At 41.5% G+C, this 122,084-nt stretch overlaps 2 protein-coding genes across 2 annotated transcripts; both read right to left on the bottom strand.

Moving 5' to 3' along the window:
* Positions 1-40,168: 40,168 nt before the first annotated feature.
* ARHGEF28 (Rho guanine nucleotide exchange factor 28) lies at positions 40,169-91,698 on the bottom strand. The gene is made up of 26 exons (XM_067315915.1): positions 91,646-91,698; positions 88,904-89,099; positions 87,385-87,496; positions 83,196-83,235; positions 82,487-82,610; positions 80,990-81,122; positions 80,556-80,611; positions 79,110-79,161; positions 78,365-78,512; positions 78,148-78,269; positions 77,089-77,229; positions 76,431-76,681; positions 75,409-75,531; positions 74,895-75,012; positions 73,787-74,041; positions 72,667-72,743; positions 71,777-71,955; positions 70,982-71,076; positions 69,918-70,100; positions 67,090-67,224; positions 66,241-66,335; positions 62,767-62,805; positions 62,621-62,668; positions 60,284-60,763; positions 57,809-58,109; positions 40,169-41,032 (listed from the first exon to the last, which is right to left on the bottom strand). The coding sequence occupies exons 2-26, from the start codon at positions 89,006-89,008 to the stop codon at positions 40,875-40,877; spliced, it is 3,570 nt and encodes a 1,189-aa protein (XP_067172016.1). The 5' UTR covers positions 89,009-89,099; positions 91,646-91,698; the 3' UTR covers positions 40,169-40,874.
* Positions 90,592-102,219, bottom strand: LOC136995423 (rho guanine nucleotide exchange factor 28-like). Its single transcript, XM_067316432.1, has 4 exons — positions 102,135-102,219; positions 94,362-94,492; positions 91,646-91,923; positions 90,592-90,622 (listed from the first exon to the last, which is right to left on the bottom strand). The coding sequence occupies exons 1-4, from the start codon at positions 102,217-102,219 to the stop codon at positions 90,592-90,594; spliced, it is 525 nt and encodes a 174-aa protein (XP_067172533.1).
* Positions 102,220-122,084: the final 19,865 nt, after the last annotated feature.

Here is a 122,084-nt window from a genome sequence, read left to right as displayed (position 1 = left end):
CTGCAGATAGCTTTCAGGCCCTGCATTTTGATGTACAAAGGCAGAGAAGCATCCCTGTCACCGGTGAGAGGAGCTACCTCTCGTTTTTCGCAGGGAACCTCCAGGCAAGAGCGCACAGCGCTTCCCTGGCATAGCTGATGCACCGCAGGCTCACACCCTGCCTTACGCTGTAGGAACTTGTTCATGCTCCAAGAGCTACTTCTGAGCATAAACTGTAGAAATAAGGCAGGCCTGTTTATTTACCCCATGAGCGGCATACCAAAATCTTCGTATCTTTGCAAACCACAAGCAGCCCCCAGGAGTTTGAGGGGAAGGGAAGCTCAGGGAGTTGCTTGCAGGCAGGAGATGACCATGGCACTGTGGCAGTCCTGCTGCTTCACAGCAGAGCAGGCCAGCCAGGGCTTGCTGCCAAATCCTCAACCCAGCCTCAGCTGGGAGCCCCAGCAGTCCCCGTGAAGAGCCCCGGCACCCCTGTGGGCTCATGGCCTCCCAAAGCTGGGAGCGGGGAGTGAAACCTCACCCTAAGGCTCTCATGGGGGCACTGTCCAGCTGTTGTCACTTGGTGAACCTCCAGCCTGAGAGCTGCGCTGGTTCTCCGTGAGAGCTGCATGTATCTCAGATGCTACAGCTGGCACCTGTGTGGGAAAATGAAGAATTTATGGCTGAAAACAGCAGGGAAAGCTCATGGTAGTTGGTGCAGAACAGCCAGTACAGTACTAGTTCCAACACCTTCTACTGTCCTTTCCCAACTCAATTAAGCTAAATGGTATAAAATCATAGGATTAAACTATATGCATGCTATAAACTATGCTTCCCTATATGCATAAACTATATGCATAAACTATATTATGCATAAACTATATGCCAATTACACAGCATAACAGGGAAGGAGTACGAGATGGGTTCTAGTGTGGAATAGCTGTTAGGCTTTTAAATTCCCACTTCCACCTATTACACACTAACATCCCCCTAAATATCTTGGGTAGCCAAGCTCATAAACCTAGTACATTAAACAGTAGCTTTTGTCAGACTTTTCTGCCATCCTGAATCATCTAGGTTCCATAAACACTAGTGATATCTCTTTCTCCATTTTCCCACGGTCTCATCTGGTTAGAAGAAGAAAACGTTAACTTTGAACTACAATAGCCTTTTCACCTTTTAAATAGGGTTTATCCCAACCAGAGGGGTAACCTGTGTAGAATTCAGCTTCCTAATATGTTGCTACAAAAATGGTGTCCAGAAGCACAATGCACCGAAGCCTCAGTTCTGTGCATAGTGCAGTGGTTTTTCACTCTGGGGGCCTCAGAGGCCCCGAGATAGCTGCTGGCTACCTCTACAGAGTCTGCAAAAGGTAACTGAGAAAAGCAAGCCCACGTCAGCAGGCTAAAATTTGCTATTTAGGTGTCTGCACCTTCACTGAAAAAAACCCGGAAAACAACTGATATAACGCAAATATGAACTATGATAATATTTTTTGTCTTAGTGCATACAGAGCTGGGATTTATGCACATATGAGCAAAGAGGAAACAGTATTTTGCACATTAGAAAGAAGAAGAGGGTGAGGTTTGTTTGTTTGCTCTTTAAGGCTAACAGTACTCTGCGGTGCCTCTCAGAAATGTACAAACTATAGAGGATCAAGAACTATTTTGAGGGTTTTCAAGGTTTAGAAAACTATGTGTGACCTGTATCTCAGGGAGACAGTATAAGATAAGAAGGGATGGGCTGGTTACTGGAGGCTGAGAGTTTAGCTGTGGTATTAGAGAGGTCCAAGTGGTTTGAATTGAACTATCACAGAATCACAGAATCACAGAATGGTTGAGGTTGGAAGGGACCTCTGGAGATCATCTAGTCCAACCCCCCCCTGCTCAAGCAGGGTCACCTAGAGCACATTGCACAGGATCGCATCCAGGCAGGTTTTGAATATCTCCAGAGAAGGAGACTCCACAACCTCTCTGGGCAACCTCTTCCAGTGCTCTGTCACCCTCACAGTGAAGAAGTTTTTCCTCATGTTCAGATGGAAGCGTCTGTGTTTCAGTTTGTGCCCATTGCCTCGCGTCCTGTAACTGGGCACCACTGAAAAGAGTCTGGTCCCATCCTCTCGACACCCTCCCTTCAGATACTTGTACATGTTGATAAGATCTCCTCTCAGCCTTCTCTTCTCCAGGCTGAACAGGCCCAGCTCTCTCAGTCTTTCCTCATAAGAGAGACGCTCCAGTCCCCTAATCATCTTTGTAGCCCTTTGCTGGACTTGCTCCAGTAGTGCCACATCTCTCTTGTACCGGGGAGCCCAGAACTGGACGCAGTGCTCCAGATGTGGCCTCCCCAGGGCTGAGTAGAGGGAGAGGATCACCTCCCTCGACCTGCTGGCAACACTCTTCCTGATGCACCCCAGGATGCCATTGGTCTTCTTGGCCACAAGGGCACATTGCTGCCTCATGCTTAACTTGGTGTCCACCAGCACTCCCAGGTCCCTCTCCACAGAGCTGCTTTCCAGCAGGTCAACCCCCAACCTGTACTGGTGCTGGGGGTTATTCCTCCCCAGGTGCAGGACCCTGCACTTGCCTTTGTTGAACTTCATGAGGTTCCTCTCTGCCCACCTCTCCAGCCTGTCCAGGTCTCTCTGAATGGCAGCACAGCCCTCTGGTGTATCGGCCGCTCCTCCCAGTTTTGTATCGTCAGCAAACTTGCTGAGGGTGCACTCTGTCCCTTCATCCCGGCCACTGATGAAGAAGTTGAACAAGACTGGACCCAGTACTGACCCCTGGGGGACACCGCTAGCTACAGGCCTCCAACTAGACTCTGTGCCACTGATCACAACTCTCTGAGCTCTGCCATTCAGCCAGTTCTCAATCCACCTCACTGTCCACTCATCTAGCCCACACTTCCTGAGCTTGTCTATGAGGATGCTATGGGAGACAGTGTCAAAAGCCTTGCTGAAGTCAAGGTAGACAACATCCACTGCTCTCCCCTCATCTACCCAGCCAGTCATTCCATCATAGAAGGCTATCAGATTGGTTAGGCATGATTTCCCCTTGGTGAAGCCATGCTGACTACTCCTGATCACCTTCTTGTCCTCCACATGCTTGGAGATGGCCTCCAGGATGAGCTGCTCCATCACCTTTCCAGGGATGGAGGTGAGGCTGATTGGCCTGTAGTTCCCTGGGTCCTCCTTCTTGCCCTTTTTGAAGACTGGGGTGACGTTGGCTTTCTTCCAGTCCTCAGGCTCACCTCTCCTGTTCTCCATGACCTTTCAAAGATGATGGAGAGTGGCTTAGCAATAATGTCCGCCAGCTGCCTCAGCACTCGTGGGAGCATCCCATCAGGGCCCATGGATTTGTGGGTGTCAAGTTTGCTTAAATGATCTCTAACCCACTCCTCCTCCACCAAGGGAAAGTCTTCCTCTCTCCAGACTTTCTCTCTTGCCTCCAGGATCTGGGGTTCCTGAGGGCTGGCCTGAGCAGTAAAGACTGAACTATCCTAACACTGAACTTACAAGAGGAAAGACTTGCAGGGTGGGCAGGAAACAGATGTATTTCCCGACACTAACATTTGGCTTCAGCTCAGCTTCAGTTCATCCATGGCTGCAGCAGTTATCATGACGCACGCTAAGACCATGAGCAGGCACCCGCTGCAGAAATGGCTGCTGCTGCCTAAGCCCGACTCACCCTTTACCCCATTTTCCTGCCCTCTCTGCTCCCTCAGGCTTCCTCCTCCTGCTCTGCCGGCCATGCGGGACATGTCAGTGCTCCTCATCTACTTCAGTGCAGAGTCCAGCAGTCAAGCTTGCAGTCGGTCTAAAGTGGGCATTGTGTCAAAAGAGAGTTAAAAATAGAAAGAGGGTTGGTGTGCTTTCCTCAGTAGTCTATAATACCTGTCAGAAATGAAGTGGCTTGTGCCTAGCCTAATGTTTGTCGACCTGTGTTCCTGTATGGGGCAGGTAATCACCAAAACCCGTTTGCTCTCTTAGTCTATCTATCACAATGAACAGAGCAGCCTGTGATAAGGTGGTTGTGTATTTTAGCACAGGTCTAAGTGACAAGATGCAGGAAGGAAGAGAAGAGCTGAACTCTGGAATTCGCACCTGAGTTTGTTTAAATCCCAGTACACTGGAGTTAGCCATGCAAATACTTCAAAGCATGTTAAGTGCAATCAGTTATTCAGCACCAGCTAACACTATATTATTACTGAATGAGTAATAACACGCTATCAGACCATATTCACCTTGGCTGGTGGGTGGCAGAAAGCCATTATGGGCTTTGTTATTATTAGTTTGCATTGAACAACTTCACCCTTTACCCTCTGGAAATATATTATTTCATCTTAAGACATGACTTGCCCTCGGAGGCAACCGGTGCATTTTACTTGTGCAGCTACAGTGCTTTTGATTTCTCTGGTCTCCTCTTCTCTCAGCTGGCTTGTTTTTAGACATGTCTGATGATAGGAATGTGATACAGTTTAATGGAGGGGAAAAACTGATGAGGATCTAACACTCTCAAACTGTGTAATCTTCCTGTCCAATTCGGTGTACTACCACTTAGTCAAACTTCAATATGATAACTAGCCTCTGGCCCCTTTGTAGCCGGCTCTGCCTAATTCGCTGGAGATTTTGAAGACTGCTGCTGTTCTCTCCCTCTCTCATTACTGCTGGTGCTGCTGCCTGAAAGCTAACTTCCAATCACTGCACGTAGGAGGACTGGAAGCGTCTGGACATACGGAGTTAAATCAATCCAAAGGTTATTTGTATCACATTAATTTCTTTTCATGGCATTTGCTATATACAACAGAAGAGGCTCTCCAGTGAGGTAATGCACATGGAAAGCATTGCTAATATATTATGACAGGTACAATAAATTAATTTGGAGGCTACTATAAACAGTGCGAGAACATAGATTTTATTGCAGTTTCTTCTGTGGAAAGATGGCAAAAATATTTCTTTTCTTAGTAATTTAAGAGACTGTAGTTGCTTCCAAAATACTCTGATGAAAACTTTGACTTCTTAGACAAGGGAGACTCCACTTCACTGGCCAGAGTCCAGTGGAGCTTTAGCAATTTAAACCAGCTGAAACCATGGCCCGTAATACTGTGTTTACACCCTCAGCCCTGGAGAACATTTAAACAGGACAGATCCAAGTTTCTACGGCCAATGGAAAGACTAACATTAGTTTCAGAGTTAAACTGAGCCATTAGCCAAACTGGGTTGATTCATTTCAAATGAAATGGAGGCATATACAAAAACAAGTAAGTAAGTAAGTCAGATTTTCAATTTCAAAAGGACAGATTTGAGAAGCTAAGAGAACTGATCAGTGAAGCCAATTAGGCCAAAGAGTTAAAAACTACTTACACCGAAGGAGACCTGGAATTTCTTTTCAATAAAAACTGCAAGGAGCTCTCTGGAATTTGCATCGCAAGAAAGGAGGAAAACTTGCGGGGAAGGGCTGCAGACTGAACTGGATGGAGAACCACCTTAGACAGCCCAGCAGAGTGTCTATTTGGAAGGGAGGAAAGAGCTAATCAACAAAGAAAACTTCATTTTGGAGGCCAGGAAGCACAGGGCTGAAGTAAACATTGCCAAAAGTCAAACTGAGTTAGAAGTTTGCAGAGGAAATTAAATAGTAATAATAAAAGGAAATCATAAAAAGTTATTTAGCTATTGAAACACAAAGATTTTAAAGGGAAAAGAAATGGTGTTTTTATGCTGAGAGGTATACTGAGAGATGGTGTAGGTGTGTGAAAATACTAAGTGAAACTCTACTTGGGTTTTCTGTAAGAACATTAAAAACCAGAGAAAAGCAGGACAGATATGGGACGAGTGTAAGGAGAGAGAAAATACTTCCTCAGAGGAGAAGCAACACACTGAGGGCTGCACACACTCAGCCAGCAGGGAGCAGATCGCTCGCCACAGGACTGTGAGAGCTGGCAGTGACTTCTGCTAATTTTGTCAAACTGTGAAGGAGAGGGATCCATATGACCTGAGCACAGTAAATATAGTAACCACAATTAAGAAAGTGAACTTACGTTTAAAGACATGTTAGCTTGACTGCAAGAGTATAAGACAAATTTCAAAGGAAGGGCATCATTAATGACATGATGATTAATGGAAAGTCAAAAAACAACAGCAGCCTGGGCCTGACAGGTAGTGAGTACTAGGCTAACATAACACCTTTGGTAAGAGTACTGATTGCTTTGAAGAAAGAAACTGCAGTGGAGCTAAGCTGTTTGAATATCAATAGCATATAGCATAAGCCTTGTTCCCTTAGGAAACTGGGATAAGTAGATATGAAAGTAACTGGTTTGCCCTTTCCTGGAAGCATGGATGAAACCTGCAATGTGATCTTTGTTATAAACAGATGATAATTCTATAAAAGACATGAAAGGGCAATATATGTGCCCCTGTGCATAAGATCACATGGTGAAATGAGGCCTGAATCATGTTCCTCCAGGGACTTGCATGCAAAACCCCATAGCAGACACACACAGGGGTGTGCAATGGGTGCCCATCTGGCCAGCTCAGCCAGGATGGTAGCATTCTGGGCACAGGTGTTAGGCAGCGAAGTACTGGGGAAATGTAGGTGCCTACAGCCTCTCAGGCACCAAGCATTTGGGTGATATCACTGTGGCTCAGTTCCTTCAATGCAGGTGTCTAAATTGCATTACAGGTGGCTGAGGTCCTGGGTTTAGCCCTTTGGGGGGAATTCATCTTACCTAATTAACGTCAGGCATTGAGTCTAAGCTAGTTGTCTGGGCTCCTGCAGGAAACGAGATGATTCAGCACTCCTATCCTGTACACTCATCTCTGACTGAGACCCATCAACCTTCCCTCTTCGGAAGTTTCTCTGCTGATTACAGAGACGGCTTGACAGCCAGCTTGGATGACACACCTCGCTGTTTGAGAGCCAGCGTTGGGTGGGACACATCCCGCAGTGTGGGCCTTAGCATGTAACAATCAGAGTCCTGGGGACTTGGCCTCCTTCAGTGTTCAGATGCTTTTGAGATCGTACCTGGCAGAACGCAGACAGAGAATCAATGATCAGCTTGCCTTTAAGAAACTTCAGGCCAAACAGCTGTGGATCAAAGAGTTTTTGAGCGCCATTGGCAAAGATGATAGATTTCTGCATGTTCAGCAAACCTAATCTCTTTATTTAACTTTGAAAATTTACAAGCTCTCCTCATGCAGTCGGTGGAACTTGTAGCCTTTATGATCAGATGAAGGCAATGGAACATATATTATCTGAGTGCCAAATATTTCAGATGTTGCTTTCCCTCTTTCTTTCTTTAAAACAGCAGGAAAATAAAAGTAAACAACTACCATTAAGATTTAAAAAAAAAAAAAGAGCATTCAAACCCCAGGAAATCTCCCAAATTAGAGAACCCACTGCCAAAATAATTCTGTCCCACTTATCTTTCTACCTTCTCTGTAAAGCATTTATTATCAACACGCAACAAGAACACAGAGATTATCATTATTCTTCAGTTGGCAACATTCACTTCGGGAATATCTTGCCTGTTCTAGGACTTGATTTCTCAACCTGAATTTTTTCATTAACTCTAATGCTTCGCTTTTCATTATCCTCACATTGGGAAATGACTTGACACAATAATTAGGAATGCCAGTTTGGTGCAGGAGTTCACTTACCACACACCTACTCATTTTCCTGTTTGCATTTGTGTAACAGGGCCCTGTATGTGTAGATAAACAAAGATGAGTCCTGTAGGTCTGGGAATAAGTCAAATAAAGAAAGAAGCAGGTAAGCCAAACTAACTCCTTATTGCCAAATAATTTTGAGAGCACTGGAGGCATCAATGGTTTAGAAGGAGCTGAAGAATATTACCAAGGAAAACGCTAAGATGGAGAAATACGGAGGGTTATGCGCCCCGAGGACAGCCCCAGCTGCCCCAGGATCTCACTCAGACAGCAGAGGCAGCGAGCCCAAAGAAAGGGGCAGCCCAGAGCAACCCCCTGGACTGAGTCATCCCCGGAGAGTAAGCCCACTGCCTCCTGCACACATTTGGTATAGGCAACGCACAGGCAGGCTGCAAGCTGCCTCGGAGGCATTTTGGTGGGTTGGGGTGAGATGGGAAGCAGAGCTGCTCTGGAGACCATTTTCCAAGGCAGTATATAGCCTTGAGTAGAGAGTTTGATTGAAAAAGGCCCACCTCAAAATGCTTCGGGGAGGGGACGAGGGGAGCAAGAGCAAAGACATTTCAACAGCACTTAAGGTGGAAATTCTGGCACCGGCTTCAAAGGTAACATACCACTGGGAGAGTCTGACCCAAAACCCATAATGGGAAGAAAGCATTCACAACCCTGTTTGTGTGAGTGCAGATGTACGCAGCACTGCAAAGGTGCTATCAGAGAATGAAGCAGCGTCTTTCACCTCTCCTTCTTAAACTTTTCACCCTGCAATACTTGTGAGTTTGTTTTAACCGGCAGAGTTCCCACGTCTCTTATGACTCTTGTCCTGAGGTGAAGCTGTTGCTTCAGAGAATGACACCCGAAACACCTCCAGTATTTACAACACATTGCTTAACTGAAAAGGGCCCAGGGCCACTGGAGTTTCACAAACATATAATTTTTTCCAGAAAGGATGGTAAGCATTGGCTTCTAGGAGCCACGATCTGTGAATGTTTTGTGGAAGAGCATGTGTGACTGTAAGAGCAAGGAGGCGATCATAGGAAAGGAGTCACAGGTTTTGGGCTACATGGGGTTAAATCTCAGGTTTTCCACACATGAGGGATATCAGGCTCTGCAAATTACATTTTTATTATTGAATCAGGATATTTGAATCTGGACCTAGTTCTGGATCATCTTTTCCATAAAGTCCAGAAAGGCTCAGAACTAGGAGTTTGGTTTCAGCTTCAGGTCTCCAGAAAGCTTTTTCTTTGTCCTCACTGTCCAAAATCAATTTTAAAGCTATCTCATCATTTGTTCCTAGGCACCCATGCATACACATACACATGCACACATATTTCTTCTCCATCTTTTTTTTAAAGAACAGCCATCTTTTTATAACTAAAAGACAATATACATGCCTGCATTTGATAGCTCATCTCTGCAAGAACAGGTAAACTGGTTATTTTTATGTCTATTTAGCCCAGTCTCCTAAGGAAACAAGATCTAACTACCTTTCTCTCAGGCAGTCTTTCCTCTTGACTTTTGAACTCACTACCAATCACAACCACATTTGACAGAAGGAGAGAAGTCTTCATTTCTAGTTTTGTTAAAGTCAGTAGCTGCCTAGAGGAGACAGACTAATTTCTCCAGCGAAGTGCAGTCCTCAGCGCGTCCGCTCCAGCTAGGCAGCCAGCGTGCCTGACTCGAACGCCAGCCACCCCCAGTACTGGCTGATGGGGGAGGCGAGAAGGAGTCTAGAAGGGGGCTGGGGAGGGTGTGGGAAGGAGCTGGAGGACTCTGCAGGGAGCAGGAGTGTGGGGCTCTGGAGCTGTTGCTCTGACATATGGGTAGGCTGATCTCATACATTTAAACTAAGTTTTAGCTTATGACACTTGTATCCAACAAGAAACATACAACAACCTAGCCACCTTGTAAATGTACAAATGGTATCACCCTCCCTTCAAAGAGCCTGTTAATTCATGTAAAAGGATCCCAAACACTCTATTTCTATTTAGCAAAACAAACTCCCATTTATCTCAGTATTAGTGGGGGCAAAACAAGAATGTACCACTTGGAAGTGATTTTTCTGTTTCTGAATGACAGAGAATTTTGCTCTTATGCCTCCTCCTGATTGATGGGATTCATGTAAAAGTACCAGATTCCTGTGGCTAAACATGGAATTAACCTATATACAGGCCAGCAATACCTGTCTTTTTGATATATTTCTGTAATAGAATAATAATGGGCTCCTCACTAGTCCCTCGATTGTAGCTATTTTTAAAATGAAACATAGTGTAAGGGTCTTTTGTGCCCTTCTTTTGAAACGGGCAGCAAGAGGACATTGCTGACTGGTAGCTAAGTTCAAGGTCAAATTTTTTACAAACTATACAACCCAACTTTAGCAAGAACAAAATAATTTTTCAGCTCCTTGTGTGAAAGTGAGTGTGTTCACACTTCTTCCATTTGACAGGCACAAATCTTCACTGTTGCTGCCCTTGATAAGGTCTGTTACATTTCTAGGCACCAACTTGAACACTAATGCTCTGTCTGCTTCTGCAGGAAGTCAGTCTATTCCCTATCAGTATGCTCCTACATATACTGTTGCTTTTAGTTACCTGAAGTACAGTGCAAGCTTTGATTTGTCAGCTCCCTTCATGGTAGCATTTTTCTGCGGACACATACAGTCCTTCCACAGAGCCATTGAGGAGACCTCTCGTGGCCAGCTGCAGCATTTTCTGCACCAACGTAATTAACACTGCTAAAGGCACCATTATCAGGCATTGAACCTACCGTACAGGGGGAATCTGAGAAAGGAAAATGTGGTGACGTGATCAAGGCCACCAAGTCACTATAATCCAGGTCCCCTTTTCTGCTGTCTCTTAACTCTACTACAATTTTATTATTACTTTTAAGGCTCCACCATAGGTAAGTTTGTAGTCCATTTGATCTCAATTAATAATGGCTTTGTAATCTGTGTGACAGTTTATTTTAATTTTAGTAGTGGCTGAAAATTACCATCCTTGTTCCTATCATGTCCTCCCATCAGTTTCTAGGCAAATTCCTTCCTGCAACACCTTAGGTCACCTTGCACATATACATTTCTTATAGGTCCCTCACGTGCAAACAGAAGCATTCAGAATCACGAGTCAACAACTCAACACCTCATAACAGTCTCTTAAAAATCAATAATTTGGTGATTTTTTGGTAATTTTACTCTTTTGGGGAGTTATGGCTCACAACATGTTTTTACAGAAAAGTAGGAGGTTTGTTTTTTCATACATTTCTGTGAACCTGGTTGTCCAGTCCCTGTCTTGAGTCCGCGCATCCCACCGTTTTCAGTTCAGCCTCTTGTCCTCATTTTCAGTCCTGCATGGAGGCAGTGAAACTCAGCCAGAGAGCTTCTACCAGAGACAGAGTTAGGACACAATCCCAGCCTGCCGCTGCCGTGAAACGCAGTGATGACTCGGGCACCAACAGACACACTACTTGAAGCATTTCAGTTTGGCAAATGAGGATAAAACAATTTGAATGGGGGACATCAAAATGAAGTCTTGGGGCTGACAAATCCTTACTGAACACACAACCAAAAAGTGAAAACCTCTCATCCCACAAAAGCACTTTGTGTTTTAGCCTCTTCTCTGGATGGAGGCTGAAGGCAACGGGAGAAACACTGAAACTGCCTGCAGCGCTTTTTGTTCTGACCTGTTCTCAGGACGAAGGCAAGTGAACTGATATGGTTAATCTTTACCAGTGAAGGCTGGAGAGAGGATCCTGAGCTATCTAGCTGCCAGCTAGTGCTGCCTTGGCAACAGTTTAATGGGCAATGGCCTGTACTTGAATGACTTCAAGAAGAGATGTAATCAACCATTTGCTATCTTTCTTCTTTCCATTAAGTTCAAAGTACTATATAATCACTTCAATTTTCTTTCAGCAGTGATAAGGCTCAAGTATAAACCACAAAGCCTGAACTCTCAGTCAGGCTCTATGTTTTATCCTGGCTTTATCTTCAGCCATCATCAGGTGCTGTCTTTCTGCCTGACCCCATATGGAAACTGGCCTCCAAGGAGGGTCAAGCACTCACTTTCATGATCGTTTGTGCTGAAATGCTTTTCCTGGCAAGATTAGATAAAACAATTCCCTTTAATTTCAGGCCATCCCAACTAGATTCTTATAAAAATCTACTTTAAAGCAATTCTTTTTCTCATTTGCTATAGATTTAGACTATGGTCAGGCTATTTTTATATTCACTATGCCAGGAACAAAGCCCAGTAATTTACTTGCTTATGGGAAAAAATGATTTTTGTCTTAAAAAGGCATTTAGAGGATATTGTCAAGGACTCCTCTCCCAGTCACTACCTGGTCAAAATCTGCAATATGACTCAAAGCCAGACCCAATAAAGCAGTCAAGGGGACAGTAGGTCTTAAACAAAATTTGCATTATCCCTGTATTTTACATTAAACAGTCATTGATAAAATATAGAAGCATCCTCCCTTAGCGATGCTCCTGGGCCTCTTCCAGTCACGCTAGTCTCCTGCTACTTTTCCAGCAGCCTGTAGCAGTGATTTCCACATCCCTGCATCTCTGATGCAGGGCTTTGGTGCCAAACCCCAAGTGAAGGTGGCCCGGCGGCCTCTCTCGCGTGGCCAGCAGGCAGTACCCTCTCCGTGCTGTCCAAACAGAGGCCAGCGTGGACGCGCTGCATGGAGATGATGCTCCCCTGCCCATGCTGTGCCTCCCCATGCAGGAGGGCTAGAAACACCCCCAAACCATCCCTCACCTTGGGCATGGAGTGCACGGGGGAGCTGCACCCGGCAGCAGGGTATGCATCCTCTCTGGGAAGCTGGCGCGGTGGGGGCCAAGCCTCGCTCACAGGGAAGAGCAAATTTTCACTCCCTAAGCCAAATGCCAGGATATGTGCATAGCTTGAAGTGAAATCAGTCATGTGGTAAATATTTCCAACGTCCTTATACACGTGTGCCTGCATGCACGGGCACATACACACATTTTCCTCTATACGCATACAGACGTGATCCCATGCACAGCTGGTGAACTCCAGTAGCCAGAGAGCATTTGAAAAATGAAATACATGTGAGTATTCACATTTCAGCATCTTGATCATATAAGGAATGAGGGAGCTTCTTGGTGTACAATAACATGACAGAACATGCAGCGAGGACACAGAGCATTCAAAACATTTCATAGAGTTCGTGGTGAAATTAAAGATTACAGGTAGGGCTGGTAGCTCCACCCATTTTCAAGGTCACCAGACATTTTGCATTGTAAGACCCTGTTTTCACTTCCTGGCACACCAAATGTTAGCCATTTGGATTGATGTTTGCATCTGTGCCAGATGTTTGCATCAGGATTCTGCAGTATAGGTTTTTTTCAGTTGTAGAAAAAATGGTTCAGACACTTAAAAATATAAAACTAGGAAAGATATGTTTCTTCTGCTGTTGTTAAAAGAATATTTTTGAAGCCTTTTCTCTGAGCATCTTGGGTGTCCTGTAACCTTTGGGAAAGATTTAGCAATTTGAGTAAGATTGCTTTCGCCTTATGTGTGTGCCTTCTGCCATCCCATGAAAACCCACCCAAATTTTTCAAGGTTGTAAAATCAGCTATACTGAGTAGAGACTTTGATCTTACTAAATGACATATTGAAGAATATTCAAGTGACATCTGCCCTGCACACCAGGCAGCAGAGAGTCCTGGGTCAGTTGTCCCCAGTCTATCGCCTTGAGTAACTGAGAGACCAGCTCCCGGCTGGGGGGACAAAGTCAGCTCTCCCTTTTGCCCACTGTGACCAGGCACTCAGGATCAGAGAGCCCTGACCCCTAAACATAAGCCCAAAAAGCCAAGCTGCACCCAGCTGCGTCACACGCACCCTAGCACTTCCTCTTACCCTGCTTTGAGCTGAAGGGAAAAGAGTTAATGAGACCAAGGAACCTGGTTTGACCAAGGCAGGAAGGAAGGATGAGTATTCATAGGCGTGAAAGGGGTCCCTGCTGTTGGAGGCACTACACATACACTACCGCTTCCAGGAACTCACTCAATTGCATTGTAAAAGAGCCTTTCTTTGCCCGTTTCCTGGGTGGAAGGCCACTTCATACTCTGATGTTGAAGCATCTTCCTTTAAATTACAGCCTAAATGCCTGTGTGGGAAGTTTGTAACCACTTATTCTCATGCCAGTGTTGTCCTTTAACATAAAAAGTGGTTTTCTTTCTTATGTATTTTTTCTTGGTACATTTGTAGATCATTGTGATATTGCTAGACTGAGCAAAGACAAAGTCTGGATAAAGAGCTATCTAGTTATCCAGCTATCTAGAGGAGAGCCTGGACCTTCAGTATGGGAAGGAGAGGCCATGGGCTGGAGAAGGGGGTGTCAGGAGGGGAGATGAGATTTGCGCAAGAGAGGAAAGCTGCTGTGACAGGGCAGGTAGAAGAGGAAGGGAAAGTACAGGGAAATACACTGGCATGCTGTTCCCCATGCAGGCTGCATAGTTCTCTCATAATCCCTGTGAGTCACCATATGATACCATTTCTTTGTTTAAAAAAACCTAGGAAATTGAACACTAAATCATATGTGAAAATTGTCTGAACAGCCTCCTTCTGCTATGGTTTCTGCATGTACAGCGTCCAGACTTCCTCAGCCTAAGTGCTGAGCTAAGGACAGGCTTATTTCTAGCCCCAATCCTAAATCCAGTATGGAGATAGGACCAGCAACTTAGGGTCTAAGCTCTAAGTTGGAAGTGCTCACCGTTCATCCTCTGCTAGCTACTCAAAAATTTCATCTTTCCTCTAAAGAAAAAAAAAACAACAAAAAAGAGTGGACTGTAAGACACATACTGCAAGCCAGATCTAGCTGTCTGGGCAGCAGCTACAGCATGACACAAACTTCAGGTACGGTCACAATCTATTTTTTTCAATAGTATCCAGTGTATGGGATGGACCATCCTCAAGGATGAAGCAGAAGAGTGTGGTGATCGACAGCATTGCTTGAAGAAACCCGAGAGAGAAAATGCTCTGCTATGTAAAAGAGTATCTGGCAAAAAAACCTCTAATATCCCATGTGTTACAAAGTGAGTATCTAAACTTAGGAAATACTTCTGATTCAAGTCATTCTGTACCGCAGCTTGCCTGCTCTGAGATGGAGATAACTCTCACCATCATCTTACAGACCTAGTGGGAGGACACATTCATTATTGTTTATGAAACATTCAGGCTTCATAATGATAGGTACCACAGAAAAGCCTATAAAGCAGTTAATAACTTCATCCTCGCAGCAGGGTTTACAGGGATGAGTAGTAAATAAGATACAGAGCCTTGTATTAGATAGTAAGGATGGAATAAAACACTGAATAATTGCACACTAAGCAGTCTCTTCCGCCCTGTGCGCTTAATGGGGTCTAGGGAAAAATTAGTATGCGATCTTCTGAGAAAGGGGTCATGCTGCCTAGTCATAGCAGCAACACAGGTGAGAATGTATAGGCAATCTTTATTCTGGCATTTCCTACATTTTGATTACTTGTTTTTGCGCCTTGATAATGCGCTTTAGCACAGTTTCTGGTGTGTTCATGTGTCATGTGATATAAACACAGGAGAAAGATATCCATACATTCATCTTACCCTTTGTACTGCTTTACCATCGCTGGCCATTCATTATTCTGGAAAGAATTATACAGGGCGGCTGCGTGAGGTAGCTCAGGTTTCCAATACAATATCCTGGCTTTAGGTGCTTGTCCCTCAGAAAGAAACGTATGCCAGACCGGGTCTTAGCGAAGCACGGAGGGAGCACTGCAAAGCTGTAGACTTTATTAAAACCCTCTCACAAATGAGACATCTGCCCAAAGTGAATGTTTCAAATGCTTCAGAAAAGGATGAACTGCTAGAATTCACATTTTGCCACTACCCACGGAGCCAGCAGCTTTCCAAACACCCGTCTCCATACGAGGTGGTTTCATGGTAATGACACATGCTTTGTGAAGCCCCTGAAGGCGTGTGCCAGATCTGCACTGCCCGCTGTGCCCATGGGGCAACCCCTGCACCCCGCTCTGCCTTGCAGGAGTCCCCGGTCCCTTCCCACAGCCCTGGCAAGGAGGAGGGTGGACCAGGGCTGCCGCTGCTCGCACGCTGGGGGCAGGACGTGGACTGTCAGGACCTTGGCTGAACCTTCCTCCTTGGCCTGCAAGGAGCCAACTCGGAGGTTGGTTCAGGGTCTCCTGGGGAGCTGCAAAATCCCCCCCACAGCCCAAGGACGCTGGGGTGCTCAGCTCTGCCAGGGCTGTGGTGCGAGTGGACACAACCTGGTGGTTGCGGAGGTTTGCACTATCTAGGGGGTGTCCAGGAGCTGTGTGGTGCATCCTGAGAAGGAGATGTTGTCTCAAGAGAGCTGCTAGGTTTAAAATAAAAATTAAAACAGTCTATATTATTTGGTTTTCCACGAATACAAACAACTTGCATTAAGGATCAAGAAGGCCAAAAATGTAACACTCTCTCTATATAAATATACAAAAACATGCATGTGTGTGGTAAAGCACTGTGCCCACAGTCACACAACAGGCCAAGGGCATGTCTGGGTAGAATACACCAGTTCCCTGTTTCCCGGTTCAGGCCTTTCCTCAGGACTATGCTATTTAGTGGCACGGGAAAACAGCTCGTTAACAATACTGGCAACCTGCAACCCAAGCAGCCTGCTGTAATTAAACGATGACTGTCTGCTCTGCTGCAAAGAAGGACTAGGACCTTTGGCCATGCAGGAAGAAAAAAGTGCTCACGGTCTGGCTAGAGCATACAGAACCGTGGGAGCAATGGTGTGGACACGGTTGTCCTAGTACACAACTCTAGCTCAGGTTTCCAAGACAATATCCGGAGTTTAATGTGCTGATGTCTCAAAATACAGGTCCCAAGCAACCTAGTGTAGTGTAATGTCGAATAGATCCAACATTATGTTTCAGATCATTTTTAATATATCTCTTTTATGGTTGTTCTTTCCCTTTTTATTTTTTTCTTCTGTGCTGGTATAGGTATTTCGTGTGGTTCCTTTGTTTTAGTCTTGATTTTTATAGTCATGACTCCCTTTTTTTGTTATTGTTGAACTTTCTGCTCTGTTGAAGCTTATTAAATTATTCTTTTTTTTACAGGACGATTTACATGGTTTCCTCTACCTCTCTCTGGAGATCAGGGTTTCAATAAATATATTTCACACAGCTCTGATAATGTTTCTCCTTTTTTATTTTCTACCCAGGGGATGAGGAGAAATAGGTCTGGAAATCAAAGAACACATCCAAGGAGACAAGTAAATATGAGAAAGAGCCTCATTCCCTCTGGATCAACAGCATCACTTCCCAGCAACTCCTGTTCAAGCCCTTCAAGACGAACACAGGAGATTAGGCAACAGCTGCATTTATAGCTAGCATTGCTCTCTCTCCTTTCTTTCTGAGTTGTTGGTTGTGATCACTTATTCAGTTTATTTTAGAGCTAGTTCTTTCAGGCCTCTCAATTATTTATGTCCCAGTAGTGAAAAATGCCATCCAAAGTACCCCCATAAATTTACTAATGTCACCTCAGCTTTTGAAAGCTGAGACCACAAATTCCTGGACTATTGACCTTCCAGTGATATGATTTAAAGCCAAACTCTTAACTTATTGACAATGTATTGAGACTTACACAGACCATTTTAAATGTTTAGCCTGGCTGACTGACCACTGGCAGAGGAAATAAAGTTCCCTTGGAGTTGTTCAAAGCTTTGAATGAGGGCTACCAGCGGCAGCAGCACACACTACAAAGCTCTGTGCTTTCGTGAGCCTCTCCTAAGGCACCTTTTTAATTATCTCCATCATGGTAACAAGAGCTGGCCTTTGCTAATACAACAAGACATTGTGTTATCTGCCCTTCCCCTCACCTCAGACGTGGGAGAGGCTGTTCCTGCCGGTTCAGGTGATGAAGCCTTCCTGACAAAACAAAATATTATCACTGCAACACAAAAGTTGTGAGGGAAATAAATCTCTGTCCTGATTGATTGAATCATGTGTGAGTGAGAGACATATAATGATATGGAGGGCTTCATATCAGACCTCCACACTGCATATTGCATGCAGTGTCTAATAAAATATGAAACATTTAATTACAGTGAGTGATTGCTCTCATTTCTTCAGGACCCCTAGAGCTGTGGTAATTTGATGAGGGACGATTTGAAAAATGATACATGAGAACAGAAACGTGTTGATGATGCACATTGGAAAAAAAGCCCCTGTTACCTAAACAAGGGCACCGCAGTACTTTTGAAAGAAACCTGTAAATTTCGATCCAAAATAAAGGCATCTCCCTTAGAATGAAATGTTTCTAGACCAAGATACAACAAAGGGCACTGAAAAATCTCTGGTTACTCTTATAGGCTTCTCGATTAATTTTATTATTTTGCAGAATTAAAATGGAGTCACTGGTAAAACCCAGTGGGACGTTCTCTCTGTGTTTAATCAAAATCATTATTCACTTGAAAGGCTCCTCCAAGGCAGCCCCATTTTTCCCTCACTCATTCTGCTCCGGGCAGAAACGCTGCCCCCAGGCAGGCTGGCTGACCGATGGACCCGTTGCTGGTCTGTCAGCCTGACAGCCATCACCTGGGCTCAATTCACAATTACACCTTGGCCCCAGTACGGTACCCTCGCAGGGCAGAAAGGAAGCAGAAACAGCAGCTGGAAAAAAATATGGGCAGGAGACCTTCCTTAGTGGGACAGGGTCATGGGGGGCACTCAGACATGCCCACAGGACATGAGGAGGAGCAGGGGGAAGAAGAGCAGGGCGGAAAGGCCTGAGCAGGGCGGTCAGTGCTTCCTCTGCTCATGCCTTCAGACCATCAGGGTTACACCAAATGTACCTGCAAGTTACTGTCCTGTCGCCCATGAAGATAGTACTGCATTGCCAGCCATGTTTTTATAGTCATTTGCGAATTTTTTAAAAGGGACTTAAGAGAGAAAGAGCTATATTAACAAAAATCAGAAGAATAAAAGAACTGAGGGGTGGATGGGTGCTAAAGGATTGTATTTAATCTTTTTGGTTACTTTGCAAAAGAGCTGTCTCCCTGGTCAGGGCTCTAAGAAGGATATGCAGGGCTGTTAGATGGGAGGAACATGGGAGACCACCTTTAAAGAGCACCCACACTGATGTGGCAGCTTTGAGGAGCCAGTCCGGGGAGGAAGGCCGTGAAAGGGAAGCACAGAGGCTGCTGATGCCACTTCCACCTCTCTCCTTTGGTGAGTTTTGCATTTCAGTCTTCCTCTGGTGCAAAATACCACTAACTGGTGACAGCTGTTGAACACCAGCACAGTCTGTTTTTTCACAAGTGGCCACTTGACTCAAACACATTAATCTACAGCCAGACATGCAATGGAACACAAGTAGCTACGATCGCCTTTGAATGCCAGTTTGCTTATTTAGATGGGGGGAAGCTGGGTATGTGCTTGAAGCAGCCACTTTTGTAAATGAGCCTGGTAATGAATCAGCTTTGCAAGGAATGGTGCAGCTGTGGTGGCATCTGCCCAAACATCCCTGCTGACCACAAGCTAGCTACCAGGAAATCTAGCTGCTTTTTCCCAGGGCTCTCAGTGTCTGAGGCCTGGCCCATATCAACACACCCACCTTTTAACTGCAGGGCCTCTGGCATGTGACCACAGTGCAAAATCTGTCCAGTGGCCCTTCTTACTCCCTGTTCCTCAAACCAGTTCTGGCTCTTGAGGCTTTCATCTGAGTTTAAGCACATCGTCTCCCAAAAGGTTGTCTTCTGTCCTACAAAGTATCTTCACGAAGCTTGGGACAAAGAGGAGAAAGCAGACATGCAGTTATAAATAGCCTTTGCAGAAATTGTGCAAAGGTGCTGTTGTACTTACTTACAAAATAAAACAGGACAGATCAGAGAGGTCATTAGGAAAAACAACAAACTCCTGAAGTGCAAAAGCCCTCAGCCCAGCTACCTTCCCCACAGAGATCTTTGAGAGTCCATCAGGGTCTGACTTCTCCGACCTTGAATGACACCTACACCGATCTTTCAAATGCTCACCAACTCCCTCCTGCCTCTATCCATAGCTTCCCATGTCCCTCCCAGTGACATTTCTTTCACTTTGTTTCTCTTTGTCTCTATCTCTTTGTCCTGGGGTGGATAATATTTCATTTTCTCCACTCCTTGCAACCTTTCAGATGGCAGGAAGGGCCACCTCCTCCCAGCTTTGGCAAACACATTGTCCCCAAGAGTATCTTCAATAGGTGGTGACAGAGTTCATGCCATCGCCACTGGTTTGGCAGAGATCTTACCCAGCTTGCCTGCCCATGGAGGTTAAGAGGCAATGCAGCAACATCCATGGCAAAAATCTCAGTGTACCTGCCTGAATCAAGCTGTCCAAAGGGGCTCCCCAAATTGCTGCAGCATCTTTGCCTAAAAGGCCATAGTATTACTCCAGCTACAGGGGGGATTTCTTAGCCTGCCTTTGTCACTTGTCTTTTGAATGGGAGTTACGTAACAACTTTTATAACTGAAAGGAGGGAAGTTAGGACCTCCACTCCTGCTCTGGGGCTCCTGGGCCAGCAGCTGGACGGCCCTATCAAGGAGGGAGGAAGAAGCCAGACCTGTAGTTTGGACTGAGGGAGGTAGTGAAGCACAGCTGTAGTTCTTGAAACATCCACAGAGCTGATGGGGCTGAAGTTATGTTAGTGGATAGGATTGCCCAGAAATAAGACGCAGGGAGAAGCAAGAAGCAGCCAACGGCAGAACCTTATAGGGTACCACAGAAAGTTGATGAGGCTGCAGGAGCATCCCCTGAAAGATGCATCTCCCTGAGTAATGAGGGGATGACAAATGACATGGGAAACAGAGAAGAACATTCTGGTTCCATCATTAGCATTGAAACATTTTCTTAAAATGAAAAAAACTAGTTTAATGGACTATGAGGTAATTTGTTCTGTGTGTACTCTCCTCCCACAGCTCCGTGCCAGCAGGCGGTACCATCAGATACTCTCACATCAGTTTCGTGGCAATTACAAAACACAGAATAACCTACAGAGAGACTGATTACTTATTTTTAGCGTTGCTACTTAGATTGCTTAGAACTGCAGAACACTCTGAGTCTCATTGTCTCTAAGGGGGATTTAGCTACAGTTTAATGCCAAAACAGAACATCCATGGTATACCCCTAATTTGATACCATGAAATTTTCTCTCTGAGCCCTGTAATGCTCCTTTTTCATCCAAACTTTAAAAGCTTTGTAAGAGCTTATCAACTGTTTTCAAGGTGCTGTGATTTTATAATTTGGAGATCTTAAGTGTTTGGTATTTGTTACTCATGGGCTTTACTGAGCTAAATTTGCCTTACCACAAGGAATGCATGTACCCAGATGATTTCCTCCCACCTTTCCATCACATGCCTAGGCAGGCACCCAGTTTTGGGAGATGCTGAATTAGTCATGTGACGCTGCCCATGGCTATTAGGAAACAACTCACACATCTGTTTTCTTGGCATCAGACAAAAAAATGCACTAACACATCTGAAACCCAGCTCTTAGGAACTTTAAAGGTGTGGATATTGTTTAAATCTAACCACTGTTGTTGAGGCAGCTTTTGATTCTTCTCTCACTTGGACTGCACTGTACAGCTGTGTTATTCCTTTGGTAGAGGAAATCCTCGCTCCCGACACCAGCCCTTGCTACTATTGAAGTCAGAAGGGGAACATGCCATCACCTTGGGCTAGAGTCTCAAACGGTATAAATCAGCATAACTTCTGTCTCCACTATATTGGAGAAATGCCACTTCCCACTGGTTACAGAGCTGCCCTTACAGGTTTGTAGCTCATCTGTGCTGCAGTTTGCTGATTTCCTGGATTAAGAGCATGAAGACGGGAAGAGACTCTGGGAGGTGACAGGCACAGTCCAAGCAGTGCGTGGCATGGCTATATTTACCTGGCAGTGCCAGATGAGCTGCAAGCTGCCAGAGAGCAACTGATGTCATCTGGGAGAAAAAATGTGCAGGAACATGCCCGTCTTCTACTCTATCAGAAGTAAGGACTTGTACCTCTCCTTCGGGTTCATTCACTCTATGACATGCCAATGTTGGTAGACTTCAAAGCCTTCCCCTTTTTCCAAAGGGATCAGCAGTTTCTCAGCTCGGGGTGGGATGAGTAATCAAAGCTTTGTAAGCATGCCATAGCATTTACAGAGGTTATAATTCATACAGAAATAACATATATATTCATGGATCTGATATTTTCAGCTTTGTGTAGCCCATAAGCAAAGAAAGAAGAGAACTAATGTAAAACCTCACTGATCTGATATGACATGTTTTACAGCCAGAGCACCCCTTCCCAAAAGCATAAATGACTCTGTATGATACAGAAGAGCGAAGAAATCAGATATAAATATCTACACTGTTACAGAGGAGAGCTAAAACCACTACTGATAGCCTAAATCTGAATATCCTGTGGATGAAGCAAACTCTATAGCTGGTTCTGAACAACTTGCTGCCTGCTTCAATAGCATTAGTAATATACTTTCTAATTTTAAAATATCGTGACATAGGACACTAAGGTCAGTTAATCCAGGGGAACTGAGATCCCCAGTGTGTTGGCCGCGTTTCTCCCTCAGAATCAATGCTAGCACTTTTTCTCCCTGCTCACTTCATGTCAGCTCTTTGCCCTTGCCTCTTGCCCCCAATAGTCCCTGCTTTTCTATGCCTGTAAGTACCTGCACGGACAAGAGAGAAAATGTTGCCCTTTCAGTAGCACTCTTAGAGCACACTTGCCCAATTCAAGCCGGCCAAGACGATTCGTCATTTATTAAACACCATATTATGCGGGCCATCCAGCAATCAAATGTGCACGTGAGTAACAGCGACGCCTTGCAGACTTCCCGCTTTCTTCTGAAGCAGAGATATGTGCAGTGACAACAGCACAATTACTTCAGATGGGCCTGAAAAAAACTAAGCTGAACTATGGTAAAAGCAAAGACTCATGTCCTGATCCCTCACGCTGATCTAACCAATGCGGAAATGCCTGAAACATGGGGGGACAAACAGAGGTTTTACCCTAAACGGGTCTCTAATTTTTCCGAGTGGCATTACCGTTTTTTCAGTCAATCTGCCTCCTTTGGGAGTTCCTCTTGTTTGGGAAGTGCTGCTGTAGCCCTGCCCTAGCTCCCGCAGCCGCACAGCGAGGGGCACCTGCGGCGTCCCCACTTGCCTCCTTGGGCAGGAGCAAACTCAGCCTGGCTCTCTGGGCTGTGAGTCGGGTTGCAAAACCAGGACCCAACCAGACCCAGCTCACAGCTTCAGCATTTCCTTTCGGCTTTAGCCTGGAATTTGTCTCCATGGAAATGAGTGACAAAATTTCTGCTGACAATCCGTGGGCCACAGTTTCAGCCTAGGAACATCACAACCAGCCGTCAGTTTTCTAGACCAGCAATTATACACAGAACTAAGCCATTTTGGCATGAGAGGGGAAAACTGATAAATGGATTTAAAGAGAGCACACACAGATGGAAAGAAAAGAGTGTAGTGCAGAGGTGTGGGGCAAGCAGGCACATTGCAAGGAGATGGGTCAGAAAAATGTTCAAGCCATGCCAATACATCCCAGCACATTTGACTTAGCTTCCAGCATGGGGAAAAAGAAGTCTTTGCTATGGTTTTAGCAGGGCTGATTCCTGGGGGAAAGAGACCTCCTGCAAGGATCAAGGATCCTTCCTAGGACTCTCGCAGCATCTCCCCCACCACAGGGATATCAAGAAAATAATGCATCGATAAAACAAGAGTAGCAGAAGAGACATCCTTCATCATGTTACAGTTTGCATTTTCTAGATTTCTTTTGAGTCTCATGAGTTACTCCAGTGAGGAGGGCAAACTGGTGCTAGGTTTCTTTGCTCTAATTGTAGTTGTTTGTAGGGCTGTGCCAAGCTCTGCTTTACTGAACAGAAATAATCCTACAGCCCTAACCAGAAATAAAGCCGCTAAAGCATCTCCCCGGCCCCAGTACGAGTCAGGTCCTTTACTCCAGGTTGCTTCGCTGGGGTTAACAGCATGGCCAAGCCCCACAGAGGTGCTTGAGCAGCTGGACGCAGGCACTGCTGCTGGTGCATCCCCAAAATTCGACACATAGGAAAACCCATGGTTGTCCTCACATTTTTGGGGCTGCCTTCTTGTCACAAGGCAACACTTGCTTTGTAAAGGTCCTTCTCCTCCCGTGCTATCCTCAAAGAGCACCAAAAGCTGTTTTTCTTTCCCTTCTCAATTTTTTCTCTCTTGGCCAGGTTGTACACATGTTCCATTTGGATCTGAGTCTCCCCTTGCGCTTTTTGGCTGAGCTGGAAGAGCCAAGGAGGCGACCCCATCTCTGCTCTGCGCACACAGGGTTTCCAAGCCGCTTTTCACTTCCTCATGGCTAGACTGCTGCAAAGCAGCCTTCATGCACTTGGCATGCCATCCTCCAGACATTAAAAATGAAGCTACTGCTCTAAGTCAGCAGGCAAAGAAACACCCAGGTGGCAAATTTAGAAAAGATGACTGTGCAGATGAGCACAGAGCAGGGCAGTAATTGCCTGTTTGCAAAGAGTCACAGCCCAGTGCCTTGTGCAGGGGAAGGGGGCTGCACCTTCTTTTTTTTTTTTTTTTTTGCATTCAGGAATAGTCCCACTGATGAGAGGATGCAGTCCTGCCTCTGAATCCTGCCTCCTCCTACTTTTCCAGATATTAGATGGAGGCACACTGCAGCCCTCAACTCAAGCAATTAATCATGTTCCTTAAACATTGTCGACAGAGGCTTGTTTCTCATTAAACCACCTGAAAGCAGATCTACTGACAGTCCCAAGAGGAAAATAAAGAAAGGTATTTGTTTCCACAGTTCAAAGGCAACAAAACTAAGAACTGCTGAAACAGAAACAATTATCATTAAATTTTTTCCCCAGCCTGAGACAAATTCCCCATGAGACGTCCAGCTGAGGCAGAGCAGCATGGCTGTCTAAAGATACAGTCTACTATTTCATGCCTCCGACATGAGGCGGCAGGATGTAGCTTGAGAAGTGGCAAATTAGTGGGGCAAAAATCTTACTTTCAACTCCAGAGATGTAGATGAGCATTAATTCATTGAGGTCAAAAATACAACTAAAGGTTTACACCAACACAACCAAGGTTCTGGTCCCAGAGCTGCACAGTGAAATATGTTTAGACAAGCAAATATAGATGTGTTTAGAGATGGCTAGACACAATAAGCAACATATATGAAGCTTCATGTCCCTGCTCAGCCATCAGGACCAGCAGACCCATTGCAATGCTCAGGTGAATTAGAAGAATGGTGAATACGATAGTCAGAAGTGTCAGCTCTCTTCTGCAAGTAACAGGTTAAAACCCTTGCAGCTGGTGGAGGTACAGGAGGCCTGATGTTGGCTGCAAGACTGTTTTTTTTCTGGTTTTTGTTTGTTTATATGTATTCCCTCTACATAAGTAAAATGCACCTGCTTTTGTGAAAGGATACAGCTGCACTTCCTTAGTCTAGACTTTGAATTCACTGCTTTCCAGAGCACATCTTATCTCTTGGCAGCCTGGAAAATTACTACAATCTGGCAAGCCAAAAATCCAGGCAGTGAACAGGCAGATAGGAAGGTCTTGGGAAATCCAAATAGCAAGTCCCAGAAGTATTTCTGGCTATGAGTCCTACAGTGGCCTTGGCAACTCCAGTACAACTTTGCTGGGCCCTTGCTTTTCTAGCATACAACATTCATGGCCTTGGTGTGTGGAAAGGGTTGGCTGGATGGCCCTGTGGTGAATATGACCTGCCCTCTGAGATCAGTCATGGGTGCTGCTGAAAACTTTGTCACTGCATGGCTTAGCACACCACCATCTCCTCAGCTCCCATCTATAAAAAGGAAATGATCCTCTCTTTCTCCTGCACTGTCCCCCATTCAGCTCTGCAGCAAGACGTCTAGGTAATCTTTTAATGTGAGGTGGGATCGATGATCCCGCTCCTGCTGGCAGCGAGCAGTGATGGTGTGAGAAGGGTCAGGCTACAAACAGCCAGAACTTGGAGGCGCATGTCAGGAATAAGGGGAACACCTCCTTTTCCCACCCTTCTGCACCCGCAGAAAGACTGAAAAACGTGAGGTCCCTGGTGTCCCTCTAGGATGGGGATAGTTGAATGAGATCCCATTGCTAAACCGGTTTCCCATCTTTCTCCCTTGATATCACATCTTTAGTCCACTTGAGCTTGAAGGGAGAGTAAAGAAACTGCTGGCCAGACTGCCATGAATCTTCAAACTTTGTCATTTGCTTTTGTTTTCCAAATCATTTTTCCCAGCTGTCAACAGGGAAAGTCACTCAGATCCCAATAGCAGAATGTCAAAGGAAGTGGTGACATTTAAGAAACTGAACAAATGGGTGTGACAGATGCCAGACATGCCTCCCTCAGCCTTTGCTCTTTCCTTTAGCAAGGCTGAAATAAACAACTTTCATGATTAATGAGAAAAAACATATTGAAAATATCAAATAATACATGATCTGAAGTCACTGCAGCCCTGACATCCTACTCTTCATACCAAAGAATATCAGAGGTAGTTGGATTTTCCAAGAAATTTTACTGATTGCTCTCAGTCCGTCAGAAAGCTCATTACCTCCTCTATGGCATTAGATCTTTAGCAGCCCCTCCTGTGCCCGTGTGTGTGGGGTCACTCCCAGCCAACTCCCCACATAGCAGGTGTCATTGCAGCAGAAGGCATCTGCAAAACTTCTCCCCAGGAGTTATCTCACCACTCAGCATGCAGGAGCTGACATTCATTCAGTCCAGACACCGAGGGCAGTGAGCGAAGGGGCAGGCCACCCTCCCTCTTCATTGCCCATGGGTCACACGCCATGTGCTCTGGCAATGGCACTTGGGTGGCGAGCCCTTCTGTCACAGATAAACACAGGAGCACCTGTGTGTCTGGCTGGCCTCTTTTCCAAATGCTCATGATGGGATTTGGCCTGAGCCCATTGAAGTCAGTGGACGTCTTTCCTTTCCTTTCAATGAGCTTCTGAAAAAGCTTTAAACAAATCCAGTAACCTCAAACTACTCATCAGTGCAAGTGAAAGAACTTGAAATTCAATCCTCTACATTTTAAGTATAATTAGTAGGATTTAAATGATAAAAAAGAGACACAAATTGCTTTGAGTATGTATCATACATTTGTGTATAAAAACACCTATTAAGATCACAGGCTTTCAGCAGCAAATTCTAGACTATCTACAGATTTTATTCTATAGCTTTGATAAAAAACTGACATAACATGGACTGATGTTTGTCATGTTTCAGATCCTCAGTTGCCTTAGGTATTATTTCTAGACAGCATTTGAAGCCAAGGCTTACGTTCTTCAGTCCAAGAAGAATATTTTAAGAAAAAATATTCCAGCCTATCTCCTGAACCTACTTCCTGCATAAGACCAGCTGAATTTAAGGTGAAACAAAACAAACAATCCAGAAGCAAAATTCCTTTTTGATGTTGTTCTTAAGGTAACACAGCTACATATCATCCCTTACAGAGAGCAGTGAGTGCGTAATAGAATCTAGGGTAAAGAAGAGTGACCACTGGAGTTGTATTGATAGAAAATAATGCTATGTGACTGTGCAGTATGGAATTTGAAATAAGAGTAGAAACTTTTCTACACAGCAGTAAATGTCTGTTATATACAGTTCAGAGCAATAAATAAGCTATATGCCTTGTAAGTCAGAATCAAAAGAAAGGAGACTGTAAAACTCAAAAGAAATGCCAAAGCACTGGTAGAACAATGCAGACAATAAAGCTTTTATAGGCTGATGGAGAGGATGGGCCAGAATATATGTAACAGCAATTCTCACAAAATCAGAGAATAATTTAGGTTGGAAGGGATCTCTGGAGGTGCCCAGTCCAACCTTCTTCTCAAAGCAGGGCTAACTTCAAAGTTACTAGAGGCTGGTTAGGGTCTTGCCTAGTTAAGTTTTGAAAGCCTCCAAGGGCAGAGATGCTGTGGCCTCCCAGTACAACCGGTCACAGAGTGTGACTGCTCTCATGGTGAAGAATTTTTCTTTTAGCTGCAGTAGGACTTCCCTTGCCGCAGTTTGCATATGCTGCTGCCTGTCCTTTCACTGTTTGCCTCTGAGAAAAGTCTGCCTTCATCTTCTCTACATCCCCCAACAGGCAGCAATAAGAACCTGCCTTGGCTCTCTCTTTTACACCCTAAGCCATCCCAGTCCCTTAGGCTTGTGGGGCATGTGCTCTACCCTCCTGCTAGACTCCCTCCACTTTGTCAATAACTGTCTTCTACTGAGGTCCCCAAGCTGGACAATGTTTTCCTTCATGTAACCTCATGGGTGTCCAACCCAGGGAAACAATCACATCCCTTGACCTGCTGGCTGTGCTCTTGCCACCACTGCTCTGTTGGCAGCTCAGCCTTCCTCACTGCAAGGGCACGCTGCTGGCTCAGGCTCAACTTGTCCACTAGGACCCACAGCTCCTTCTCTAGGTCTCCAGGTCCCTCAAGTCTAGGTCACCCAGACCCTAGCCTGCAGTGTCATATAGAGTTACTCCATCCCAGGTGCAAGTCTTTGCATTTGTCTTTGTTGAACCTCTTTGAGGTTCCCGCTGGCCCATTCCTCCAGCTGGTAGAGGTCTCCCTGAGTGGCAGCACTCCAGCATCCTCATCATTTCCACCTATTTGGTGTCACTTGTGAACTTTATTCTGCCACGTCATCCAGGTCATTGATGAAGACATGCACCAGTATCAGCCCCAGCATCAGTCTCTAAGGAACAGCACTCATGAATCGCTGACCACTACCCTTCAAGCATAATGGTCCAGCCATTTTATCACCTACCTTGTAATTTGCTCATTCAGCCCTTATCTCCCCAATTTGGATACAAGGATGAGGTAAGAGACCATATCAAAGGTCTTGCTAAAGTCAAGTAATAAGTTTAGTAATAAGTTGCTAGGGAAAGAAATTAAGGCATAAATATAGAACACGAATGACTGTTCCTGCCCTATGCAATAAAGTTTTAGCCCCAAACAGCTCCTAAGAAAGCTCTCGGGCTTTTTGACATGGAAGATGCAAATCTGTTTAACAGTATCCAAGCTTGATTTCAACAAGTTAGCTTGGATACCAGAAACAGTTTAGACACAGATGCACAGTGCACTACAAGTCATTTTCCCTGCCAAGGAGTTTAGCACATGCAGAGCTTGAGGTTGTCACAACTAAATTTTGTCTAGTATCCAAGCTAGCTGATTTACACCTAGCTGAATGTTTTTGCATAGTGTTGGTCAGTGGAGGCATATTCCAACAACCTTCAGATACACAAGGTCATTTCAAGAGTTATCTGAAATGTCACTAATGATGACATACAGTTAAGGACCTCTGAAAAAATAGAGATGAATTTGAAGCCCAGGATGGGAGAATGATATGTGGAGAAGGTGATCTAGTGAGGAATTGTGGGAAGGCTAATAAGGGAATCATGTAAAAAATATAGTGACATTTTGCTGGGTATTAATAAGGAAAAGGAAAAAAAAAATCTTTGACAGAAAAAGGTGGTAAATAATTATAAGATCAGCCAACAACATAGGGATCTGCAGAGTCAAGGAGCAGGTGCCTTGGTCCAAAAGGCTTTTGGGCATCTACCTAAAACTAAGAAAGCATCTAAATTGCCATTGAAATCAAGTAGCTGGTAACTAAATACACATGTTCAGAAACAACTTATATAAGAAGAGTATGAAGTATTATATTAGGAGAGTATGCTCTAGAGGAAACTACTTCATGTGTTTAGAGAGAGCATGTGGACAAGCCTACACTTATTTAAAGAAATGGTACAGGTCTCCTTTACCTAATGGTGCAGGATTGGGACAGAAATAAGAGCAATATTAGTTGAGCTGAATTCACTGGAATTTCATCACAAATCTGGGGAAACTCCTCCTAGACAGTTCATTTCATTTCTGACCTTTCCTAGTGACATGATAGCTGAATCAGCACCTCTAGTTTATTTCAGTCCTTTCTTATTTAGAAGGTGATGTATGTTTAATTCTAGCATATTCATTTCATCAAAATCATTCAGCCACTTCTGTTGATTTTTGAACCTTTTCTCAAAGATTTATTTTTTCACATTGTGGATTAGACTGTACCTTTCTTTCTGCAAAAAAAGTTTTCTAAATCAAAGTAAGAATGAGCAAGCCTCTCATTAGCAACAAGAAAAACAGAAATAAATCTAGACTCATTCAAAGAGCAGGCTGTAATCTCTTCTAATTATTTCCATAACCCGAAGGAAGCCACATTTCCCAGGAGAGCATCTGAGATAATCCTTGAATGTTAAGAAAGGGAGGAAAATGCAGCAGATTTAGCAGGCAAATTGGAGAGAGAAAGAGAGGATTGAGCACCTGGGAAAGAGACATGCTGCAGCATTTATTACACTGACTGTTATTTCTCACAATCTGGAAAAAAAATACATCTCTTCATTCCTTAGTCATACAGATGATTCAGACAGTTTTACACTACAGATAATTCTGTTTTAAAAATACATATTTCAATTACCTGATTATTATACGAGCAGCAGACTTGGGTATGAAATTTTGCCAAAACATCTTAGAAAATCTTTTTTTAAAATAGGATCCAAGATGAGAATTATGCCATAGAAAAAATTTATTTAATAGCTCTCAGAAAGTTAATATCCCTGCTATTACCCTCTACCTCTTTAGATAAAAGTGTCTAATTTTGTCTTAAAACTGTGAGTTGCAGTAATACATTTTCCTGTCCAGAAATGCTGGATCCTTGTACCCCCTCACATGGATCTGTTGGGCTTTTGCAACATTTCAGCTGGAAATATTGCAAATAGTTTTATTTCACTGTAGAAAATGTGTGCAATTTTGAGAAGCCAATTTCTCTTTTTCACCAATATACACTTAGGAAACATTGTGAGCAATTTTTTGCATTTCTCTTTCCACCAGCTGCAATCCCAGCACAACCAGTTATTCACAAATCAGCCAGGGCTATTCTGGAGTGCTGTGTTCCCACTTCCTAAAGGCTCTAATGACCAGGTTCAGGTAATGCTTTTGCCATTGGGCAGCTTTTGACTTTCTCCCCCCTCTTACTTTTGGCTGAGGCTTTGAAAACTGGAGTGTCCACCAGCACCTGCAAGGCGTGAGCGCTCCCCTTCGGCTGTGAGGACAGCAGCGGCGGTGACGGCAGGCACCTCCGCCACGTCCACCCTCCCTCTCTGGAGGTGGCTGGTCCTTTTGAGCGGTCCCTTACTCTTAAACAACCTTCCCAGAGACACTAAGAAGGCACGTAGAGAACTGGGCACTATCCCCTCACTGTTAGGCAAAGAGGAAGCACTTAATGCAGTGGGGCGATGCTGCAGACCCCTGCTCGGTGCACGGAGGGAGAGGACGAGGGTTTTGCAGTGGTCTCCTGGTGCTTCTTTTGAACTCAGCAGTACTCCCCAGGCTCCAGTAAAGCCACAGGGAGGCCTAAACTTTACATGCACCCACAGGAGTGTAAGCTTCTCCCTCTCTCTTCACATGCATACATTTATGTATGTATATAAATGCCCCTAAAAGCTACGATAATGTTTGAGCTTTTTAGGCTGAAATTAAATCCTTTAATCCTAATCCATTTCACAGGTGAACAGCTCTTCTGAATTCCTGGATGTGGTAGGAACATGGAGGTCAGCCTGTGCCTCTGACCCCGGCATTTTCATGTGACACAGGATGACCCAAGACAGACGCTGATTTTGATCATCCCTTTTTATTTTCTTTCTTTTCTCTAATCTGCGTTTTCAGAACGAGCTAGAGAAGAACTGCTTTTCATATACCAGTAGTTCATTTTACCTGGAAAACTGTCAAACTTTCTCTTCCTTTGTTTCTCACCCACATGCGCACGCACACGCACACACATGTTAATTACAAGCAGAAAGCACAAATGACACTACATACTTCACAGCATCTGCTCAGGCCTTAATTAATCCAACCTTCACACAGTCTCCATGGCAACAATGCTTAACAGACTCCGCTGACTTGGAATATTCAATAGCTAATCTTACACTACATATTTTATTCAAATTATAGCCATAGAATCACTTCTGCGCTAGCATTGCAATGTCAGCGCTGATGGGAACAGAATGAGCCCTTGCTCTGCTTGACCCCTCCTTATGCATTACCTCATTATAATGTATAATGATGTTCAAGCTAAGTCACATTAAAGCAGACACACTCTTTTTCAATGCCTATGAAAAACCCACCCCATTTTGTGTACGTTTAAAAGAAATGCTTGGGCTTCAGAAAATGAATAGGAATATTTTTCAATGCTGTTCCTGCAATTCATATCATAAAGGCAATTACTGTATGAAAATATCAATGGCAAAAAGGACTTTCCTTGGCATATTTTCTGTCTATCTAGTCCTGGCGTCCTCCTTATCAGCTTCATCTCCAGGCATGTGTTTGGGCAAGGTGCGATCCCCATTATTTAAGTGTTAACAGAGGCTGAAGCAACATTGACTGTTAGGGCTAATGGGAGAGCTGCGTATTTTGGTGGTTTGTTTGGCAAGGGAAGCCCTGTCACTAGCTTTCAGCTGTGTCCCCTCTTGCTCCGCTACTTTCCAGCAATAAAACCTTGTCCCGGACCCTGGCGCGTGGCCTTGAGGGCCCAGAGGAACCCACCAGGACGCAGCCTCCCCAGGGACAACGGCCGACTGGGGCAGGCAGCCTCCGCATGGGGCACCAGAGACAACGGGATGGAGGGCACCCTGGCACGGAGAGCCACTGCACGCTTACATCTCATAAACCACTGTGTCTTTCCTCTGGGTATTAAATTACAACTTTAAACACTGACAGCATATACACAAAGTTGGAAAGAATGATTTTGCTATTGTACTCAGAAAACTATGTTGCTCTGAAGGTATGCACAAATTAAATGTTAATCTGAGTCCACAGATAATCTAATTATTGCTTCCTTTTGATGTAAGGGAAATAATATTTACTGAATAAATTATGGCTCTTTAAAGGTAAAACTTTCTTTGAAGATTAAGCAACACACATGTTGTTAGTTATTATAACCATGCTTGACCCCTGTTGCTTTGTAAAAATTGAAATGAATTTTGAGCTTTCACAGAGATGTTACATATCTGAAGGTGTTTCACTACTGCATATCTTTGTCAAACGTCTTTAAACAGTAGGTGAAACGACAACATAACATAGATGACCAACTACATGAAAACCTGCTTGTGTGACCCGTGTAGCACACAACTACTCTGCGCTGCAAGAGAAACCCCCATGGCAGCAGGAGGACTTGCTGTGGCTGACCCCACAGCGCAGGGACGTGTGACACCGCCTCGGGGGGCTGCATCACTCCCCTGGCACCCGGAAGGACAGCGCTGTGTCCAGCAGCACGCGGTGCCCACAGCGCGGCGCCCACCTCTCACCTCCCGGCTTCAAGCAAGATTCCCACGGGAAAGGCTCACGCGCTTGGGGTTTGCGTGGGAGCAATGCTCCCAGCACCCCGAGGGGCCTGGGGACGAGCACGGGCTCCCGCAGGAGCGATCAGCAGGCTCCGGCTGGACGGGACAGTGTAATTGCACCCTCAGCCTGCTCCAGTGATGAGTCCTCCGCCTGTCAAGAAAGGCTTTCCATGGAAAGAGATGATCCTTCTTACTACCAGGCGTGAATTCCCAGGCTTTACTAAACCCAATCCAGCATATTCAGCTTTGCCTTCAGCACTGGTTTAGGCTAGAGCTACACAGTAGCTTAATTATATACTAAACTGAAAATTTTAAATAAATAATAACAAATTATTGCGATGATAAAGGAATTTCATGGAATTCTTGTATAGAATTTTTTGTCAATAACTCTCTGACCATTGTACAGAAGAAGCTGTTGCCACCATTTCTTGTGCTGCTTATTTCCCCAATTACTTATTTTTGAGTCCGTATCACTTTGGCAGTTTATAATCCACATTTGAAAAATATTTCATTCAACCAGAGCATTTTGTCTCTGAGTCTTTAAAGTTTGGATTCAAGTCTGTATGTTCCAAATATTTGAAGGCCTTCAGATCTCTTTTATGTTCAGGCCCATCTCTGTAATTACCCCAAAATCACTGACAGACATTGCAGAAATAATAGGTTGGAAACATCTGAGCAACGTTTAGGGAAATGTTTCTGCTTATCAGAAGGCAATCGGGAAATTAAGTGGTGCACAGTAATTGAGTTACTTTTAATTGAAATTATAGATGGAAGGCCTACATTCTGGGGAAATTCAGCTGCTCAGATGTTGTGAGCTCCAAACTTCCCATAAGAAAGAATATTTTGAGGTTAGTGTCTGTAAACCATGTCCTGTTGTGCATTTTCAGAATATTATAGACATATTTTGACCATATCATTGGCTCTTTAGTTTGTGAGACTCCAGTGTAGACCATGAGACGAGCAGAAGTGACTAACACCTTACAAATAAACTAAATTGCTTCCCCTCTTTTTGGTGGTTTTGGACAATGTTGACATACTGCCTTTTAAAACTGTTATCCTGATCTTTTAGAAGTATTATACAATAAATAGAATGAGAGGACCTGGAATCAGAAATGGAAATTGAACTGTATTTACTGTGCAAACAGAGACTTCCAATAAAACAACTGATGATTCCTACCATTTTCAATAATTATTTTGTATTGTAAGATACTCTTTAGCACATTCAGTTTTACATACCAAGAGTGGTTTCCCAGTGTTGTAAGCCACCTTTTAAAATCTGCACACAAAGATTCAACCTCAAGATACCTACCTGCAGGATGATAGCCAGAAGGACTGGTGAGCTGGGGTGACTCACAGGCTCCTCCAGGGCCTCTCCTCTCCACTGGGAGGTGAAGCAGGACTGAGTATGCTGCCGGGTCCCAGCATGACCTGGTGATATTGGCCTCAGCAGCACCAAATGGTGTGTTGCTCCAACAGCTAGGTTTTCAGATCATCAAATTTCTAGCACTTTCCTACTGATAGTCCTCTGAGAGCCCCAGAGCTGGAACCTTTTGCTACACATCCACTGTTCCTGTTAGGGCCAGCCAGAGAAACGTGCCTCCTAGCTCTCCTCAAATATGAGGGAGCACCATCAGTTTGTCAGGGAGCTCACTCCCCATCCAAGGATCGGTCATAAGCAAGCTTTGCCTCCTGTACCACTGAGTTTCACCTTCTGCTAAAAAATTCTTCTGTGCCAGAGTCAGAAAAATATCAATGCAGATCTCTATCCTGGAGCTTTAGATGTCTCCTGAGGACTTAAACAAAATTAAAGAAAACGATCTTGATGAGCCTTCCTACAGAAAGCCAGGGCAGCAACTGAAAGCTAGATCTGACATGCTCCCAGTAACCTGTGTTGCTTAAGAGATGTGCCACAGCATTCAAGAGCAGCTAGGGTTTTTCTATAGGCTCATGACTTCCTGTCCAGACATTTTACATGAATGTAGTCTAGATATCAAATGAAGGATAACTGAAGCCAAGTCATCATTTCCAGAGCGGGACCAAGTTTCCAAACCATCTGGAGAAGGAAGAGAACCTTACTCACAGATACAGCTATGTGCAAGCTTCTTCTGTCCATAGGGCATCTAGAAGCACTCCCAGATCTCAAAGTAAATGACTGATTTGATGTGAGCTTCAACGGAGGCCACACCTTAGCTTCAGATCCTCAAAGTCCTTCCTTTGCCTGCAGCATTGCCACTGTCCAGCTTTCATTCAGATACAAACTATTTAGACGCTACTCAAGCGTCAGGGCACTTGGAGATAATTTTATGAAGTCCATGCCACTTTGTCAATTCACCTAGTGACTGCACAGAGATGCTAAGTAGGACCACGGTTGGCTGTATGGGACTCTGCAAGGGAGACCAACAACAGGGAAGGGGTAATTTCACCTCCACTAATGTTCTGGAATAGATGATTTGAGTACATCACCCTGAAACCTTGCTCCTCACCCATATGGGATATCAGTAACACACAGTCAACAGCATCAAAACCTGCAGGGACAAGGATAAGAATGGTTACCCTCTACTGAGTGAAAACAGGAGTTGCTCAGTCACTGCCATTAAGGCTATTTCCATCCTACTGGCTCCCTTGCATCTTGGTTGTGCTCTGCTGCTGCTATTTGCTTCAGTTAGATGAGCTTATAGTTGGCCTTCAGTGTAACAAGCCCCTCAGTGCCACTACGACAACTGTGTGCGTGTAGAACAGAACAAAATGTTTGCTTCCAATGATGCATTACTTATTTCAGCTAGGATTAACACCAATTTCTCATGTTTCTTGCACTACTGAAGACCAGCATGAGCGGATTTACAACTTGGTCTGAACCGCCTTAAAGGGCTGCACCCTGCGAATCCAGGCGTGCTGTCATTTCATTCAAGTATGAGGGCAGAAGACTTATCCTGTTTGACAAGCTGTCTTCAGCTCATGGGGTAGTTTATCCATGCAGGCCTCTGTGGTGAGTTGTGGTAGCCCAGGTTAGCGAATGATTCTCACCTCTGCATAGCTCCTTTAGGCATGATTTGGCAGTTCTTCAGAATGCTGATGGGAAAGTTTCCTTGGGCCTGTAAAACAGCCTCTCAGAAGAAATTCTTTGTTTCAATTTGTATGCTTCAGCTGTTCCTTTTGTAAATATCTCATCCTCTCTCCATCTGGCAGTGGGTTTCAAAAACATGGCATTTAACCAGTTCTCCGATTAACAGTCTATAACAAACAATGAGCAGTTTAATAATTACTGATATTTTGTCTGATTGAAAAAGCTTGATCAATGAAGGTGCTTAGGAAACATCCCATGGGGTAGATGACACTTCCTGCATACTCTGTATCCTGTGTACCTTTTTCATGTTTCTTTTCTCTCCTTCCTGTTTTCACCTAGGATGTTTTGAGTCTCAACCTCAGAACTTTGCAGGTGCACTGAGGCTGGCAGGGAGTCAGGGTAGGTTAGCAGATAGGGGTGGGAAATAGCACCTGAAGCCAGTGAGAAAGCAGAGGTGACACCTGGAGTATAGTTCTCATACCAATACCAAATCTGAAAAAACAGCTCTAGTTCTAAGACGAACCCTCAAATTCCAAGAGAAGTGAATGAGGAGATGTGTCCTTTGGCCTGCTGTGCCATCACTGGGACATACGACTCAGTGACTGGTTTGGGAAGAAGGACCGAGGACTCAGATCTCCCTGGGGCTGAGCACACCTGGGGTATGGTGTGGGGATAAACGGATCTGAGCCTAAGCAAGCAGGGAGAAGAGGAAGAAACTCCCACATAGTTCATCACGAAGGTGGGCAACATAGCTCCCCAGGAATTCGGGGAAAACTCTGTTTTCACATTAACTTGTTAAAGGAAGCCTTTGTGCAAAATGACGTTTGAGCTATTTTCACAGTCTCATCTCAGAAGCTGGTAGCAGGTGAGACAGGACAACCTTTTTGGAGATTCAGTTAATATGCTGGTGTCCATGTGACTAAGACTACTGAGAATCTTAGCAGCTACTTCTGCAGTGCTTTTACATGCAGATATGTACTAGAGACAAGCAAACAACAAATACATCCATTTACCTCAGGAAACAAGTCATACAAGGGACTATGACTCAATAACAAAGCAGACATCCAAAATCCTACAGTATGCTAATGCCCCATAACCTAAGCTGTTTCTATCTATAGACTAGGAACAGGGCACAGAGAAGGCTTTGGGCCAGAAGGATTTGGGGCTGGAATTCTTTTCAAAAAGCAGACTCCTTAGAAGGTATCTGAGAACTCCTGTTATTTCCCCATCTGTCATAAAATTGTACGGAAAACTGCCCCATTTGCAGCTTCTGTTGCATGCAAAATTCAATCAGTGCATATCCTTAGCATGTTATTTACTATCACACAGCCTGTTTGCTTTTCTCTGAATGAATAACTCCATGAATATGATTTTACCAGTATTACAGCACATCACCACAGAATTTACACCAACTTGATTGAGATGCAGTGAAAAGTCTTAATTGCTTTTGCCACCTAAATGGATGGCATATAAATTAATGCAGCCCATAGGGCACATGGCAAACAGACTTTTTAAAAATCATCTTAATAAATAATCTTCAGGGAGTTTTACTGAGAGGCCTAACCTGTATTTAATTTAGTCATTTGAAAATTACACCTGTGCATAGACAAGCTTTGTGAAAAATCTCTAGAAAATGCAGCTAAATGTTTTGTTTACCGCACACTATAACAAGAGCAAAGTGAAGCAATTTCTTTATTCTGGCCTCATCCTGTAAATGATTGAATGCACAGCTCCAAGGTTCTGGGTCCAGCCCACTATAAGCCTGAGCCCTTCATGAATTCCTTCTTCACCGTTTTTGTAGATTTGCTGAAAAAAGTTTTGTTGAGAGTTTCCCTTAAAAAAATCTATCAAAGCTGTAAGATATGATGGCTTTACTATTATACAATTACATCAAGCAGGATGGGCTGGGCAAAGTCTAGATTTTGCAGTGAAAAAGATCCCCCTTTCCTTAAATGATGGAAGAATGTTGAAAAATTAAAAAACAATGAGACAGCCCAGCCCAGTGCAGTAGAGATTTGCAATAAGGCAACTGCTCTTTTAATTCCAACACTGAAATGAATGACTGAATTCTGTTTTGAGCTTTCAGAGCCAATATGCCTTGAGAAGCATGGGAAAAAAAGAAAACACAATGTATGGGATCAAAATTAAAAATAAATAAATAAAACAGGCCTTGCAAATATGTCCACTTCACTTGTAATAAAGGTGAGGGGGGAAAAAAGCATTTTGAATATATTTTTCTAATTAAAAAAGAAGAGGAATCATTAATATGTACCTGACAGTGACTGGAAATGCAGCCTGCTAAAATAGCTGAGTCTCACTGGGGCTACACTTAAATTCTGCTAAGTATTCACAAATGCCTAAATAATGCACAGAGTTCAGGGGTGCATAATATATCTTGTTATAAAGAGCACATGCTGAAACCATACTGGCCCATAGTTTAAACATTTTCTACAATTAAAATACCTAAATCTAGAGGCCACCTGTTTCCTGCCTTTGCCTTCCTCTGGTGCCTTAAGTCTTACTGTAAACACAGGTGAGCAAAATAAGATGCTGCCTGATGGTAGAGGATGGGAGGAATTTGCACAACAGCTGAAGTATGGGCCAGCCACTTTTGACTCCCAGACCCTTAATTAAAACTGATGAGAGAAGCAGCATCCTCTCTTCCTCTCCCAGTTGCCAGGTACTTACATGACAATTCCCATATTGGGTTGGGACAGCAGCCATCCATCCAGCAGCTTGTATTTGACAGTAAGCAGTACCAGATGTTTCAGTGAAGGCATAATAAAATGCAGAGTGAACAAGTATGAAGAAAACTGCCCATTTTTTTCCAATTTCCCACTGGTCAGTGGGTAATGCACATAGCATGAGACGCTGCACTCCAGGAGCTGGTCCTGCTATTCAGAAATTTGCCAAAAAGCTGTCCAGATGGCAACCCCAATTATATTGCTGGCTAGTCAAATAGAGAGGTTATGGACTGCTCTTACTTTAGGACCCTCAATAAGAGGTTGGATTTCGGATTCCTATTTTAATTTTTGTCTAACAGTGAAATTTAAAGAAAGTAAAAAAGACTTTCTTACCTCCTAAAAATCCTTTATGGAGCATAAGTAGCATCAAAGTAGTGCTGTCAGGTTAGCAACAATCCTGAAGGTTGAAAATAGGAACTTGAAAATACATCTGAATGCCCCATCTTTCCCTGGTGCCACTGGAAAACCAATTAATACCAGCAGGGAATCAGTACCTATTTGTCAAGAAAGTTCAGTGGTACAGTCGCTAGTCCAGGATAGCAGCCAACCGGTAAGCCTGGTAGCCCAGCAACAAGCAACTCAAAAAGGACTAGTTTTGAATATTCCCAATACCATGGCAATCCCTGGAAGAAAATGCTCCACAAGAGGAAATCTGTGCTGACAAACATCTACTATCTAAACCTCTGCTCTTTGCAAGAGGTTTTGCACATCACAAGACTCAATGTAAAGCAGAAATCATATGATATTTGGGGCTTACCCAGGCAAGCGTGCACGAGCAATGCTGTGTTCCCCTGCCCTGTGAGGTGGGGGGTGAACACGAGGCAGCTCTGATCCGGGAGCTGTGCATCTGCATTCCTGCTGCACTATTTCTGGTCTAATAAGCCACGCTAAGCAGCCTCTGGCCAGTCCAGAGGGCAGGTATAGCAAGCTGAGGGCTGCCCACGCCTGCTGGGGTGGCACAGCCTTGGGTTTGCCAAGTGGGGAAGGAAACTTTTTCCTCCTGTTTTCAAGCCTCTTTGGAGGACCTGACATTGCATCAAAGTTGCAGTGAGAGGCACAGAGTATTTATTCAATTCAGCAAAAGTATACAAGGATTTCTGAAAGACAAAAGGCACAAAACAGGTACTGGTTTCTTACTGTCTACCACACTGATGATCTCGTGAACCTGAAAGCATAAAGGTAGCTAGCTGCTACCTACATGGAAAAGCAGCACACTTTCAAAGGGGTTCAGTTAAACTAAAAGAATACAACTTTTCCTCTCTCTTTTCCTTTGATCAGTGAGAAGGTTTCATCTGGTAAATTTTAATGCAAATATAAGTACGGGCACTTACTGAAATAAGGTGCAGTTATAATACAATAACAAACCGACTTACAGCATCTCTGCACAGAAACTGGTAATAGCATCAAACTGATGATAAGCTTTGGGACATGAACAAACACTTGCTAGCAATTAATGTTGACACCATAAAAAGCATCCTCCTCTGAGCAGTTTCTGAGCCAAGTGACAAGGAAAACAACCTGATATAGCCCTCTTAAGGCTAGATAGCGCATTTTAACAAAGATTATAGCCATCATTCTTATTTTGCTGTCTTTTGGTGTAACATCACAATTGTTAGAAGGTTACTGATCCATACTCTGAAATCACAGATAGCAAGTTCATACCTCTGAGTTTGCCCTTTGAAAAAGAGGACTCAAGAGAAAAGCAACACCAGCATTCACAGCTCTTGGTGGCATCTTTACAATTCCAAAACGTTATGTTTCCCCTGCTTCCCATTGCTTCTTGTGAAGCATTTGAAATCACGTCATAAATTAAAGATTATAAAAAAAGGCTTCAAAATAACTTAATTCTTATATTTATCATGGGGCAAATTTTGCACTGAATATTAAATACTATCCTTAAAGCCATTTGGTCATACAGAGAGCAACTACATATATTTAGAAAAGCAAACACAATTATATTCCAAAGTGCTACTGAGATTAGAACATAAAGCATCAGAGGTAAACAATATTTTCCTCTACTCTGTCTCCACTTTCTGCATCCTGCTGGCTCTCCAGCTGGTGGTTCAACAGCGCATCTACCCGCAGGGGCTGGATGGATCCATGGCTGGGACTGCCTGTTTGGGGACCCTGGGCCTGTGATGCATTTAGATCTGTAACACACAAGAGAAAGCCATGTAACAATCCATCTTCTTCAATGCCCTTGCACTCACAAAGAGCAAATACAGACTTTTTGATTAGCAGTGTGTTAAAGCATTATTTCCTAGCTTACAGCATCATCTAGAAAGGAAAACACTTACATATAAAGAATTATACTAAAGCCTAGAGAAAGGTATCTTATCCAAATTTACAAAAATCTGTTCAAGTCTTCCCGCTGTTATCCAGAGTCATTATATTTGCAATAGTACTAAAAGCACATGCAAAAAGATCTATAAAAGAGTTTTATACTCATACTTTACTAACCAGACACACACTAATGGAAAGGCATAAATGCTCTTAAGAGTTGGGCTGGAGGGCAACATACAGTACATAATTATCCTTTATTAGTAAGATAACTCATTTGTAAAATTAATATAGTGTCCAGCGGTGCATAAATTTTATTTGCAAGCCTTTTTTTGTGGATGAAAAAGAATAAAGTGAGTAAATCTCAGTTAAGTCTACCTAACTTGCACTTGCAGTCTGTAATAGCTGCATAATCATTCAACTTGTTCTGCCAAGACTATCTGTGTTAGCTCAGGCAAACCACCTACTCTATTTCTTGTTTCAATCCTTTAGGTGTGAAGTGAAGATAATACCTGCTCCCAAACACTAATAAATTATTTCACAAGGATCTTCATTTGTTATCTTCCAAATTTTCTCCTTCAAATGAGGAAAACAGAATCACATACTTCTTCTTCAGGGTAGAGCTTTGAAGGCTTTTGCTATCATCTGTGGCTTACTCAAAAACAAAAACCATGGTTGGGCTTTTTTTCTTACTCAGCTTTCTGTACCACTTCAGGCCCTCAGGAACGATACTGTAGTTGGCATTTCTGCATCTTTATTTCTTCAAAGCAACATTTACTGGAGTAACAAGCTGCGTAAGAAGGAAGCACATATCGCCATCCTCAGGGAAGAGAAATGACTGTCTGCAATGGACAGGGCTGCAATGCTTGCTCCTTTCTGGTGACTAATCCCAGCCCAATCTACCTCTACTATTACTTCAGGAGGGTTAACTTTTCACTCTCAACTCTACAAAAATGACCGAGTAGGAAGAAGCAGAGCTTGGCACCACTCCCACAGTCAACACTGGTAATTCCAGAAGCCACCAAACCCAGCAGCGGGGCTCTTGGAGCCCTTTGTCATTCGTGCAGAGAGGTGAAAAGGCATTTAGTGCCTGCCCTAGTCCCTAACCCTTCTCACAAATGTACATGCGAGCAAAACCTGGTATAAATGAGACGCTTGTTTTTACACATGGTGTCACTCTGAATGGTAGAAATTTAAAATGACACCTACCCACATTTAGCATTCCCCAGTTGCATGCAGCTTTCCCCAGTCTTGTTCACTGAGGCAACAGTTTAAGGAAAAACAAGTTTGCTGGCACCCTCCAAAGCCTCAGCCTCTGCTCCAGCTGCCTCCCTGCCACTGGGCGTGTGGAGCGGTGGGAGATGATTATGCGACGGGCATGTGGGAACACATCGTATCACGGCCTCTGCCTTCAGAGTACTCTCCTCTCTGATATTCGCACAGCTGAGGGGAGCAAACAGGCTTCAGGGATTTGGCTTCCAGGATAAACTGAATATATGCGTGACTGCCACTGAGATTGCAGGGTCTGTGCCAGGGGCAAGGTAGATGTATATAAGTAGTGCCTGGTCACAATGGATTGACACAGGATGTAAGAAAAATAAACCCAAATTCCCTTTCTTTTGTTTTACATTGGATTGAAAGGATCATGTTTTGCTATCAGTGAAAATCCAGAGTAAGTCTTGACAGCAGGTGAGTTACTCTGGATTTGCAGGATTTGACTCTTGAACTTACTTGACTAGTCCTTCTTTGTTAAAGCTGACATTTGCATTTATTTCTTTTTGACAGCCATATTAGAAAAAAGATTCCAATTTGCAGACACAGATTCAAGAAACCAGAAATATCCTATGTCTGCTTTTCTTTATGGGAAATGTATACTTTGATTCTATTTATTTATTAAAAAGAGCACCACCAGTGAAAGGTCCTCATCCTCCGAACACTTACATTTCAGGGTAATTTTACCCACATTAATATTCCTTTTAAGTCCTGCGAGTCTATTCACCTTAACAAAGTTAAGTACATAAGAATACCAGGCAGTAAGCACTTATTTGAAAGATCTGTTTCCAAAGTTTTTGAAGTACATAATTGGAGAAGCCTAATTAAAAATTTGAAAAAACCTAGAAAAGAAAAAGAAACACCTTACATACAGTTATTTTATATCATCAAAACTAAACAGTAATTGCTCCACCAATTAAAACAGTAGCTGTTTCCAAACCATTTCTCATTAACTGTTACAATTCTGAGAAGCAGAGCTAAGCAATGGAAACTGACTGATCTGGGAGAAAAAATCAGATTCTGTCACTATTGAAATAAACAATTTATACCTAGTTTAGCTGCTTTTCTATCTTTTCAGTTCTGTTGCATTAAGAGAACCTGAACAGTAGGAGAGTACCTAGGAGGTGAGAGCCTGCTATTACTGGAGTGGCAAGCGGCTTCTGGGGCTGGAAACGTTCTGCTGCACCTGACAGACGAGGACACATGTTGGTTTTGGCCACATTCGGGTGGCACAGAAGACAGGCTCTGCCTAATAAAAGCACAATGTGTCCCCATGCTGCCGCAGGCTGCCTGGACATGGGCAGGGTGCCTGCTCTCTTGTGCTTCATGCCATGCTGGGGGCAGCCAAGCCCAGATACCAGCTGGTATCGCAGTAGGCAGCGAGATGCTACGATGGGAGCAGCTGCTCCAGGAGGGATGGAAAACTGCCCGGAATTGGTAATAAGAGCCTCAGGTGAAAGGAAAGGGGACCTGCTGTACGGTTACTGATATGCCGGCGCGGGCTCTTGTTATGCAGAGCAGGGACAGCTGCCAAGAAGGCTTCCCCAAGCTCACCAGCGCGTTGCTGCTGCGCCTGGAGCACAGGGGCACGGGCTGCCCTTGGCGCTGAACGGTCACTGCGGTGCGGAGAGAAACCCTCCTCAATAAATGTTCTTCCCAAATAGGGAGGAAACCTTCAGAATCAGGCTGGAAAGTATCGGCTGCTGCCTACTAAACAACTCCAACAACTAAGCATGCTCAAATTCCCCCATCAAAAAAAAGAATTATTTAGGAGTCCATGCAATGAGCGGGGCAGAGGACGGCTGGCTAATGGGGCTTCTACCAAAGGAGACTGCCTGGAAGCACCTAATATTCATAAGAAACTGGTGGTGCCCAAGGGCAGCACAGGGGCATACACAGGCAGCCTCCCGAGCTCCTTTGCAGGCCTGGTTTCTGCAGTATTATGACTGATGGTAAGAACTTGGTCCTTATTTACCTGGCACGTAATCCATACCATCTGCCTTTTATGAGCCTCCTTTGTTAAGATCTTAACTCACCTGCCAACATCAGTCACCAAATGAGTTTTGTAATCTTCCCCTTCCTAGTCTTTAAATTTGCCATTTACTTCTTCCTTTCCTCTGCTAACGGGAGCTGCCCGGGTGCTGCTGCAGCCTGGCGTGCTCAGCTCAATAGCGCGCCCAGCAGCGCAGCAGCCTTCACCACGAGCCTGCGAAGTCCAAAACACTCCACTGCGCCTGCCTTCGACCCTTGCCAGCCCGGGGCTCACGCGGCCCCACCGCCTTGCTCCCCACCAGGGCTTATGCACCACAATGACAGGTAAAGGTGACCGTGCCTGGCCACACCACTCCTCTCTTACACTTACGCCTGAGTAATACAGTTTTTTCTTCACATTTATACAAGTGCGGAAAATATTGCCAGATGACTGAAGGTTTAAGAAAGCTAAGGTATAGCCCAGAGCCTTTTCAGACAGCCTTCTGTGAGCCTCCACAGGCCCTCAGCTCTCCTCGACGCCAGCAGCAGCCAAGGGTGGTCGGCATCGCCCCACAGCCGGGCCCCAGGGACTCTAGCGAGGCTCCCGGGCATCGTCGGCAGCGCTGCATGCAGCCACCTGGCTGTTCAAAGGCCTCTTAAAGAACAAGAGATTCTTTCCTCCATGCCACTAGCCCTGGCCAAGGCAAACTTGCATGGGTCTGGGACATGAATTTAAGGCTAGCAGTGGCATGCAATTGGGTAGATGCCCTAAAGAGGAATCTGAAGGCTTCCCTTGATAAAGATGAACCCTGGGGAAGCTTGGAGCTTGCACACATTGAAACTGCTTCTCAGCTATGCGAAATTTAATTCTCCCATAACAACTCAGGTAACTTTCCTAAAGAGCCAGACCCCCAGCTGCACCAAGTATACACTAGCTAAAAGTGAACAGCAGACAAGTCTGCTCTTTCAGTGTTGGACTGGTCAAACTCCCCAGCAGAGGGATGTCCTTGAGGTCAGAGACCAGGTATGAGGTGACCTGTAATAGCACTTCAACATTTTGAGGCCATGCAGTCAGTTCAGCCCAGCAGTGCCACACCACAGCAAATAATATCACTTAATTCCAGCTTTTCCTTCTTTTTTTCCTCAGCTCAGACCATTTCATATATGCTATAAAAAATCTGTGATGTTTTGGATTTTTTTACCCTCAATTATCTCAAGAGGATTTAGAGGCTGTTTCAACAGAATTCTGGAAAAAATCACAAATTGTCTCAAGCACACAGACACATATTGCCAAATCCAACATTAAAAATGAATCCAAATTTTACCCTGTTTTCCATAAGCATAGCTCTAGCATAATGAGGACAGATATCAAGCAACTGCACAGAAACATTTTAATCCCACAAATGGCATTTCTAAGCAAGGAATATGTAACAATAAAAGGCAAACTGTACACCTGAAGCATGTGGAGCCAGCTTTCATGAGAGTTTATAAGGGAACCTCAGTTCTCAAAGTGGGGTCTTGTTCCAGATTCAGAGAACTATCAGCTATTGGCTAAAAACATGCTAATGTAGTTGCTGGTAAATGAAAAAAGTAGCATTACGCATCGTAACTACCTTACCCTCCCCTTTCCGTAGCACTAAGAGACAGGATTTGTGGCATAATATAAACTTGACAGAAGGTCAAAGACAAAGCAATGGAATTTGCACAAATCTGAGATCAATAGGTACCCAAAACAAATACAGCCTTTGCTCCTGGAGGAGGGAAGCACAAAAAGCACAAAAGCTGAGTAAACAACTAATTAGTCACACTGATTCCCTCCTCCTGTCTGTTGTCAGAGGATGTAAGCATTTCCACATCAAATAAATGCCACAGATTTTCTCCTTCACCCTCCTCTCTCTCCCTGGAGAATCTGAGCTCTTCAGGTAAGCCTGGAGTATCCCAGTGATGATTACAGCAAGGAGAGGAAATACTCCAGGCAACAAAACTCTCTCAAGTGTCTGTGTTTTTGATATAAAGCTCTCAGTTTTTCTCCTCCAGCTCTGACCCTAATTTGACAGCATTGCAGGCAGGTTGGAAGGGATTTCAGCAGGCCTCTAGTCCAAGCTCCTGCTCCGAGCTGGGTCAGCTGTGAGGTCAGGCCAGCTTGGTACCAGGGGCCTTTTCTTCCCAGCCATTTCAGGAAGAAAGGGAACTCACCACATGGACTTTGCAGAAACACAGTATACACTGAATGAGGTTGCTGTGGCTTTCACAGCTCTATGTCATGCTTTAGTCCTCTTCACAAAATAAAATTTCATTAAATGAAGAGAAATTTATGCCACTTGTAGCATCAAACATGTTAAAGATTCTTAAAACCACTATTCCCTTTGAAAAAAAATACATGGAGTTTAGTTTGCCAGTTTTTATACCAAGTTCATCTGGACTGACAGCTGACACATCAACTTCAGCCCAAAGCTATTTGAAATAGCAGAGCTGCTGTATTTAATCCCCCCAGTGGCACTCATGCATAATGCAAAGCACAAGCAGACACCTAAAAAACAGCGCTAAGTGTAATAGCACTGGGTCTGGGACATTCAGAGGAATTCAGAGGAAAAAAGCTCTCATTTGCCACTGCAATTCAATAGCAAATGGCAGCCTAACTTCTGTAAGCTCCACTGAAAAGTCCCCACCAGCAATTCTGCCACAGCTCCTTGTCTTTAATGATGCTCCTTGTGTTTTCTACCCAGAACCATTAGCAATAGTCAGTCCCCTGGGGAGCTCCAGGTATCTTGGCCTCTCTCCCTTTCCCTGCAGAAAAAGGCTCTATGAGAGGTTTTGATTGCTTTTTTAGTGCCTACTGAGAATTCTCCCTATTTCCAATGGATTTTCCATTTTGCAGGTTCAGTTGTTTATGGATCTGCTAGTTGGAGGGAAGGAGGGGGTGAGGGAACAACACAGGGCAACACAAAACCTGCCGGGGCAGCACAGCCACTGCCCCCACTAATGGAATAACCAGGCTACTTCTGCTGCCAAGCACTGAAGAAGGGATTAGGCCCATTGTATAGAAATGCCATCTCTAAGATTTAAGGATCTGAGGACAAATCACTGGGAGATGAGATCTCAAATACCCTTGAGAAGCTGGGCCTTAGCACCTCAGAAGGTCTGATTTTACAGCAGGAACTGAATTGAATTTATTACTGGGGTTCAAAAACATGAGAAAAATATTTCAACCCTGAAGCTACCAAGGAAAGAGCCCAATCCATTTCTCAACTGACTGAATAAGACAGGAAATCAATCTGAGAATTTAATGTTGCTATTTACTTTTAACCAGCCCAACAGAAGAAAAAGCAGCTGCTCTATTTCTTAGGCAAACAAGTATCTTCATGAGTAAGAGGTCTTTTCACAAAAAGCAAATGAGCAATTAGATCAGAATAGATCCTAGGTTAAGTAGCCTCCTCAGATTTTGGTGCACATTTTTGTTGCAAGACAGAGAGCAGAAAGAATTCAAAGTCTATGATAATAAAGGTCTGCAACATAACTCTTCTTCATGTCTGTACTCTGGAGTTTTGATCATGGTAAAATTACCAGAAATGTCATTATTCTGTATGTTTCTGTTCTTTGTTTAGCTGTTGGCTTAGATAAAACAACATGATGCTGTTTTCTGGTTTTGCCTCATAATTCCTTAGAGAGGTTTGGTCCTGAGAATTTGGACCAAGTTCTTGGATAGTGTGAAATATACATTTATTCCACTGAAGCTGCCTTTTCATAGAGCTTCATAGTAGTTCCAACTCATTTATTTGATACTTGTCTTAAAGCCTCAGGTTTTGAAGTCATGTGATGATGTAGTCCTTTCTTCTTTGATTAAAGCCAAGCAAAAACACACTCTATTTCGAACATTGGCGGTATCAAAGACAAGATTACAAAAACATCTCAAGCTCAGACACTGTCAGTGACAGTGCTTTAACATCAAGTTCATAACATGTCCCTAGGTTAAAATAATTTAAAAATTTAACCTATGTACACGGCTTTGTTATCAGTTGTGTTAGTTTTAAAGCACACAGCTTCTAAAATAGTTTTGGCATGCTGTTTTTAATGCATATCAATAAGAGAGGCTTAAAAATAGACCTGACTCAAAATCATAAACTGTCTGTGCATTAAATACACACAGTTTCACGTTGGCAGGGCGTACTGCCTGCCAGCCGTCTGCTACTGCTTAATATTAATTTATTTAGGTATGAATTCCCTATTAAGTTGTCTTTGTGTTAAGCTTTGAAGCTTTAGATGGTCAATCACAGACCTACACATGGTCCAACAGGTATTCTGCTAACAATGAACACACGTTTTATTGACCTACTTCTCTTCCAGCTCATTAAACACAGCTGCACTCAAATGATCAAGAGAAAATAATCATAAAACCCTGAGAATACCCTTCCTATGAAGGACCACAGTGTGCGTTACCAGCTGCCTGTGCCGGGCCCCTGCTCCACGGCACGGCCGCCCTCTTGCACCAGTGTGCCCCGCAAACAGCAGCCCTCCAAGGGAGGGAAGAGCATCTATTTTACCAGCTGACCACACCACTGAGGATGCACGGGTAAGTGCCTGGAGCTTCTTAATTCAGGTGCCTAACTCAGATATCTGAAGAGAGGTGCAATTGCCCCCCACCCCTGCCATGTAATCTGCAGGCGGCACTTGGCTGGGGGCTGAAGTTAAAGCAAGCTGCAGTCCATAGGTAAAGCTCCAGTTTGAATGCTTGCTGGAGAAACAAAAATCCTATAAAGTTACAGCCCCAACAGTGTTTCCAAATATTTGGCAGCTGATGAAATCAGCTCCACTTTCTGCTAATGGCCAGCACATCCCCATGCGTTCCTCGCCCACCCTCCCGGTTTGCAGGCCACAGGTAAAATGCACAGCACAGCTGCCTCCCCTCCCCTCACAAAGAGCAGAGCAGTCAGCATTAACCCTGGAAAAACAGCATCTCTGGCCATGAATTTGCTCCCTTTGAAACAAAGTGGGACATTTACACATCAAAATGATTGTTTTGAGCTCTCCATTACCACAGACAGACATTATTGTGCTGATTAACCTTGCTTCATGTTTTATGGCTTTTTTTTCAACTACAACAGTTTGCTTTGAAATTAAAATTAAATCAAAGACCTTGGAAAAACATCAGTTTTGTTCCCAGCTTTCGGGCAGTCCTTCAGATGTAACACAAAGGAATGTGTTCTGCACTTTGGCAAATATTTTCTTAACGTAACACGAGGGCACAACTTTTACAAAAGCGGAAGAGAGAGGTCATTTATAAATCACTCTCAGCCACCTCCTAAGCACCTCAGATTTAAATGGTGGTTTCCCAACAATAGGCCAGATCCGACACTTTTCACTCATAAATGCTGACAAGATCAAAACCCAAAGTAAGAGGTAGAGGAATACTAAGCCAATATAAAGAGTTGCTGCAGAAGCAAAAATAATGCAAACACCTGTTTCAAATCAATTACATGCTAATCTTATCCTTTAATAGAAGTTGCTGTTTATTGATTAATGTAGGAAAAAATATGGGTGCTACTATAAGAGCTAGCACCTGAGAAAAGCCTCCTACCTCATAGTCACAGAGATATTTGCTCTCCACCGAGCTCAAAAGAGAGAAATGTTCACTAATTTTGACTGCAGTTTGACTATTACCACAGCCATTTTTTATCTCCCTGTGTTTTTAATCACGTTAGCAGGAAGCACACACTGATGTTTGTTTCTTGCAGTCATTAAAAAAACAGCAAAAACAGAACAGTTGCACATTCCACAAGTTTTGCATCATAAGCATAGGAGGTTTCAGGGTGTGATCAAATATTTTGAAATGGGTGCTCTTCTTAATTGTTTGCTAAATGGTCTGTGAACAAATAACTGCTGTGAAAACACTTTGCATAAAAGCTAAAGGGAAGACTGTACATCAAAGCCAGAAGAAAAGCACAATTATCAAGCAAGCATGTCTCTTCACCTCTTCAGCCAAGTGCTTTTCTGCAGTGAACGGAAGGTACCAGGATCCACTTTCCTTCCTTCTGCTCCCCTTTCTCTCTGCTATGGGTAAGACTAATCTCACCCATAAGCCTCAATTCATGACCACCTCCTTCCATCTTGCCTTTACTACAAGTTTTCTTCATCCCAAGTCCCCCTGAAGAGGCTCTGTAGGCCCTGGCTCGGCTTTTGCCCAATCCCCTCCACAGCCTTCCCGCCCCTGGATTGAGCACTGCAGCTCTGCCACAGTCCCAGCCCATGGCTCCAGAGCAGGAAAAAGTGATCCTACCTCTTCACACTTTTAAAATACCCTCCCCTCCACTTATTTTCCAGGTTCAGTTCAAAACTGCCCATGTTTGACGCAGAAGCCTTTCTTAGGACCTTCTCCTTCTCTTTGCCTGTCTGCTGTAGTGGTGGGTTCCTACGCACGGGAGACAGCTTCTCGGCAGTGCTTGCTGTCACCAATGACTGTCCTGCAATTCGCAAACCTCAATTAAAAAGAGAAATCTCTTTTCATCCTTGCCAAGTACACTAATTACTGTGTCTGCCACATGTTCTTTAACATGGAGTATATTCAATGGCTTTTAAAGGCACATGAGTTTTTTGGATTTTTATATGGGAAACACTAAACCAATACAGTCAAATCACATTTATTTCATAGCATTTTATGTTTAAGCTCTAGACCAAACTTCCAGGGAACACTAGAGGAACCTAGGCAGGTTACTGTTGGAAATCTTCCCACTTGATTAAACTGAACAACATCCATAACAGCACCAAGACTCCTCCCCTCTGCTATCCCACCAAAAATTTACACCCAAAGGAAAGTCTTTTATAGCATCTGAGGAGGCAGAGCAAGATACTCCATGAAATCTCCTCCAGCAATTTGGCTACTGCCAGTATAATTTATGTGGAAGGCAATCGGGTGCTCTGGTGATGAATGCCAGTAAAAGATAGACAATCTTCCCCAGTTTCTCAATAAATATTTAACAGCAGATGCTGCTGAGGAGGTTTCATATTACTAAGACTTCATTACTTCTACACAACATGCTACAGGCCATTTCCCAGAATATGTAAAGTATAAAACTAAATAATTAAAATTAGATTGTTCTTTTCAAAATAAGCCAGCCAGATACATGTGGTGATTCAGCTACATGATTTAACTGGGTGTGTTTGCATACTCAGTATCTTGCAAAATTTGATCATCCATAAACAGCTTCTCCCTGCCATTAGGGTGCATTATTTATTCATACTTGTGCATCTATTTCAGGCTTTAAGTGCATTACAAAAATGTATACAAAACATTTTTCATGCACTAAAGCAAGGCACCCAACCAGGCCTCCACCCACAGATCACATTACATAAAACAGGGACCTCCCAACCTATCTTCCTGACATCAGACAACAATTAGCAAGACTCTATTGTTTTGTGACTTCTTTTCCTGAGAGATCACCTCTCTCCATGTGGACATACTGCCAAAGTCTCAACTCAGCACAACTCCTGAGCGGCAGCTGCTCGACTATAAACCAGAAGGAGCGGTCCTCCAGCAAAGCACTCCCTTGTGCAGGGTCTTCTGCTTGGAAATTTGCTCCTTTCCCTCTTTCTAGTTCCCTGAAATCCAGACCTATTGGAAAAACCTTACCTAAGTAAAGAACAGCTCTGTGTATAAGAGATGATAGTCCAAACCACTGCGATCTCATTGATGCTAGTAATCCTATTGACTTCAGAAGCCACTGCACCGAAGTTACTGGAACCATACATACGAGCAAACCGAGAAAGATGTGCGCCGTTACTCCAGTGCCAGTGGCACCCCAAAAGAAAGGGGATGAACAATCTCTACACTCTATTCATTACCATGAAGACGTGACCCTATTTTAAACTTCCTTCGTAATGACTGAACTCTAAATGAGAAGATATCAGAAAGAATAAAATCAGACAGGCATTACACAGGAAATTCTGTGCCTATATTAGTACACAAAATAAAAACAGAACATCATTAACTGCCTTAATAATACCACTTCATCCACTGTGGTTATGTTCAGAAATGAGAAAAAGAGTTTGAAGATGAGAAAATGAGTAACAGAAGTATAAGCCCCTAACACCACAGAGCTGAAAAGCAAGTGTTACTTGAAATATACTAATTGCAGATGACATATAACGACATATTTTTCACTTTGGTATCACTCTGCCATGTGATTTAATCCCTTTTGCCATCTGCTTAAAACAAATGTCAGTGTTATTCCCAAGAGGAAAAAATACTTCCCCTGTGATTCACTTCCACCAAGTGTCCCACAGACATTGATGTCTTAAGGCAGAGCATGAAACTCAGTGTTCTGTGGTATGAAAAGGAGACAAATTTGCTGTTATCAGTTGCAGGGAATTCTGCTGTTATCAGCTGCAGAGTTACTAAGTAAGATCTTACTTGTTCTACTAAATCAAGGTGATTTTGAACCTTTAAGATACAAATGCTGTTGCTATTCAACTACATCGTCTTATATGTTTCCATCTCATTTTACTTTTATTACAACTTATGCTGAGCACTGAATGAGCTCTGTGCATACCTACACAGTCACCCATACTAAGAGTAGAAATAATATATTAGATACAGAAAGGACAACTACCCAATTTGGAGTTAAATGGATGTTCTCAATTTGACATCTAATCACTTAAAAAAGACAGAAAGTTGAAGGCAGCTCAAAATTTCACATCTGCCCAGGAGACTCCCTTACAAATCTGGACCTTCATTATCATGTTATCCTCTGGTTTTAAGCAATTTCTCTCCTTTTCTCAAGTAAAAGAACAACAGAAAGAATTCACTTACTGTGCAAGGTGAACAGTAAAAAATGGTAGTATTGGCACTATTAAAAAAATGCTGTGAAACACACTGGGAAAACAAACTCAGAATATGTGGAAAAGCATCTTTACATGCTATTCTGCAGGTGATAAGGGGTTGTCTGCAGCTGGCTACAAAGGATGCTGTTTCAAACAGGTGACATGTTAAGTGTGTATTGTATTGGATATTATGTTTTAGTTCAGAAGAGGAGCAAGTCAGATGTATTCCAAAGGAGTTTATACAGCAGTAATATTAAAAAAAATTAACTGATAATGGTCACATATGCAGAGCTGTGATGACCGTTTTTGTACCTGTTATTCATTATTTAACAGGTTCCAACCAATGAAAGCAACCTTATTCAACAAAGCCCTCAGTGTGGGATCCCATTAACCACCTCCAGCGCTGGCAGCAATAACTATGCTTATTTGAATAAGGCTCTAAGTTACTGAGACTTAAGCACTTGCCAAAATCCTTCTCTGACTTGGAACCATGGGGAAACAGCTTGTACATTTCAGATGGCTTTTAACACTCCGTGGTACGAAGCATATTTCACATGATTTTTATCACACTTGCATCAGCTTTACATTGTATAACTCTTCTGACTACAAGAGACTTGTCTTACACAAATACAATGAGAAAAGAGCCAGGCCCATACACTACCTTTCTCAGCTTCCCTTATGCAAACATATGCAGATACTTTCATATAATATCATTAGGTCATAACCAGTGTTAAGGCTGCTGAGAAAGAATATGTTGTTCTAGACCTCATCTCACACATTACCAATAGGAAACTAAATAAATGAATCTGATCTACAGTTTTAAGAACAGGTTCAGTAGAACAATTATCATTTATCTGCCTTCAGGAATAGGAAAGGAATGTCTTATAAAAGATAACGAAAAAATTGAAATTATTGGATGCTACATATTGTTTGTTTTTTTCCTATCATGAATTAAGTATTTTACATCTCTAGAAACCACTTTCTTTGATGAAAACCACTGTGAATGGATTCTTTTGCCAAAATCAAACCATCTCGTTTGCTAATGTGCATATATTTACAAATTTCCATCCTTTAAGAAAGACTAAAACCACATCAGTCAAAGAGAGCCCTATTTTTTTCCTCTGGCTTCGCATTCGGTTGTCTATGGAGATCACAATTTTTTATATGCTCCCAGTCCTGATTTAAACTACATTTTTCATTATATCATGCATAAAGATCCTTCATGCTAACACTACAAATGTCTGGAAAAAAGTCTCACAATCAAGTTTCAGTGCAGTTTTCCAGATCTATCACTTTTCAACTCTATTTCTGTAGCTACAACATCTGAATAACAAAAATGAAAGGCAGTAGCAGGTACTGCAATGCTGTTCACCTTAAAGCTTAAAAGAATTAAAATTGCATGGATTCCTAAAATCAAAGAGGTGAATCTATAGGTAAATCCTTAGGCATCACTTTGGCTAGTTAACCTGACATGTCAATTAAATGCAAGATGTAATTTATTCAATTCTCAGTCTAGTCTGACACAAAACCTATATTTCCTCTGATTCCTAATTAGCTAAAGTAGTTGTCTTCTTTCATACAGATAATTTCATAACCATTAGTGTAAAGCATTAACACATTTTTCTTTCAATCATATTTTCCTCCTGTTGACTGACACACCTTTTCTAGTGAGTGTACTTGTGCCAGTTTCTGCTTTGTGGGAACTTGCCCCAAGGTTTTTAGTAAAATTCCCTCCCATACACATAAAACAATGATATAAAATCATGATGCTAGCTATGCGAAGAGACATATGTCTTACCTTAGAAAATATGAATGGAAAATTATGCACTGGAGGAATGTAGCTATTTCCATTTGGGTATATTTATGAAGTTAAATTGCATAGTATTTAACATACAGTAGAATGTAGCATGATTAACTTCCTGGCAACACGAACAGGTAGTGTTTCTAATTAAATAAATTAAGGGGTTTTTTTTAAACAGACTTCTGACTTCTTACAGGATGCCTAATAAATCAAAGAAAATTAATCAAAACCAAGAAATTTCTATCGTGTACCACGCACACAAAACTTAGTATATGCAAGATATGGCCATCCTCAAGATACGTACATTTCCAGTAAACCATACTCACTATGTGTTTTGTAATTCTGTTTTGACTTATTATTTAGGAATAATTTTACAAATAGAATTATGAAACTTCACACACAGAGCTCATTGAAAAATGCAGAAAGATGTCATGAAACTTTTGTCAGCACAAGAATATGAAAAGTTTCAGCTAGCTTTCAAACTCTTCCTGGTATTTCTTTCATTGCATCCCCAACAGCTTTCCTTCACAGTGATCAGAACTGTCTTTATTCTGCAGAGGAGTCAGGAAACACAAGCACAAGGTCAGAGATCTTCGTAGCTTCCACTAAACTGTAGGGAAAAAGCATGGGCAAAACCCACCACCACAAAGGACCCAGCTTCCTCGTATGAAACATTCATACTGTCCAGCTTGATTCATATTGCTTAAGAACAACTGATTTACTTCATTTCCATGCGTGGAGTCATTTGCTGGGGGGAGGGGGGGAGGCTTCAGATGCCATCTGTCTTTCGGTGGAAGTTTAGAGTTCTTCTCATTCCCTGCTCCCCATACGGCAGCTCATGGTGCATGACAGCAGTAAGCCTGAATCATGCAGACTCATGCACTGCATGATCACAGTATAAAATACTTGTCATCCTCCAGGTTACAAATATGATTATGGAATATGATCGCACATCTATCTCGGGGGAGGTTCACAACCCTGCCTGCTCTAGCAATGTGCTGGGGGCTTCACAACACCATCTGCGCCATCAGGATGCTGCAAGTATCTGCTGCCCTGTGTTGCCAAAGGTGTTTTGTGACTCAAGCAAGGCAGTAACTACAGCTTTTACAGATACGACTTAGCCTAACCAGAGAGATTTCAACTAGCCTGTTACTCTACCTCTTGGGCAGGTTTTGTAGCCAGTGTTGCTCTCCAGCCTGCTGGGACTGCACTGCTGCCGTTACCAGAGCAAGATAAGGGTGGCTACACCAGAGGCCGTGACAGCAGCTGAATGCAGCGCTGGCCTGTTGTCAGCCCACTGTAGGTGAAGGGCATCTTTGCATTCAGAAGCACCACCAGGTTATCTCAGAATCAGTGCAATTAAATAGGTGCAAGCCAGTTTAATTAAACCAGGCTCTCTCATGTGTGCTCAATACAGAGTATCCTGGTTAGCTTGCATCTGAACCTTCGCCAGTGCAAGCTAATCCACTTTTGAGAGGTATAAACCCACATATGTGCTCCTTTTCAAACTTGCACTAGCTTAGCTTACCTATTACTAAAATGGCAGCTTCAGTCAAACCCGAACAGGTTTCACCAGGCTAATTATTTAGGCATTTTTAGAAATATTAATCTCTTCTACTAATCAGCTTGGTTTGCTGATTATGGTGATGAGACTAGTCTGCCCTACCTTTGATTATAAAATGCTATTTTGGCAATCTGTATGCTGGGGATGATGTTGTTCTAGTAAGACTGTAGTGGATGCCTATTTAATACATTACAAAGAGTATTAAGGAGCCAGTTCCTTAATCAAGGACTTTTTTGTCTGAACTACAACTTCAATAGCTGCAGAAAAGATGGGAGCTCAGGCCCTGGAGTGCTGACTTTCCTTGTGTCACAGGGATCCCAAAGGAAGTTGTGTGGGAAAACCTGGCCAGATCATTTAATGTATTATGCCAAAAGTGCATGATGGTCCCCTATGACTTTCAGATGTTGTGTATTTACAAGCTGTTCTACAACTCTGACCATAATGAATGAATGAAGATACCAAGTAAGATCAAAACTAGCACTGTGCAACATGAGAAATAAAAGCTAGATACTTTAGAGTTTAGTATTAGCATGTTTTAAAGTTCTTCAGGGAATTTCCAGTGCACTGTGCAGTGCTCAGATACAAGCCCTCTTCTACTCATTTTGGTAGCCACAATCAATAACTACCACAGAATCCATGTAACTTTGGGGATTCTGGAAAAATATAAAAACAAAAAAAAAGATAAGGCAGTAAGAGCTACACTTAACAAACGGCTACTTATTGTTAAAAACGATATTATCCTTTAGAAGTGAAGTCATTTTCTTTCCACAACAGCAGACTCTTTCAAGGTACTCTCAGTTCATTTTCAATGAAGAAAAGAGGATGGTCTTCAAGCACAGATTATCAATTTAAGCTGGTAAATCAAAAGGTATTCTAACTTGGACCTACCAAGTAATGCACATATGTTTTATAGCAGTCAGTAAAACGCAAGAGAGAATAAAAAAAATCCCAACAAACCACTGGGAAAGGATCTGGAGACAGTGACATACCAAATACCTTTACGCAGACAGATGAGATATCTTGTATGCAAAAACTTACTGTATTTTTGTTCTGTCCTGCTCATTTTCTCCTCTATCCTTGACAAGCACAACAAAGGGGCATAAAATTGTTTCAGCAAAATCTCTTGCTTCCACTGCTGCCAAGTTGCTTTCGTTCCTAGAACTAATCATTCTGAGAGGTAGCATACTGTCCATACTATCTGTTAAATAATAAAGTATTAATTACCATTATTAAATGCATCCTTGTTGCTTTTGCAGGAGAAAGACACCTGCTGGTAAGGGCCAGAGGACTTCCAGAGTTCATTGGTCAATGTTGGCTGGCAAGAAGTGTCCATTTTGAGGTGCACCTGATTTTCACTAGTCCTTGCTGTATCAGAATTTGAGATGTTCAGCCCATGCACACCATCCTCATAAACTAGAGGAGAATCTGATCTGTTGAAACTGCTTAGAGACATATGTACTACAGCTTCATTGAAGTAGAATGAATTTTCGCCATGTAAGCTGTCCAAAGAATTATGTCCCATTATCTGCAGAAGAAAAAAATGCAAGAAAACAGCATTTTCACCTTTGTCCAGCTCCAGAAGAATCCTTCTACCAGGATACTATAAGTTAACTTCCAGAAAGAATGAGGATTCATAACAAATTGCCACTTAATTTCCAAGACATTAAGACTGAAATATATTAAATTGGTTGTATGTTCAGGAATAGAACAGGAATAATCTAGTATATTTTGTCTCAGCCCCTCTCAAAACACAGGAACACACAGTAAAAATTGCAAAATAGCAAACAACAAAGGGCTGATACCTGGGAGGTACTGAGTTTACTCCTTTTAGGGGATTAATGTTTTGCCCAGTGGCTCAAAAAGAGACCATTTCAGATATGTAAGCCTGTGTACACTGCAATCCAAAGATAACATTGCACCTTATATAGACATGGGAACATAAGCAATAGGACTGCATCAGTCAAATCAGGGACAATAAATAGCATTCTGCAAGCTGCACGTGGCTCCTGGGGGCTAAAAATGCAACCCCTGCAAAGACTCCCCACATGCAAGCTATGCTCATGAAAAAGCAGAAGCAGAAGCCATCAGTGGCTGCAATATCTGGCCATCCAGTACTAGCTAGTGAACTTATGGCTCAGCATAACTGCAAAAATATAGGGCTGGGAGTGCTGACTGACTGGACTACCACTCAGCCAGCTCTCTGCTGCTGCAAAGACTACGATAGTGGAAAATGCAAAACAAAGAAGATCCCAAGGGCTGGCATGCATTAAATGCCATGCAGTTTACTTGAAATAAGAATACAAGTAGTCTTACACATGGAATACCAGATTGAGAACTACTTAAAGCTTGTGGCTCTTTAACACTAAACCTTTTATTATTTGGCTCTCGATTTGTGAAATACTGGCCATCCCTGCATCAGGCTACTATCCTTCAACCTCCTCTCCCCCCAGAATTTCAAAAGTTCCATTCATTAAAGTTGATGGGCAAGTTCAGTTTTTGTTTCTCACCCATTTCATAAATACTGCCAAATTAGTCAAAATTTTATTGCAAACTATACTAATATGTAGTGCCTTCACTGTTCGGGCTGGGTGAGCATATATGGGTAAGTCATGTTCACACAGTGTTCACAAAAGCTGGATGAAAAAGGGGAGGCCAGGGGCCAGTCCTACATTTCATCCTATGGGCACAAGCCTAGACACCTAACTTGCACTGCCCATTACAGGTCAGTTGCCAGCTGAAGAACTAGCGAGGTGATGGCCTGAAGAAGGGCTTTAAAGTTTTTCTTGTGAAAATGAATACTGGGGAAAAAAAAATTTTGAATCACAGAGCTTTTAATACATGCAAAATCCAAGCAAAAACATTATGATTTTCAGGTGCTTTAAAGAACAGTAATGGAAATTAAGACACTATTCACCAGTGCAGGGACTAGAGCCCAGGGCCCACCCAGCAGGTAAGCACCCAGCCAGCCCAACCAGTTGAGTTCAGAGTCTGCCTCTCTTCTTCAGCCTCAGCTTCAATAAAAACTTAATCATTTTTACTATTAAATCTTTAAGCAGACTCAGAGCTGATCTAAATTACATCAGCTAATAATGACCATCTTTAGGCAATTATATTGCCAAGGGTGTTGGGATGGAGCACAAAGCAGCCACACACCACCTTCTTCCCCTAAGAGGTTGCTTGTTGCAGGGGAACAAAACAGCAGGCAAAGGGGCTAATACGTAGGCTTTATGGCAGCCAGGAATCTCCCACTCCTGGAGAAGCCTCTGTTCCTCACTAGAAAGAGTATTGTCCAGAAATAAGGACAGTGGCTGCAGACTCTTCATAAAAGGTTTAAGCGGCTCAAACATTACAATGATTTAGCTTTGCTCTAAGTGAGAGCAGGGTGTCTCTAGCCAGAGGGAAGCCAATGTTTACCCCTATCACTTGGTGGCAAAGCAGAATAAAACACAGATTCTCCTAGTTACAATTTCCATCTCCTCAATTTAATACCCTTGGGTCTGCATATGATTTCTGCAGGGCTCCCAGCTTAAAATAAAGCCTTAGATATACCTGAACCTCAGCTTCCCACAGACTCACTCATTAAGTTACCAACCAAGAAACAAGACTGCTCTCAAAAACCCAGATGTATTAGTCTCTTCTTCAGTGTAAGCTTCTACAGCTCTGGAGTTAGGGATATAATTACGGTGGGGAAACATATACCTCATGGCTCCCTGAGGACGAAAACAGGCCGCTTTGACGACTGTGCTTCCAGTGCCAGAGGAGCTTCTGCTGCATTTTCACACTGTCTTTTTCTTTCTCTACCATTTTCTGGCCCTCCTGGAGCCTTTCCAGGCTCTGCTGGTACTCCTGCAGCTGCAGCTCCAGTGCCTCACGGCTCCGCTCAAGCAGTTCCTCTTGACACCCACATTCCCTCTCCCGCTGCCCCAGTCGGCTCTCCCTTGCCTCCTGCTCCCACTGCCGCTGCTCGCATTCCCGGGACCAGTGCTGCTGCTCTTGCTGAAACTGCTGCTTAAGTTTGCGTATGTTTGCCAGCTCCTCCCTTTGTTTTTCCAAATTCCTATATTTTTCTTGTTCCAGTAGGAGGTTTACCCGAGAACTGTGACCCCGACTGGTCTTCTCGTTCTCTTGCAGGAGTAACTTATGGAGTTCTCTGTGGCTGTCCTGGATAGTTAATGCTGCCTAGTCACCGCAACAAAATCAAATACAAAAGTTTAAATACTAGCATTTATCTGGTGTTGCATTTTTCCATACAAGCATTATATAAAAATGTTTCATCCTCCCTTAATATCAGTGCTTAATGCTTTTTTGAAGTTTATTCATCATGCAAGTAGAGAATTCTGTGTTCATGCCTATATTAAGAGATGTTTCTAAAAGCACTCAACCATTTCAAGCACTTTTAACAGTGCTTCTGGTTTGCACTTAGTATTATTGTATGTAATGTTTATGTTACAGCTGTGCCTATGCACTTTGATTACAGTTGGGGTCCTGTTCTATCAGATGCAGTTCAGTCACATAAGAATACAGCATCTTTTATGGTTAAAGAGAGCGTTAAGGCAATGGTCTAGTAGAAGGGAATTCAGGGCTTAAATCTCGCTCTGCTACAGATTTCCTGTGTGACCTTGGACGAGTCAGAGGCCAGATGTATGCTAAGAATGCTATGGGGAAAACTGCCCTGTTTCCAGTATAGCTTGCTCCAGCCCTAAGGCTCTCCTGGCTGACCTGCACCAGTGTAGTCTTACTAACATCAGTACTACAGGCACCTGCCAACATAGCCATGTCGTCAGGACTTCCACACACCTGAGTTATCTGTGCCAACAGAAATCTGTAGTATAATCATGATTTCAGTTTTGCTGTTTCAATTGTTTATTTTACAACAGAGATAGCTATGTTCCATCCTTCACAAGGATGTTGGGATGTTGTTTGCATTAAAGATTGTGACATCCTCCAATAATACCAAAAAAATAGCTGGGATTAAGAAGGAGGAAAAAAAAAAAAGGCAAGAAAGCCCTAGATCTACTGAGGCATTTAATCCATAGCCTATTTCCAAGAGCTGACATGGGAATCCACTTCAGTAGGCATTCCCAGAAAATTCTCACAACCCAGTCACCCCATGCCATCCACTCCAGAAAGACTCTTTAGCTTTATGCAACGTGCAGTTCCCACATTTCTTGGCTCTTCCCCCAGTATTGGGTCAGTTCCAGTGATTTGTAAACAGGGCAAGGACAAGATCCTCTACTTTTTTCTCTGCACCTATACTGCCAGCTTATGCAAATTTTCATGGTCTGAACAATAAGGTGTGATGCTGATCCTTATTCTATTGCCTTTGGCATTAAGTCATTTATTTTTCTGTTTTTCAAAAATTTTGCCTAAATTAAAAGCTTTTTATTTTGCTTTTGCATTGCTTCAATCCACCTAACTTCTAAACCCGAGATATCCAGGTTTATTATGAAATATGACAATGTCAAGAAGATTTAAAAATCAAACATATTGAAATGAAACATTTTGAAATAAAACCTTAAAATTGCATCTAAATAGGAAAAAATAAATACAAATATTCAAACTTGGCATGAAAGAGGCAAAAATGTCAGACTAAGGCCCTACAGAACACACATAATAATTAATTTAATTAAAAAAATCTATAATGGGTTGATTTGCTGCTATGTGGCAGTGCGCTGTTTAGAAGTAGCCAGGAGACTATTCTAAACAAAATACTTAGTTCTGAACGTTTTGAACTATAATTTCAAAAATCTCTACATGAAATTGCATCAATTCAATTTAACTTTGTCCCTAGATTTTTGGACTGTACACACATCCTTCTGGGGGGGGAAATGATCTCCAAGAAAGCATCATGGAGTCCTTAAATGAAACACATCTCTGATGTACAATAACAATATATTATATGACAAATTACACAATATTCAGAAGAGCTGAATATCACTGACAGTGTCTAAAAGTAGGGCAAGATAAAAAAAACAAACCTTAAGAAGTAAATTATTAAGACTCATTACTCTACAAAGTTAACAGTGGAGTAGTCACCTGTATGCTGTACAAGAGACGGGTTAAATTCTGGATTGCTTGTACAATCTAGAAAATAAAAGAGAAGGATTTTCAAAGCTTTAACTGCTGTTAACTAACCACTAATAAATGTTAGTATATTCTGTCTGGGGTTTAAGCAAACTCACCTCTGTCCCTGTAGATCCTGGGAAACTCATACTTCCTCCCTAAAATAAACACATGTTGCTTTAAAAAGTAGTTGTTAACTTTACAATTGTATCTTCTAGGTAATTTTTTTTTAGTAGTGGAGACATTCACATTGCTAATATATGCAGTGCTGAGTCAAACCTTTTTGTGGGTATGTGAAAAAAGACAGAGGCAATAACCTATGAAGACTAATAATTCTTCAACACTAGAGTTTCCGTGGAAATCACTAGAGATTCTAAGCACAACTGTAAAAACAAAAATATTTCATCCACAATTTTAATCCTCTTGTGACTAATGATACACAGAAACGATATTTCCATTCATGCTTTGTTTATTTGACAGTTTTGAAATACAGTAACCAGACTTCTGTATATACAGCGGAGTGGGTTTAGATTACTTATAGTCAGATGAAACAGCTCAAGATTCTTCAAAAATCAAGGTACTAATACAGCAAGAAGCTAACAGAAGTTGTGTTAGCAGGTTATGGTAAATGCCTTAAATGTGCTGAGAAACATTAAGCCAAGGCTGAGTGCCTGCTGTCCTCTGAAAAATCTACCAGTGTGCTTACTACTGTACATTGCAATCAGGCTCGCTGCTCTCCGAGCAGACTCAGCCATTTTACACTTTCCACCCAATTCCCTTTTCCTAAGGACCTTTTTGAATTTATGGGGTGAAGCCACCCATAATCCTTTCAGTATGAAAAAGAGCTCCTCTGAGAAAGGTAAGGTGAAAAAGTGGAGAAATAAAACACAATCCCTTCTGAGGCTACATTGAAAAGACTTCCTGTATGATTTCTGTTAGCTTTTTTCAGAGGAGTGGAGGAGGGTTCTGGGAATATTTGTTCTTTCTCTGACTCTCCTGAGTTCTCTACTGAGTCTCATTTTCCATTATAGAGAACAAAGCAGCTGCTCTATTTAGCTGTGATAACTGAAAATGAAGATCATAAAGGCCAAGCCCCAAAATACAGCTCAAAATGCAGACAGATTAAGGTGAAAGTGAGCCCCAGCTGCTGCACTTCCTTCACCCCTTCTCCTTTTCTTTTATTATCTCCCTTCTGTATTTGCTTTTATTCCCCGCATCTTCACCTCCTCTTCCTACTGCACCATGACCCAAACAACTGTCCCACTCTGCAGCGAGAAGCAGAAGATTTCGCATGTCTGTCCCTATGCAGCATGAGGACTGACACAAGGGAGCTCTGCCTTCCCTCCGCCAGGCTGCAGAGATGAGCCGCACGCAAGGAGGAAGAGCAGGGAAAAGAAGTGAGGGAGAGAGAGAAGAAGGACATGCAGGCAGGGTGAGGAGGAGCTAGTGTACACAGGAGAGCCCATATGCTCAACAGCGTGGCAGGGTCAACTGTTCCCTTTCTTTTATTCTTTGAAAGCCTATTTAATTTAAAAGAGGAGGTATACAGTGAAATTAAAGGCTCAGCTGGCTTTGGCATTGCTAAGAGGTGGCAAGTGGCCAACCCAAGCACCTACAGTCTCCTCACGGCAGCAGGGCAGCGGGACTTTGGCGCTGGGGGATGCAACTGAGTCAGGTTTAGCCTGGCTAGCTGGGGTGACAACAGCGTTGCAGCTGCACCAGTACAGTTTCAGCACAAGTCCTCTAAACCTGCTTAGGACTGAGGAATCATATTCAAGTCTACAATCCATGCTGTGGGCCACCACCACTCCCCCGCCACTCTCCCCCAGCTCCTGGTGCAAAACTAGGAGCAGAAGAGGGGGGCAGGCCAAGACGGGGACCATGTCCCACGGCTGCCCACTTCAGATCCCCTGTGCTGCACAGGCAACTTTCTTCCATCTGCTGTGTGGTCAGCATCCAGCCCCAGGAGCTGTGGCTTTCATTTTGGTGTCCTGGCTACCGTTTTGCAGACCAGCTGGGCTGAGCTCTGCAGAGCCAGCCCGCAGCCCACAGCAGCATCCCCAGCAGCCCAGGGAGGCTGCAGAACCGCTTTGCCCTGGAGGCCTTCCGCACCTGGTTCATGTGCTTCTTCTGCCATCTCCTGGTAAGTCTCATCATTACACAGTAAGATGTGACATGAGTGCTGCCCAAATAATATGCTAGAACAGAATAATAACTAAGGTTGGAAGGGCTCGCTGAAGACCACTTGTTCCAGCCCGCTGCTCAGAGTGGGGCTAGCTTCAAAGTTAGATGTGATTGCTCTTTATCTAGTTAAGTCCTGGAAACCCCTACAGATGGAGATCCCACAACCTCCCTGGGCAACCTGTTCCAGTACTCAACCACCCTTCATGGTGATTTTTTTTCCCCTTACGTACAGTCAGAATTTCCCATCCTGCAACTTGTAACCGTTGATTCTTGTCCTTTCACTGTGCACCTCTCAGAAGTGCCTGGCTCCATCTTCTCTATAACCCTAATGGCAATGTTTTGGTGTGGAGCTACTGAAACTTTTAATAGGCTAGATCTGAGCCCCTCCATGCTCTGTCAGGTTACTCTATTTCATTTCACCTAGCTTCTGTATTCCCTCACATAGACTTTTTTTTTTTTTTTGCCAGATCCACTCTTCTTCCTACCCTCTTCTAGCACAGCAGTCTGGTAGGTGATGACCTAAAGCTAAACACGAGGCAAGATTTATAGGGAGATAGAATATTGGTAGAAGTCTTACAGAAACAGCTAGGCAAAACAGAAAAGGTTTCAAGCACTCAGACCTCTTTCAGATTTGATGCAGACAGGGTACCCCAATGCTAAATATCTAGTAAACTTTTTCTAGCAAACTTTGCTTTCTATTTCCAGTCATGTATTTTCTATTCTCATTTTGTCTCTCCCCTTTATTCCTTTCTATGGTCCCACTTCTCCATCTAAGGACTCTATTACATTAATTATTATATTTCAGTTTATTTCCACACAACAGTTCATACTGCTCTTGTTCTAACGCTCTCTGCTGCTACCTGAAATTTCTCATTCATAATTCTGCCTCGAATTGACTTTTGGGTCTGCTTTTTCTACAGATTTGTTTAAGAGTAAAACCTATTTTTAAGAATCCATCCTATTTTATATGCTTGTTCCCAGCAGGAAGTTCTCCAGTGCCCAAGTCTTTGCATTAGCTGAGGTCTCTGCCATTGCAGGAGACTCATCACCCTGAGAAAAGGAAGACGGAGTAGAGGGAATACTATTATCAGTGCCACAGAGATGGATGTATTGAAGGATGACAGCACAGAATCAGGCCCTTAAGAGGCCCATACGAGTGGTACTGGATCTGTAAGCCTGGCAGAAAAATTGTTCTGGGTCTGGATTGTTTATGATTGCTTTTTTAAATTGATTGTTAACTACAGTGACCTTTATTAAATTGTATTATCTGGACTTGGATGAAATGTGCCTATTCTGTGCTTTGGGTTTTGGAACAGTCTTTAGATACCTTGTAGGAACTTGAACAGCAGTTACACTCCCAGTGCCCAGAGTGGTAAGAGCAACACAGCAAGAGAAAGCAGTTACGATACCTTATCCTTGAGACTGGCAACTGCCATTTCCTTTTCAATAGGGCTAGCACTGAGATAGACTTCAGATGATTCTTCATCTCCTCTCATTTCTGCATCTAACAAATAAAACCCCAATGGAATGCATGAGAAAGGTATCAAAACATATTCTGACTACAGAAATAAATGGCACACTTTCTTACAGCTACTCACAGGATCCTAAAATTAGAGAGTTACATAATTTGGAGCTAGCTAATAGATTCTAGGGATGAGAAATACCCATATGGAAGAAAGGATGGCATAGGCAGGATAATCTGGTTTTCCTACCTTAAAAATTAGAAGTGTCTCACTTACAAAAGTTAGGATATAAATACAGCCATATCACTGAAAATGCTCTGCAGCAAAGGTTTTTACAGGATTTTATTTGTATTTTCAGTGCAAGATTAGAAAACCATGTTATACTTTTTACAGCTGAAATGATTGGAATGTCAATCCTGCTAATCAATTGATTTTCAGGCTTCTGATTAAAACTGGCTGACTCAGGAAACGGCCTACACTGCAGTATAGATTTGCTATGGAACTGAGCAAAAATGACTAGAAAGCATCTGGGTATCATGTATGAAGATATACAAATCTAACTCAATAATGCTGACTGCAGACATGTGCTATGGAAAAGCTGCAGTGGATGCAAATATCTATTTATTTCAATGAAGCCATATGACAATTTACACTATTTTAACATTTGCCCAAAGACAACTTTTATTACATTGGTTTTGATTGATTCTGCCATAGTGTGAAAAAGCCTTCCAAAAAGAATTCCTGTATCAATCAGTTTGACAATGTGAATATGTAAAAGCATTAAGTTTTACTCACCATCAGGAAAAGTTTCCAAGATTTCATTTGCCCTAAGTCTGTGTTTCGAGCTTAATTCTTCAGTACTTTCCTCTGATGATCTTTCTGTTTCACTCGCTTGTGATGATGATATTACAGCAACTTGGAGACTTTCAACTAGAGAGGAAGATGTGAAGAATTAGAGATGCTTTAAGTAGGTGCTTTATGCATTGATCAGTGACATAGAATAACAGAATAATTTATCTGGAAGGGACTTTTGGAGGTCATCTAGTCCAACCCCCTGCTCAAAGCTTGTCCAACAAGATCAGGTCATTCAGGGCTTTGTCCAGATAAGTTTTTAGTATCTCCAAGGACAGAGACTTCACAACCCCTCTGGCAACCTGTTCCAGTTTTTGACCACCCTCATGGTAAATAATTTTTCCTTTTATTTAATTGGAATTCCCCATGTTCTAGCTTGTGCCTTTCTTCCTACCACCATGCACCTCCATGAAAAGTCTGACTTCGTCTTCTCTGTATCCTCCTATTAGGCAGTTGAGGATAGCAAAAAGATCCCACCAAGCCATCTCCTCTCAAGGCTGGACAGACTCATCTCTCTCAGCCTCTCCTAATACATCATGTGCTCCAGCCCCTTAATCATCTTGACTCACTTCAAATGGAGTTGCTAGACTCATTCCAGTATGTCCATGTCTCTAGCAGTGGGGAGCCCAGCACTGGACACAGCACTCCAGTTGTGGTCTCACAAGGGCTGGCAGAGGGGAAGGATCGCCTCCCTTCACCTGCTGGCAACATTCCTCCTAATGCAGCCCATGATGCTGTTTGGCTTTCTTTGCCATAAGGGTACATTGCTGGCTCATGTCCAACTCACTGTCCATCAGGACCCCTAGCTTCATTTCTGCAAAGCTGTTTTCTATCCAGTCAATGTCCAGCCTGTACCAACATGTGGGGTGACTCAATCCCAGATGTAGGACTTCATATTTGCCTTTGTAGAACTTCTAGAGGTTTTTCTCAGCCCATTTTTCCAGTCTGCAGAGGTTTCTGTGAAGAGCAGCCTACCCTCCAGCATGCTGATCCCTTCTCCTAATTTGATGTCACCCATGAACTTGCTGACAGTGTACTCAATTCACAGTTCACTTCACTAAGGAATGTGTTAAATAGCATTGGTCTCAGTGCTGATCCCTGAGAGAACTCGCTTACAACAAGTCACCAGTTGTACTTTGCACTGCTGATCATAACCCTTCAAGTCCAGCAGATCAAACAATTTTCCATCCGGTTATGCAGTCCATATCTCATTTGGCTATAAGGACACTACGGCAGACTGTGCTGAAGGCCTTGCTGATGTCAAGGTAAACAACATACATACACTGCTCTCCCCTCACCATAAAAAGTTGTCCAGTTGGTCTGGCACAGTCTGCCATTGATAAATCCCCACTGGCTGTTCCCAGTCACCATGTGGTTGGAATTTGCTTCCAAGAGGATCTGCCCTACCACCTTCCCAGGGATTGAGGTGATGCACTGATCTGTAGTTCCTGTTATCTTCCTTCTTGAAGATGGGTGTGATGGTTGCCTTCCAGTAATCAGGAACCTCCTCTGATCACTACGATCTTTCAAAGATGATAGACAGCAGCCTCACAATGACACTGGCCAGCTCCCTCAGCACCCTTGGATGTATCCCACTGATATGTGTATACCCAACTGGCTTAAATGCTCCCTAATTGTATCCTTAGCTACTGTGAAGAGGAGTCCCATAGACTCTGCTACTAGCTTAGGAACCTAGTACTTTTGTACTGGAAAATGATATTCATGAATTGCTGCAAATTCATTACACTGTGCTGAAGAGCCCTGAAATCCAAGACATCATCCACAGCAACATTAGCATGAGAGAAAGTGAAAATCAGAAGTGGGCAGAATTAGGTGTGTATTTATAGGCTATCATTTTAGCTGCTAAAATGACATCTACCATAGCATCACTGGCCTATATTCTCTGTCTAGAGAAGAATATTTTCATTAAAAGTGCTCTCTGATTTCATAATGATGATGGAGGTCAGCCCTTGTTGCTTTATAGGTTGAAATGTCATTATTTAGCCCATTCCTCTTCTCACTCTCAGTGATGCCTAACTTTTGCACACTTGACTTCTCAAAGAGCTCTGAAGTCTACATCTTATAATCACAGGAAGGCTTTCAAAGTACAAGGCCCATGCTGGATATGGCTTACTTTACTAGGACTCTTTCTAGCTGAGTTTAACAGGAGTTTAGTTAAACTTCCAATAGGACATGGCAACCAAAAATATCATTCCCCTCCTTCCTTCGGAGGACAGCACTGCAGACAGGACAATGCTCTCAGCTTCCTGCTAGAGAGTATGCAGAAAAACACAGCTCCTACAGCAACTATGGCAGGTCTTTCTTGGCAGAGCTGCCAAGATCACTTGCAGTTTGGTCTGTATGTGACCTTACATGATTCTGATCTGTCACCAGCCAACCAAAGTAGGTGGGGTCAGGGACCAGATACAATACTGTATTGCATCCTGTGATGTATTTCACAAGGCTGTACTGCAAGGAGGTTAGCTAATGAAACACTCCTGAGATGCCATCTAGCACCACGGCCCTGCTTACACATGATGTTATGCATCAAACATGTTCCTTATCTTATAACCTGATAGGTCCCATCTCATGCATCTGACAAGTATAAACTTGAGAGACTTCTCTTGAATGTCTTGTTGACAAGTTTTGACAGTGCCAAGCTCTTGAGACTTGACAGAATCACAACACAGGGCAACATGGCTGTACTTTGATACCTTGAAGCATCTACCCACTCAGAGCGCCACCATTTCAGTTTTCCTATGCAAACTCACCTTCCCTGAGTGCTGCTGCCAGCAGTGAAGCAGCCTGTGGAGTTTCTCCAGAATCAGGTTTGATAAGGAGGTGAGGTTCTACATGAACATCCTCAAACCCACTCATATCTCCCAGCTCTGCATAGATATGCAATTTGTCTTCCAAATAACTGCAGATCTGCTGGTCCTGGTTATTCAATGATTCTGTCAACAGAAATGGAACGCTCAATTAACATTTCACACCCTGCAGGCAAAGCACATACCCCATTCACCCTTCTAATCCTTTTGCCACATAGACACTGCTAACTCAAGTGAGGCAACAGAGCAACTGAGTTGCACAATGCCTTTTATAAGTGGCCAGGAACCAAATTCATTCCATAGTCTGACCTGATGAAAGCTAGCACAGACCCTGGCAGAGAGCCAGGCCAGGGCCCTACCCTGATGAGGCAGCCTTGGCTGCGCTTTGGGGCTCTCAGCCACCTCCTGTTGCACTGACAATAAGCAATGCTAGAAAAGCACCTGGCTCAGGCAGTCGGAAAAAATGCTAATTCAATGCATCAATGCCAGAGAAGAACATCAACTCTCAGTTAAGAATGCCCCTCCTGTGGCTGTCTCAAGGAAGGACATCACTTGCATTTCTCTCCTCTAGGCAGTAGAAAGATTTGCAAACTGGGTGTAGTGGAGTCAAGGAAGCTGTATTTATCCCTATTAGTTACATTTTCAGATTAAAATCAAGTAGCAGAAGATGAAATGCCATAAACTAGCACTAAGCCATTCAGTTAGTGAAGATATGAGGTATTTCTGCAAATAGGAAACTATGACAGCTTAATGTTAATCTCGGAAATTCAGTGTTTATTCTGAACGTATCATTTTTCCTTTTCTTTTGCACTCTCTGTTATGTAGCAAAAATAGAAAATGCTTGGACAAATGTTCTCTTTCAGGAAACTCATATCGCACATCATCTACCCTGTGAGTTCTGCCTATCAAGCCATTCTGAACCCATCAGCCAGTATGTGTGGTGTTATTCATTCGTTCTGAACTCTCTGGACAGGAGAGCTCTCAGAGCAGCAGGAAAGGTACTGTACCTTGACACTTCTGAATTCTGGATGCTTTGGCCTCAGCAATACGTCTGTCCTCATCAGATTCACTCATTTTCCCTTCTTCTTCTTCCTCTGGACAACTTTAGAGATAAAAGACAAGCAAAGATGGATAAAGCAAAATCTGCACATCATATATTAATCTTCAGTAAAGTATTGCATCCATAGTAAACAAAATACAACATTAACACCAACTTCTGCTACAATCTACAAGCAAGACATTTGTCTGTCTCTTTAAAAAAACAGTAACTGGATATAAGTCAGACTGAAGGATTCCTTTTAATTATGCCAAGACTGTATTATGCAGTGAATTGGTGACTGGCCCTCATACAAATTTATTGTGCTGATCATACCCTGGGCCTCATGAGGACCAAAGCTCTCCCTGCCATTCCTAAGGAACTGACACCGAGGTAACAGATCATTTTCTGAAGTGACAGGGGATTTCCCCAAAAAGGGCATGTGGACATCTGCAGGACTCTGAAAAGTCTCCAGTGCCAAAGCAAAGGTGAGGGAAACATAAAATGGCTAGTAAAGACATCTAACAGGGAGAGGGAAGGGTCTAATGATTCAGTGGGAAAGCACAAATAACACCAGAAATTTGGCAGAACGGAACCTGAGGTTTTGGAGTTCATGAATCCTGAGCTCAAAGGAAAGCCCAGCCTCACAGAACGGATCCACTGTGCAGAGCACACTGCCAGGAATATCCAGATCCTGCCTTGAGACTACCAGACCTTGCATCTGCTTTGGACTAGCAGAATGAAAACCAGACGCCTTTTCCTCTACCTTTCCACTGCATCTTGAATATGCCTCATCCAGTTGTTACGTTCCTCTTTGGAGTTGGTGTGAACCTCATACATCTCAGGCCCTGCAGATGAAGCGCTAATCAGAAACATCCCCCTTTCTTCGTTGGCTACTTCTCTTACTATGAGCTTCTGAAGGGAGATAACTGAAGGCTTCTGGTCCTAGTGGAAACAGTCACAGCATATACAGAAAATAAATTATAAAAGACTTTCTAAAAATCTCTTATAAAAGACCATAGTCTTAAAAGAGCATGATTTTTCAATTAATTGAACTAATTGTAGTCTTGCCACTTATAGCCAGCCTATGTGTGTTCTCACCAAGCATACAGCTCTAAGTTTTGAGTATTCCGACATCTTTTTTAATTATTTTGAGAGATACTTTACAGTATTCATAATGAGTAAAGCATTGGGTGCATGCTAAAAACAAATTCCAGAAGCTCAATGGCACTGAAGCTCTATATTTATATAACTGTTCAGGGAATTTCTATCCAAGACCTTTCACATATTTTATACATGTTTACTACTACATTTGCAGTTAAAATAAAACTTCAGTTTTGTTTTACAGAACTAGAAGTTAGAATTTATTTTAGATAATTGAAAGAACTAGCTCTGCTTCCCATCTTCATAATCAGATGAGACATGAGCCTAAAAAAACCTAATCATTGGCTATTTTCATCCCTCTTCCTAAAAATGTTATTTAATTTTGAAAATAAACTTTATTTTCCATATACAGGCATATTACTGTTCTGAATACATTACCAGGATTAATAAAATAAACATTGTGTGAGAATAACCTGAAAAAGGATCTAACTTTTGAGAAATACACAAATAAAAATGTAATATATATATTTAAAAGGCTGATAATATACTTACAACAGCTGCGAAGATATATTTTTGGTCTTTTTCTTGTAAAAACAGCAGCACATCAGTTAGAAGCAGAGCTAAGATGTCTTGAAAGGAGAAAAAGAAAAGAATGTTTTTTAACGAAAGGTATTACAGTTGTAGTTAACAACTTCTTTTATATTTGAAAAGGGAAAAACCCTGATCAATAAATATCCCATAGAATTCTACAGTAAACTAAACAGGAAATATCTGCATTACACTATGGTCTGCCCAAAGCAACTGTAAGCCACCACTTTATATCTCCTGGGAAAGACAACACTTCCTGCTACCCACCCTCCTGCAGCAATGCTGGAACTTTCAGTCCACACTAGCCCAGAGAAAGGAGAAACACTCACTCAAATGTTAGCACAACTTCCCCAAGCTGCTCACTGGCAACTTGGCAAAAACCACCCCACATAAATTTTGTTTTGTCTATGCTGTAACACATACTCATAGCACAATGCAATACTGATGAAAGCATTTCCGGAATAACAATGAGCAGATAGCTTTATAAAGTTGTACAGAGAATATTAATAAGCTCCAAAAAAACAACCAAACAATAAACCCAACTGTTACATGTGATTATACACTGAAAATCAAATTCTGGGCTTGAACATAAAAATCAGGCTCCAGTCATATTTGGCTTCAGATTTTCTTTTCCACTGAAGATGTCACAGTACTGCTGAAGAATAGCATGTGGTTTTTTTATACAGTATTTTTAATAGCCAGTACTGCAAACAATATAAACGTACAAGTCAAGAATCTATGTTATGGAATGAAACTGCAAACTCTAAGAACTAAGAGGAAGGAGTGGAGGGGGAAATACAACAGAGTGTGCAATGTAAAAAGCTCATATCTTTCCAGGCTCTATATGAGAACTTGCCTTACCTAGATATACAGCATACTAGCCACAAACAATGGCAGCTTTTGGAATCACTGTTCAAGCAATTAGTGGCATATTCTCAATACCATTACCTCCCAAATTCGTGTTGTAGTATAGTGTAATAAGGTATTTTCTCTCTTAAACTTATCTCTCAAACTTCTCTCTCTTACTCTTTATATGCTATTTGCAAATAAAGAGTTAAAATACTTTACTGCTGGGATGGAATACCTTTGAAACGGCCAGTAGCTGTTTTCCAGTACACTAAACCTTCATGAAGAAGTATCCTCTCTTTCTTCATCAAGTCCTGCTTCCTGAAAACATGGCCATTTTTCAGCTTTGTATATGTTTTGTTTTCAGTCCTACTAAGAATTTCCAACAACTTTTGCTTCTTCTCATATTCATTAACTTTCAAATCTACTGCTGCAATCATGTCCTTAATTAGTCGAAGGGCTTTGCATAAGTCTTTATGTTCTTCTGTTCCTTCTGTATGAAAAAAGAAAAAAAGAGAGAGTAGACATCATTCCTTACTTTATGTGAACCAGTCAACATGAGCAAGGCTTAAATCAACGCATACATCATTTTAAGTAGAACCTGGCAATCAATATTCTGGAAACCCTAAAGACATCTGCCTTTGCCAGAGTTTGTCTTGCATATTAAAAGATGACATGTATCTCAGATTTATTCAGTAGTCAAAACTACATGTCAAATAGTTTCTGACATATTTATGAGCATTTAAAAAATTTTTATTGGCTAGGTAAGTCATATAGTGTATTACTCTTCTGACTAAATAAAAATAACTTGAAATGTGATTTTAAGCATGAAGGGTTTGCTACGGGATATGTAACATTCTGCAATACTTGCTTATTGCCCATTTTTTGCAATATATCTGTAAGTTATTAACATTTTTTAAATGCTCCAAGAAAACTCAGTGGTCATTCAAACTTGGTTTGAAAGTATGAACACTAATTCATGAAACATTTTCCTAGCCCTACTTACAAGACACTCCACTGGAATTTATTTAAGAGAATGTCCAGTTATGTTCCCAAATCAGTTCACATCCTGTATTCAAGATCTTTTGCTAAAACAAGTATGCTCTTCTGGACTTCTGTGACTTATTTGGCTCAAACCTTGGAAATTTTCACAATCTAACTTTGACAAAAAATATATACCAGACACACTGTTCAGGTGATAATTGTCCCATAGTAGTTAATTATATTGTTCTGATTCTCTAAAGAATTGTGCATTTCATCCTTTGTTATTCTGTAATACTGCATTTTCTTACCTAAAAATTGCATTTGGATTCCACACATGAAGCACCATTTAAGCTTTTCCTCACCTTTTGAATATTGCAATATCCTTTCAACCAGAACAGGGTATTTGGTGATTCGCTGAGTGACAAGCAGAATGCATTCGGGGATTCCTCGGCGTCGAGCCAATAGATTACTATTTCTCAGCTGCAGAGACAAAGATAGATACCTTAGCTACTGAACACACATTAAAATAACAATTGACTATAAGAAATGTGATCTAAATGTGTTAGAATAAACTAAAACAAAATGCTGGGTTATTTGAACCACCCCCAAGGAACAATTGCCATCCTGAGCGATAAGGTGCTTTATAACAGGAACATGTGTGTAATACACACTGGCAGCCAAAGCTTTCGCAATTTTGAAATAAAAATGTAATTTATCAGATCACTGATTAAGGAGGAAACACTTGGCTATTTTTATTAGCTATTAAAAGAGTGTTACTGAATGTAATTTTGAACCTAAATTTGAATAAAAACTACAAGCTATATATCTATTTTCTGAGCATTTTGTCAATAGTAATCATATTCCGTGAAAACTTACTTTAATAAAATTCTGGAACTTCTTGTTTTGTTGCAACTCTTTGAAGAGATTAACAGCTTCTTTCTGATGGCTGCAAAACTCTCCATATATTTTCTTCATTTTACTTGCATTTTCCTCTGAAAACTGAAGAAACTAATAATTGTATTGTGCTCAACATTGCATGACACAGGAAGGCATATACCTAAGGATTAATATATTTTGTACGTATACGGAACTTGTAACTTTTAAGTTACTCATTTCTCAAGTTTTCTGAATTTCACTAATAGGGTCTGCCACTACTGAATGAACACAGGCTAGTCATTTTTAAGAGCAAGAACAGGAACGTAAGCTGGACAGAACACAAGCTACTTCCATTACAACCTTGCCAATAACGTCTGGAAAAACTCTTACTACAACAGTGTTTCCTCTCCTCCCTGCAAACATGATCCCTTTTGAGGCTTATTGGTGTCCCTCTGACCTCCACCCCACTTCTAGACAGGGTAACAACAACTTGGTTTCTTTAGTTCAGTTGAGTGAAAATGGCCTAACTGATGGTGAAAAATTGCACTCTGCTGATTGCAGAGACTGAGCTGTTGCCAGCAAGCAAACGAAGTTAGCTGCTCTATAGCTAACAAACTCTGTGCGACCACCCCTCCTCTATTGAGCAACAGCTGGAGATACACCATACCACATTACTACAAGAAATGACTGGGTAGCTTGTTTTCCATGCTCATTTTCAGTCCTTCACACCTCTGCTTGGATGCTAATGAAGTGTATCCATTACTTTCATTTTTTGCAATCCATTTAATGATGGGAGCAGCTTTCTATTACAAACAGGGTCAAGGTCATCACTATTCACAGTTATCTGTCAGCAATGATTTTCTCTCATTACTGTTTCACCCTGTAATAACCTGGAGGAGCTGATCTTTAAATTTTATGAGGCAACCTTAGCCCTCTTCCTGCCCACAAAAGTTTTAAACTCAATAAATTGTTTAATTTGAGAACCCTGAATACATAATGATTAACAGATCTGATGTCTCTACCTGTTGCACAAGGATGTCTCCAATTCTGCTGATTACAAAATTACGTTCACTCCCCCCCTCACATGATTCCTGTCGTCTCTCCTTCATTCTGCAGAAGAATTGCCTGTGAATCTCCAGTAGTTCATCTAAGCAGGGAAATATTTTGTCCACTGTGCTGTGGTCCAGCTGCAGTTCTTCCTTCATCCCTTTCCTGAATATTTCAGACATAATGAACAGGGTATGGATGTGATGCACTTCTGTTTGCATCAGCTCTGCAGTATGAAAGAAGACAGCATAATACAGCAATCACCCGAACATTCTGCACACATTCTATGATAAATTTTAGTAATATTCAAATATATGATCATAAATGCTTTTTCCATGTTAGCCTCAAACTTAATAAATTATGTCAGTAAGAGACATAATTTATCCACCTCTGGCATGGTTATCTCAACTGTACCCCACTGAACAGGGTAGACATGTCTTTGGTAGTCCAAAGTGTCCAACATGTCCTTAGCTCCAGAAAACATGGTAAATTGTGAAAACTGTTCTTTTAATCTTCTCATTATGCTAACTGAAGTCTATCCATCCATCCTCCCAGTCATAAAATATGTAGGTTCTCTTTCTACTTTCTATGCCAAATTGTTTTCAAACTTACACAAAACTTTGAAATACTGACCAAAAATCACATCCTGCCTTTTGATAACATCCTTTTCTTGCTTGCTGCAGAATGATGGATCCACAACAAGACTCCAGGACTCTGCCTCAAACTCTTGTGCATCTGTGCTGAGGTCAATCCACTGAGAGGAATCCACATCATCTATAATAAAGCATAAACCTCAAAAGCACCAGCCATATGAACAGTAAGGGAAATTTCCTTTGTACATGCACACCTCTTCAATAAAGTAAGGGGAACACATCACAGGGATGAACTTCAAACAAGATTTCTGCCAATGTCAACAACAGTTTTAAAACAGAAAAGCCTGTCAAATGTGAATATCAGTAGCAGAGGCTTGAAATGCAAATGCAGCAGTGGGGAGGAGAACAAAAACAACCCATCTTGTCTCAGATTAAATCCTTCCTATATTTCTTTGCTTGAAGAAATTTTTTGCAGTTTGAAGATAAAATGCAACATTTTCAGAAGTACCTTTTGGCATTGGAAGGGCATTTGCCATTTTGCAGATGTCCAGTGAGGGATATCTGCATGATCGTTTGTGAATGAATGCCCTTCAGCTTTGACATTCAGTCTCATCCTAACTACAGAAAATGCATGTTTCTATTCACTTCACAGTCATGGACAGCTGTTTTAGGAGGGCAGTTCACCAGTGGGAGGTAAGGTTTTCGGGCCACTGAGGAAATACAAGTGACATAGGTTTATCTACTGCAATGTATGCTGTCAGTGCAGGTGATTGGATGAGTGCTGGAATAAAATATGCTGCTGTTATAGTTTTGCAAATATGCCAATATGTTTTGCCCACTATTTTCCAATGGTAACACCAAACAAAAGAAAGTTCTGAAAGGTATCAGAGTTCATTATGGGGAAGAAAGAAATGGTTGTATTTTAAGGCACTAGCCTTAAATGTCTGATTGTGTCATTTCAATGAAGGACATCATTGTAACTAACAAAAGATAGGTGCTGCTTTTTTAGTAGATGAAGCATCTTCCTTATTACAAACAATTTTTATTTTGTATTTACAATATAGTCTATAAAATGCAAAATCTGTGCAATATTTCTCACCTTCCATCATAAAAGAATCCATTGATGGAAAGGTCCCTAACGCCTGTAACATCTCTTCAGACCGTGACTTGGACCTCCAGGTGCTAGTCTCAGAGTCTTGTTCAGGAAATGGCATAGATCTTCTATAGTGAAAGAAAAGCATTGATTTAACGGTTGCAATTTTTCTAGAAATGCTGAATGATGTATTTAGGATACTGCTCTGGCAGCTGCACTCTACCTTTCAAAACTGGCACTGGGGACGCTTTTGGACAAGGAGTGGGATTGTTGTGAGGCTTCCCTCCTTCCAGCAGACAGTCCGATAGGCAGAGAGGAAGAAGGATGCACTGAGGAGAACACGGGTTGGGAAATGTCTCTGAGTGAGGAATCTGTGAGGCAAAACAGTTGACAAACAATGTATGGTATAACATAAATAGCATAGTTATACTGTGAAATGCTATCTAGTGTTCATATAGACCCATACAAGGTTACCAGGAATTTCCCCACATGGTACAAGACAGTGATGCTCTCCCACAGAATAGAAAGATAAGCCTGTAGGCAAAGCTGAGAAGCTCTGGCATGGATATCGTAGATGAGAAAACAATCTCAAATCATTCATGCTCTTACACTGCAACTTGAATATAGGTGAGCCAAATATTCATGCACATGATGAATAATGACACACTCGAAAGCACAATACAGAACTTGCTACTTTTTATTTCCATTCTCACTGAAAACAAACCATCGTAAAATTCCCACTCATTTTAGTAGAAGAGTTAATTAAATGGTAATTTCCTCAGAAAATCCTACTTATATGTATCAGGTATTAGAGATACACCTATTTTCCTATATATGTTGAAATCAGAAAGAGAAACACATAAATGATGAAGGAAATGTTTGTTTTGCCATTCCTATTACTTTTTAACATAGATTCAACTTTGAAGTGCTAGGTTTACACCTTCTAGCCCACTTACTAAAGTACTTACTTGTTAAAGCAACTTGCAGTTTGTTTTTATTATGGTATCTCTCCTGTGATTTCTGAAAGAGAAGAATTTTATGAAATTACAATGAAATAATAGTTGAGAACATACTGAACAGTCAAGTAATTCACTTTCATATGTCATCACATAAAGGGGCCTCAAGAAAACTGTCCTGAATCATGGTTCTAATTTCTGCTAATAACTAATAACCAAAGTCAAAGTAGAATATTATTATTTGTACTACAATACAAAACTAAATCTATTTATTTCAGTCTGAGTCACCATACAGTTATAACATTATACTTTTTCTACATGAATATTGCTTATGGGGGCTGCAAGAAAAGGAGTTCATATTCAGGGCTTCATTTTCAAATAACTTTGAACGATCTGTGGCAAAGTGGACTTTGCAAAACTTGTAACAGAAGCCTGCTGTGCTTAGACATGTAATTCACTTGATGTAAGTCAGTGAACATTTGTGTACTCCATTCTTACTGAAATGAGTCAGTCTTTTCTCCTCTTAACAAATACCCACCAGTTGCAGTAACTGAAACTGCCAGTTCAGCTGTCCTAATGCCCTAAAATTGCTCAGAAACTTGTACAAGTTTATCACATGACAGCTACGGACAAAATAAATAATGCCTGTTTTATGGGCAATTAAAGACTTCTTTCCCTGTAGATTCTGTATGAAAACATGTTCTTCCTGCTAACCACCATGATGCAAAACCCAAATATACCAGAAAGGCACACTCAACTCATTTGAAAAATGACTTGTATGGCTGTGGTGTACTCCTCTGCAAGTCCCTTTTTATCCCATGAAGGCAAAAGCCTTACCTGTCAGTCTTTGAAAGGCACATCCTTTGTCATGATAACCACACCATGTCTGCATTCCTACTTAAAGGAACATATTTTCCATCAGCTCTAGTGCTGATTTTGCCCTGTCTGCAGTGGCAGCTCAATACTGGGAAAGATTGCCTAGGAAGGCTGGGAAGGCTCCTTCTCCAGAGTTTTTTCAGAACAGGTTACACAAACATCTGCCAAAAACATTGGAGAAGCGAGCCTGCCTCAGGGTGAGGAGCTGGACTAGGTAATCTCCCAAAGCCCCTTCCACCACTGCTTCCAATTTTTCCAATACAGAGGATCACCCTTTCTACATAGGGGGACATCTGTGATTTTGAGGAGCCTTTTTTTTAATCCCTTCTGTAACCCCAGTCACATTATTTCATAATTAGACCTTATAACTGTTCAAGAATATATCCCTTTTCTAAAAATACTTGTTCAAGCACACTGCTTTCTCTGTTGCTCACATTAAATGTTTGACATTCCTGTAGCCCTCTGTGCATAGACACCAGGTCTGGATGATCTGTGTGTACTTTCTTATTTTCTTCATCTCTTTTTTAGACCTCTTGGAAAGCAAATACGCTCTAGTAAGGACAGTGAGGTATAGAAAGTTACCTTGGTGCACACAGGAGCACACTCCTTACAGCTCTTATGCACAGTCATGTTGCAATCTGAAAGAGAAGGCACGTTTCAAAGCCTGAAGCTGAACACAGTCCTCAACCTGCAGAAAATTTTACTCTCTGGCTTCACCGTTATTCTTCCTTTGGGTCCACTTACTAAGTAGCCTTGAGGCTGTGTTGATGCTGCACCCCCTGGCTAGGAAGGAGCTTTTGTCTAATGTGTTTGGGGTGAGGAGATGGCCCTGGTCCCTTCTGAAGCTGGTAGTTGCGGTCTTTTTTCCTTCCCCCTTGCTGACCTCAGCCCTTTACACAAAGTAGGTATTTCCAAACCTAGGCAAGGCTCCTTTTTGAAACAAAGCACTGAAAAATGATCTTATGGCAGGTTTCAGAGCACTGTAAATTCACACATAAAAGTCAGTAACTACTTACAAGAGCACTGCAGTGACTCCTTTCCTAGGAGGGCCTTTTCACAGGCTGTACACGGGATAACTCCTGAGAAGGTCCCATTTATAAAATTATGTCTGTTCAGTTTCTCTTTATCTTTGGCATCTTTATTTTTCGTCTTTATCCCCAACAGCAGAGGCAGGAAAAAAAAGGGACATTAGAAAAGACAATAAACTGATTCAATCTTAAAAACACTAAAGCATCTTCTTTTAAGAGTAAATGATTCAAAAATATTTATTCTCTGTCCTAGAAGACTTGGAACAGAATACTATATTATTAAATTCAACATTGTTTAAGTTTTAAAATGATGAAGGTTTTGTTTTTATTGGCAGCTAAGCCAGCAATCTTTATCAAGGAAGACTGGCAGAAATAACTTTATAAACCTGCAAAAAGGAAAGGAGCAGAAAAAAAAATTAAAAAGAGATATTGACTAGCTGCACACACGGGTATCAATGCCTCCTTCTCTCTGAGGCATACAGGCAAACTCATGACTATGCAATTAAAGGTATATTTACATAAATTTATACAACTTGCCTTTAGATCTTAAAAGACACCAAAAAAAAATCTAGTTTTAATGAGTGTTAATGAGTTTAATAAATTTCGCTTATTTTCACAATGCTTCCTTTGGGGTGAGTACCCATTCCTCCAAGCAGTCCAAGTAGACATTCTTTAGGAGACCACACAGATACTCATTTATGTACAGCTGCATGATTAGATATACATGTTCACAGCCAGTTCTACTCCTATGAGTATATATCCTCAGCAGCTCTTTGCTAACCGTCTTGACATACACATATTTTAGAATATCCTGAGATATAGGAGGGTGTATCAGAGAGCCTACAAAGCTGCTGAAAGGCCAGACAGAAACATCCTGCAGGCCAAATTCATCCCTCAAGCTGCTAATCAGTGGCCTTACTCTAAACTTTAGATGGCTCAAAATTAAACCATAAATGTTCTAAATCTACCTTTTATACTATGCTTGACTATGTAGGCCTTGAATCTGCAACTCTTTTACAATAAGCAGTACTTATTCATGCAAGAAGTACTACTAACTTCAAATAAGGCAAATTCAGTGGATTATGTGCAAATGTAAAAGGTACAGACTCAAGTACTTACTGCAAGAACAGACATACACCTTTTAATTTTGTTTAACAAAGAAAATTATTTCTTAAAGGTAATTCAGAAATTTAAACTTTGGCTAAATAGTCAAATGAGATTACTGATAACATTAAAAATGTCCAGAGAAATATTTGATTTGTTAAGCTAAGGTTACTCTTTAAAAGGATTTTTTTTTTTTTAAATATGAAGGCCCTGTCAGGGTATCCTGCATAAGTTTTAAAATTAAAAAATAAAGATAAAAGCTTCTTCCTAGTACTTATGTGTAATGCAATAAACAACAGTTTATCTTTACATAAAAATGTATTCTTATCTATAATTCATTTAATTACAGTGATGTAATCATAAATATAAATCTCAAATTACCTTGCACTTATTCCGTGTACTAGTCATCCTGTTCATCAGAAAGCTGAAAGTTCGACTCACTTTACATTTTTCAGACTCAGTTTTTGAGGGTACAATATATTTATCCCATTCCTCCTCCTGAATCCTATAACACAGATCCATGAAAACAACTCATTCTATTGGGAATAGTCTCTTAAAACAGAGCAGAATCTGGATGACATTTTTTTCATCTAACATTTACAACTACCTGCTTTATTCTGGTTTTAACTGTAGTTATTAAGAAGTTTATAATCCCTCTTTCTAGAAAGGAGTATTATCGGCCTGGGTAGTGCACAGAAGGTGCAATGTGCTACAGGTTTGCTGTGATCGTAATCATTCTCAAATGCCTCCCCGTGTTTCTCCCGGTGTTTTGGATGTCTCCCCAGACGGCTCCTGCGCACAGCAAACCCCCGCTCCGGGATGCACACCGGTACAAGCCGCAGCGAGCTGATGGCGGGAATGCAGCACGCGCTCAGAGCCCCCCTGTCACGAAGCCCCCCACATCACCTCTAAAAAGCGGGCTGCCCCGCGGCCGAGCGGCGCTGCCGAGCCAGGGGGGCCGCGGCGGCCGCCTCTCCCCGCTCCGCTCCCTAGATGGCATTCTTGCACAGACCTGCTCCCAAGCCCACGGAGAAACACCGCGCTGCAGAGGATGTCTTCCCGAAAATTCCCCTGTGACAAGTACTGATACCTTTTCTCTCGCGACTGCTCAGGCAAACTGTACGCTCGCTCTACAAGACATAAACAGTTAACGAACACTCAGATCGTCACATCAGCATATTTATCGGAAACACACGACCTCCACCAGCCCATAAGCTTGTCATTAAGCGCTTGCAATGTCATTTGAAAATTAGGAAAGCAAAAAATATATATTAGAAGCAGCTTCTCGCAGGATAGTACCATTGCCTATTAAACATCGTGAGGCTGACAGAACCTGCCAGAACCAAGACTGATCTCCGAGAAGGCCAGTCTCTGCAAACAGAGAGTCTGTGTTTAAGAGTAGGAAAAAACAGTTCTTTTTGTTTTTCGAAACAACACAGACCTAAATGATTCATCCTTCCTTTTGCTTTTTACACAATTTGTTGTAAAATAGCTTAACGATATTCATCTAATATTTGCAATTATCTGTTTTATTTGGCTTTAGCTACAGTATTAAAATTTTTTAAATCCCTCTCCATAAAGAGGAATATTACTAGTCTATGTGCTGCACAGAATGCGTAATATGTTATATTTATGTCCTGGAAACAGTAGAGAGGACTCAAGGAGATACTTTTCAGCAAACTGTATAAAAAGCAGATTAAAAGACAAATCTGAGTTGTTAAGAAAAATAAAAGATAGGGTCCCATCTACTATTTCCAAATTAGAAGTCATTTAGTTTTGTAGGGATTATTTGCAAAGCTACCACGAGCATGGTTCAGAAAGGTACTTAAACACCTGCCTAACTTGTAAGCATCAGATTATGCCATACTTAAAAGTTAGATACAAACTCAAGCACGTTTCACTGAATAAGTGTGCCTTCAGACAAATACATACTTTGGGTTAGCAAGAGCTAGTATATTTATCACAGAAGTAGCGAGACTAGAACGGCATTTCAGTTAGTCGCCAAACAAAAACTGTGCAACAGGATGCTTTCCGAAGAAACAAAGACCATGTACCCGTGGAAGATGGAGACAACCTCATGCAAAACAGCGCTGTTGGGTTGTCACTGTGGTACTTACTACAGGGGTGGAGCAGAGACACTGACTTAGAGAGTGAAAGAGCCTGAAGGAGGGATCGACCACTGTTCATGAACACACCATCTACAGAGCAGGGACAAATCCTTTACTGTTACAGACTGGTAATGCCTTCTTGAGTAAAAACAGGTAGTTGTTTGAGTCCTGAGCATATTGAAAAACTTTCATCAGAAACAGATGGTGACTTCTCACTTTCTTCTTGCACTTCATGTTAGAAAGATCAGTCTCTTGCTATCAGGTATTAGTCTGCTTTGGCTAACATCAGCAAGCATACATTCCATTGCAGTCTACTAGTTCAACTGTTCCTTTCTCCTACATAGCTAAGTTTAAGTGAGATGTCAGAAGTGGTAGAGCTGGCTTACCAGCTGGGCAGAGGGAAAATGGCAGGTTTTTCAGTGCACAGACATCTGAATGGACCCAGACACAGTGCAGCTGTGGCCCGTAGAGATCAGGATGAATTATCTGACCTTGCTTCTTGAACCAAGCTCTGGGGCTAGTCTGCTTCTGGAAACCAGATGAGATTGCTGAAATCTAGCACAGGTGCCTGCATCATATAGTAATTACCACTGCCGGCTGCCAAATGCTGTCTTTAACAGTTCTGTCCAAGCAAAACACTGGCAAGGGAGGGATGGGGCAGAAGCTGCTGGTGGCAGGGGATAAGGAAGCACCAGCAGAACTTGAGCAGACACTGGCCTAATTCCCGGCAGTGGGTGGATGCAGCGCACACTGGATTTGTAGTGTGGCTGGCAGAATGACCCATTTCCAAAGCCTGGGAAGGATAAGGATTCCACTTTCTCCACAACACAGGTAAATGCCTAATATTAACTGTATTTGGGGGAAGGGAAGAGAGAATGGACAGGACTTGGGTCTGAGCCTAGATCAGGTCAAAGCAGGTAATGGTATCTGGATGAAACTTAATGGTCTATGACACCAATGGTCCCTTTATCTGTGAGCTCAAAGGAATACTTTTTTAACTTTAAGCACATACTACATGGGTTTGCTTATCTGTCATTCCCTACTTCTGTGACTTATTTTCCTTATTTTCTTCTGCCTTGTTGTTTTTAAAGACTTCTCACCAAATCTGTAGGATACAAATGGTTACAAACAAATTAAGTGGCATGGAAAAATATAACACAACTATGCACTGCATGCTAAAATCTTACAAGGGGTCATAAAATCTTACAGTGAATTTGAGCAACAACAACCAAGGTGCTTGTTGCACTTTTTAATACAGTTTCCTAAGGAAAAAAGATTTCTACCATCACTGTATCTGTCTGTCCATTAACTTTCACCATCTTACCTTCCCAACAACTTTTGAATGTTACCTACTTTCAAAGTTAATTATCACATTTCTGCATTTTTGTGACAGCAGGCTGCTGAGTAGATGAGAAAGACCCTAACTAATGCTTCAACTGAGAGAAAAGCTGCAGTGCCCACTCAGCAGTTCTCCCTTCCACCTGGTTGGCTGTAACTCACAACTATTCATCACGTGGCCTGTCTTGCTCAGGACAAGGGAGGAAGCTGAAGGTACACTGCAGGGAGAGACAGGCTGGAATTACAACAACAGACAGGGTTATCGGGACAGAAGACACCAACTCACAGAAAACCAGGCTTCATTAATTGCACTGCTCATGGAACGACTTTTTGAGCTCTGCAATTGAGCATTATATGATCATTCCACAACCCTGCAAAGATTTCACATGTATTAATTTGGACTCAGTAATAACATTCACATATTTAAAGTGAAGCATGTATGTTAGTCTTCTGGGACTAACTCAAAAAATAAACCCACTACAGACATTAAAGATGACTGGACATCAAGAGAGTACCGAGGTTGCTGCTAAAAGTTTTATCCAAACACTTTGGTGAATAAAGAAAAGTTATTAAAGGATGTCACTCATTTTAGAAAAAATACATTTTCAAAGACTTCTGCTAAAGAATCTGTGTGTTGGGAGGTTTATATCTGGGGATTGTATCAGCTTGCCAGAGCTTGTTCAGCTTTAATTTATCCCATTCATGCTTATAACTAGTTAGTTTCCTAGATTTTAACTGCACATTGAATCAGGGCAGCAGTGGCAAGCCAAGAGCCAACTACAGGAAGTTAAGCCATTTATCTATCTTTCAAACCCACATTTTTTATTACTTAGAATTCAAAAAATATTTTTCTGCTGAAATTAAGACAGGTGCTTTCTCAACACATAGCAATCTTTTTGAGAGCACAGTGAACCATCTCATTTCTTGAAAAGCCAGTGTTTTTAAGTGATGTGATCCATATGAAAAAGCATATGCGTATTTCATACTTAGCATGGTTTTCAAATATAATCCATACCGTCACTGAAGAAAGTTTGGATTGTTTGCTAAATATGATGCCATGTGTTTACAAATAAAGGATGTTAGAGGCAGTTTGGAGAAAATCACAGGCTTCCTGTTAAGCAGGACAGTCATTTCTACAACACAGTAATAAAACGTGAGGTTCTTACAGAATTTTCTTTGGGCAAATACCTGTTCACTTGTTATAAATCTGACATTCTGGAGTGATCAAGAATGGTCTTAGCTCAACCCTACTAGAGAACAGCACATGGACACCATGTGCCAGAATCCCTGCAGAGAAACCTGTGACTTGCTTAGTGCTGAGGGTGGGTTCTGCTCCCCAGCCTGGGGAGACGACCACAACCCCCCCACCAATTTCTCATATTCCCAGGATCTACAGGAAGCTGGGGCTATCTGCCCATTAGGACTTTGCTTCTGTGCCATCTTTAGCCTCCTCCAGCTGCTACAGGGCTTCCAGCTGGAGGTTAAGGTAAGGCTCTTTGGAAAAGATTACTGCCCTGGGCCACATTACTTTTTCCGACTAAAGCTCTGCCTGTCACAGTTCCCACACCCTCCCAGGTGTCAGAAGATGTGTCAGTGGAGGCCATGACAGAGGCAGTACATAAGAGAAAAGTGAGGGAAGATGGCAGGGGTAACTGGAGGTAACCAAATGTTTCTTTCACGTGGCTTGGCAAGGTCTATGCATACAGCAACCTTGTGCGCACAAGTATCGGTGAACAGAACAGGCCTGAGTAAAGACCTTAACATTACATTTGAAGCAAGCAAACATGGGATGAAGCAATGCAGACGCAAACCCAGAGCACAAATGACATGGACCTTCATTTGAATCGCCAACAGCAAAGTCTCGGGGAATGCAAGGTCTTCCTAGTAAGCCTTTGGGTGAGGAACAGGAATAGGAGCGTGACCGAATTCCAGACAGTAAGCATTCCTAGAAGAAATTGTGGCAAATGAAAACTTGTATCATTTTGAAATTCATCAGCAACAGAAACAAAACTAATCAGAGACAGAATTCTTAAACAACAGTGCACTGACCACACATGTTTTTCTTGGCTTCACAAAAGTTTTAAATTTAATTAAGATATCTGACTACTTCATTTCACTTTGAGTTCTTACAAAACCTGTCATATTTCCACCATGAGAAATTTTTTATTTTACAGGAAAGAACTTGGGGGTATAAGTTAGACTAAGAGAAAGCTTACATTTTTCTCCAGTTTGGTGGCAGGCTCCATCCAAACAGTGGTGTTTGCCATTTTATCTGATGGCCAGGCTGTCTGTCCTGCTTTTACTATGGAAGCCATTAATCTTAGCACTTTAGTACCAGAAGAATATTTTCCTATTTTATTACCCTATCTCAGTGATTACTGATATCAGAGTTTACAAAGTAAACTTTATAAACTTTTACTTTACAAACTTTTTTTAGTTTTACAAACTTTTACTTTGTATAAATAACTTTTACATTACAGTAATACTTATTATACAAAGTAAAAATTTCTCTTTTCCTTCTGCATTTTTCTGATTATGCTTGAAAAGACTTTCAGCTTCCCAAATATGTTAAAGATATGGCTGGAAAGGAACCCCCCTGATTTTTGATAGATCTTTTACATTTGCACAGAGTAAAATGTAAACTTCTAAACTGCTTGCAATATTGTTTGTAAAAGTAGCCCTAACAGAATTCAGTGTTTGTGCTGGACTCTTTTTCTCCCTCCATGTAATCATTTGCTGAAGGTCAGATGAAGCTCTACAGGGGCAAGAAGTCTGCTTAATAAAATATAAACAATCCCTATTAATACAAAATAGCTCTATGCATGTGTTCAGATTTCCCAGAAATGGCACCACGGTTCAATAAAAATGAATATAGCCAGGATACTTTAGGAAACTATCATCAGGAGCAGAGATCTGCACCGGTCATTGTACAAAATCCAATTGACCCTTCCTGCATCTAGCAATTATTTTTAAAAAAGACAACAGACCGGTTTTATTCTTTACAAAGCTGTTACCCTTTCACATAACAACACCTGGTTAAATGTTTCCTAACTAAATACATTTTGGTTGGAAAATGCTGATTCACTGAACCTGGTTTATATCCTTTGAAATACTTCTGATTAATGATGGCTTTTTCAAAGCTAAAGTGAAATTCTGAAGGACCCTTCCCTGCATTGCTGCCGAGCAGCTACACCCAGGGAGCTCCTGTATGTCCTTCTCTCAGAACTGACTAACACCTATGACTTTCAGCTGGGAACTGATTTTTCCCCTTCAGATTCAAATACAATGTCTCATATGTTTCCAATGATTTACTTAAAAGGAAAACAACTCAAACCAAAATAATGTTAAATACCTTGGGCTGCAGACTGGGAGATAAGGAAAGCGATTCTGCCCGGCTGATGTTAAAATCAGTGCTTGTCTCAGAAGAATCTAATCCATCTCTGCTAGAAGCCGTCATCTCTGAAGAGCTGAGAGGAGGGTAGTGAACACGGGATCTGTCCGAAACACTTTCACTTCCGCTGTCTACTTCAAGGTCATCAAGACTTGAACTGAAGCAGACAACAAATTCTTTATTTCCCATGTAATCAGTATCAATCTAAATGCAACAAGCAAGGATAATTCTATATGCTTTGATAAATGACAACCAAAACCACCTCGATCATGTCAGGTAAGTCACATTCTGAGTCCTCTCTCATGTTTCCTGGAAATTGTACTCAGTCACTTGTACAAGACTTATCTAACCCAACCTCATGAATCTACTGTGCAGATGTGCACACCTTCCATAATCATGCAGATTCCCACCACAGTCAGTAGACAGCCACCTCTGGAGGATGATTATAAGACTGGTATTAGATATCTACCTTAAAATGAGATGTTTTGTTCCACACAAGTACCTGCATAGATACTCTCTACATGGACTATAAGAAGAACTGAGGTAACTAGCTCAGATTTTGATAAGAAGATATGTAGATACATGAGGAGATGTGTGTATGTGTGTGTGCGTGCGTGTATTTAAAGGATATAATGTGGCAATTCACAGATATCTTTTTTCAACATCTGTGAATTGATGGAGGATGGAAGAAAAAAAACAGTAACACAGAGAGATGGGGGATGGTCTGAGCCAGTTTATGAAATTAATTTCAAAACACATAAATTTTAAAATACGTAGGAATATAAAGAGATTGAAAAATCTCTGGCTAAGTCAGTACTTCAAACATTTAGAGACTATTGACATGCAGGTGTTCTTCAGCAGAAGAGTGCAATAAGGTTTCCCAGCATTATCACAAGCAGGGGTTTTCCACGACGCATCCTGTTAGCTGTATGTGAGAGTTCATGGTCTCTTTATTAGTGTGACTGGAACAAACAGCTGACTGCTTAAAGCATAATTTAAAGCATAAAACTTTAAATTATGTGTGGTATTTCTAAATAGCCAAAGAGTCCACCAGGAATATTAGCACAACTCCTTTACGCAGCACTGAAATTCACTTTGTTAAAGAATAAATTTATCAGTACTGTCCAAAACTATTTCCTTATTACACTTCTGGAGATCATCTTTCGCAACGTTTTCTACTAATATCCCATGTGACTTCTCAGAAATAAGTCACTTAACCTCAGGATTAGTTAATGTCACATTTTAAAACTGGAAAAGCAATATGTGTCTTTGTCCTTTGCTACTTAAGAAAAATAAGCATAAGTGACATCATTTGCATTGAAATTCTCCATCACTGCTTATTGTGGGTACCTTACCAGGGAAATTTCCTTGATATATAAAAATGGTATAAAGATCTGCTAACTAACTTGCTACATACCCTCAGATACTTGAAGGAAAGTGCCACAGGAATTATGTAATAATAGTCTTATTTTATGTGTAATATTTGGATCACTTACAGTTGACATATCAAGGTCAATCACTCACCTCTGAAAACTCATATAAGCTCCAAAAGCTCATATATAGGTACCTAACCTAGGTCTTAAAAAATGTGAGAATATCCAAATATGTATAGGAGAAAAATTGTTTATGACAGAGAAACAGAGGATTATTTATGATAGCCCACATATGATATCCCCATAACTAGCAAAAAAGAAAAGGTTTAGAAGAGAATAACTCATAGCCAATCTGACAGTTGTTGTCCTATCTGTGGTAAGACATTCCTCTTAGAGGGATTTTATAGTTGTCTAGGAAATTCAGAGAAAATGTTATTGACCACTGTACTTGACAACGATAGACAGCCACTAATGCTACCTTACTATGTGTTTTTACACACAGTGCCCTAGCTCCAATTAGTCTGGACACTTTTGAGAAGTGGGAGATTCAGTTTCTACAGATTCAAATTTTCTTGTGTAGAAGAGGGAACTGATTTCAGGTCTCTTTTATCCAGAGAAGCAATAAAACTGTAACACCATTTTTTCAGGTATTTATTAAAAACAAAAACTAAAAGTTTCTAATTCAAGCCCTGTCTACATTCCTGAAACCAACCAGTTCCTAGAATAACCTAAAGCCATCTGAAGGAGGATCCTCAGACCTTCTGTATGGGCAGAAGAGCAGAAAACAGCCTGAACCTATCAGAAATGTGAGCTGTACTGCGTACGACTGTCTTTTGAAGTAAAACAACATACGCTATCAGGAATAGGTTGCTCCTTCCACAGCCCAGTGCCAAAGATGGAAAGATTCCCATTGACTTCAACAAATTTTGGATCATTCCCTTAATGGAAAATACAACTGAGAAACCAGCTAGGGGAAAAATTATGGTTTCTGACAAAAATGCCACAATGAAGAATGCAGTGAACAGCTGTCTGAGTCTTCTTTTCCAAAAATACATACAAGAAAAGAGGTATAAAAGTATAAATTTGGGTTAAAAATAACAAGTTTGCTTTAAAGACACTGTTATTTGAAGGACTTGTGTGAAGAAAGGTCTTTATAAGCACTTTATAAAAACAAATCATTAGGTTGACACAATTTAAATGTCAGTGATTGAAACCAGTGATTTTACCATGGTAAAAATCTTTATTATTCCAGGTTCTGCCTTATTTTTTGAAATAAAAGATCATTATAAATAATCCTAATCCTGGTCACATCATCAAATTAATTACATACCTTCTTTTCTTCACATCAGCATGAAGTTGGCCCCGTTCCTTAATAAATCCATGGGTCTTGACTGGCAGGTATGCATCTGCTCTGTGTCTCAGACCTACATTTTCTCCATTTTTCACTGACATTTGACTTCCTTCATTTGGATCATATATATATTGGTTATTTTCCTCAAGGGAGAGAGATGAAGAGCTCTTAGCCATTGGGGTTGAGTTGGTGGGATTCAGACATGTTTCACTGCTGACACCATCTCCATGAATGTAGTTAGTCTTTAAATCTCCAGCCTGCAGGGAAAAAGTGAACGTTGGTAAAAGATAGTAAAAAGATGTATTGTTAGAGAACAAGGACCCTTCCCCAGATTATAGTTTGCCATTTTTTTATGGTTATAAGTTTTTGCCTTTTTTTTTCCTACTACTTTTTCGAGCACATAAATTGGAGACAAGTTATTTGGCTAAGACATTCTAGACCTTGCATTAGTTTTTCCAGAATTACAGTAGTGATGGGTTGATATATAAGTCTAGTGGATTTCTTACTCATATTTGTGCCTTTTTATTAAATGTATCAATTCATATATCTATAGCTCATATTAAAAATAAAAACCTCCTTTTGAGTAAAGCAAACAATATGCATAATACATTAGTGTGAGCATAAATGGGGGGAAATTAAAATGTTGCATAATTTAATTTGGAAAAAACAGTCTACACATTATGCACATTTTTATTTTTCCAGCACCAATTTCATAAACTTTGGGGCAAATGTGTATAACCTGGAACAGAGAGTCTCTAGGGGAGGAAGGGAAAGGAATTTTTCTTTTTTGCCATTAAGCAATTGTGGGTGCAAAGCAGCCCTCCTTTTACACAAAGAAGGGAATGGCATTAGCAATTATGTTTACTCAGGTTTGGTACAGGGATCCTGTTTGGTAATGATTAATTCTTTGTGAAAATGAGGTTAAACTCTTCTGTCAAATCTGCAAAAAATATGAATATACAGTTTACTGTCAGTCTTCTAATTAGAAGCTACTGTCATCTAATCAGATGCTAAATAGTATGGGAAAGTCACACAGTTAAAGCCCACCGAAAACAACCTCAAGAAAGCACCTGTGTAAGCAAGAACAAAGGAAAGACTGTAAGTGTTTCCGAAGCCCTCCTATTTCACATGGCTGACTTCCTCCTCTCCAGCCCCACTTGGGATGCATTTTCATCCCCATTGTAAAGATGTTTCTTGTAGTAAGAGACACAAGGAACTGCTGACATTTTTACAACAGTCCACATTTGCATTCAGAGATACAGTGTATGAAAGTCTGGAATTACTTCTATTGCACTGTGCAAGAAGGTAAATTGCTTCTCCCAGGTTTTACACAGCAGTTACCCCCTTCGAAGTCATTTCTGCCTGGGCAGCGTTTCCACAGGGCACCGTGGGAGCTCCTCAGGCAGCAGCTAAGGGGGGGAAGGAGCTCCACCTCCTGCTGAGCGGTGCTTAAAGGAGAATTTGGACCCAGTCAGCATGTGGCTACACCTTGAGCCATCAAAGGGCAGTGATCCAAGCGACAGGTCCCCCAACAATATACTCAGGTAACATCTGCATTTGTAATGGAGTAGAGAATTTTGCAGTTCTGCCCTTACAACTTGGATATTTTTAAAATCAAGGGTTCAGAGATCTGCGTATATATTCCCATGCCTCTTGCTCACTGCCTGATGGTTTGTTTGTTTTTTACACATGTATCTGGTAACCCTAGGTGTATTTTCAACATGCTGAACTCTGAAACACCTGTCTCAAATGTTCACAAAGAACAGTATCAAATGCAGCGGATGAAGTGTTTCAGGAAAAAGAGCAGCAAAAAAATCCCCTTTCAAAACATTTTTAAAATCTCAAGGCTCTTCTACGAACCGATCCTTCCTTACTCCTGTATTCTGCCTTCCACCCTGGGAGAACCCAGAGCACATTACACATATATACATCTCTTCAACCATCACTGAAACATAGCTACATTCCACTAAAATTTGGCAGCTGTTAAACCACACACAAGTATACACAATAGTCAGATTAGTCCCCCCTCTCCGAGTTATGACATCAAAGTGTGATGGTGGGGAAGGGATTTCAGATGTAGCACTGGTGATTCAACATAATTTGTTCAGGTTGCTTTGTCTAATCTCCAGTGCTGGTGACAAATAAATTAGGAACATGAATACTAAGAAACAGGTGGGCAGGATCTCTAGTATCAGAGTACTCTATACCAGTTGTAGGACACTGGTTGTACCTTTTTGATCAATTTCTCATTTTTGTTGCACTTAAAAAATTAAACTAATAATTAACTTCCTAATTACCCAGTATCAGGAAACTTTGCTCTTTTGTAAATGTACACCAAATTTAGAAAAACTGAAGTGCATGTGAGCAAAGCGGCATTGTGTTAATATTTCTTAGAGAAGCAAATACCATTTAGTTCACAGAACACCAAAAAAGACTGTAGAGCTCTCTCAGAGTTCTTCCTACAGGCTAGGGAGAGTAATTTATATCGTTATTTGAATCTATTAAAAGGGATTTCATAAATCAGTTACAAAACACAGCTGAAAAGAATACGGTATTTCTGTTTTCATTTTAGGGCTTTAATAAGTGCCTATACACCATTGCTGACAGAGCCAGAAGATTCTACTGTCACTCAAACAAGTTAATTTAACAGAAGACAATGAAAAAATATATTCCAAAAGCGCAAACATAAACTTACCTGGTCTACTACCATGCAGTTTGCATATACTTCATCACTTCCATTCAGCGTGGCAGAAAGTCTGGCTGCTGCAAAGAATGTAGGTGGAGTTTTGAATTTCTTGAGAACATCAAGGGTAGAATGTCGCTGTTCTAGAAAAAAAGAAATTGTGGAAAATATGCAATTATTTGTCATACCATTTTCATATATATCTATCTATATCTAGATAGATAGATAGGTATAGATACACACACACATGTGTATAAAAATACACACACACAGAGTATAACAAAAATGATAAAGTTTAACCATTAAGTACCAAAACTTAGGATTACAATTTGGTAATATTTGTCTGGCCACTCAGAAACCTGCAAATTTCCTAATTGCCTAATATTTCCCATGTGTTTCTAGAAGCCAACAGTTGACAAGCCTCTAAAAGGTACATCATAATGACACATACAACTTAAAAAGTTTTCCTTTATCTTGGCTAGGAATGCCTTCTATTTTCCCCCTGTGCTAGAACTTTGTAAAGATCTGTAGTGGCTGAAGTATAGCTGTACTCAACAGGATTAAGACTTACGGGCTGGGATGAACTATTCATGATTATGGTCTACAAGTTATAAATATCTAATTTCTGATACATTTTGTGAACAGAATACAGTTCAACTGGAGTCAAACAATTGCCTTCCTAAGGCATTATGTCTTCTGGCAGAAACATAATAAAATATTAATTTCACCTTCATTTGTTGCTGGGTTTTGTTTTAAAAACAGTTTTCCACTTTAGTGTTTTACTACACTGCTACCAGTAAAGTAGAAAATTCTTTTTAAAACAAAAAACAGCAAAAAAGTGAGAAGTATACAAATAAAATGCCATTTATAGTGCCATTACAGGGTGACAGAAATCAATTAAGATTTGACCTGTGACCAGGATGCTACGGATGAAGGCTGTATCTGACCTGTTTTTTCTTCTGAAATGATAAATTATCTGCTTCAACAATAACCATTATGAAAGTTTGAGACTTAGTTTTCAATAGTGTGTTCCTGACTCCAGATATCACGAAGAGTTGCATGGGCTGACTGTATTTGATGGCATTGACTAGCAGAAAACCTAGCCAAGTGCTACAGCAACACTTTTAGTCTGTCCTGTAGGCACGCTTCTCTTAAAGCTGCTTATGAGCATGAAGCGTACACACCAATCCATGACTTGAGCTGGTAGTCAAGGCCTCATAATATCTTCTGACTGTAGAATTAAAAAGCTGTTAAGGAGCAAAATTTCACAAATTGGAAACCAGTCCAGTTCTAGACTGTGTGAAAACAGGCAGCTTAAAAAAATAAATCACAGATGTAATAAGTGTATTTTTCTTAATTTTAAAGTGCTGTAAGTCAAGCATTTCCATTGGAAGTGAACTGAGATACACTAGCATAAAAATGATTCAATAGAGAAGAATATCAGACCCAGTAAAACATCTCAGTTCAAAATTTTCAGCAAACTGAACTCCAGCTCGTCTGTTATTGAAAATTATGCAACAATTCCTTCTTGGTTTGTACCAAGTATAATTTATTTTCTGCAATGTTGGAAAGGAAAAGATACCACTAAAGACTTTCATTCCCCAAGCTATATTCATAAGACAAAAGAACTGCATTTGGAAGTTGCCCATGGCCATCAGATTGCAAGAAATGATACTGTGAAGAAACAGCACGGATTAGCAACTACACTTGTCAAGATCTGGTGCATTCATTTCTTTAAAAAACTCCTAGATCACTGCCAAAATTGCAATGCTATACTACAGTTTTCATTTCATTTTAAGATGTTATCTCATAAATCCCAAGAACAGAAAGCTCTACACCTATGGAAAACTGGAAATTCCCATTTAAAAATGGTACACTATGAATTATTTAGTTTCTAATCTTGACAGGCCTTGTGGGCTCTCATACCATTAAAAACTTCCTTATATATCTCATTTTACTTTTCCCTCCTGCATGAATTTTAACATGATTTTAGTGAGTGTGCCATCTTAAGAATTGCTAAAGCTACAAACCATTTCCTTATGTTTGCCAAGATCTTGAAGCCTTTATTTACAAATAGTATAAGCCATTGTTTTCTACAGCAGTTCATCAGACATTGGCAGCTAAAATCATATGGGAAATGTGATTTGGCAAAACAGGCAGTACTTTTTTGTGGCAAGCAAAGTTTTCTGACTGCTGGTCTTAAACCAACAACCAGGAAGAAAAAAATTTCAGGCTCTACATAGCTTCTTGTATACTTACTACCTTCCCCAGCATGCTCTTCCTCCAGTACACAAACCTACTGAGTATAACTATCAAGGACAATATTCTGCTCCAAAGCTAGGCTGAGCAAGGTTTAACATGCACCCTTGAGAAACAGCCCACGCAGGGCCTGTTGAATCATGGTGTAAATCAGAGCCGTCTCATACTGAGCCAGTTTCCTGACTTAAGCAACTGTCCCCATTGCTGGGGTCTCTACAGTGAGGTAAGAGACTGGGCTATGACTTGCACGTCCTGAGCCAAAAACAACAACAATCATCCTATTACATTTTCATTTATATAGCAGCTTGTAATACCACATTTTACATGATTTTAAAACTTTATAAAAGAGGAACAACCTGGTACAAACTTCCAAAGAAGGCTGTTGCAGATAAAACAGGATATATCAAAATACGTCATTATCCGCAGTACTTTCAGTCACTGAATTTTTATCCATAATTTCTATCACTGGTAAATACTATCTATTTTTCTGGCGATGTTCCAGTCAGTTTGTTGTTAAAGGTGAGATCTCTAGATATTCACGAGGGCTTTGAATGAGAAGACAAAAGCCAGCAGGTTCCTTCGGGCTGTGTGATGCCATGAGGTGCCCCTGCTCCACCAGGAACAGGACTGCTCCTTCCTCTCACTCCCCCCTCCCCAGATTTCATACATGCGTGAAGGGTCAGCTACCTCAAATTTTGTAATAAGAAAAGTATTTCAAGACTTTGCTGAATGCAGGGGAGAGCATTATTAATTACACATTGACCGTGCTAGTAACTTATTTCTACTGCAAAAGCCAGCATAGTTTAAAAAGTGACAAAACTGTAGCAAATGTCCACATTATGCGCTGAATTCCTGCAGGCCCCCTACTTGCCTCCCGCCTGCTGTGCAAGCAGTTACAAGCCATCCTAGTCAGGCAGGCACCAAGAGCAGCACTTCTACCAGTTTAAAATGGAAGCAGATAATAGCCCTCTGCACCAGGTGCCACTATTAATATACAGAAAGTCTCTTCTTGCCTAAAAGATTAGGAGTATCTAGTAAATGCATTCTGAAACAAAACAGCTCAAAAATCCTCCCTGCCCATTCAAAGTGGCTATTCTCATTGCACATGCAAGACTTCAGCACAGTATATGGAAAGGCAGGTAAAATGTGTACAGCTCTTGCACCAGACACCATTATAGTGCCAGAGGCACGAACTTACCCCATGGATGATGTGATGTTTCTGCCTCTGACTTGCACTGGGCTTTTACTGAACAGCATCTACCTTTTCTTCTAGCAGGGAATTCAAGAGGGCAAAAATTCCTGTGGAGTCGCACAACTAGCTCTCCCTGAGAGCCGCTCTCAGGCATGCTAGTACTATCTACTCGCAGGCTACACCGTCCTCTTTTGGGCCCTGGGCACCAGCGCTGGAGTTGTACCTTTCTTCTTGGTGCAGCTGACACCTGGCACCCAGGCAGAGCTTCTGTCACCCTCCTCTTCCTCTCCATCAACACCCAACTGGGCAAACTGGCATCTCTTGTGACAGTGGAAGTGTCCTAAACCATTTTATCTGTCTGAAAGGCGTCAGTACTGGACTGTAAGGTGTTTACTGAGAAAAATTTTGATGCAGATACAACACAGAAGTATTCACTCAGCCTTCTGGTACTGAAATACATGGCAAGCACAGCTCACCAGCCTGCTCCTACTGCCAAAGCTGAAGGCTCTCAGGCTCTATACTGTACCAAGGCCACAGAAAAAGAGTACAATAAAGGCATGTCTCCTTTAACAGAGCATGTGGATCTCTGGCATCTGCCTGGTAAACAGACAGGAAAGGTGTATGTTATTTAAACATAGGTGAAAAAAAGCCACAGTGCTGGGAAGAATAATCTCCAAACATGGATAAAAGACCTTGACCAATGAATACTAGGCACGAGCTCTCTGCATCTTCTGTCATGTTGTCATCAAAGTTACACAGCAAAAGCTGCACATTTTACCAAGCACAAAAGCTTATAATAATACTTTAAAAAAAACACATGATCATCATAACAATAATTTAAAACATGCTTTATGTTGGCATAAGAAAATGTACAGCCTTGAATGACCCATTCTGGAAAACAACAAGAACATAATACTGATGTTTTTCCACAAAAATCAAAACTTGTATCATTTTATGAGAGGACACATAGTAAAAGAGAAGTGAAATACATCAGTGTGACCAAACTGAGAGCCCGGAAAGAAATTACAAATTCCTTTGTCCAGATACAATGAATAGTTTTCAGACAGTTCATCGCAGTTACCCCCAGCAATCTGAACAGGGGTTAATGTATAACTGGAAGTAAGCACCAAAGCTATGAAGTAGGAGAAGAAATGCAGACAACTAAACACATGGGTCACACAGGACTACTAAAATACTCTTCTAAATCCACAGATGGTCATCTGAATTTGGGGAAAGAATTCCACAAGTTCCTGGCAAGGCACTGACCAAAGTGACATACACATCTGTAGATGTGGACAGTATGACCATTTTCAACTGAGCATCTGCATTGCTAACTCATGAATCTTAGCCCTCCATTCATTCCGTGCAACTACTCATGAGATTAAAGTTAGGCAAATACATAAGAACACCACTACACTGAGAGTAAAGTAAGGGAAGCCTTAAAGTACTGTTGTCATAAAGCCCAACACTTAACTGACCTAAATCTCTGGAGTGGAAACCAAAGCACTAAGTTTTCTATGTATTGAGAGAATCAGGCACCCGGATGCTGGAAATCATGCCCAGGATGTTCAAAATGTGCTCCTAAAGTAGCCATTAAGAAACACTGAGGAGAAAGGCAGTCCTTAAGCATCACCTTTGGTCTTTGTCACTTAAACCCGGACTGCAAGAAGTGCCCCCTTCCAATATGGGATTCATGGCTCTGAACTCACTCCCTGAAGCAGGCACCTTAGCTGTTTCCAATAAATAAATGAATACACAAACAAAAATAAGTCAGTGTCTCATTTTACACTAAGCGCAACAGATAAGTACTTTCCCAAGATATGGGATGCTTGATTTCAATTCTCATCTCTGCCTGAGAGGCTTCAGAGTGCAAGTCTCACCTCCCAGGACTGCGGGACAGACTTGCCAGACAGATGCTCTCAGAACCCATGAGATTGTTACAGCCTGCAGAAAAGTCTCTAAGAGTTGCTGGTTTGGAGAAAGTAAGACTGTGAGCCCAAGGATTACGAACGTATCTGAGGGGAGAGGAGGAGAGAGCTGTCTTCTGGCCAATTCACATTAAACAACAAAATAAATACCCTCAAGGATCTTGCAGTAGGGATCAAAACTTAGACCCCTCTCCAGTCCAATCACTAAGCCGGAGTCAAACTCACATTCTCTGTTAAGCCTAATTAATCTTTAATTATGCCATGTACACACATGCTTAACGCAGGGGGCAGGAGGAGTCTGCTGCTCGGCAATATGTGGAGGCTGACGGTGGAGGCGTGCAGCCTGCACTCGCTGCCTGCTGCCCTGGCCCCAGCAGTTCACTGGGAAGGCAGGGGCTGAATCACCCCATTCAGTGAAGACTGAGAGGTCTCTGAGCATGGACAAAAACTGAACTTCGTGCATCAGGAAATTTCAATCTTGAAAACACTAGTGCATACGGCCCAAGGCAGGGCCTGAGAATTTCTGCTTTGGACTTACCCACCTGAGGTCTGCATAGCTCCCCATTGCATTTACCCCTGCCTCCCAGGAGGAGCATTGCCAAACGCATACACCAGACTACAAAACAAACAGCATGCTGGCTGGGGGGAGAAGGGAGGAGGCTGACAATTCATTGCCCACATCAGCTGGAGCACACAATGCATGATACATAACAAAGAGTCCGTGATTTTAGGGGTGGGGAGGAGAGTGCTACACTGATTCCTGCCAGCCTCTAACATCCTCTTGTTCACTGAGAGTTGAACTCCTACATCAGAGAGGTACCCTGCCCCACCTGTGCACCAGCAACAACTGCATGACTGGAAAAAAACAGGTCATGTTCTGCCTGGGGAGGAAGCCACAAAGGCAGCATTCCCCAAGCGAGGCAGGGAGCAGGGCGCAGGTCCGGTGTCCTCTTGCAGAGCCACTTCTCCCACCCAGCGAGGAGCCAGGATTTCAATGCTCCAAGCACAAATGAACCCTTGGCATTTATCCACCGAAAAATTCCGGGAGCACATGCACCCAGAGTGTCTTCTTGCTCTAACTACCCCACATAAATGGTCATCTGTACATAAAAGCAGCATGTGTTGGTATACTGCTAATGGTTATGGGAAATAAGTTGCAATACTAACATATAAAACACCAGATGTGTACACAGCACTATACAGCAGGCGAAGTATAAAAAAGATAATGCTGTCTAAAGGTAAAATAAAGAACAACAGAAGTGCCATGGAGGATGGGTGCACAGCTAAAACATTTACAAATAAAATGAGTTCTCACGAGATATAGAAAGAACACACACCACAACTTGCAACACATTTCACCTTCTTTACAAATTGTATACGCAGTCACACACATTACAGAAACTCCTATGCTCTTGAGAAATAATGGGTTAATGACTAAATCCCAGGAATAAAAGTAAAAATCTCAGAAGACATTCTGCAGGTTAAAATGTGCATTTTGTACACATTTTCATTTTAAAATTTAAGGTCAAAATCTCAGCCCGGGTAATCAGCATAATTCTCCTGGACTATTGACCTTAATGACACTGATGGATGCTATTTCTCTTATTTATTTTTTCCCCTTCTGAAACACAAAAAGCAATTTTATGAAAGGAATAAGCAATTATACTTTTTCCATTCTATGTCTTCATTTCTTTGCTTCTGTCTGAATGCAGCAAAAATTATGGCCTCATTAAAGCTTTCAATGATAATTCTTCCTAACATAAACTTGTTGGTCAGTGCCTTTAAACCTCCTTAAAACACACTTTATCATATTGACAATAATTATAATGCTTACCTCCCAAGGACTTCTCCACAAAGGAGGACTACATCTAACTGCACAAGGATCTGTGTAAAGAGAGCAACTGACCTGTCATCTCTTTCTTTTACAGAAAGGGAAAGATTTTCCTCTTCATTCTGATAAGATTTTTGTATATAACTAAAATTTTTCTTGTTCACTGTTGAGACATATTTAAATTACAAATTTCCCCTTGAATGAAAACAACTGTAACTAGCAAAACTTTCTGTAGCAGCTGCAGTGCTGTTCTGCAAGCTCCTAGGGTGTCAGAACTGCTTTCACTACAGCAAAAGTAACACATACAACCAGAAGAAAAAATCCCTGAGAGAATAAAGAAATAGAAATAATGTTAAAGAACTATATATAGTTTGGAGAAAACACTTTCTTCTTACTTAATAAATTCTAATACCATTATTTACAAAAGTATAACTAACAGCTAAGTAGACTTCTGATAAAGAGAAAGAAAATCTACCTCATTAGATTTGTGTATAGCCACCTGCACACAACCAGACAATGAAAAGGAGGCAGAGCTATTAAGCAAGAGTCATTTAAAAGAAGACAGCTTTCTCTACCTTGTCTGGATGCCCTTCTTCGAATCCTCATTTTAGGTAAGGAAGGCCAAGAGTAATTAAAAGGTGAGTCAGAGTCTGAGTCCATTTTTTTGCTAAGTAAGACAGAGCAGATTCTCAAAGTTGCACTTCGTTGTTCTCAATAGCAAGTCAAGTCTAAGAGCGATGTAAAATAAAGGAATGGACAAAGAAGGATTGAATTGCCCACTAAACACAGGGGAGGGAGAAGCTCCAAATGTTTGCTCTCTTCAGGCATCCAGGCATGTAGACAGATCAGGCTGCAAATATTAAGGCAAAGCAAGGAGGTTGAAGTATGAGAGCTTCAAGTGTAGCTGTTGCATCGTGGTCCAGAGCTATTTGAAAGGTCACTGTGTGCCAATGAATCATTAACTCACCTTCCATTTTGATGTAAATGAAAACAATAGGAACTGAGCAAGGAATGAGAAAATATGTCTCAAAAGTAAACAAACGATTGCAGGCTTTTTCAAAGCTTTGTTTCCATGTTAAAATAGGGATATACAAGGACTCTCAGATTGAAGCTAGGCAAAATGCTGATGTTATAGAAGCCAAAGATTAACAAACAGTACCAAGGAACACTTATCAATCTGCTGGACCCTGTAATACTGTAAAGCAATACTTTCCCTCTCCGTGTTTACAACTTTGGCAGACTTTGGGATGTTGCAGCTGGAAAAGCACTGATAACCCACTCAAAAGTCTGTAGCTTCCATCTTTCTGACTCAAATGAGCTTAAAGCTTAAGTGTTATAGAGAAAGATTATGCTGTCATTAGAAGAGCTCTCTTTTGAATAATATTTAGTCTGAATAGTATTTTCTCCCTCACACAGTCACCAAGTTAGACAGTGAATCATAAGAATTTTGTAGAGTTGGCACCTTTACAGCACTGGTCTAACCTCATAGCAATGCACAATACAGCTAGTGACTAATTTACAACAAATCCTCCATTCTTATACAGTCTCCCTGAACAACTCGTAGGCAATTAGTATTCAGTAGAAACTCATTATCCCTTCCCCCAACACTACACAAACTACAATTTTTAAACAGGCTCAAATGTGGCTATACAAGAGCTAATACAAAAATAACATGTCCAGTGTTTCTTAACCAACTCTACCAAACATTTCTTTTTGTTACCCCACAATGTATGTGCCTCTGTTTTCCACATAAAGGAGGAAAGGGAATGTGGATCAGCTTAAATGTCAGTTTTTGGAAGATGATGACATTTGAGCTTGTTAACATTCTTTACTTCACTTCAATTATTTTTCAGCCTGCTGAGGTCTGCAGCGCTACTTCTGTATTATGTTTCAAGTGACTCCTCAGTCCACACATTTCAGTGAGAGATAACAATGTATTTGTCAAAAGAAAATAATGCAATTCAAATGCAAATTTAATTCAAAACCCATTATACAAATATCTATCAGGTTTTTAGGGATAAAATAATTATTATACAAGCACTTCATAAAGTGCACACATTACATAAAACATAGTTGAAACAGATCATTGTTCTGCCTTTGCCTTAACTGAAGTTCTGCCAGCTTTGTTAGGCCTGAAAAGAATAATTTGCCCCAGACGCTAGAAGCTTTAGACTTTCACTTTAAATATTAGACACTCCCACAGACTTTGTATGATTTATATATATAATTAACAACCCCAGGGAATTACAACAGACAATGGATGACTGAAAATACAGAGAGGATATAAATCCATGGTTTAAGCATCCACTTCAAAATATCTCCACTCCCTGGAATGTCAAGTTCAAATTGCACTGATAAATCCCCTGGATATACTGGAATGCGGGAACTGACGTGTCCTTTCACACCTGCACTCCATCCAGAGCATTCGCTAACCCCAGTCGTGGCCGCACTTTAAGAGAAAAGGAAAAGACAGAGCATATTTGTTGGATAACTTATTCACTTAGGAAATGTCTTCCCAACTGCCCAGACACAAAAGACTTCCCCTGAACAAAGCAGTATTCCCTCATGTAATCAAGTGTGCTCCCACTACCAACCCGCACTCCAAGTCCTAATTTCAGGCATACAAGAGGGCAGAGTTCCTCAGGTGAACTGCAGTTTACATTTAAAGAGCACTGTATTTCTTACACTGGCTTTAAAATCTCTCACCTTTCTATTTCACTAATTATTCCTTTGTTCTCTTTTCTATGAGAAATGGTAAATTTTGCTTACATCTGTGATATCTCCCTTTGTGCATCCTTTCTCTAAATTAACCAGTTCTGACTTTTTTTACCTATCCTTCAATCAAAAAAAGTACACTTAGTCACTTCCATTGGTCTTCCTGGACTTCTATTTAATCCAGGATGGGATGACTAGAACTGAAGAAAGCACTCATAATGAGGACATACAGCTGATGTATTTAATAGCGTTAGAATATTTTACATGCTGAGACATTTACTTTTCTGAATTACCTCTGTACACTGAATAAATGTTTTCACTGACTGTTCAGTTTTTGCCTGCTCTTTCTCTGAAACTAGTAGAGTTAATTTAGAACCTTCTAATACAAATGAGTAATTTAGGATTATTAAATATTTTTTTAACTGCAATCCTATTACCTAACACTTAGAGAATCCAACTATTAAACTTCTGCTATGATAAAAACCTGACCATTTGTTCCTGCTGTTTATCCTCTATTTCCTGGACAAGTCTTAGGCTTTTTGCCCGCTTGCTGCAATCTCCCCTGAATACAATCTTGTAGAGGGATTTGTCAATGACATTCTGAAAGCGCAGATAAATTATCAACCTTAACCCCTATTTCTGAAGGGTTAATTGAATATCACTCACTTTATTTGCACTGTTTGAGCCTCGTGAAAGATTTTTTTTTTTCTTGTTTGTAAAACTCCTTTATGCAGCCATGAAAGACTTCATGCTGCTTTTTGCCATGAGGAAGGACTTCGTCTTACAGTCGTTGGCCAAAAATACTTTTCTTCCCATTCTTGCACTTTGTGGGATGATCCAATCCACTTCTCACCTGCCAGTTTTCATTTCCAAAGTGACAGCATTTCAGTGGTGACATTTGCATGCAGCTGGCACAAAGATCTGGCAACTTGTAAGATAAAAGGTGCTTTCTAGCTGGAAAACATTAACCTTACTTTCCATTAAAAATGTTTTCAATTATGTATACCGAGGTATAGATGTGAAGTGAAGATAAAGAACAAATGTTTTTTGTGTGCATTACCTAAGGCTAATGCTTTTTATAAATGCTAATGTAATGTTTTAAATTCTTTCACCCAGCACTTGCCAAAACACATCCATTTGGTATAAATGTTTTGCTGAGATATTACAGTCTATTGTCTATTGTCTGACTGTTCCCTCAGCTTGTGGTAAGACGGAAGGAAGTACAGGAATGCAACCAGTATTTGCAGTTTCCATGGAGTGGCACTTACATTCCCCAGGAGCAGGCAGAGGACAGCCCCATGGCGCGGCACTGGGGAAGAAGGTGGATTCTCTTTCCTGAAAACCTGCTAACTGAAATCCACAGCTGGTAACTCGCTTTCTCTGGCAGACCAGAAAGTCAAAATCCCTTTGAGTCAAGTGTCCCCTCTCCAGATGGAGAACGGATGCACATGGGATAGAAAACTGAGCTAGAGCTGACAGCCTGAAGAGCAGGGTTGGAGACAGGACACCATTGGATATGGGTGATGAGAACGACAGCCCAAAACGTCCTACCCAGTTTGCTCTGGGCAGAGTCTCCCGCAACATTAGGGATGAAGTTGATTTCCTCCAGCTTGACTCTGCCCTAAAACAGCAGAGCCTGCAACCTTCCCCCAAACTGTGCAGTTTCAAATGGAAAGAAGGCCCTGACATGGAAAGAAGGTGTAGAAAAGGCTAGGTGCCCTTCTCCACTGACCTCTGCAACCTATAGGTGTATAAGGCTTTACTTCCATCTTCACTCTGTTTTTGTTAATTAGACCACATCTTCTCACAGAGAGGATCTGCCAAGGTGCCTGGACAAAATATCTGCATTGTTTTGCATTAGATTTAACAATTATTTTAAAAATTCAGTGAATGTGAATTAAAGGTGACTGAAACCAAAGTGCCACCAGCCAGATCCATGCACTGAACACATTCCAACTCCAAAGCTTTTCCCAGCTGCCCACAACAATTATGTGATGATAGTGTGGACTGCTGTCAGCAAGTGTCACAATTCTTGTAGCACAGCTCTTCGCACAAATTGTTTTTACCACCTCTTCTCTGCCAAGCACCTGTGTTATTCTGATATAAATTTATTTACTGGAATTGTCAGAAAACTTTGTCACCTCACTATTCTCCCTCTCTCTCTTTTCCAAATCACTAATGAATACATTGAAAAAAAAACAGAACCAAGCCCAGATCCATAAGATCAGAGGACCTCTCTCCTCTTGTTTTCATGACTTTCCTTATTGTTTAAATTCTGATAGATGATTCATGCATTCAGTTTAGAGCACTGTCATTTCTGGCCAGTTTATTTCCTTATCACTTTGCACACAAGGAAAAGTGTGATCTGCTGAGGCCTCCCACAAGTAACATGGCAGTTTGTGATTTAAACCGTTTAGCAATGGAAACCAAAAGGTCCAGGCAGCTGTTCAGCAGCCTTCATCACTGCCCAGAGTATGGCAGTATTTGGTGGATCTCCTGTCTCCCTCACTAGCACTGGGCAGCAAGCACCATCTCTTGTCTCCTGAAAGGGGAAGGGGGTTGGAAGGGCAGGGAGCAGGGAAGAGAAGACCGCAGAAGGAGAAGGGGAGGAGTAGGGAGTTTCCTGCACTGTACACTTCCTCCCATGACAAATACACCTGCTTCTCGCTGTTTCAACCCTGCTGAAGCTATGAGGTAGCAATTCCAACAGTATGAAAGATCATTAGTGTTTAACTTCATGGAGCCTCTCCTGCTCACCTCCCCTTTAAAGTGGCATTTTGTTCTCTCAGAGAAACACAGTCCTGGGCAAAGGCAGATCTCAAACCTTAGGCACATTCTGATATAAGACTAAATGACCTTGAGCCCTCAAACCCCTTACCTCCTACTTACACCTCCCTTCTTGCAAGTGTTTTCCAGTCCTTCCATTTGAAGAGCTGAAGACAAAACCCACCCACACTAGAGATGCCTTTTCCGTAATGAGCGTCTCCTGTAGATGCATAGACAGACACTAGGAATATTAATGAAAAATAAAAGTAAAGATATGGTACTATAAATTTGAGTCAATTTTTCATTGACTAGCTTCTACAATTTCTTGGACATTAGCCTGAAAACGAACACAGAACAGTTGCTGTCTTCACAGACACCTTGGTGAGAGTGGCAGGCCACCCTGCCTCTCCCTGTAAAAGCTGTTCTATGCAGACACCAAAATTTACTGAAGCACTCTGAAGTCAAGGCAGGATGCAGAAGAAGCAGAGTCAATTTGTGTGAACGGTGTTCTGGATTGCTTTAAACAAGAAGGCTCATTAAAAGCCAGTCCAAGTATTTTTATGTTCTACTGCATTTACTTCCATGTGGATATATCCTTTCATCCACATCAAATGCTGTACATGGAATCACACTGTTGTAAACCATCCAGACTGAGACACCATACCATTTAAATTTATATCAAATACTAACTATTCCCTTGCAGGTATATTTCTAATTACGATGTGCTTATGAAATTAATTTATTAAAACTGTATTTTTAATGTTTCCTTTGAAATGAGGATGACAGCTATAGTTAGAACAGCTATAATAACATTTTCATTTTAAAAATATTGTGTTTGTGATATTCAGTGAATGATGCATTATCCTGCAAAGAGCTATTAGCAATACTTATCTTTCCTTTGAAAAGCAATCGTTTGTAAGTGCTGGTACTTAAGCTTTGTTTCTTTGTTAAAGGAGCAAGCTTCCTTTAAGAATTTTACAGGAACAGCTTTGCATAAGCTATACTAGTAATGCAAAATCCTTGGAGACCAACTGAGAGGTTGGGATGAAGAAGGATGGCCTCAGAGTTTACATAGCTGAGGCAATAAACACATCTCCCCCATCTCTGCCCAGTCCTGAGTCAGTGTAGCTCCACAGAGCCAGTGGATCTATATATGCATTAACTGAAGCTTTGACCCCAACTCTACAGGTTGGCCAGTTTACTGTCCCAGGGTTGGGATTTCACAGTGCTCCTCAGATCCAGAACTTCTCTGAAGTCTGATTTATGATTGATTGGCAATATATTTTTTTCTTTCTTAACAACACCATCCACCTGAGGCGGGTTAGGACAACAAGATCATTAATATTACTTTCACATGATTGCAGTCAGTATGCCCTGACTCTTGAAACAACTACAAAACAGTTCCAACAAAGTGCAGAGAGATAATTTGCCTAAATGCTTTCCTTGTCCAGTATCTATTCACAGCAAAAGAGTAGCTTGGATACGCAGTACAAATATGGATGGAAAGCCCATTGCTGTTTGTCTCTTATCCTGAAGAGAAGGTCCCTTGAGTTTATTTGCAAAAGCTTGAGAATTAAGGGCTAGAGTCAATAAAAATCTCTTCCTAGTTTCTGCTCCACAGAGGCCTGTACAAGCCCCAGTAACACTGAGAACTCACATGGCCTTACATGAAAGCAAACTGAAGTTTGAATTGGACCTGGTTCTTACTGAAGTTTCGCCAATGACTTGGTTGTTGAGTCTACACTTGTGCTGGCAGTCTGCACTGCCAGAAAGTTCACCAAAGACTGATTTCGTTAAAAATCCAATTTTCCATGTTTCAGGGAAGATTTCAAGGGAAGGGCAGCCTCTCAAGAAGGAAGAAAGTTGAAAAATGTGTTCATATGTGCAATTTCAAGACTACAACTATTCTCTTCACAATTTATTTCTGGACTATATTTTACATTTGAAGAGTAACTTGACATAAGATATATCCCAGATTGTATATTTATATTAGCATGAAATGACATCAGGCAGAATGAGCAATTAAAAAATAGGCAAATGAGCCTATTTAAACATCAGAAAAAAGAGCCTCTTTTTGAAGGATTATTTTGTTGAGCAAATTTGTTTTGGATTGTAGGCAGAGGAGGAGGACAAGTTCTGGGAAGCCAGACAGCACATGTTTGTAACTTGTTCATTTTTCTTTCTGTCTTTCTTTTGAGGTTAACTTGAATTATAATGTCTCAGAAAATCAAGAGTAGAGGAAACTCCAAGAAACAAGAACAAGCTTGTTTTAGCGCTTAATGCTTCTTCTTCCAGATTTCTCCACAGCTTTTTAATTAAGCTCAGTTCACACTCGCATCCCAGGAAGATTTTACATCACACATCTTCTGTAGCTTTCAGCTATTCAGCAGTCCTCAATATTCAGTTGTTTATAGACAGTCCAAACAAATGAAAATGTGTTTTATTTGCTGAAGTAAACTAGAACCAACTATCTGCTGTTTAAAGGTTGTTTCTGGCAGGACTCTGACTGATAAGCCCCAGGTTAAGCCTCTTGTCTGCAAGGTGCATGGAACTGCACAATGGTTTTGCAGAAGCAGAAAAAGCAACATAAAGATCTCTGAGAACTACAGCGAAAAAGGGCAGAGTATAACTGCCACAGCCATTAAAAGATAGCTGCAGCAATAGCTCCACAGTTTTCTTCAGCTATTATGTTTCTCTGTAATTTTCAAACCATCCACCCTGTAAATAAAAATGGGTTTTAAAAAAAGCCTCTCTCTATAGCAAACTGATCTTCCAGAAGTTCTTCAGTATAATCAGTCAGCATATTTGCACATCTCCAAACACCTAAGTGTTGCAGTGCCTCTTCCTCAGCTCACTCACTATGGTGTTTCTCATTTCACAGATAAATAACTGAGACGCAGGGAAAAAATAAGTGACATGCCCAAGGTCATACTGTAAATCTGTAACAGAGCAGAAACTAAAGTAAAGGTCTGCAGCTCCTGGACGAAGGATGCAACAGCTAGATCACCCGACCTCTCTCAAAGCATACATAAGGGAAACACAGGACTGAAAGTTGCTAGGAAAAAACCAAAGACGACCACAAACACAAAAGATCTGCATAAGCATATATCACAGAACTCCCGCAACTGTCTCAACAGGCAACGTTTAATATACAACTTTCACTTTTATCTATCAATAGCCATAATATTATGTAGTCCTAATGTCAATGCAGGCATACTTGACTCAAGAACAGTTCCAAATGCAAATATTCTGCCCATCAAAAACGAAAAATAAACAAGCAAAAAAAGCAAGGGAAAAATCTGACCTAAATCAGTAGAAGTACTAATCATTTTACAGACCTAACAAAAGCCATGTAAAGGCGGGAATCCAGACAGCAGGACAATGTTTTTTTCAACAAAAAAACTTTTTAAGTCTTACCAACCACGGTAAGGAAATCTAATTAAAAAAGAACAAAACAGCAACATTGAAAACATATTTTCTGCAGATCACAGTTCAGCCCTACTGGTTTACACAGAGAAAAAGATCATTATGTTCTGTTCCTTAAACTGATTTGTGGTTAAACTGCGATTTCTGGAGAACCATGAAAATCAATGGACAGACTCAACTAAAAATGTTTTGTAGCTGCCTGGTCACATACAGAGAACTGCCAAAAATTTGGCATCAAGGTTTTTTCTTTTTTTTCTTTTTATCTAAGTGCAAAACGTGGCTCGCAGAATTTTTTCGCTGCCAGCAGAGCAAACAGAATAGATTAGACAGACACAAAATCCACCACTAGGTCACTGGCACTGTAACTAGGACAGCAAGGAAAATATTTTGAAAAATTATCAGCATCCTGCCTTCCTGAAGTTTAGGGAGAAAAAAGCTATATTTCCTTGGAAGAAAAACTGTGGTTAGATTTTTCTTATTGGAAAAAAGAAACTTTTGCAGCTTTATAAATGGCCTTGTGAACATCCTCTTTCCAAACCAGCTATGCAAAACAGGAAGGAATTATAACTTTAAAAACATATGTCCTGCTAACATAATCACATGCCCAACAGTAACAGCATTCAGCTCTCACCTCCTAGTCACCCTCCCAAAATGTACAGGGCTGCTGACTCTGAGGATGACAATGCTTGGCAATAATACATATGCTTAATATTGAAAGAAAAAAAATCTTTTTTTTTGTTGCTTCCCTTCTTGTTTCTTTTATTCACTCTCCCCAACTGGTTATTATCTTCCTCTCTCAATCTCCTCTCTCAATCCTTCCAGTGTGTTTTCTTTCACTGAAAAAAGTCCTTTTTTTTTTTTTTTAAACACAAAACAGATCTCTAACAACCTCCAGGAGAGAGAGAGAGAAAGAGAGAGAGAAAGAAAGAAAGAGAAGAAGGCTGGCAGGTGTGACTAGCATCGAACTCAGGAGTCTCCACACAATCCAGTGTTCAGACTAATCTAGCAGCCGACTGTGCCCTGCAGTTCACTCTTATTCCATCAGTTCTTGAATATGGCAAACCCTGCTCACAGTAAAAAACATCCTACCTAGTCCTCATGGCTTCACAGCAGTTCCCTTGGGCACCTGCCCCCACCCTCACCAGTGCAGGGGCTCTCCAGCCCTCCTGGAGGACAGGAAGCTTCCCGCACAGTAGAAGTCGAGGGCAACACTCCTAAAAATTGAACTAGAAGACTCAAGTGGTGCTTGAGGCAGCCAGGTCCCAAACCAAAAATGAAGACAAAGAGAAGAGGAGACAGTATCCTTCTGGCATCCTACTGGGCGTTGCCAACACCCCTGCAAAGCTACTGCCAAAGCGCCGGGTCTCAAGGGCTGTCAGGTTGGGGGGAAAGAGCCAGAATGGTGCACGAGCTTGAAAGAGTGGGGTGTAGCAGAAAACAGCGGGAACAGGGGAGGTCTTTCAGGAGCTGCCCTGATTAGATGGATTTTTGGTAGAGGTTTCTAAAAGCAAGAACCATGTAGGAAAAGAAGACAGAAGAAGAAGCAGGAGAATTCATATCCGTTCAAAGACACCCATTCAAAAAACACTAATATTCTTTCTCTTAGAAGTACTCTTTGATTTACGCATCCAACTTCCTAGTAAGATTCCAAAGTCTGCTTGTTTCTATTCATTCGTCTTCACTCAACCCCCCCCCTTAGCTGTTTTCCCTCTTCCTCTCCCCCACTAACAACCATTTCCATTTCTCTCCTTATCCCCCACTGTGTGCTTTTCCTGCCAAAAATGTTGCCATTTAACAACAATGCCAAGCAAACAATTTTTTAAAAAGTAATTTAAAGCAATCCAGCATAATAAAACCATGACATTTAGCAGTATGGTTATATGGGTCAGGTTAAACATACACTGATTTTTACATTCAACTAAACTATTAAAACCAGCTTAAGTCAACTGGTAGGTTATTCACCAAATGGCACTTCCATCCTTCTCCAGCCCTTCCCACTTGCACCTTTTATACCACGTCTGACAGCCTACCTATTCCCCACGTTAACCCCATCAGACCACACACACAACGCTGCCCGGAGGCCCTCCAGGCTCTGTTGAGGTCAGTGGCAAAATCCCATCGGATGTCTGCATTATGAGCATTTCAGCCAAGTTCAGCTCTCAACAGGGATATGGGTGAGGAAAGCCCAGGGTGCAGCAGGCAGCGAGTCCAAACTCCAGTGCTTGCACGGGGTAAGCACATTTTCAGTTATGGTGACTTACATCTAAAACAAGCAGAACTGACTTCACTATAATTTCTCCACAAACAGGTCAACCTTTTAAACATACTACAGTGTAATTAATTTAGTGAAGAGATAAAGGGTGGATGAGTGCCTTTTTCAGATAGGAGGTAAAGCAGGTAATCTTTCTTAGTTATATTATAAGCTGAGCCTGTGCTCAGGACAAAATGTATACATATATATATATATGTTCATGCCTGTGTATGTGTATTTTTATACATTTTATATATATATGCATATGTATATGCATTTATATAGGTATTTCCAATTTTATACATACATACACACAAACACATATATATGCATATATGTTTTAAAAAAAAGCCTAAGAAAATGCATCTAAATCAATTTCTAAGCACTTAAATCTTGTTCTGAATTGTATGTAAATACACTGTGTTTCTCCCAAAAATTCCTTTGAGAATCTACATTCTGCCACTCCTAACTAGGAGTATGAATCATGGTTAAAGTCGCTCGCCTGTTCCTGTAGAGGACCCAGGATCTGCCTGCAGCTGCCCATTCAAGCATCAAAGAGGAGACTGAGCTGGTTTGAAGCCAGGGGGCCTGGTTCCTGTTCCAGCTGTCACAAGCAGCACTGTATAAATGATGCCTTAGAAGGAAAAGGCATTTCAGGGGTAAGAAAGAGAAATATCAGCTATAATTTCAGGGTGGAGAACTTCCACTCTGCCAGCTCTTAAGCCACCTTATGTTCCCTCCAGATGGTGTAACTGGAGCTGAGACCGGAGCATGCGGCTTCAGATTAGCAAACCATAATCACTCCCCAATGGCTCTACACCCTCCTACACTGAGCTGCAATCCAATAATTTGGTTTTGCTTGACAAAACAGATTTGATCATATGGGCACTAACATCTCACATACATGTACTGTATTTTTGTGCAAGATGGGGACTGCTACTCTGTGCTATGCACAAAGCACTTAAGTCAGAATAACCCTACTACTATTAGAATATTACTATTAGAATAACTACTAGTAGAATAACAAACTATTTTTGCTACTACTACTGATTCCCTTGTCCAGCTCCCATATTCCTTGGATGTAAGGGTAAGACAGTATGATAACATTTTTGAAGTATAGGCATATTACACAACAATGATTAGAAGAACTGAGAACTGGACAATGATTACAATGAGAGATTATTGGAATATTCTGCCAGCTTCTTATTTTACACCTTTGTCTTTGAATTTACTTCAACTCATTTCTCTTCAGCACAGAATACCTACATTCATACATATATATCGCCTCCCTTTTCGCACACAGAGTAACTCTTAGTTCTGCAGCCACCAAAGTTTGCATGTGGGTTGTCTGAATGCCACCATCCCAGCTCCTCCATTCTAAGGATGGCATCGGACCATAGGCAAACTAAGCCAGCCTGGCAGTCTCCGACTGGCACAGCAGCTGCCAATGGCAGAGCTCAGTTACTCGTTGTCTTTTTCCTCTTTGCTCTGCTTTGCATGAGCCAATGTTTGCACTTTGTTATTGGAGCTTTTCCCAAACTTGAAATTATTCCTCACCATTCCCTATGGGTTTCATTCTATAAATGTACTGTCTACTGTAATTGGCTATACTCTTTCTAACAGTCCTACAACACTCTTATCACTGCAGCATCTAAGCATTTTTACATGCTTCATTTAATCTTTAGTCACATACATTAGTTTTAACAGAATTTATTTTAAAGAGTTGTATTCCTGCATCAGTTAATACACTGCTGAACAATCCTAGGATATCATGATACTGTGTGGACACACAACCTATCTATACCAGAGGTGTATCAAAAGAGGTTCCTCTTGGACATAATTATAACTGACGTAATGCCAAGCTATGCTGCAAAGTTAATGACTTTCACATTTTCTTTTAAAGAAACTGCCTTGTGTGTATTTGGCATTACAGTATAGATCAATAGCTTTTTGGAAGTCAAAATGATTAATGATTTCTTACCTATGCCTGACAGCACATGATCTTCATTCTCTTTAGAAGGAACCACAGAATCTCTGAAAAGCTAGAAAAAGAAAACTTGAGCTAGCTCTTTGAAGACAAATGACAAAATTTGAGCCATTTTAATAAACACAATAGATAGCACCACTCCCAGCCTCTAGGAAAGATATGAATATGAATCATAAAGCTGACGCTACAGGCTCAAACTCTAAACATAACCACCAAAGAGAAGACCAACCCAAACCATATCCCACTTTCCATGCAAACTGCAGCCCTCAGTTTGTTCTTCCCTTACAAGCTTGGCTGTGCTCTGACTAGTTAACACAGTGTTTTGGACAAAAAAGCAATGAATTTCTAAGAGAGCTCCTTCTCTATTACCTGAGTTGTTCACACCTGTAGAAATATCATAGATCAGTTTTTTCTTTTATGAAGTGAAGTATGGCCTTTACTGCCACCTTAAAAAAGAGACAGTCAATATGGAACTAGAACTCTTTCCCCCAGCAAGACTTATGAGCTGCCACACTATGCTCCAACACAAATTTTCATCATAGACTCCAAAAAGCCTACAGAAGCATACACACTGCACTAATATAATTTTGAGATGAAACAGACTATAACATCTGAATCTCAAAGAAATGGCCAACCTTCTGCACAGCTGTCAATTAAAAAAACCCTAAGAGGTTGTTCTTTTATAATAGTGATCTAACAGAAACGGCAATCCAATAAAATTCTCCAAAATTCAAATGCTAGTAAAAATTAATAGGCATACCCTATGGAGAAGATACTGCCTTTACCAGATTTGCCAGTTGTTTCTCTTAACCTAAATCACTATTTTAACTTCATACCAGTTGAGCTCATAATCAAGCTCCTTTTTTAAAGGTTGATAAAAATATAAGAAAGACAAAGATTTTCTGATTTTGCAACCAGACAAATAGAAATAAATAAAAAGCAGAATATAAAAATAGGGAACAAATACAGCTGACTAACCACAATGGGATTTTTCACAAATATTGCTCCCCTCAAAAAAGCTCAAAAAGCTGTTAGGTAACTCCATGTCAATGTCAAAATCTGAAAGACCATGGGAACTGCCTACTTTTTACATGAACCATTTTTCCCAGTCAGTCCCAATCAGTTTTTGACAGGCCTGTATCTGATCTGAGAAACAATCCAGTTAAGGATTCACAGTTACCCCAAAGATCCCTCTCAGAGACTGACTCCTCAGACATAATGAATAGTGTCATCTTAAGGATGAAGTTTGCACATGCAGGAGATGGGTTTAGCTCCTGATATGCTTGAAGCTGAGCTGTATGCTCCCTGAAGGAACCAAGGATCACCAAAAACACAGGAGCTTTCCAGTCCAAAAGTAGAGCTTGCTTTTCAACCTAGCTTTCCGGCCCAAAACCACGTAACAGGTTCCTTCAAATAATAATAATCTGCACATGTAACTATTCCCACAGGACATGAACAGACAGGAAACGTCGTTTGGCAGGCATTAGTCACCTTATTTGTTTGTTAGCTCTGGGAGGTGCTCAGAGAGCCTAGCAGAGGTTGCTGTTTCAAAATTTAAACTATTTGTATAAGGAGAAATCTGTACCTTCGCATCATCCTGGGACAATTCATCAGATGCCAAGTTCACAGGACCTGTAAAAGCAAAGAGTCCTTTTTTAAATAACAAACAAACTCAGTTTGGGTCTGCTTTGGTTTGTGCTGCTGATCCCTCTCCTTTTTCAAATGGGAGGGGGAAGCACTGAGCAAACAAACATGCCGGCAGGGCAGAACAATGGCCCTTTGCAGCCCTGCATCTCCCCAACCGCATTCCAGTGGGCACAGTACGAGCGAGATGTACAACAAGTGCTACGTTATTGTCATGAGCCAGTTATGAAGAGGCTATTGAAATTAAAGAGACAGCCTAGGAAAATACGGTGATTCGCCAGCTAGCTACTGATTAACCCTAAAGTGCTCAAAAGACCACCAGTTCTAAAGCCTCCCAGAAATGACACAGAGCCATTGGGCTCTTTTTTTTCCTAAAAAAGTTGCATGCATTTTTAAAATTAGACCTTGCATTTTCACACACACACACAAAAAAAACCCCTTAATTTCTGTCACTCTCTCTTTTACGGTTTCTTCTCCAGACTGTAGGAAAGAATACAATATATACAAAAACACAACTGCATTCAGCAAGTTTTGCCCAAACACAGCCTCCAGCGCTACCGTAACCAGCAAAGAGGAGTAATCTGGCTACTGGAATGCAAATTAACACCGGTGTCCCCAAGGCTTCCATGGGCATTATTATTTAGTAAATATATTTTAAAAAATAATTATATAACCACAGTTATGCTGGTAAATATGTTTCTTTTTATAGCGAATATTTTAATTCAAGGTTCAGGTCTGTTCTCAAGTACACAGATGTCTCTCCATGCTTCATCTCCAGCAATGAGCATAAGCACGACTCAGCGGCCAATATAGTGCATTTTGGGGAAGTGCCTCGAGCAACAGCAGTTCTTTCAGGATGTCTCTCCTTTCTTAGTATTGCACAGAGTCTAAAACAAATGCTTTAACAATATGCCTTTGGAAGAACAATTCAAAGACAGCTGTTTATCATCTGAATCACACAAGCTCCAGCAACCACGACACTACCTGTAGCTCTCTGTAGGATGAAATTCTGGGATGCAATATGGACCCCCTGAAATCAGTGTGCATGCAGTCAAGGACCTCAGCAGTACCTCTAGATGTTGGCTTGAGTCAGGACTGCAAAGGTCCATGCTGATCAATATCTGAATGAATATCTGAATGGTTAATTTTTAATTAATTCATCTTCTTTAATTAACCTTCTGCTACAATCAAAGCGACCTTCCCTTTCACTCCAGCGCTACCTGCTGCACTTCTATGAAGGGGGCACGACGGTTGGCACCCCCGCACAGCCACGATGCCTCCTGCCAGGGTAGGGTGCACGAAGTGCGAGGGCGCGCAAAGCGCGCAGGGCCACCAGGCACCGCACACCACCGTGCACGGGCTCCCCGCTGCCCACCAGCCAGTGGCACCACAAAACACCACACCGATTCCCGACTCTGCCCCAAGCTGGCTACGCAGCTTTACCGAAGTAATTTTATCTCCCTGTTTTAATTCCCTGTTTGTTAACTGCTGGTGATAATTCCCTTCCCCTCTGAGGTAACCAGGCATGCCGGGAAACACTCAGATGTCATGGGGTGAAGCAACAGGGGAAAAAATGCCTACATGTAAAGTTGGGGCCTACAGGATGGCAGTGAAGGTGTTTCCAGGGTCTAACAGCTTTAAGGCCCCAAAGGTGCCCTGGACTGGCAGTAAGCCTACAAATCAAGTTCTTTTAACACAGGAAGCACAATCACAGAGCCCAAATTACTACACTAATCACTGGTGCCATCAAATAAATCATCCCAGGCACCACTTTTCAGTTAGAAGGAACAGACGACTTCTTTAGTAACTGTTAGCAAAGCAACTGACTTTGAGATGTTCAGCAGGAGATTTCTGAACTTCTGAAAGCTCATTTCAAGAATCCAGGTTCCTCTTTTTACAGTATCAACGTGTAATTGGCATTATTGCTACTCAGTTTTACAATTCTTAAAGAAAAACTGTTTTGTCTATAACTAATAGTTATCCTATAGAAGCAAATGGCTTATAGCTCCAGATAACTGTATTCAGTCAAATTACGGACAGAGAATTTCAAGGTCAGAAAAATGGAAAAGAGCAGAAACTACTGAATTAACCAAAATCTATTTCACCTTTGTTCTATATCCTTACTGGATAATGTATCATTCCATGTATTTGAATTTAACTAAGTTGCTATGGGAGATTCACTGCTAAGCTATAGTATCACCTTACACTGACCCACTGCTTTGGTTTGATTGCATTTCACAACAAGCAACATACTGCTATAGCAACATTTAGCAGATAATACCTCACAGCTTCTGATAGCATTGTGTTTTAAAGGTTTGTCAACCTTGACTTTAGGCCCACCCAGAAGTGAATAAGTATTACTTATTAGAACAGCAGCTGTTTTTAAATTTGAGGGGAATCCTATTATGACATTAATGCACCAAATTAATGCCCTGAGCTTAGGAGCTAATTTGTAAAGGAGTTTCACTGATGCAACTGAGAACATGATAAAAAGTACTCTGTTAATCATTTCATATGATTTCTGCTTGTAGCAACAATTTTAAAAATCTCTTGCATGTTTGCTAATGACAGCATAAGACAGACTATTAGTCATCAGTTGTATTAATGATTTCTCAGTATCTGGATTTGGTGGTGGTTAGCAAAAAAGGCAAATTAAATGCTCCGTTGATATGGAAGTAATGCAGAAACCAAAGACAATACCAAAACATGGGAAGATCAAAAAACTTTACTGCCTATCAGTGTAAAAAGAATAGTTAAGGGCTCCTCATGATTACAGGCAGATAACACAGAATGCAAAATTTACAAGTCTAATTATTACAGCTTGCTTGGTCAAGTCTTGGATCCTGCCAAAATGTGGCATACTCTTCTTGCCATTGAACCTGAAGTGAGAATGTTTTTTTTTAAAAACAGGCACAAAACAACTCTGTTCCATCAAGGCTTTGAAGTATTGCCTTCTACTGAAAACACTAAGAGGTAGGTGCCCAAACACCTTTGTGAATCTCAGCTTGGCAGAAAAAAATGGATCAGAAGCTTTACCATCAGAATTCAGAATGAGACTAGATATCCTGAACTTGCGATTCCCTCTCTGGGGGATCAATATCCATTGATGTTCATTATTTGCTTGCCCCAAGTCAAGCCAAATTAAAACTGTCTAAGGCAAAACATCAAAGCAATCATCACCTAAAATTGCACTGCCCAAGCTACTGCCACACATAGCGTTACCAGCCCGCACCATTCACCTTCCATCAGTGAAGAGCCACATAAAGATGATAAAGATGATGCTAGCCAGAGTACGGCACTCAGAGGAATATCCAGAACCAACACGCACACTGTATCATCAAAGTCAGTCACATACCTTCTACACTTACAGTAACAGGTTCATAGTTTGCAACTGCTAATAACTATTTATTGTCTCTCTGCAAATTTACATTCTGTTGGCATTACACTTGTTGCCTGAACAGTGCTGGAGAATTTCTAACACTAACACAATCACTGTTTCCCCAATGTATTCACTCAAAGTTACGAGCGGATGACATTTGAAATTGTAGTCCAATTCTTTTTTCTCAGTCTAGTCTTGATCTTGTAAAAAGCTTATGCAGGTGCTTGCATTTATGTTGATTTCAGTAGGACTGCTTCCAGCACAGCAAGTTTGCAGGATTGGAGCCCTCTCACAGAACTAACCATTTTCAACTAATCACTTCATCCAAATATACAGTGCCAGCCATATAAACAAATGACAATCTGACAAAAACTTATAATTAATCCCTGACAGTCATATGTAAATGCCCGAAGTGTCACACTTTTGATGCTTAAGGATGTCTTTTTTTGTAATTTTCTTTTCAATTATAAGAGATCCTTGTTCTAAGGTACATAAGGCTGTATCTTGATAGAGAAAGAGCATTTCCATCAGAAAGCACAGTCCCGCAACCTTATAGAGGTAAACTACTCATCAAAATATTGAATGTCTTATTGAAATACATGGGAATTTCACCACAGTAAAGTAGGCTGGGCTAGATCCCAAACCTATTCATACAAAACGTTATTCTAGTTAATCTGCCCTTATCTTTATTAAGTTGATTTATTTGGTTTTACCAGAATTTGCAGGCTGGAGTATTAGTTCAGCTAAACACTGCCCTCTCCTGGAACTTACTGACATTTTTCTGGCTCCTACAATAAAATTAGCGAGGTTTTTCCAATCACTGTAAATGCCTTAATGTTTTGTGAGCCATTTCAGTTTGACATTGGAAAACCGATGCTCTGTAGGGAGCATCATGATTTACACAACTCTTACAGTGCATGACTTGAGTATTCCACTGTCAGGTCTCTAATGTCATATGAACTATGTGATCTTCCTGAATAAATAAATGGTTTAAGAATTTGTGCCAACTTTCCAGAGCTTTTAAAAACTGTAACATTATGGAACAAAAAACTGTACCTTCTACAGAGCTTGTTGTACTGCAGGGCATTTTTGGACCTTCCACTGTCTCAACTTGGTCTGAATTAATACTCTATAAAAAAATCAAAATGACAGTAACTGTATTGGATACTCACGACATTTATATGATAACTCAAAAATGAAGTTAAAGACTAGTAAACAAATACATTATAGGTAATATTAAAAGGATTGATAGAGATTCCTCAGAGTATCAGTTTCCCCCAAGAGGAAAACCAATAAAATATTTTCAACTACAGACAGAAATTACCTTATGCTTCCAATACACAAGGGATCTAAAACATCAGATTTAGCATTTTTACTGTTTAGCACTGTTTATAACTTTCTTCTCTATGAGAAAAGAAACACAGGAGTTATGTAGAACAAATCTGTTCAAAACTTTTCTAGTTAATCTTGAAAACGTCCCTCCAAAGTGAATGGTTTTTACAGACGAGGAAACAGAAAGGAGCCTCCAAGGAGCCTCCGTGAGGACTAAGCCATGACCCGGCAGCTGAGGCAAGCTGGAAGGCAGGACTGCTGCCACCCCAGCACCTGCTCCCCGGCTGGGCTGGCCCCTCCGTCCCCTGTTCTGCCTCCTCCCCGCAATATTGCCCCCACTACCAAAAGGAAGGGTAGGGCGAATCCAGGCCCTTATTTTAGCAAGTACCTTCAAAGGATATAAGAAAATGAAGTGGGGGAGAGAATGTCTCCTTTTGTGCTAATCTGCACCTTTTGTTGCTTTTAGTTTCTTCCTTCTACAGTTAGGTTTCCTGTATGCTTCTCATCTAACAAAGCAGCAAATAGAGAAAAGGTATGGTAATATGAGTACGAAAGAATAAAGTCAGGGAAACACTGGGCTGAATTTTGCGGACAAACTGTTTTGAAAGCTGCATAGTCATCAAGCTGGATTCACCTCCTCCTTGAAAAATTATTAAATCTATCTGTACCTGGCAAAAAAACTGCTTTCTAAAGATAAACGATCGTAATCATTTTAGGTGATTATCCTGGTGAGCAATTTGCCCCATTGTTTTGTTTTATTTTTTACCCTGACACCATTTCACATTTGGCCTTTAGGCCCTGCATTTCTTCTCTTGCAGAGGACCTTTCCCCTACGCTGGCTGTGCTACCTCCAGCAAATGACACAGCCAAACGTACCCCTTCGCTGGCTGATGAGGGCTGTGCCAGCAGTGCAAGATAAAACACGCAGACGGAGGGCTTGTAGTGCTCCCTCCCTCCCTCCAGTTTTCCTCCAAGGGCTGGTTGCGCAGTCCCTGCAGCCTCACTGATGGACACTGCTACCACTG

This window comes from Apteryx mantelli, chromosome Z (assembly GCF_036417845.1).
Source record: "Apteryx mantelli isolate bAptMan1 chromosome Z, bAptMan1.hap1, whole genome shotgun sequence".
NCBI lineage: Eukaryota > Metazoa > Chordata > Aves > Apterygiformes > Apterygidae > Apteryx > Apteryx mantelli.
Note: the sequence above shows the minus strand (reverse complement) of the source record. Positions and strands in the feature narration are given on the sequence as shown.

Bases quoted from the DNA above. Each gene is read 5' to 3' on its own strand.
- ARHGEF28 (XM_067315915.1), bottom strand. From the start codon at position 89,008: ATGACGGCTTCTAGCAGAGATGGATTAGATTCTTCTGAGACAAGCACT. The intron at 71,956-72,666 runs GTAAGTATATTA...TGTTTCCACTAG, and splicing joins AATATATCTTCGCAGCTGTT to GACCAGAAGCCTTCAGTTAT. The intron at 62,806-66,240 runs GTATCGTAACTG...TGTTTATTTTAG, and splicing joins TTGCCAGTCTCAAGGATAAG to GGAGGAAGTATGAGTTTCCC.
- LOC136995423 (XM_067316432.1), bottom strand. From the start codon at position 102,219: ATGGACTCAGACTCTGACTCACCTTTTAATTACTCTTGGCCTTCCTTA. The intron at 94,493-102,134 runs GTAGAGAAAGCT...CTTTTTTTCTAG, and splicing joins AAGAAGGGCATCCAGACAAG to AACAGCGACATTCTACCCTT. The intron at 90,623-91,645 runs GTATGTAATTAA...CTTTTTTGCTAG, and splicing joins GCTGATGTGAAGAAAAGAAG to TTATGGGGATATCATATGTG.